Below are 144,179 nucleotides of genomic sequence, written 5' to 3' on the forward strand. Positions count from 1 at the left end.
AAAACTCTGAATCTACTCTACCAGATCTTTTCACATCTGTTAATGAGGAAGATTCAGATGATGAAACAGTTATCAACTGTAGTCCAGATGATATTGCTTTCAGTGTTTCCAAAAAGTCTTTCAAAAGAGTTGTAAATTCTGAAACAGACTCTGCAAGTTCTTTAACTCACCAAATCAAACAAACTGATGGAACCACTAAACTCAAAAACTTTTTGAAGGGAGAAAATTCGTCTTATGAGGATGGTAGTACTTCTATACCAACTGCTTTTCCTACAATGACTTCATCAATTTTTGGAAAAACTAGTCTGGGACAAAAATACTCCAAGAAACAACAAACAAGCAAAAAACCCATTCAAGTCACCAAAACCCCACTTATCAATCCAAACATTTTTGAAAACCAACCAAAGAAACCAGTTAAACCCTACGTCATACCTCATAAACAGGTTTCCAAACAAAAACCAAAACCTTTTGAATACCGCTTTCAAGATATCACTTTTAATCATTCAAGGAACTTTCAAAAACCATCACATCAGAAAGTTTCAAACCATCATCATCAAAAAGCTTTTCAAAATCGCCCATCACATCCCAGATATGAAGAAAGCTTTTCAAACAAACCTTCACATCTAGGATATATTTCACCAAATCACAGATCTTATCAACCCACATGTTTTAAAAAACAAATCACATTTTGGATAAAATTGATAGATCAAATCACACCTCAACCATTCCATCTTCATAAAGCAAACCATTACAATAATGTGAAGTCAAATGATAAAAGAAATTCATTAAGCAAAGCACCCAAAATAACAATTGACAAACCAGGACCCATTCAGATTTGGGTACCTAAACTTTCTGTCTGATTGCAGGTACTTAATGTTGGAGAACCCAATGATGATACATGGTATATTGATAGTGGCTGCTCCAAGCATATGACAGGAAATCGGAACTACTTACGTGACTTCAAACCTATACAAACCAATCAAGATGTTACCTTCGGCAACAACATGAAAGCAAAAATCAAAGGTTATGGAAACATAACAAATGGTAATTTTACCATAAAGAAAGTTGCCTTCGTCGATGACCTGAAACACAACCTCATCAGTGTTTCTCAACTGTGTGATAACAATCTTGAAGTTCTCTTCAGCAAACAACGAAGCTTGATCATGGACGCCAAAACCAAAGATGTTATATTTGATTCTGACCGTGCCGGAAACATGTATCCGCTTGACATGGATCTTATATATGGTAAACCCGATATATGTCTGCTATCTAAAGCCCCAGCAGATATTAGTTGGTTATGGCACCGCCGCCTTTCCCATCTAAACTTTGGGTACATCAACAAATTAATCGGCGATGATCTTGTTCGAGGGCTACCACTTCTGAAGATTGATAACGAAACTCTTTGTGCTGCATGTGAAAAAGGAAAACTTTCCAAATCCACTCACAAAAGCATCTCAGAATCTAGCATATCCGAACCACTAGAGTTGTTGCACATAGACCTTTGTGGCCCTGCCAAAACCCAAACCATACAAGGGAAGAAGTACATTCTTGTTGTCGTTGATGGTTTCTCGCGGTTTACTTGGGTCTTTTTCTTAAGACTAAAATCAGAAGCACCTGAAGAGCTGATCAACTTCATCAAACAAATCGAGTTGAAGCTGAAACGACCTGTTCGAAGAATCCGAAGTGATAATGGTTTAGAGTTCAAAAACAATACTCTAGATTCATTTCTCAAAGACAAAGGAATTGAACATAACTTCTCAGCCCCATACACTCCACAACAGAATGGTGTTGTCGAAAGAAGGAACCGAACTCTATGTGAAGTTGCAAGATCAATGCTTATCTTCGCTGATCTGCCACAATACTTCTGGGCAGAAGCAATAGCCACAGCTTGCTACACTCAAAATCGTTCCTTAATCCATAAACATCTTCATAAAACACCATATGAAGTCATTAACAACCGAAAACCAAACATCAAATTTTTCCATATTTTCGGTTGTCGATGCTTCATAAAGAATAATAAAGATCACCTTTCAAAATTTGAATCAAGGTCGGACGAAGGAATTTTCCTTGGTTACTCGTTTTCCTCGGCTGCTTATCGAGTACTGAACAAACGTACCAGAGTAATTGAAGAAAGTACCGATGTTCATTTCGATGAATTTTATGTCAGGAAATTGGATCGTGAACATTTTGGTTGTAAAATGATTGATAATATTTTCCAAAATCCAATTCAACAAACACCTTCTCCTGACATAGACATTGAAATCGATCTTGATTTACTTTTTGAACAACCAAAAACCGCTTACAATTGTGAACTTCTAACTACTTCAATTGATCCTACAGGAACACCCACTTAAGGAACTCCACAAACAAACCAAAATGATGTAGATCAATTCGAGGGGGAACCACCAACACATACTTCCTCTTTGGAAGAAACACCAAATCCTCCTTTGAACACCCCATCCCCAACTAGCCAAAACAATCCCAATGCATCATTTATGGTGGAACCTTCCAACTTATTCCAAGATGAAACACCCGGAGAAGAACAATGGGATACTGAAACTCCAATTTTTATAGCGGAAGAGAATCGCTTAATAAAGTGGACTAGAAATCATCCTACAGACCAAATCATTGGAGATCCCAACTCAGGCATTCAGACTAGAGCCGCATCCACAAATGAATGTTTATTTGGAGCCTTCTTATCCATGACTGAACCCAAAACCATACATTCTGCTATAAAAGATCTAGACTGGGTAAAAGCCATGCAAGAAGAGCTAGCAGAATTTGAAAGAAACGACGTATGGAATCTTGTTCCTACTCCACCCGATGTTATTGTTATAGGTTCAAGATGGGTATATAGAAACAAGACTGACGATCAACGAATCATTTGTCGAAACAAGGGACGTCTTGTAGTCAAAGGATATTCACAACAAGAAGGAATCGACTACGATGAAACATATGCTCCAGTTGCCAGAATTGAAGCAATTCGCATCTTTCTTGCATATGCTGAACATAAGAATTTCAAAGTATTCCAAATGGACGTTAAATGTGCACTCCTACATGAAGAGATAGATCCCGAAGTATACATCCAACAACCACCAGGTTTCGAAGATCCCAAATTTCCAAATCACAGCTTTAAATTGCAGAAAGCTGTCTACGGCTTGAAACAAGCACCCCGAGCCTGGTATGCCACGTTGTCAACCTTTCTCAAAGAATCAGGTTTTAAAAGAGGTTCAATCGATCCAACCCTTTTTCGTAAAATCTTTAATAAACATCTGTTAATTGTACAAATATATGTTGATGACATTATTTTCGGTTCTACTAATGAATCTTTAAGTGTTAAGTTTGCAGATTTAATGAAGAGCAAATTTGAAATGAGCATGATTGGGGAGATGACTACATTTCTCGGACTTCAAATCAAACAGTCAACTGATGGCATTTTCATCAACCAAGAGAATTATGTCAAAAACCTACTCACTCGCTTTTCAATGGACAAATCCAATACCGCAAAAACCCCAATGGCCTTTGGATACAAAATTGATGCAGAATTAAATGGCAAACCCGTTGACCAGAAAAGATATTGTGGAATGATTGGATCACTCTTATACCTCATTGTCAGCAGACCTGACATCATGTTTTCTACATGTGTGTGTGCTAGATACCAAACAAATCCTATGGAATCCCATGTAGTTGCTGTGAAACGCATCTTCAAATACCTTAAAGGCACTCCCAAACTCGGCCATTGGTATCCAGCTAAATCCGATTTTCAGCTAAACGCTTTCACCGACTCAGACTACGGAGGATGCAAGCTAGATAGAAAGAGTACATCTGGTAGTTGTCAATTATTAGGAGGTAGACTAGTGAGTTGGACTTCAAAGAAACAGACTTCTGTATCCACATCAACAGCAGAAGCTGAATACGTCGCTGCCGCCAGCTGTTGCTCACAAGTCATATGGATGCAAACTCAACTGCATGACTATGGCTTCAAAATCTCACAAATTCCCATATTTTGTGACTCAACCAGTGCAATTGCCATTTCTCACAATCCCTTTCACCATTCCATGACAAAGCACATCGACATTCGATATCACTTTATCAAAGACAACATTCAAAAGGGTCATATCGAACTACACTTCATCAACTCCGAAGATCAAATTGCCGATGTCTTCACTGAGGCTCTCGATGAAACAAAGTTTCAATACTTCCTAGGCCGTCTAGGAATGTTAAATCCAGATAACATCCATCCTTAAACTTTTACTTTTTGTTTGTACAAAAGTGTGTTTACTTTCATTCAAAAAGAAAATTCAAAAACATTTGAAAATTGCTTTCTTTTTCAAAAATACCAAAAAAATTCAAATAACCAATATTTCCAAAAACATTCAGATAAACAAATCTTCAAAAAAATAATAAAACACTTGCCATAATAAGCTTTTATAGAACCTTGTGATTAATCGTCTCTTGACTTAATATTCAGATGCTTATGCTCGATGAAGATTTTAAGTCATATTGATTCTCAATTGGAGTGAAGGTTCAAATCTCCTACTTTTCATAATGTATATAACTTTATTTCCTTCGATTTTATTTCATTATTGACGATTTTAAACAATCAAGGGACATAAGGTTAGGAGGTTCAGATGAAAACAAAAACCCATGTGAGAATTTGTGCCTCGTCAAATCTGAATCATTGTGGAATTCATTTCTTGTGAGCTTAGGTGTGTCACTATTGCTTATAAAGTATATCCGATTATACCTTGTCACGGTCTCATTTTTGCTTAGATATCAAAATGACCAGGGACGATACATTCATTTCTTACATACTAGACAAACTGTCTTTTATGCCACTAATCCCTACCTAGATATAAGCCAACCAAAAATGAAGTCTTGAGATCCCGTGATCCATCAACAAGAAAAGACGAAACGAAAAGGATTTCAGCAATCACTTATCAAAGAAAACCAAAGATCTATCCAAATCTAATCATCAAAGACGAAACAAGATAAAGATGAATCAACAAGAAAGCCAAATCATTCACCGAAGAAATACCAAACAAAACAAAAAAACTCTACATTTGGTACTTTCAAACAAAGTTTCAACCAAATGGTTATTTCAAAGTAATCATCAAAAGATCCATTGATCTGTTTTTAACCATTTTTCACAAAAAGGGATATCTTAATCCCGCAAGACAGATACTCTCAAAAATCCAATTTTTTTCAAAATGTAGCAAATTCTCGATGCTAAAACAAAATATATTTTTACAAAAATCGATATTGATCAACAAAAAGGATACCATCAAGGAAGAAGCTGCAACAACAATGGATTTCCCGGGATGCTGTAGCCTTCATCACTAAAAGTTCTTAGTTGCAAACTATACTATGAAAATTGCTAAACCCCTCTACATGTATTTCCCGACGGAGAGAGTGTGAAAGTTAATGGCATGAATGAAGAAACCCACTGAGTAATGCCGAAACCAATCTTATGTGATTGATTATCTAATAATGAGACTAAGTGACTTTCAAGAAAAGCATAGTTGAACACCTCCAATATGAGTGTGAGTCGTCAGAGAGAGATATCACGCATTTTTAGTGATCATTAACTTGTTCTGCTGCCAGAACAACCAAACACCCAAGTGAAGTGTGAGCTATACCTATGAGCGTTCATCTGAATCGACCTGTTAGACCACTTGTCGTCATTAATAATGCTATAAAATCTTAAGAAATTTCTTTACATACATATATGGCTACCCTTTGATAACCGAACCCGAGACTTTGATTCGGAAACAAATTTCTGAAAATCTTTTACATAAGATATGTTAAACCAAGTCACAAACTTTCAAATCAATTGCTATGGTTTTATATATATCTTATCTATTGACAAATCTTTTATCTCGAATCTTCAAAAGTTAAACTGTCAATACGATTATATCATACCTGTCCTTATTTCAGCAATGATCACATAGGGGGAAATTGTTGAAAAATGTTCTTATGTAACCTTGTATGTGACCATCACTGAAATAAGATGAACTGTTTTTATACAATCTAACAAATATTATTAGTTATTTCAGGTTGCATGAATGCGTGATCACACGGAAAATACGAAAACACGCGAATGACCGAAAACGCATAGACGAGAAAATTAGTTGTGTGACTAAACAGTTTCAACAATATATATATATATATATATACACGTATATATATGTATTATATGTATATTTATGTATTATATATGTATATATGTATTATATATATATGTTGTATATGGAAAAGTCAACAAAGAAGTGTCAATAAGTCAAGGAAATGAAGTTGCAAATGAATACCCCACTTTTTTGCCTCCTACTCTACATCAACTTGCAGCCAACTCTCCATATACTCAAGTGCACTAGAAGATATTTGTTTCATGCATATATGTATACATGAGTTTGTGTATGTAAGTGTGTGTGTTCATTTTGTAATCTTGTAACACTTCCTACAAACTACAAACACTCCCAAGAACATCACCAATCTTCATCTTCTTCAAGAACAAAGACGAATCCCTGGAGAAAATGAAGAACACCAAGATCAAACAACAATGAAGTGAAGAACACCAAGATCATCAACAAGCTAAATGAAGAACACCATCAACCATCTTCATCTTCTTCATTGAAACTCAAGGTTCTTCATCTTCACTATGTTTGTTCATCACACCATTTACCACCAAACACCTCTCTTATATTAACCTCCTTCCAACCTCAAAATACGCTCCAAACACCCTCCAAAAACCCTCCTTAAACCTCCTCCAAAAAAACCTTTCAAATCACCACAACCATCACCACCTTGCTGTTTTTCGACATCAGAATTTGCATGTTAGAAAAGAAAAAACCGAGCACAACACATCCAAAATAATACTAGGGTGATTTTCACCATCAATTCTTCAGAACCTTACCTACATTTAGAAATTTTCACGGACGATTTTGACCACCGGAAACCCCAAAGAGACGCGAGAGAGAATTGACTATCCAGAGAGATTTCTGTTTTTGAGTTCAGAATCTTCATGTTAGAAAACAAAAAAGCGAGCACAACACAGCCAAAATACTACTAGGGAGATTTTCACCATCAATTCTTCAGGACATTACCTACATCTACAAATTTTCGTGGACGATTTTGACCACGGGAAACCCCAAAGGGACGCGAGAGAAATTTGGCTATCCAGAGAGATTTACTCCGAAAATCTACATCCATCACCACCCAAAGCTCCTTCAACTTCACCATCTTTGTTGCCTTACACCACCAAAATTACAACCTTATTCCACCTCCTAACACCCTCCAAATACCCACTCCAACCTCATCAAATCTCCTCAAACACCCTATACTCGTATACAAATACATCACTCGTGTACTTTGCACTGTTTTGTAAACAACCCATTTACATGAAAATGAACTTTTTACTACTTATCAAATACCGGATTGATCATTGAACAAATATCGACCAGTCGCTCCAAGAGTCCCAATATCGACCAGTCCATTCAAAGAACAAATATCGACCAGTCGTTCCATGAGTCCAGTTCAGTTAATTTATTGACGAACCTACTTGATATATATTTATATACTTATATACTTTATTATAGCTTTATGTCATTTAAATATAGTCATTTATATTATTATAGCTTTCAGTCATTTATAGCTTTCATATTTATACTTATTCCACAATTATTATTCTTTATATATATCTATATCTTGTACCTTTAACTCATATATCTGTCACACAGTAACTGGTAGCCGAGCCTTTTGTTATGGTAATCAGATTTTTATATTTCCAACAATCGGTATCTGAGCTGATATAAAAGGAATAATATCCAACAGATCCGAATATCACCAGTTCGAGTGTTAGGGAAGGATGTCCTAAAGACTACCCTCCAAACTCGATGCGGACACTTCGAGTCCGTAGTGATACCCCTCGGATAGGACCAATACGCCCATAGTATTCATGAGCTGAATAAGTAGAGTACGCCTTTCTTACCGGGATCAGTTCGTCATTTCTCCATAAAATGACTACTTATCCACCCTCGTAGTAAAAAAGAACCCGTAGAAACATTACCCTCGGAGATACTTCCGCAAAGTTCTCTGAACGAGAGTTTTGGAATTTAGAGTCAAAATTTCTTGAGACACACTTTTAGTGTTGTGGGAATTCTTGAGTACTCTGTCAAATTATCCAAAACCGTTGGGAATTTGTCAGCACCGTACCCACTGACAGAAAATTCGCCAAATTCCAGGTCTTACAGACCTACTATCATAGTCCATTCGGAACTCCCCACAAATTTCAGAAACCCTTTCGACTTTGACCCAGCAAGGGATGGCCCTTGACTGGGAGGTAAGCGAGAGAAAGAACATTTGGAATTCCAAGTGACAGGCAAGAATTCGTTAGGAAACCTCACTCTGGGAATGGCTTAATACGCTTCGTAAAGCGTGGAAAGCTAAAAATCCAATATAGTTAGGACCTCCGAGATTCTTATCAGAATCGGTCCTATGCCTCGCACAAACTAGACCTACTCCGCGAACTCAGTAACATACATCCTACTCTTCGCGGCTCGGTCGTGAAACCATACCTTTCTGTTAGGACTCTTCCAAGTCCACTCGTCGAGATCCTCACCTTCGTATTAGAACCATAGTGACCCTCGACCGAGAGGTCAAGTGGACGAAGCAGCGCCATCGACCAATAGTGAAGGTTCGTTGGGATTCCAACCGAGAACCCGATTTCACTTAAGTGCGCTAGATCAAATCAATTAAGAAGTTTCCTCCTCACGACTCCATCATTCGTGCATACTTCCTTGACTAAATTCTAATTTCGAGACGAAATTCCTTCTAACGGGGGGATGATGTGACAACCCAAAAATTTCCATTTGTACGAACAATATCTATTCAATAGAAGCCAGTCCAGTTTCAGTGATTCTCAGACTTTTCCGAACAAGTTTGTGTACATTAGGGTCTACGTTTAAGGAGATATCAGGAGAGTGGATGCTCCTGGGTTTGTGAAATTTGAACATTCCAAGTTTCATAATATTACAGACCAAGTTCGAGAATAAAAATATTTTCTGTCAAAATATTTCAGGACTATAAATAGATTTCTGAATTAAATTAATTCATTATTCACAATTCCAACTATAGAAAAGCCATTTTCTCTCTGACGGATCTTCAGGTTTTTGATCCCAAATTGTGAGTACCCTTTTCTAGTAGTATTAGAATGCTTATTAGATGCTTATAACAGGATTTAGATGGCTAAATCATTAGATCTAGGAGTTTACACCCCAAGGTGTTCTTGGGCGGTAAACTCCCGAAACGAAGCCAAAACCGACACTTGTGTTATGATAAGGCCTTAGATGTTTATGTATGCATGTTAGGGACAAGAAAACAAGCCAAAATCCACCCAAGATTGGGAGTTTACGGCCCAGAACTCTGATAGGCCGTAAACTCCATTTCCTAACACTAAATGGTGATTTAAGGACTCTAGGACTTTAAGGCTTTCATCTAGGATATTTTCCCAAGTAGTTTAAGGTCTTAAAAACATCAAATGACACAAACAAGGGTGAGTTTACGGCCCAAATGAAACTTAGGCCGTAAACTCCATATAAATGGACATAAGGGGTGTTTTCATGACACCTAAAGCCCTAGACCTTTACAAGAAATTGTTCCACTTAAAGTGAAGGACCAAACCACATCAAAATCACTTAACCAAGTGAGTTTACGGCCAAGACATGGTTCTTGGGCCGTAAACTCCTAAAGAGGGCACTAAGGTGTGCCTAATGCCTTCATATGCTAGGAATAAAAGTCTAGAACATATCCCACAAGTGCAAGAGGCTTGAAAGCAACAAAAACAACACCCCAAGGGAATTTACGGCCGTAAACTCCAAGGGGAAATGGCCTTGAGGCCGTAAACTCCTATTTGGAGTACTTCTAGACCTTAAACCCTTCCAAGGACTTAACCACTAAGTTAGGATAATTCTAGAAAGCATTTGGGACTTCAAAACACACCAAACACACATGTTTGGGAGTTTACGGCCGTAAACTCAAGAGTTTACAACCGTAAACTCCATGTGTGATGGTTAATGGAGAGTAAACTCACTTATAGGGTCCTTTGGAAACCCTAAACAGAAATACCCTGTCCCACAATAGCTTAGATGAAATCCTTTCGGCTTAAAACACTTATATAAAGTGTTAATTATGTGTAGGATGTCTTAAACATTATCAATTAGTCATTTGAGTCTAATGGAGTGCATATATGTGTGATTATATGTTCATTAGGATCGTAGTGTGTGCACAAGTTCTCGCTTGACACCTAGCCATCCTATACCATTCAGTTCATTCCAATCACCAACTACAGGTGAGTTCATACCCCTAATCAAAGTTTTAAATGATTTTAAATGCTTTAATGGGGGAGAATACAAGAAGAAACAAACATGTTATTAAATCATTGATATGTATTTTATAACTGTGTTTGTCATTTAACAGATTTCACATACTACAAAATGTGATGCATGAAATGGTTTTACATCTTAAATGCACATTGTTACCAAATGTTTTACTTTTGAAATGTATATTAAAATGACATCAAATCATTGTTAATTATTGTTCAAAACCCATAAGATGTCTTACAAAACCATTTTTCATCCTTGAACTAAACTATGCATATACACTTATATTCTTATATATGTATTGATGTTGTAGTTTACATCTTTCATTTAGTTTCCCACACCCTTGAGTAGTAAGAGTGTATAAACCTACATGATCAACCAATTATATTACAGTAAATTATCATAGGGATAGTTTGAAGATATCAAACATTACTTCCATTACAAGGAATCACACAAGATTCAGTTCATTCATGAGTCCATACAAGTACATTACCTGATACATGAGTACTTGTGACAACCCAAGTTGTCCCGTTACATTTCCCCGTTACCGTTAACGGAATATTCCACTGTATAAAAGTTTCGTTAATTAGAGGGCGTCAATTTAACAAACATTCCATTGTGTTACATTTAGCATGCCGTTAAGTCGTGATAAAAGGAAATAAAAACACAGGACACACATTTCCATTTATTGGGAAAATGTCAAGTTTTATTATTACGACCACTAAATCGGGTGCGACCAAAAGCCCCGTTTAACGGCAGTATCGGGTAAAATTCCACTGAGCCCCGACTGTGAAACCTATATAAGGGTGAGTGGATTCCATTGGAGACTTTTTACACTCTCTCTCTAAACTCTCTCACTAGACCCATTTTCGCCCCGAATCCGCAACCAAACGCTTCCATATTGTAAGTCCGCTTACCCTAGCCTATTCTAAACATATTGATTCATGTTTATGGACCAAAATTCGGACTTAGAAGCATTGGAAAAGGAGTTTACGGCCTAAGCTCCTCCTTAGGCCGTAAACACCTAAAACAAGGCCAAAATGACCCAAACTTGTCCCCAATGGCTAGGAAATAAATTGAGGTAATAGCCTAGGAGTGTTTAAACACAAAAATGCATGGATTTAGGACTCAAAGAAGATTTTACGGCCCAAGCACAAGCTTAGGCCGTAAACTCCTCAAAATCATGTCAAAAGTGACCCAAAACACTCCCAAATCACCTTGAGGCTTCACACATAAATTAGGGACTTGGTACCTTGGGTTTAACACCATTAAACACACACAAATGAAGGGTGAAAAGGAGTTTACGGCCCTGGTCTATACCAAGGCCGTAAACTCCCCAAATCATGCCCAAAAGTTGGTTTTTGTTCCCCAAATGGCCTTAGACATTTACCATAAAATACTAGGAATGATTTAGGGGCTCAAACACAAGAAATGGGAGGATTAAAAGGAGGTTACGGCCCAAGCATTTATCTAGGCCGTAAACTCCCCAAAACCCACTAAAATGTTGGTTTTAATCACCCATAATAGCATCAAACTTCATAAGAAAATTCTAGAAAGGCAATAGGGACTTTAAACTTCACAAATCACTAAGGGTGAGAGTTTACGGCCGTAAACTCCCTTGGGAGAGTTCCTAGGCCGTAAACTCCTATAAAATGCCCTTAGGAGCCTCAAATCCACTCATGCCTTTTGGGAAAAGTGCTTAGAATAAATCAATAAGCAAGCTAGAAGCATAAAACACCAAGGAATATGACCTTGGGAGTTTATGGTCGTAACCTCCCTTAGGTTGGGTCGTAAACTCCAATATTGGTCCATGTTAATGTTTTAAACCCATTCACACACTTGATATTTGAGTTTAGCAAAGTTCCACAACTGATAAGAGACCCTTAGCACCCTTAAACGCTACCCGTGACCCCAAACACTCAACCAAAAGTGTTTTCTGCTCCTTTGTGTGTGTATCATTGTTTAATTAGTATATTATATGCTAATTTTATGTGAACATATGTTATCATATGTTAAAATAGGTCCTTGTGTGTGTTCAAGTCCTTGCGTGACCCTGAACGCCCAAATGACACCTTCGTCGGACCTACTTACACCAAGTGAGTTCATACCCCTGAATGAACCTTTTAAATGCTTTTAAATGTTTTATAGGGGGAATACAAGTTAAACATGCCAGTTATCATAACCAATCACATGTGATTGATAACCCGCATGCACAAGAATTTACCACTGTACACGGTTTTACCGAGTAGGACACTATAAATGGTTTTCAAAAAGGGTTTTTCAATTGTTCAAGTTCTTACTTTTATTGCTTATCAAAGATTCATTTGCAAACTGATTTATAAAAGATTCCTAAAGATTTCTAAAGGTTTTCACACTTATTTTATCAAAGAATACAAATGCGATTTCCTGAGTAATAAAGTTTTCAAAGGTTTTCATGAATACTTTTAAATTGTTAGTTACTGCTGCTTCACTTATACTTATTTTATACTCCTACTCTGTAACGCTTTCACTTATACCTGAAGTCACTTATACCTGATGACGCTTATACTTATTCACGCTCTTACTTAGTGATAGGAGTCTATTTCGCTTATACTTGAGATCGACTCTACATCACTTATACTCGATACGTTCTTACTTCACTTGTTTCCATCTCCACTTCGCGATACGCTTATAATTGTTCGACACTATTTCCTTTTCTTCGTTGAGATGTGGTCTGGTGGGATCGGATGTCCATCCGAATGTCGTTTGATTCATTAGTTATATACCATGTATACAAGCTTAGGTATACAGGTTAATTCAGTTAGTTCAGTTAAGAGTCTCTACCTCAAAGTCTACACTTTCATTAGAAACCCACTATTGGGAAATCTCTACCTCTAGTCCAGCACTTTCATCAGAAACCCACTATTTGGGATGCATCTTCAGGACACGGCCTTCTCCGTCGTCTAGTTGGTAACCAGAGTCTCGTGTAAGGAGAGCGGACATTGTGTGTATAGATCTATACGGGATTGACACCCCCGCACCCTGACTGCTAGCTACAGTCCACGGCTCACCAAGCCAAGGGGTGACAAATGTCACATTATATAGACGCTTGTAGGGTGTCTGATACTCTAGTGTCGGTTAGTATGGTTACGAGTATCCCGGGTTACCTTATAATTCATGGCCTTAAGGTAACAGTATTTCTCCGGCAGTTTACACTGTATGCTGGTAACTCATTTTCAGAGTCACACTGTTTTGACCCTACAAGACGTATCTTTCATTTGATACTGTCCGGGGTCTGTCTCCTCTGTTTTGACCGTACAAGACGTATCCTTCATTTGATGTTGTCTGGGGTCCGTATCCACTGTATTCGCAGAATTCACTGTATTCACTGTGTTCACTGTGTTCACTGCTTTAGACCTTGCCAGACGTATCTTTCATTTGATATTGTCTGTGGTCTGTATTCACTGTATTGGACCTTACTGGTTGTACCTTGCATTTGGTACCTTCTGGGGTCTGTGTCTCCACTTGTTAGACTGAACCAGGCGTATCATTTGATTGATACCTTCCTGGAGTCTATGGTTTCTTGCCTTAGTCAGCAGTCCTCACTGCTGAGGCATATGATATTCCCTGATGTCGTTTGCTTTCCTTAATGACAGCAACTTAGGGAAAATTACTTTTTACCACACATCACTGACCAGCCTTGGTAGAAGGCTGCTTTATTTAAAGAAAATATAGGATTTTCTGGAAAAGACTCTAATACTCTGAAACCTCTTAAACTGTTACTTTATTAAGTTATTTGAATGAAATGTCACTAAATGCTTATGAACTCACCAGCATTTGTAAAAATGTTGATACTCGCTTTTCAAATAACTTGTATTCTCAGGTTAGCATTAGACAGGTACATCCCGGAGCTGTTGATGAAGATAGTTTAATACCACGTTGTATTTCTTCTATTACTTGTATACTTTGATACTATGTAATGCAAACATGTAAAATTATTACTATTAATGTAATGTTTTGTTGTACTTTTATTACTATATGCATGTGTTGTGATACTTGACATGACGTCATCCACCCCAGAACGTTTCCGCCGTTCCGGTTTTGGGGTGTGACAGATTGGTATCAGAGCATTGTTTATAGTGAGCTAAGTATATCAATTCATAAAAGATATACAACCTATAAATACAATGGGATAAAACACTGTGACCAAGAATTATACTTTAAAATATAACCATATTTTACCAAAGTATAATAACATCCAGAATCTAAACACTCGAACAAAAGTATCACAAGAAGAACAATAATAAAAGTCTTCGGATGTTGAGCACTATAGTCAAACCTGGGCAGTTATGTAATCGTAAGCTGGGATAAATGTAACCTGATCAACTACATTTATCCGAGATGCGATGAACGTGTGCTCGGGAGTGATAGTGGTGTGCACCAGGTCTGAAACTTACCAACTAGGAATGCTAGAGCCAAACATAAAGTTAAAATACTATAGGAGTATTTTAGAACGCTAACAGATCAACACTAATCCCAGAATCATAATCAGAAGATAAGACTCAAACAAGAATTAAAATACCATAGGGGTATTTTAGAATCTATAAACAACCTTGCGTGAATAACTAAAAAGATCCTTATTGATATACCTACAACTATAGAGGGTGTACTCCCAAGGTTATATATAATAAGGACCCCATAGGCTGAGAATGTGTGGTTTCGCTCTATTTCCTTTTCCTCGTTGGGATGTGGTTCTGGAGTAGTATCACATATTCGAAGGCCTATCGGATCTAAGCTATATATGATTTGTATACCCTATGTAATCGTAGCAGGACTCGATATGGATCATACAGTGAAATGTTAATAATCCCTTAGGATTCTTTAGACATTTCCATTCTCGCGCGTACCCTGTAGAAAACCCTACCCACTTCAGTGCTTGACAGAAGAGTTGATTCCGACCTCGAGGAGATTCATTGAGAAGACTTCCTGTTCGGAAATAAATGAACTGGTTCGAGACTATTGAATGCACCAAGTGCCCATATTCTCTTAGGGACAGTGGTGAGAGATTCGCCTAAACTTCGGAGATTCCCAGTCATCCATCATGAAGTGATGACACCCACAGTTGGAATCAGAAGGAAGGCGGAGTAGAAATTCGATATGTCCATACGAGAAGAGAACCCTAGGAAACTACCCGAAGGAAGCCAACGCCGATTCCAGTCAAAGATACGAGGCAGACCGAGGGAACTAGTACATGGAACCCAAGAATTGTATTTTCCTCGTATTCGTCACGATAATTCACCCTTAAGATAATGCAATTTAGTGAGTTAGGGGTTACACTACTCACGTTATGTGTTAGGTAAATCATCGTTTCCCGTTGCCAAATACACGATTAGGGCGGATCCCCGCATCTCTAATTGAGAGAATTTTAGCTATCTGCCCTTGTGAGCCTCTCTTTCCACGATTTCGTTCCGAACCGTTCTCAATTCTCTCCAGGCCGGAGAGTGAAACCTTTCCCAGTATAAAGGTAACTTAGTAGGAACGACTCGCATCTTATGGCCTTTTTCCGATACTCATACTCTTACCTTGATTACCAGGACTACATCATAGGGATGTAGGTCGACACTCAGACAGCCAGTACCCAAGGCACGGGAAAAGTTTATGCCTAATACGTTCAGGACAGAAATGTCCAGGGTTAACCATCGTCTCTCATTACCTTGTATTCCTTCCCGTGTAGGAAAAACCATGCCACCGAAGAAGCGTAACCAATCCGCAAGCAAGAAACCTGCCCTCTTATTCAATGAATCTACGTTCCAAGCTGCAGTCTCAGCAGCCGTAGCAGCTGTCATGGCTCACCTGAATGCTAACAACGCCAATGTTAGCAAGGGCCCTGTCGGGATTTCCAATCCTCGCAATGAACAACAACAACCAACACTTCCACACCCAGCCACCCAAGAACCTCCACTGAACCCACTAAAGAGAAAACTCAAGATAGAGGAGGGAAGTACCTCGACTCCAGGACCTTCCGAAGGGCAACGAGTTGAGGCAGTCTATACACCTGTCAATCCTTCCCTCCCGACCTCAAGAAGACCATACCTAGGAGACCTTCCCCACTGCAGCAAGTGCAGCTACCATCATCATGGTGCCTGCCGGGAACTCTATTGTGCTAGGTGCCACATGTTGGGGCATACTGCTCGTAACTGCAGAACCCCGGTTGAGTTCATTACATCAACCACCAATGTGGTGACCCGTACAGTTTGCCACCTATGTGGTAAAATGGGACACTTTAAGAGGGACTGCCCAACCGAACAGAAAGACAAAGACACAGAAGGAGCCTGACACTACTGCTTAGGGAGAAGCAGCAAGGAAACTCGTTAGATTTTGGTACGTCTCTCGATCTCGGATAACTAAGCTAAGAACAATAAAAGACTAATTCAAATATAAATTCTTTCCAGTAAGGCGAAAGTCGCAGCACTGTTATTAAATTTAAAATTCATTAGGTAAAACTATAGTAGCTAAACATATACGTTATGGCCATGTATATTTAAGATGGACAGACCTAGAGTGAGCGAATGCCGCCTCATTTCCTGTTCCTCGTTTGGTTGTGGATTCAGGGCGGGGTCGCTCAGTCAACAGTCCTCCCCACCTTAAATATACATGACTAGTATATGTGAGGCGATTATAGAAATGCCTCGTGAGAATCCATTCATGAAAAAAATACTCTATTCGGAAGCACTTAGAACTCTCTATAGTTCCGCGTCGACTCTATCGATCCAGGTATCCGCGTTAGCGATATATAGGACGAAACTCGAGATGCCCAGAACTTGTGTGCCTGTTTGGATCATGACTCTATCAATCTTCACTTTACATCATGTCGGAGTGTGCCCACTTCAACGACTCTATTGAACATGGTTTGACTTCGTACAACCATGTGTACATTCTTAGTGCTGTGAGCTTTCTCCATAGCCATATCGGCTAATAAGGGTTCTTCCAAACCCGAACCTAACACAAATAATCACATCTAATGCAATCCGTCAATCGTCCCTCTTATCTCAAACCTTCTGAAGTACCCAAGTGAGGGTACCCCGCACTGTTGACCGACCCCTCGTAGTCAGATAAACACCGAAGCGAAAGGCACTGCAGATACCTCAGAAAACGACAACCATCCGAGGCATACTCCGTAGAGTCCCCTGGGAGACCCTTCTCACCTCACACATCAGGTTCGTGAACCCGGAGAATAGAACTCATGAGGCTGACCACTATAACCAGGTATACTGCTGGCATCCATCAAGTATTGACGGTTAAGCCAAGCATGAGCTCTACCATGAACCTCTTCACAAAACGCTTTCACCCTATTTCGTAACATAGGAGCCGGAGTCAAGAGAACCACTGCGGGATGAACTAGTAAAGTCCCGAGTGATGAAGACCCTATACCCACTAGATTTGACTTAGGCCGAGAAAACTTAGAACTTTCGGAAGAGTAGTTGCAATTGATGCTCTAACTACTCAGGCACCTTGCCCACCCAGTTATAGGCAGGTAGTGCCTATCCTCCTCCACCCTTTCGCAAAGAGGAAATCGTCGTCGCCCTGTAGACGATAGACTTCATTCTCCGAAGTAAACACTAGGATATCGAGAACCACAGGATAACCTTCGCAGCCAAGAATACTTGGTAAAGTGCGAACGTAGTTGCGTTAAGCCTCGTAACCCTGATCCCGAAGAGATTATGGACTCGACACCAGCTTTGGTGTTAGTCGAGGGATTATGCAGGAGCATGCACTTTCCACGCTAGAATAAACCACGGTCTTAGAGATTCCTTGGACTAATAGGTGTTCCACGAATACTATCTCACGCAGAGATAGTAGAACCACCTCCCGAAGTAGTCCAAAACTCGTCTGGTGAAACCCTATCTCCCCGATCCTCAGGGTTTCCGTATCTCAAGCATCGTTAGTGCAGGTCCATTTTGCACAAGCTTGGGATAGACACTCTATAGCAAACCGATGACCATAGTCGCGCAACCCACTTGACGATCTAGGAAGCCTCTATCAGCCAGTTGGCAGAAAACACGAAACTGAAGACCACTTGAGATTCCTAAGAACCAACCCGAAGGACTACACTACCAGTACGAGAGAGAACGTTAGGAACTTCGAAATGGCGATCTCGTCAGTGATGATCTTGCCATAGAAGTACACTATGTTCTAAGTACTGAAAATATCTACCCTTCCGAGAGCGTAGGACCATCCTAAAATCCTCATGGAGACATGGTCCAACCCTTTTCAGGTCGCTACTACCTTCGGATATGCCACAAGATTCACACCCGATCGATCCACTTCTTAGACTTGATACGTGATTTCCCGACAACCCTCTTCGTGGCTCAATCATCTTGATAGAATCCATTGAGAACTCTAACCCTAAAAATACATCTGTAGAGCCCACTAGTTATCTGAGACGAAATTCGCATCCCGTACGTGAAGGTCTGTTGAAATGGCAACCACATATTAGAGTTCACTTGGGATTGCGAGGACAACCGTATAGGAAGTACCCTCTTACCTACTCGGCCATTCATACCTACTTCCTTGCCTAGACCTGAATTTCGGGACGAAATTCCCTCTAACGGGGGGATGATGTGACAACCCAAGTTGTCCCGTTACATTTCCCCGTTACCGTTAACGGAATATTCCAAGGTATAAAAGTTCCATTAATTAGAGGGCGTCAATTTAACAAACATTCCATTGTGTTACATTTAGCATGCCGTTAAGTCGTGATAAAAGGAAATAAAAACACAGGACACACATTTCCATTTATTGGGAAAATGTCAAGTTTTATTATTACGACCACTAAATCGGGTGCGACCAAAAGCCCCGTTTAACGGCAGTATCGGGTAAAATTCCACTGAGCCCCGACTGTGAAACCTATATAAGGGTGAGTGGAGTCCATTGGAGACTTTTTACACTCTCTCTCTAAACTCTCTCTCTAGACCCGATTTTGCCCCGAATCCACAACCAAACGCTTCCATATTGTAAGTCTGCTTACCCTAGCCTATTCTAAACATATTGATTCATGTTTATGGACCAAAATTCGGACTTAGAAGCATTGGAAAAGGAGTTTACGGCCTAAGCTCCTCCTTAGGCCGTAAACACCTAAAACAAGGCCAAAACGACCCAAACTTGTCCCCAATGGCTAGGAAATAAATTGAGGTAATAGCCTAGGAGTGTTTAAACACAAAAATGCATGGATTTAGGACTCAAAGAAGAGTTTACGGCCCAAGCACAAGCTTAGGCCGTAAACTCCTCAAAATCATGTCAAAAGTGCCCCAAAACACTCCCAAATCACCTTGAGGCTTCACACATAAATTAGGGACTTGGTACCTTGGGTTTAACACCATTAAACACATCAAAATGAAGGGTGAAAAGGATTTTACGGCCCAGGTCTATACCAAGGCCGTAAACTCCCCAAATCATGCCCAAAAGTTGGTTTTTGTTCCCCAAAAGTTGGTTTTTGTTCCCCAAACACAAGAAATGGGAGGATTAAAAGGAGTTTACGGCCCAAGCATTTATCTAGGCCGTAAACTCCCCAAAACCCACTCAAATGTTGGTTTTAATCACCCATAATAGCATCAAACTTCATAAGAAAAATCTAGAAAGGCAATAGGGACTTTAAACTTCACAAATCACTAAGGGTGAGAGTTTACGGCCGTAAACTCCCTTGGGAGAGTTCCTAGGCCATAAACTCCTATAAAATGCCATTAGGAGCCTCAAATCCACTCATGCCTTTTGGGAAAAGTGCTTAGAATAAATCAATGAGCAAGCTAGAACCATAAAACACCAAGGAATATGACCTTGGGAGTTTACGGCCGTAAACTCCCTTAGGTTGGGCCGTAAACTCCAATATTGGTCCATGTTAATGTTTTAAGCCCATTCACACACTTGATATTTGAGTTTAGCAAAGTTCCACAACTAATAAGAGACCCTTAGCACCCTTAAACGCTACCCGGGACCCCAAACACTCAACCAAAAGTGTTTTCCGCTCCTTTGAGTGTGTATAATTGTTTAATTAGTATATTATATGCTAATTGTATGTGAACATATTTTATCATATGTTAAAAGAGGTCCTTGTGTGTGTTCAAGTCCTTGCGTGACCCCAAACGCCCAAACGACACCTTCGTCGGACCTACTTACACCAGGTGAGTTCATACCCCTGAATGAACCTTTTAAATGCTTTTAAATGTTTTATAGGGGGGAATACAAGTTAAACATGCCAGTTATCATAACCAATCACATGTGATTGATAACCCGCATTCACAAGAATTTACCACTGTACACGGTTTTACCGAGTAGGACACTATAAATGGCTTTCAAAAAGGGTTTTTCAATTGTTCAACTTCTTACTTTTATTGCTTATCAAAGATTCATTTTCAAACTGATTTATAAAAGATTCCTAGAGATTTCTAAAGGTTTTCACACTTATTTTATCAAAGAATACAAATGCGATTTCCTGAGTAATAAAGTTTTCAAAGGTTTTCATGAATACTTTTAAATTGTTAGTTACTGCTGCTTCACTTATACTTATTTTATACTCCTACTCTGTAACGCTTTCACTTATACCTGAAGTCACTTATACCTGATGACGCTTATACTTATTCACGCTCTTACTTAGTGATACGAGTCTACTTCGCTTATACTTGACATCGACTCTACATCACTTATACTCGATACGTTCTTACTTCACTTGTTTCCATCTCCACTTCGCGATACGCTTATAATTGTTCGACACTTATACTTCACTTCCGACCGCTCTTACTTTACTTCATAGACACTCCTACTTCATGAGAATCAATTTCACTTGATACCCACTCAAGCATAGTTAGATGTATGTCTGTGCTTGTGTAGATGCATATAAATAATGGTTGAAGGACTTTAGAAGGTTTGTCCGCCCTATTTCCTTTTCTTCGTTGAGATGTGGTCTGGTGGGATCGGATGTCCATCCGAATGTCGTTTGATTCATTAGTTATATACCATGTATACAAGCTTAGGTATACAGGTTACTTCAGTTAGTTCAGTTAAGAGTCTCTACCTCAAAGTCTACACTTTCATTAGAAACCCACTATTGGGAAATCTCTACCTCTAGTCCAGCACTTTCATCAGAAACCCACTATTTGGGATGCATCTTCAGGACACGGCCTTCTCCGTCGTCTAGTTGGTAACCAGAGTCTCGTGTAAGGAGAGCGGACATTGTGTGTATAGATCTATACGGGATTGACACCCCCGCACCCTGACTGCTAGCTACAGTCCACGGCTCACCAAGCCAAGGGGTGACAAATGTCACATTATATAGACGCTTGTAGGGTGTCTGATACTCTAGTGTCGGTTAGTATGGTTACGAGTATCCCGGGTTACCTTATAATTCATGGCCTTAAGGTAACAGTATTTCTTCGGCAGTTTACACTGTATGCTGGTAACTCATTTTCAGAGTCACACTGTTTTGACCCTACAAGACGTATCTTTCATTTGATACTGTCCGGGGTCTGTCTCCTCTGTTTTGACCGTACAAGACGTATCCTTCATTTGATGCTGTCTGGGGTCCGTATCCACTGTATTCGTAGAATTCACTGTATTCACTGTGTTCACTGTGTTCACTGCTTTAGACCTTGCCAGACGTATCTTTCATTTGATATTGTCTGTGGTCTGTATTCACTGTATTGGACCTTACTGGTTGTACCTTGCATTTGGTACCTTCTGGGGTCTGTGTCTCCACTTGTTAGATTGAACCAAGCGTATCATTTGATTGATACCTTCCTGGAGTCTATGGTTGCTTGCCTTAGTCAGCAGTCCTAACTGCTGAGGCATATGATATTCCCTGATGTCGTTTGCTTTCCTCAATATTCAAATTTATTATTTTGATAATGACAGCAACTTAGGGAAAATTACTTTTTACCACACATCACTGACCAGCCTTGGTAGAAGGCTGCTTTATTTAAAGAAAATATAGGATTTTCTGGAAAAGACTCTAATACTCTGAAACCTCTTAAATTGTTACTTTATAAAGTTATTTGAATGAAATGTCACTAAATGCTTATGAACTCACCAGCATTTGTAAAAATGTTGATACTCGCTTTTCAAATAACTTGTATTCTCAGGTTAGCATTAGACAGGTACATCCCGGAGCTGTTGATGAAGATAGTTTAATACCACGCTGTATTTCTTCTATTAGTTGTATACTTTGATACTATGTAATGCAACCATGTAAAATTATTACTATTAATGCAATGTTTTGTTGTACTTTGATTACTATATGCATGAGTTGTGATACTTGACATGACGTCATCCACCCCAGAACGTTTCCGCCGTTCCGGTTTTGGGGTGTGACAGTACTTACAGATGTTTACCTGATACATGAATATGTTTTCATATACTTACCTGTTACATGGACACACATACATGAATACCATACAGGAACACTTTTACATAGGTGCATTATCCTGTATTCACTTACCTGGATACTTGTACTTAGAACAACGAAGATGATTTATTAGTATTTACTGTGTAAATTGTCTTTCCTATCTCGGTTCAATGGGATAGCTAGGCGGGACTTACCATTCCGAACCCCACTGATTAGCACCAGTGGTCGATGACCATCTACGGAGGTATAAGGTTACTACATATATTAGGTAGATCGATTTGGGAGTAACCCTTCCACCCACCTGCTGCTGCTTCAGAGGACAATTGGACAATCTTCGGACGTTCATTAGGTTATACCTTTCGCTTATTGCGATGATTGTGTTACTCCTAGTACCCAACGATGACACTTACATTAATACTTGTTTTGGAAAATCTTCGGATGTTCATTAGGTTATATATTTCGCTTAACGCGATGCTGTGTTGGTCCTAGTACCCAGTGACAACACTTACAATATTACATTTTTCCTGTTTACTTTAATTTGTGATACATTCACATAAACGATGAGTTAGATTAAGCACTTTTAGTACTAGTCAACACAAAGGAAAAACTATCATTTTACAAACAGAACATTCGGGTCTTGGTAGAAGACTACACTTCATACTTACAAAACATTCGGGTCTTGGTAGAAGACTACACTTCATACTTACAAAACATTCAGGTCTTGGTAGAAGACTACACTTCATACTTACAAAACATTCGGGTCTTGGTAGAAGACTACACTTCATACTTACAAAACATTCGGGTCTTGGTAGAAGACTACACTTCATACTTACAAAACATTCGGGTCTTGGTAGAAGACTACACTTCATACTTACAAAACATTCGGGTCTTGGTAGAAGACTACACTTCATACGTACAGAACATTCGGGTCTTGGTAGGAGACTACACTTCATACTTACAAAAAATTCGGGTCTTGGTAGAAGACTACACTTCATACGTACAGAACATTCGGGTCTTGGTAGAAGACTACATTTCATACTTATAGAAAATAAGGGTTTTTCTAGGGATTTCATACTTACCTCAACATTTTCATTTAAAGGTTTACATGGCTTTCATAACAGATTTTCACAAACAAGGCAATGAATCTTATATACTTATGAATTCACCAGCTTTAAAACTGATACTCGCTTTCAAAATAACTTGTATTCTCAGGTCGTCAGTAGATAGGTACGGAGGCCAGGTTTTGAGAAGACGGAGCAGACAAGTCTCGTCTTTTATTTTGATTGTATATTTTTGGTGTCTTATTACAATAAAAGAACACATATGTATTAAACTTTACTTATAATGCAATGGATGATGTTGTTGCTTGTTTATTATATTACACTGTTGTGATACTGTACATGACGTCCTCCACCCCTGAACGTTTCCGCCGTTCGTGGTTTTGGGGTGTGACAACAGCCCAATAACGCATTAACCTTAGGTATTTGTCATTTATCTTTCTTAGAGAGTTCCTATAACAATTATCATATAAAGCCCTTTAATTTTTTATTTGATATAAATATCTTTTAGATCTCATAATTATGTTGTATATATATGTATATATTTTATTTTAACATATATATATATATATATATATATATATATATATATATATACCCCAATTATGGTTATTTCAAGACATATATATTTGGCAGAGTAACGATTTGATATAGTGCATATCCCTATATTTGACTAGCATAGCCTATGGTACTATGTTATCCTAGGGTTTTGGCCATTACAACATCTTGCTATTATCTCTTCACCGACTATCAGACATCATAACTCTTAGGCATAATATCATATCTTACAACTAGGTATAGTATTTATATCTACATCATCCTAAGGTTTTAATCTTTATAAAACAATTTATGTTTATAGATCTAAATATATATTGGTATAGTATATATATCTAGATTAAGCAAAAATGTCGGGTGGTCTGAAATTTGGAAAATTGGATCGATGCATAAAGACATATATATATATATATATATATATATATATATATATATATATATATATATATATATATATATAGAACATAACACAAAAATATATCACAAAAAAATCTTTTATTAATTATAAATTATTTGGGATTACATTATTTAAAAGTCAAGAATACATCCTAAACCTTACTAGAAATGATAAACAAAAGAAATTCAACTCCAACTAGCTTCCTTGAAAGTCTCCTCATTGGCACGGCTATCCTCCAAACTCTTCTCCATGAACATACATGTATTTTGGAAAACGTCAACACAATGTTGGTGAGTGCACATAATTTTGTAGCTTTATTTGGTTGTATTAAATTAAGAATCATTTCTCTTTTATAAAAAAAACATTTCTTAAAGTATTTTATGAACCCTAGCTTACTATCTTTTCTGGATATCTAATTATCCTGTCTTATTATCTTTTTGGGATATTTTATCTATCCAAATTCACTATATTTGAAGGAAATTTAACGAATCCTAACATAATTTAGCTACCACTATATGGCGTCCCTAATAGTATTCGTATATGTATGGTGTTTGTAACGTATTACCATGATCCCCCATAATCTACACTGTTTTACTAGTAATTACCCCACCTAGACGCTTCATTAAACGTCCAATAGGGATTTATAAGAAAGATATCCTACCAAGATTGGAGTTAGTAATCGCTGGTGGGGGTGTCAATCCCCAGATAGATCTATACATATCTTCCTAGTTATCGAAATATTAACGATTACAGATATCGGGGTACCCGAATTTAATCAGGCTAAGGATGAATATTAACAGCTCACTAATTCATTAACCTTAAGTATTTATACTTTATATTTCTTAGATAGTTCCTATAACTACCACAATATAAACCGCTTTAAATTTTTATTTGATAATAATATCTTTTAGATCTCATAATTAATTTGTAAATGTATGTATGTATTTTATTTTACGAAACATATATATACCCTAATTATGGTTATTTCAAAATAGATATATTTAGGCAGAGTAACAATTTATGTAATGCATATCTCTATATTTTACTAGCATAACTTCTGGTACTATGTTATCCTAGGGTTTTGGCCATTATAACATCTTGGTATTATCTCTTCATCGAATTTTGGGCATCGTAACTCTTAGGCATAATATCATAGCTTACAACTAGGTATAGTATCTATATCTACATCATCATAAGGTTTTCAGCTTTATAAAAGGATTTATATTTACAGATATAAATATAAATTTATATAGTATCTATATCAATAACAGGCGGTAACATCAGGCGGTGCGAACGAGGGAAAATTGGATCGAAGCATATATATATATATATATATATATATATATATATATATATATATATATATGTATATATATATATATATATGTATATATATATATATATATATATATGCATTTTATTTTACGATACATATATATACCCCAATTATGGTTATTTCAAAACAGATATATTTGGCAGAGTAACGATTTGAAATAGTGCAGATCCCTATATTTTATTAAACTAACTTATGGTACTATGAAATCCTAGGGTTTTGGCCATTATAACATCTTGGTATTTTCTCTTCATTGACCATCCCGCATCATAACTCTTAGGCATAATATCATATCTTACAACTAGGTATAGTATCTATATCTAGATAAACCTAAGGTTTTAGCTTTATAAAACGATTTATATTTATAGATATAAATATAAATTGGTATATTATCTAGATCTACATCAAGCAGAAACATTGGGCGGTGCGAACGTAGGAAAATTGCATCGAGGCATATATATATATATATATATATATATATATATATATATATATATATATATATATATATATATATATATATATATATATATAGAGAGAGAGAGAGAGAGAGAGAGAGAGAGGGAACATGTATTTTGGAAAACGTCAACACAATGTTGATGAGTGCACATTGTTGTTCAGCTTTATTTTGTTGTATTAAATTAAGAATCATTTTTCTTTTACGAAAAAACATTTCTTAAAGTATTTTATAAACCCTAGCTTACTATCTTCTCCAGATAACTAACTATCCTATCTTGTTATCTTTTTAGGATATTCTATTAATTTAAATGTACTATCATTGTAGGAAATTTAACTAATCCTAGCATATTTTAGCTACCACTATAAGGCGTCCCTACTGGTAGTCGTATCTCTAAGGTATTTGTAATGTATTACCATGATTCCCCATAATCAACGATGTTTGACTAGTAATTACCCTACCTTGATGCTTCACTGGACGTGAAATAGTGATTTATAAGAGAGTTATCCTATAAGGATTGGAGCTAGAAATTGCAAATGGGGGTCTCTATCCCCTTATAGGTTTATACATATATTTCTAGTTCTCGCTAGATTATTGATTACAAGTATCGGGGTAGCCGGATTTAATAAGGCTAAGGATGAATATTAACAGCTCACTAACGCATTACCTTAGGTATTTGTCATTTATCTTTCTTAGAGAGTTCCTATAACAATTATCATATAAAGCCGTTTAATTTTTTATTTGATAAAAATATCTTTTAGATCTCATATATTTTTTGTATAGACATGTATATATTTTATTTTACGATACATATATATACCCCAATTATGGTTATTTAAAGACATATATTTGGCAGAATAACGATTTGATATAGTGCATATCCCTATAGTTGACTAGCATAACTTATGGTACTATGTTATCCTAGGGTTCTGGCCATTATAGCATCTTGGTATTATCTCTTCATCGACTATCGGGGATCATAACTATTAGGCATAATGTCGTATCTTACAACTAGGTATAGTATCTATATCTACAACATCCAAAGGTTTTAATCTTTATAAAACAATTTATATTTATAGATATAAATTTAAATTGGTATAGTATCTATATCTACATCAAGCAAAAATGTCGGGCGGTGCGAACGTGGGAAAATTGGATCGAGGCCAAAAGATATATATATATATATATATATATATATATATATATATATATATATATGTATGTATATATATATATATTTATATATATACATATATATATATATATACATACATACATATATATGGAACATAACTCAAAAATATAACACAAAAAATTCTTTTATTATTTATAAATTATATGGGATTACATTATTTAAAACTCAAGCACACACCATAAACCTTACTAGAAATGATAAACAGACGGAATTAAACTCCAACTAGCTTCCTTGAAAGTCTCCTCATTGGCACAACTATCCTCCACACTCTTCTCCATGAGCATAAATATACTTTGGAAAACTTCAACACAATGTTGGTGAGTGCACATAATTTTATAGCTTTATTTGGTTGTATTAAATTAAGAATCATTTTTTTGTTATAAAAAACATTTCTTAAAGTATTTTATGAACCCTAGCTTCTATCTTTTTCCGGATATCTAACGATCCTATCTTCTTATCTTTTTGGGATATTTTATTAATCCAAATTTACTATCTTTGTACAAAATTTAACTAATCCTAACATATTTTAGCTACCACTATATGGTGTCCCTAATAGTAATCATATCTTTAAGGTGTTTGTAATGTATTACCACGATCCCCCTACTCGACACTGTTTGACTAGTAATTACCCCGACTTGAAGCTTCATTGAACGTTAAATAGGGATTTATAAGAAAATTATCCTACTAGGATTGGAGCTAGAAATTGCAAGTGGGTGTATCCATCCTCGTATAGATCAATACATATCTTCCTAGTTCTCGCAAGATTAACGATCACAGGTATCGGGGTAGCCGAATTGAATTAGGCTAAGGATGAATATTAACAGCTCACTAATTCATTAACCTTAAGTATTTATACTTTATATTTCTTAGATAGTGCCTATAACTACCACAATATAAACCGCTTTAAATTTTTATTTGATAATAATATCTTTTAGATCTCATAATTAATTTGTATATGTATGTATATATCTTATTTTACGAAACATATATATACCCTAATTATGGTTATTTCAAAACAGATATATTTGGGCAGAGTAACGATTTGATATAATCCATAACCCTATATTTGACTAGCATAACTTCTGGTACTATGTTATCCTAGGGTTTTGGCCATTATAACATCTTGGTATTATCTCTTCTTCGACTATTGGGCATCCTAACTCTTAGGTATAATATCATAGCATACAACTAGGTATAGTATTTATATCTACATCATCATAAGGTTTTAAGCTTTATAAAAGGATTTATATTTATAGATATAAATATAAATTTGTATAATACGTATATCTACAACAGGCAATAACGTTGGGCGGTGCGAACGTGGGAAAATTGCATCGAAACATATATATATATATATATATATATATATATATATATATATATATATATATATATATATATATATATATATATATATATAGAACATCACACAAAAGTATATCACAAACGATTATTTTATTTATTATAAATTATTTGGGATTACATTGTTTAAAAGTCAAGCACACATCCTAAACATCACTATAAATGATCAACAGGTAGAATTAAACGTCAACTAGCTTCCTTGAAAATCTCATCCTCTACACGACTATCCTCCACACTCTTCTCCCTGAGCATACATGTATTTTTGAAATCATCAACACAATGTTGGTGAGTGCACATAATTTTATAGCTTTATTTGGTTGCATTAAATCAAGAATCATTTTTCTCTTAGAAAAAAGCATTTCTTAAAGTATTTTATCAACCCTAGCTTACTATCTTTTCCGGATATCTAACGATCCTATCTTATTATCTTTTTGGGATATTTTATTTATCTAAATTTACTATCTTTGTACGAAATTTATTTAATCCTAACATATCTTAGCTACCACTTTAAGGCGTCCCTAATGGTAGTCGTATCTCTAAGGTGTTTGTAATGTATTACCTTGATTTCCTAGAATCAACGTCGTTTGACTAGTAATTACCCCGCCTTGACGCTTCATTGGACGTGAAATAGTGATTTATAAGAAAGTTATCCTACTAGGATTGGAGCTAGAAATTACAACTGGAGGTGTCCATTCCCGTATAGATCTACACATATCTTCCTGCTTCTCGCAAGATTAACGATTACATGTATCGGGGTAGCCGAATTTATCAGGCTAAAAATGAATATTAACAGCTCACTAACGCATTAACCTTAGGTATATTTATTATATCTTTCTTAGAAAGTTCCTGTAACTATTATACTATAAAGCCCTTTAATTTTTTATTTGATAAAAATATCTTTATATCTCATAATTATTTTGTATATATATATATATATATATATATATATATATATATATATATATATATATATATTATTTTACGATAGATATATATACCTGTCACACCCCAAAAACCTAAGGCGGAAACATTTCCGGGGCGGACTCCACGTTGAGTGTCAAATCCAATGCACATAGTAAGCAAAGTAAACAACCAATACATTACATATTAAAGTTTACATTTGTTCAAAAGTAAAGTTGTACATTTGTGATACATAGTATATATGAACAAAAGTAGAGACGAGTCTTATGTACGCTCCGTCTTCTCCAAAAGGATCGCTAGGTACCTGTCTAATGTTGACCTGAGAATACAGGCAGTTTGAAAATCAGCATAAAGCTGGTGACTTCATAAGATGTTCGTTTTGTGAAAATGTACGAGTTTCCTTTGGTTTTCTGAAAAGTTTGTTATCCAAGAAAATCCCATATTTTCTTAAAAGAAAAGGTTGGTTGATTGTTAGGTTACACGGTTCTGGTTATGTTTAACTATGATCCCAGAAAAGTCCCATACTTTCCTGATTGTATATTACTAATTGTGAAAGATATAAAGTTATCTGGTTATTACACTTTTCTAGTTATGTAACGTTTCCCCAGGAAAGTCCCATACTTTCCTAAAAGTAAGTTTAGTTATTGAATTTCGATGTAATGATTGATTTTCATTCGTATCTATTGTATTAACTAGGTGTTCTGATATCCTAATGGTGTTACCCTGGAGTGTACTTAGATATATATCTTCGTATTCGTGTTCCTATTCTTAAACATATTCATATACTTATTCGCATTCGTATTTGTATTCGTATTCGTAGTCGTGTTCGTTTCCCTAATCCTACTCCTATTACTATTCGTATTCGTATTCGTATTCGTTGTATTCCTAATTATAGTTTCATATTCGTTCTGTTCCTAGTTATAATTTCGTATTCGTTCTGTTCTTAGTTATAGTTTCGTATTCGTTATGTTCTTAGTTATAGTTTCGTATTCGTTATGTTCCTAGTTATAGTTTCGTATTCGTTCTGTTCCTAGTTATAGTTTCGTATTCGTTCTAAATGATGATTAGTATGCATTATTCGTAGATTCTGAAACATAATTTAGATTGAAACATTTTATCAAGAAATCTATGATTAGTTTGAAAGCTAACTTCGTAATTCGAACTATTTGATAAACACAATTATTGATATTAGAACATACAGAATGAAATCAATTGAACTGAAAATAATAAGTTGGAGTACAAGATTTCCTTGTACTTTTGCATGTATTCCCCCCTGAAAACAGTGAAAACAGTTGAAAAAGGGTAGGGGTATGAACTCGCCGGTTGAGAAACGCGACGCTCCGGATGCTAAGCGTCGATTCAAGGTTTGATAACACGTGAGGTTCCTATGTAATACGAAATGATATAAAAATATATCTAATTATATTTATAAACTCTAATTAGATATGATATTACACTCCAATGAGCGAAAACACTTTAAAACAAGTGTTTGGAGTGACCCGGGTGTCATCTACGGACGTGTATTGATGCGTGGGACTTGGGAATTGAGTTTACTCTTCAAGAGTAGACTTTTTAGGGAGTTTACTACCCTAAACACCTCATCCATATGAGTTCACGGCCGTGAACTCATGGAGGTTGATTTTGGGTGCAAAATGGCTTCATAACACTCGGGAATAATTGCTAGACTTGGGTTTTTGGCTTTGGAATGGATTATAACACACATAGGGACCATTTATTGGAGTTTACGGCTATAAACATGGAGTTTACGACCGTAAACTCGCCCTCACTTCTAATCCTTTAAGTTTTGGTCCTAAATTAATCACACATGATTCTAATGATTTTTCCTAAGCCTTGTATGGATTTTTAGGGGACTTTTGGCATGGTTTTTGGAGTTTACGGCCCATGAACACCCTCATGGCCGTGAACTCCTTAGATGGGGAAAATAATATGTTTTAAGGTCCAATACTTGTTTGTAAACACTTCTAGAATTTATCCCAAGTCTTTAAGTGTGTTAAAGTGGCATTTTAACACATTTAGAGGAGTTTACTCTCCAAGAAAAATGAGTTTATGGCCCAAGCATGATCTTAGGCAGTCAACTCAAGTTTACTCCTCTAAATTTATTTTCAAGGTGTTCCAAGGCCAATTCCATAATTCTACAAGTCGTATCTAAGCCTTGTTGGTGTTTTGGAAGGGTTTAAGGGCTTAAAAACCCTTGTAATATGTGTTTACTCTCCATGATATGGAGTTTACGGCCCAAGCTTGTTCTTGGGCAGTAAACTCATGTTTACTCTTCAAAAATTATAATTAGGGTCTTCTAAGTCCGAATTGGTAAGCCATATAGTCGAATCTAAGTCCCAAAATTGATTAGGAGGGGTTTAAAGGCATGAAAACCCTTTTATCATGAGTTTACGGCCCAAGCATGCTCCTTGGCCGTAAACTCATGTTTGAGTTCCAAAATCAAAGTTTAAATTCGGATTTGGAGGCTAATGAGGTTGTACAACAAGTTAGGGAAGGTACCTTGGTGATTAGAAGCCTTAAATTTGAGATTTTGGACCCTTAAACTTGAATTTAGGAGAGAGGTTAGAGAGAGAGAGTAGTGAGAGAGAGAAAAAGCTTCAAATTGTAACAACCCAAAATTTCATACCACATCTTGTAACTCAATTGTAATCCAATTCGATCAACCAAACGTCGTTTCCAAATTCGTTTCCGATTTCGCCATTTTATTAAGTCATTATCTTGTATTGACCTAAAATGACTTAATGAGTGTGTTAATGCCATTAGGAATCATTCTAACACCCCATTTTAGTTATCGGAATAATTCTAGAATCGACCATATCGGGTCACAACAATTTGGTCGGGTATGACCTAAAACCCCACTTAACGCCGGTATCGGGTAGAATTCCGCCGTGTCCAAAACTTAGACACTATATAAAGTGTTTTAAGACTCCATTTGAAGCCTTTGGCCATTTTCTCATAAAACTCTCCCAACCTCTCTCCTCATCCATAATCAAAGGTCCAAAAACAAGAATTAAGGCTTCAAATCAAAGAGGTATCATCCCTAACTTGTTATCCAACCTCTTTAGCCTTCAATTTGATGATTAAATTATGTTTTGGGACCAAGAACATGAGTTTACGGCCAAGGAGCAAGCTTGGGCCGTAAACTCCTCAAAATGGGGGTTTTAAGCCAAATTTACCCTGCCAAATCATAGTTGGGACTTAGATATGACCTTGAGGCTTGCAAATCTAGATTTAGAACACATTAAACATGAATTTTATGGTACAAAAAAGAGTTTACGGCCAAGGTTTGTTCTTGGGCCGTAAACTCCTCTAAAATGGGGATTAAGTGCCTTAAATCATATTAGAATGCCTTGTAATTAATCAAATAGCTTTGTGGTAAATGCTAGATCCATCTAAAAATAGTTTAGGGGTTTGAAACACATCAAAAATGCCACATATAGGAGTTTACGGCCTAGGAACATACCCTTTGGCCGTAAACTCATATATCTATGCCAAATGATGCATTTAATTCATTCCAAAGGCTTGCTTAAATTTCTAAAATCACATGTGATTGTTTTATGTATCAAAAACTAATTTTTCATGAGTTTGAGAGAGTTTACGGCCATAGAACATGCCTCTAGGCCGTAAACTCCTAAAAATGTGTTGAATGGTAACCTAAATTCATAACAAGGCTTGGAAAAATTCCTAGAATTTGCATATAAGTGTTTTAAGCATCAAAAACCAATTTTTCTTAACCATATTGGAGTTTACGGCTAGAGAGTATGTATCTGGGCTGTAAACTCATGTTAATGTGTTAAATGAAGCCTAAAATTGATACCAAGCCTTAGAAAATTAGTTAGAATCACATGTGATTATCCCTTGTGCCTCAAATCAATTTTCTATGACCTAGTAGAGTTTACGGCCGTAAACTCCAAGTTTAAGGCCGTAAACTCCCTTTTTAAATGATATAAATTCATTCAAATTGTTCCAAGGCATTTTAGTAAGTCATTCCAACAATCCCCAAGTCCATTCAAGCCATTAAACCCTCAAAATCACACCAACATGAGTTTACGGCCGTAAACTCATGTGTGGGTGTGTTTTGTGGTTGTAAACGCATTTAAATGTTTACTTTTGGAGAGTAAACTCAAGTCCCAAGTCCCTAGTGCCAATACACGTCCGTAGATGTCACCCGGGTCACTCCAAACGCTCGTTTTGAGGTATTTAACCTCGTTGGAGTGTAATGTTCCATATGGTTAGTGATTGTGAATCTAATTAGTATTATATGGACATTATTACATTTTACATAGGGACATCGCGAGTGAACAATCCCCGAACCCACGTGTAGTATCCAATAACGACACATTTCCGAGTCCGGTGTGTTCATACCCCTACCTTTTCACTGATTTTCACTGTTTTCAGGGGGGAACACAAGGAAAGTACAAGAGTTCTTGTACTCAAAACTTATTTTCATGTGTGTGTGTTTCATAATTTATATGCTTTTAATACTGATATACGCAACTGATAATTGGTAGAACATATAGATCACATAAACATTTATTTGTGAAATGAGTATTATAAACCGTTATGTTTTATATATTGCACAAATGGTTTCCACATTTTATCAGTTAAAAGCATGACATTAGAAAACATGAACAATATAATTTGTACACTGTCTTTTCCTCGGTAACATTCCACAGAGATACGCGAATGGAGGATTATCCTATTATTACTAGTAAATTTGTTATTCCTGTATGATTGGAGACACATCCTCGGCGAACACTCCACAGAGATACGCGAGTGGAGGACTACACCCGTAACCATAATCTTTGGGATTTAGAGAGCGTGACTTGAGTGTATAGATCTATACGGGGCTGACTACCCCACACCTGGCTGCTAGCTACAGCCGAACCGAAATGGTTCAAGGGTGACGAAAGTCATAAGGATGTGGACCACTTATTGCCACAGGTTTTAGTCTATTGTATGGTTATGGAACTTGCAACTAGGATAACAGAGATTTACTTATAGTAATAATAAACCATTTTACACACTTTACAGATAACCAGGTTTCGGTTTACATACTTTACATCTTTTACATCTTTTACATAAGGTAACCAACATTCAGGAAAGTATGGGACTTTCCTGGGGAGAACATCAAACATAACACGTATACATCTTTTACAATGATAACCAACATTTAGGAAGGTATGGGACTTTCTTGGGAAACCTTGTACATAACCAAACCTAACAGAATACATCTTTCACATCGAAAACCAACATACAAGAAAGCATGGGGCATTCCTGGATAACGTATACATAACCAGAAAAGTGTAACCAACTGAATAACATTACATCTTTTACAATAACTAACATTCAGGAAAGTATGGGACTTTCTTGGGAATACACTGGTACATAAACGGAATAGAACAACGAATTTGGATAACCAAACTATACTTTACTTTTGTGAAACAACAACCAACTTTTAAGAAAATGTGGGATTTTCTTGGCGTGTGTTACATTTTCAGAAACAGAAAGGAAACATAAACATTTTCACAAAACAAAACTACTTATGAACTCACCAGCGTTATGTTGATTTTCAAACCGCTTGTGTTCTCAGGTCAACAATAGTACAGGTACCCGAAGACTTACTTGATCCAGGACGATGTGCGTGAAAGGCTCGTTCGTTTTGTTCATATCTATACTATGTATCACAATTGTATAAACAATGTCTTTTGAAACAAATTGTAAAACTTTTAATATGTAATGTAATGTTTGTTTCACTTTACTTACTATGTACATTGTATTTGATACTCAACATGGAGTCAACCCCGGAAATGTTTCCGCCTTCGGTTTTCGGGGTGTGACACAAATGATAGCTTGAACATATTTAAATAGGTCCTAAGTTTGGGACACGGTGGAATTCTACCCAATACCGACGTTAAACGGGGCTTTTGGTTGCACCTGATTAAGTTGCCGTTACCCGATATGGTTGATTCTAGAAATGTTTCGATCACTAATAATGAGCGTTAGAATGAGTTCTAAGGGTATTAGGACACTTATTAAGTCATAAAATAAAATCCACATTAATGACTTAATTAATTGATGGAAATCAGAAACGAAATCGAAAATGGCGACTGGATGATCGAAACGAGTCGCGAAAAGGGGGTAAAAGCAATGAAACGAAATTTCGGGTTGTTACATTATCCCCCCGTTAGAGGGAATTTCATCCCGAAATTCAAAGATTTGAACACATATTGCGAAGTGAAAAGAGATTTGAGGATGAATCTACTGCTTCGGGTCTTCACGCTTCCAAGTGGAATCGAGTCTCCGCTTGACGTTCCAGTGAACCCTCACTATGGGGAAGCGTCTAGGTTTCATTGGGTAGATACTTCTTAAAGACTGAGACGTGAAGTACCAGAGGAATGTTACTAAGTTCCGAGGGTAGTCGAAGTTTGTAGGCTATGGAATCAATACTAATGAGGATTTTGAAAAGTTCTCTGTTCCTTGGGATACGCGTTTTAGAATGTAACACACCATCTTTCTCATTGTTGGCTACCTCGATGGTGGACGTTTCGATTACTAATTGAGGATTATGTTTATGAAGAGATTCATTGAAAAAGGATTGCAAGTAGAAGGGTTGTCGAAAAGGAATATACCTGAGGCAACTGTGGGATCGGCGGCTGCCTCCCCTTGTCCTATAGCTAGGACTCTTCCAGTGCTGCCAGTTGTTGCTACATTGGGGCAGTTCCTCTTATAATGCCCGACTTTACCGCAACCATAACAGGCCTGATTGATGCCCGCTCCGGGAGCTTGATTTGTTGGTGTTCTGCAACTCCACGCAAGGTGACCCTCTTGGACATAATTTTTGAAAAATTTCACACGACATGGACCGAGGATGTAGTGGTGGTAACTGCACTGGTTACACCACGGGAGAACACCGGCATATCCGGTGATAGGTGCTCGGGCTGGGAAACCCACGACCGAAACAGTAGCAGGGGTAGTGGCAGTGTGGGCCGCCACCATCTATTGTTTCTTCGAGAACTCTTATGAAGGCTGACAGTTCTCCCCCGCCTCCCAATACTTTCTTTTCTCACCACTTCTTTATGTAGGCTCAAGAGTGGTAGATGCTTCCTCTACGTCCTCACTATGGTCGATCAAGATTTGCACTAGGCATTTGGCGTTGTCGTATGTATCCGGCTTCGCAGCTAAGACGTTCCCCTTGGTTGGCTGGGTTAATCCCCAGATAAACCTCTCAATCTTCTTACTTTCCGGGGTAACCATCCCTGGACAAAGAAGCGCTAAGTCATCAAATCTGGATGTGTAGGCAGCGATATCGGAACCTTTCATCTTCAAGTTCCAAAGTTCATGTTCCAGCTTCTGAATTTCACCCCGAGGGCAATACTCTGCGTGCAGAAGTTCCTTCATAACTTCCCAACCCATAGCATTGGCTACAGGTAGAGTTAGAGATTTGACTCGGCCGTCCCACCAAGTCAGAGCTTTATTGGTGAGTGTGCATGCGGAAAACTTCACCTTGTCGGATTCTGAACAAGCACAGATCTCGAAGACAGATTCGATCTTCTCTAACCACCGAGTTAGAGCAATGACACCTCCAGTGCCATCGAAGAATGTGGGTTTCGCGTTCATAAAGTCTTTATAGGAACACCCCTTTCGGTGTCCCTGGCTACCTTCCTGGTTTTGAGGCTAGGATCCACCTCCTGAACTACCGGGGTTCGTTTGCGACATAGCTGCTGAAAATGTTGCAGTTAAAACTGACTGAAGGGTTGCCAGGTAGATTTGAAGAGGAGGTGGTGGTGGAGGGTTGTTGTTGGTTTTTGAGCTGGGTCTCTTTCTTGGGGGCATCTTGATGTAATAAGATTAGGAAAGAGAGGATGGTAAGTCCTCCGAATTGAATCGATAGATATGATACAAAGGATTTCTCTTTATGACATACATAGAATTCTATTAAGTGATAAAGCAGGAAGGATTTATCAAAACAGATAAATTATCGCTTAAAGGGATGATTGTGGAGAAACGTTGGGATGAGGAATTCTATAACGGATTTGGCTCGAGAAATACTCCCATAGTATTTCATGACTCGCTGCAGCGACGACTCATTGTTTGGGTATTGGGTAAGTTTTAGGCATGTCGTACACCACAGTCACTCCCAAGCACATGTTGTCCATGTCTCGAATGAATATAGTTGGCCAGGCTATATTGATCCTAGACACGACCAGATAACTGCCCAGGTTTAACCGCAACATACAACACCCATTTACTTATGTTTTGTTCTACTTGTAGTTACGGATTTCGACGGTCGGGTATACTTGTATACTATTGAAAATACTTATATTTGAGGTATACTTTTAGTTCAGAGCACTTAGGCCCTTTATTGTTTATAGTTTTATACCATGTAAGGTTTGGTATACTCCATTCACTATAAACAAGGGCTCTGATACCAATCTGTCACACCCCGAAAACCTAAGGCGGAAACATTTCCGGGGCGGACTCCACGTTGAGTATCAAATCCAATGAACATAGTAAGCAAAGTAAACAACCATTACATTACATATTAAAGTTTACATTTGTTCAAAAGTAAAGTTGTACATTTGTGATACATAGTATATATGAACAAAAGTAGAGACGAGTCTTCTGTACGCTCCGTCTTCTCCAAAAGGATCGCTAGGTACCTGTCTAATGTTGACCTGAGAATACAAGCAGTTTGAAAATCAGCATAAAGCTGGTGAGTTCATAAGATGTTCGTTTTGTGAAAATGTACAAGTTTCCTTTGGTTTTCCGAAAAGTTTGTTATCTAAGAAAATCCCATATTTTCTTAAAAGAAAAGGTTGGTTGATTGTTAGGTTACACGGTTCTGGTTATGTTTAACTATGATCCCAGAAAAGTCCCATACTTTCCTGATTGTATATTACAAATTGTGAAAGATATAAAGTTATCTGGTTCTTACACTTTTTTAGTTATGTAACGTTTCCCTAGGAAAGTCCCATACTTTCCTAAAAGTAAGTTTATTTATTGAATTTCGATGTAATGATTGATTTCCATTCGTACCTATTGTATTAACTAGGTGTTCTGATATCCTAATGGTGTTACCCTGGAGTGTACTTAGATACATATCTTCGTATTCGTGTTCCTATTCATAAACATATTCATATACTTATTCGCATTCGTATTTGTATTCGTATTCGTAGTCGTGTTCGTTTCCCTAATCCTACTCCTATTACTATTCGTATTCGTATTCGTATTCGTAGTCGTATTCGTTTCCCTAATCCTACTCCTATTACTATTCGTATTCGTATTCGTATTCATATTCGTATTCGTATTCGTTGTATTCCTAATTATAGTTTCGTATTCGTTCTGTTCCTAGTTATAATTTCGTATTCGTTATGTTCTTAGTTATAGTTTTGTATTCGTTATGTTCTTAGTTATAGTTTCGTATTCGTTATGTTCCTAGTTATAGTTTCGTATTCGTTCTGTTCCTAGTTATAGTTTCGTATTCGTTCTAAATGATGATTAGTATGGATTATTCGTAGATTCTGAAACATAATTTAGATTGAAACATTTTATCAAGAAATCTATGATTAGTTTGAAAGCTAACTTCGTAATTCGAACTATTTGATAAACACAGTTATTGATATTAGAACATACAAAATGAAATCAATTGAATTGAAAATAATAAGTTGGAGTACAAGATTTCCTTGTACTTTTGCTTGTATTCCCCCTGAAAACAGTGAAAACAGTTGAAAAAGGGTAGGGGTATGAACTCGCCGGTTGAGAAACGCAACGTTCCGGATGCTAAGCGTCGATTCAAGGTTTGATAACACGTGAGGTTCCTATGTAATACGAAATGATATAAAAATATATCTAATTATATTTATAAACTCTAATTAGATATGATATTACACTCCAATGAGCGAAAACACTTCAAAACAAGTGTTTGGAGTGACCCGGGTGTCATCTACGGACGTGTATTGATGCATGGGACTTGGGAATTGAGTTTACTCTTCAAGAGTAGACTTTTTAGGGAGTTTACTACCCTAAACACCTCATCCATATGAGTTCACGGCCGTGAACTCATGGAGATTGATTTTGGGTGCAAAATGGCTTCATAACACTCGAGAATAATTGCTAGACTTGGGTTTTTGGCTTTGGAATGGATTATAACACACATAGGGACCATTTATTGGAGTTTACGGCTGTAAACATGGAGTTTACGACCGTAAACTCGCCCTCACTTCTAATCCTTTAAGTTTTGGTCCTAAATTAATCACACATGATTCTAATGATTTTTCCTAAGCCTTGTATGGATTTTTAGGGGACTTTTGGCATGGTTTTTGGAGTTTACGGCCCATGAACACCCTCATGGCCGTGAACTCCTTAGATGGGGAAAATAATATGTTTTAAGGTCCAATACTTGTTTGTAAACACTTCTAGAATTTATCCCAAGTCTTTAGGTGTGTTAAAGTGGCATTTTAACACATTTAGAGGAGTTTACTCTCCAAGAAAAATGAGTTTACGGCCCAAGCATGATCTTGGGCAGTAAACTCAAGTTTACTCCTCTAAATGTATGTTCAAGGTGTTCCAAGGCCAATTCCATAATTCTACAAGTCGTATCTAAGCCTTGTTGGTGTTTTGGAAGGGTTTAAGGGCTTAAAAACCCTTTTAATATGTGTTTACTCTCCATGATATGGAGTTTACGGCCCAAGCTTGTTCTTGGGCAGTAAACTCATGTTTACTCTTCAAAAATTATAATTAGGGTGTTCTAAGTCCGAATTGGTAAGGCATATAGTCGAATCTAAGTCCCAAAATTGATTAGGAGGGGTTTAAAGGCATAAAAACCCTTTTATCGTGAGTTTACGGCCCAAGCATGCTCCTTGGCTGTAAACTCATGTTTGAGGTCCAAAATCAAAGTTTAAATTCGGATTTGGAGGCTAATGAGGTTGTACAACAAGTTAGGGAAGGTACCTTGGTGATTAGAAGCCTTAAATTTGAGATTTTGGAGCCTTAAACTTGAATTTAGAAGAGAGGTTAGAGAGAGAGTAGTGAGAGAGAGAAAAAGATTCAAATGATAGCTTGAACATGTTTAAATAGGTCCTAAGTTCGGGACACGGTGGAATTCTACCCGATACCGACGTTAAATGTGGCTTTTGGTTGCACCCGATTAAGTTGCCGTTACCCGATATGGTTGATTCTAGAAATGTTCCGATCACTAATATTGAGCGTTAGAATGAGTTCTAAGGGTATTAGGACACTTTCTAAGTCATAAAATAAAATCCACATTAATGACTTAATTAATTGATGGAAATCGGAAACGAAATCGAAAATGGCGACTGGATGATTGAAACGAGTCGCGAAAAGGGGGTACAAGCAATGAAACGAAATTCCGGGTTGTTACAATACCCCAATTATGGTTATTTCAATACAAATATATTTGGCCGAGTAACGATTCAATATAGTGCATATCCCTATATTTTATTAGCATAACTAATGTATTATGTAATCCTAGCGTTTTGGCCATTATAACATCTTGGTACTATCTCTTCATTGACTATCCGACATCATAACTCTTAGGCATAATATCATATCTTACAACTAGGTATAGTATCTATATCCAGATCATCCTAAGGTTTTAATCTTTATAAAACGATTTATATTTATATATATAAATATAAATTGGTATAGTATCTATATCTACATAGAGCAGATACGTCGGGCAGTGCGAACGTGGGAAAATCGGATCAATATATATATATATATATATATATATATATATATATATATATAGAGAGAGAGAGAGAGAGAGAGAACATAACACAAAAATATATCCCAAATTTTTTATTAATTATAAATTATTTGGGATTACATTGTTTAAAAGTCAAGCAAACATCCTAAACCTTACTATAATTGATAAACATATGGAATTAAACATATGGAATTAAACTCTCTAAGGTGTTTGTAACGTATTACCATGATTCCCCATAATAAACGTTTTTTGACTAGTAATTACCCCACCTTGACGCTTCATTGGACATGAAATATTTATTTCTAAGAAAGTTATCCTATTAGGATTGGAGCTAGAAATTTCAAGTGGGGCTGTCCATCCCTGTATAGATCTATACATATCTCCCTAGTTCTCACAAGATTAACGATTACAAGTATCGGGGTAGCCAAATTTAATTAGGCTAAAGATGAATATTAATAGCTCACTAACGCATTAATCTTAGGTATTTTTCATTTATCTTTCTTAGAGAGTTCCTATAACTATTATTATATAAAGCCCTTTAACTTTTTATTTGATAAAATACCTTTTAGATCTCATAATTATTTTGTATATATATGTGTATATCTTACTTTATGATACATATATGTACCCCAATTATGGTTATTTGATAACAAATATATTTGGCAAAGTAACGATTTGATATAGTGAATATCCCTATATTTACTAGCATAACTTATGGTACTATGTTATGCTAGGGTTTTGTCCATTATAACATCTTGGTATTATCTCTTCATCGACTAGGTATAGTATCTAGGTATAATATCATATCTTACAACTAGGTATAGTATCTATATCTACATCAAGCAGAAACGTCGGGCTATGCGAACGTGGGAATATTTGATCGAGGCATCTATATATATATATATATATATATATATATATATATATATATATATATATATATATATATATATATATATATATAGAGAGAGAGAGAGAGAGAGAGAGAGAGAGTGAGAGAGAGAGAGAGAGAACATAACATAAAAATATATCACAAAAAATTCTTTTAATAATTATAATTTATTTGGGATTACATTTTTTAAAAGTCAAGCACACATCCAAAACCTTACTAGAAATGTTAAACAGACGGAATTAAACTCCAACTAGCTTCCTTGAAAATCTCATCATCAGCATGACTATCCTCCACAGGTATTGGTGTCAATCCCCGTATAGATCTATACATATCTTCCTAGTTATTGAAATATTAACGATTATAGGTATCTGGGTTGCCGAATTTAATCAGACTAAGGATGAATATTAACAGCTCACTAATTCATTAACCTTAGGTATTTATCCTTTATATTTGTTAGATAGTTCCTATAACTACCACAATATAAACCGCTATAAATTTTTATTTCATAATAATATCTTTTAGATCTCATAATTAATTTGTATATGTATGTATATATTTTATTTTACAAAACATATATATACCCTAATTATGGTTATGTCAAAACAGATATATTTGAGCAGAGTAACGATTTGATATAATGCATATCGCTATATTTGACTAGCATAACTTCTGGTACTATGTTATCCTAGGGTTTTGGCCATTATAACATCTTGGTATTATCTCTTCTTCGACTATCGGGCATGATAACTCTTAGGCATAATGTCATAGCTTACAGATAGGTATAGTATCTATATCTATAACAGGCAGAAACGTCGGGCGGTGCGAATGTGGGAAAATTTGATCGAAGCATATATATATATATATATATATATATATATATATATATATATATATATATATATATATATATATATATATATATATATATATATATATAGACATTGTTGGATTAGTTGTCCAAGCCCATAACTATTCTGTATGTACTTGAGTCGATTGTGTGCATGGTCCTTTTGGGTTGCCGCACCATAGCAACTGATAGGATGAACTAAGGAGAAAGAGTATTAATTATGGTTTATTAATATATTATATTAATTATATGATGGGTTTTGAGCAAAACATCATTCCTATGGTGTACATGTAAACCCTAATAGCTTTTGGATCTAGTTTGTCTAATGAATATGCAATTGAATATCCAAAGCTATAAACCCTAGATCTAGCATACAATTAATCAAATTAACATAAAATAGTATTTAGATTTTACCTTTGATTGTTATATAGCAATAACAACCAATCCTTGGCTTCAGAAAGCTTAGTGCATCAAGTGTTGCACCTCTAATGGAGTCACAAACACCATATGCAACTTGGATGAGGAGAGAGGAGAGGGAAGACACCCAAAAACGGCTGGAAACTCTTAGGGAACACTTAGCCACGTTTTTGGGTGCTAAAGGGTCTTTATATACTTAGGCTATTAGGGTTTTGACCTTAGGAAACCCTAATCTGACTGCTTAAGCCCTAAGCAGTCCATGGACCCTTTTAGAACATCCCTTGGACGATTTCTAATGGGTTTCCCCATAGAATTTGTCCAGCCTATTATTCCAAGGTGATCCATAGCCCAAATGCAATTATCTTATAATTACATTTCCAGTCCCCTAAGTTTAATTAATCTCTTTTTGCCACAAAATTAATTCTTAATTAATTCTTGACTAATATTAATTAAACAATATGATATCTCCTTTAATATATTATTCTTATAATATATTAATAAATCATAATTAAACCTTTTTCTCCTTAATTCATCCTACATATTGCTATGGTGAAGGCAACCCAAAAGGACCATGCTCATAATCGGTTCAAGTACATACCAAAATCGTTATAGACGTAGACACTAATCCAACAGTCTCCCACTTGGATAAGTCTAATAACTATTTTGTGTATAACCTCATATCCTGATCAACAATCGTAGCTTTGAAAAGCCGTTGTCAACTTTGTTCTTATTAGAAGCGTGTCCTTTAGATAAGGGATTATGTATTCCTCCATTCTAGATATCGTATAGATGTTAGACATGAATTTTAATCATTCTCTCTATACTATTTCCCGACCTCCGATTTATGACGACTGACAACAGATTACAATTGAACACATCAAATTAGTCTCAGCTTGGCCAAGCGCTTATGTGCCATCATTAACTCATCGAGGGGCCCAAAGATATCCCTTTTATCCCACTTTGTGTCACACCCCAAAACCAAGAATGGCGGAAACGTTCTGGGGCGGAGGACGTCATGTAAACTATCACAACAAAGTAAATGTAAATAAGCAAACAACATCATCCATTGCATTAAGTATATAATTGTAATGCAAGTGTGTTCTGTACAGTTTTATACACCAAAAATATAATGTAAATCAAAATAATAATATGACGAGTCTTGAATGCGCTCCATCTTCTCAAAAGCTAGCATCGGTACCTGTCTACTGATGACCTGAGAATACAAGTTATTTTGAAAGAGTTTATCAGCATTAAGCTGGTGAGTTCATAAGTATTTTAGTGTCGGTGTTTGTTATCAAAATCGTTTGAACGTGTCTCAATTATAAGTTCGTAAAATGTATGTAAGTGTTTGTAAAAGTTTGAATCTCTCAGAAAATCCTATATTTTCTATTAAAGTAGCCTTCTACCAAGGCTTAACTGCTTTGTATGCTCATTTGTTGTAAAAGTGTGTAATTTACCAAGTGTAACTATCATTTAATAAAATATAGTTTGTACATTAAATGTTTAAGTGAGGTTATCACTAAAAATATGTAATGGGTAAATCAATGTAGTACTGTAGTTCTGTTTTATAGAAACTACTATTGTACTAACTACCTTAAACCGGATTTATATTAAGGTAATATGTGATAATTGCACCATGTTATCGACTGGTAACAATGACATACTAATGGTCATAATAAAGGAATGACGTTTGGCACCCGCAGACCTGTAGGTCCCGCTGTAGCTAGCAGCAAGGTGTAGGATAGTCAATCCAGTATAGATCTATACGCAAACTCACGCTCTCCCTCCAAGAGAATTCTGGCTACAACTCGGGACATGACATTTAAGGCATGCACCGATACAGTGGATCACATTTGTTAACGTATTCTCGTATATGTAATGTAATGTTTCTAGTTCTAGTATAGTTGTATATGTTCTCCTCCTAGTATAGTTGTATATGTTCTCGTAGTATAGTTGTATATGTTCTCGTAGTATAGTTGTATATGTATGATCTTGTGTTACCCCGATGGTAACTAACTAGTGATGTGTCTAGTACGTATGAATATGGGAGTACTTTTATGTCTATATATGTATATTTGATATATAATTAATACTGAAATGGCCTTCGGATGGTCACCCGAAATCCCACCAGACCACATCCAAATCGAGGAAAAGGAAATAGGGCGGATGGCATTCCTAAGCCCTTTAAACATTATTTATATATCTATACATATATGGGCATGCAATTTTTAAGAAGTAAAAGCATAAATAAAGATTTTATAAGACAATTGAACCATAAATATTATTTCAAGAAAAGATCGACTTGATGTCAATCTATAAAACAATTTGAAGGCATAAGTTTGATAAAACAGTATAAGTAATTTGAACATTTGTTTGAATCACAGTTGTAAATAAGCTTGAAAAGTATAAGAGTTTGTAAAACATTTCAAAGTAAAGCAGTTTGATAAACAATTTGAACAGTGATAAAATCATTGGTTTCCTAGTTATTAATCACATGTGATTAAATGCAATCACATGTGATGGAAGCAATAACTATAAGTGTTTGACTTGTATTCCCCCCGCATAAAGTATTTAAAACATTTAAAATCATTTCAAAGGTTGATTAAAGGGGTATGAACTCACTTGTGGTGAGCTGTTTGAATTGTAGTGTCGGATACCGTGCTAGGTGGCAAACGGAGACTTGTTTACACGCACGAGCCTAGTTATCATATAATAAGCATATATATAACTAATTAGCCAAATAATAACTTAATAAAATAAGTTGGGACACTTAGGAACATGAAAACACTTTGTATAAATGTTATAGGTCCTAAGGGTTGCATCTAAGTCGATACGGGACAAGGCAAAGGGGTTTGAAGCACCAAATGACCTTGTATAATAGTTCACCACCCAACAAACCCCACCTTTGGAGTTTACGGCCGTGAACCCATGAGTTTACGGCCGTGAACTCCCCACTTGGTGGTTTTCGGTGTTTTGAAGTGCTATCTTAATCCTAGAATAAGCCTAGCATTGTTCGAATAATTTTTGAGTAGTTTAAGGCCCTAGAATGCTCCATAGAGGAGTTTACGGCCTAATGACCATATCCCCTAGAGTTTATGGCCGTAAACTCCTATGGGGTGTTGGTTTTAATTCTTTTAAGTCACTTGCACATGTAGGATAGCTTCTATGTTTTTATCTAAGGCTAAAGGGGACATTAGGCACACATTAGTGCCTTTTCTTGGAGTTTACGGCCCAAGTGATGTTCTTTGGCCGTAAACTCCCTTTTAGGGATGATTTTTGTGTCATTTTCTCCCTATTCAAGTTACAAGTATCAAAGGGTAATAGTCTCAAAGCTTTAGGGGTGTTTTGGGTGCATTTAACCCTTGGAAAAGGGGTTTACGGCCCAAGAGCATATCTTGGTCGTAAACTCCTAAAACTTAATGATATTGAAGTGTTTTGGTGTCCAAAATAGCTACAAGCATTAGAGGGTAAATGCCTTAAGCCTCAAGGGTGATTTAGGGCTCACTTTTGGCCCTTGGAAATGGTGTTTACGGTCCAAGAACTCTTGGGCCGTAAACTCCAATTGCTTGTTGTTCTTTGATGATTTCTAGCCTCTAATGATTATACATTAAGTCCTTAACTAGTTTCCTAACAAGGAAACGGGACTAGGTAGCCTTAAAGCTCCATTTTGGAGTTTACTCCCCAAGAACGTTCTTGGGCGGTAAACTCCCGGATCTTGCCTTTTAGACATGTAATCTATGTTATAAAGCATATAACAAGTAATAAAACACATCTAGGAAAGTAGACTCACAATCTGGGATGAAAACCCGAAGATCTGTCAGAGAGAAAATGGCTTTTCTCTAGTTGGATTTGTGAATAATGTATTAATTAATTCAGAAATCTATTTATAGTCCTGAAATATTTTGGCAGAAAATATTTTTATTCCGGAGGTTGGACTATGACATTATGAAACTTGGAATGTTCAAGTTTCACCAATCCAGGAGCATCCACTCTCCTGATATATCCTGAAACATAAACCCTAATGTACAAAAACTTGTTCAGAAAAGCCTGAAAATCACTGAAACTGGACTGGCTTCTATTGAATAGATATTGTTCGTACAAATTGAAATTTCAGGTTGTCACACTTTGGGTAAAAGGAATGGATAAAATTCGACTCAATGCTTGCTTGCATTTACTCATCGAATCACACACAACAATAAGTTTTATGAGACCAAGTTACCGGTGCGTTTACTTATTATCAATGTTTAACCGACCAACAAATAACAACTCACACATCTTGGTTTTAATAATATACAATATTATCAACTCACAATCACTCATGATAAAATCCATGAAGTGATTCTTGTGAATGTGGGTTTAATCCAATGCTCAAAGTCATATTCATAAGCACTCATGAACGTTGCAGCAAACCTTTGCTATGTCTAATACACTTTAGACAATCTACAAACCAATTCATGACAGTCTTCATTCATACCTACTTCCAACATATGAACGAATGTGGACCATTTGAATAATTCGGTTATTCTGAAATAATTAATTATTCAGGAAGTCAAAACGTGCAAAGTGAAACACAAGAATAATACTAATCCTATATGGTCCCAAACCTTTGAGTATAAATAAAACACCTTTTATTCATCATCATATCGATTACTCATTATTTGTTGTTTCTGTTAATTAACTTATTACTTGAATTATTACTACACTTGTCCCATGCTCTTAGCATGCACACAATGTTTACCTACGGTCCTTACTTTGTGAAATAGATCAAATGAACACATTTCCAATTATACTCATTTCACAACTCCCAATCCTTATCATAAGTGTAAGAACACAATGTTCTTACCATTATTAGAGGAGGCTAGATTCTATCATTTTATGCAACGATCCTTTCGTAATGTCATAGCACAAAAGTCACAATGACTATTGCCAATGAAATTACAAATCCTCTATTGGAGATTGTTACAAGACAATTCCATACACGTGATGTCTCTCACTCAAAGTACATTCCTTTGAACATCCTTCTTGCATAAAAGTTTCTAATTTCGACATAGACTGTCAATATCTAACTCCCAATATGGAAACATTTCCATATTTGCCATATGACAACTCATTCTTAATATAATCTTATCTATTCATAATAATGTCGATATGGTCCATCCAATACCATACTTCCAACTACTCACAAGCGACCAATCCTCAGCGAGCTTTGGATCGTCCTTTGATAGTTGTTTAATTATCTTAGTCAAAACTGATTCTTGTCCTTTTTCCCTCTAAATGCGCTAGACATTTGGAAAATTTTAGAATGGTCAAATATAATAGCACTTGCAATCAATCCTATACCCGAAGCGTATGGGACACGATGCATAATGTCTTACACAAAGATACGATACTTTATCAATCTCTTGCCATAATATTTTATGTGTCACGTTCTTACAATTCGAACTATGAAGACGGATACCGTAATCATAATCAAAATTTAAGAACACACTTTGTATTCTTTGACTAAATTTATTAAAATTTCTCAATCTAAGCTTTAGATTTTAAAACAAAGTACAATATTTTCTCCCTTCATTATAGCAAAACAACTTTTCAACCCTTTACGACTTTGCAAAATATAATTGTTGTTTTCTATAATTAATATTGCTAACATGCAATACTTGCCATAATAATCATACAAGCATAACACTTATGCTCCCACTAACATGATGATTATTATCATATAAGCATAACACTTATGCTCCCACCAGCTTTGACATGTATTCAGAAAAGAGCTGAACTTCCAGAAAACAATGCCTATTGAATTTCTGAAGTTCATATTTCTAATACCAGATGCTTCGATAAGCCTTTATCAAAGCTTCTTAAACTTATAAACCTTTTCTTTGGATAGCTCATATGTGTGTCTAAACAATTCAGACTAATTGCCAAATCTCACAATTCGTATTATGGAAAGGGATACCGTAACCATAATCGAATTTGAGAATACAATTTTCACAATCACTGTCTTCTTAAAATCTCTCTTAGTGAAAGCATTTCCTCACAATAATTTTCATGAAGGAGGGAATCTTATGACACTTAGATTTTTATGGTGTATGTGTTCCTATCCATGTAAATTTTTATGGTGTATGTGTTCCTATCCATGCAAACGGCCGTAAAATCCTATGGGGTGTTGGTTTTAATTCTTTTAAGTCACTTGCACATGTAGGATAGCTTCTATATTTTTATCTAAGGCTAAAGGGGACATTAGGCACACATTAGTACCTTTTCTTGGAGTTTACGGCCCAAGTGATGTTCCTTGGCCGTAAACTCCCTTTTAGGGATGATTTTTGTGTCATTTTCTCCCCATTCAAGTTACAAGTATCAAAGGGTAATAGTCTCAAAGCCTTAGGGGTGTTTAGGGTGCATTTAACCCTTGGAAAAGGGGTTTACGGCCCAAGAGCATATCTTGGCCGTAAACTCCTAAAACTTAATGATATTGAAGTGTTTTGGTGTCCAAAATAGCTACAAGCATTAGAGGGTAAATGCCTTAAGCCTCAAGGGTGATTTAGGGCTCACTTTTGGCCCTTGGAAATGGTGTTTACGGTCCAAGAACTCTTGGGCCGTAAACTCCAATTGCTTGTTGTTCTTTGATGATTTCTAGCCTCTAATGATTATACATTAAGTCCTTAACTAGTTGCCTAACAAGGAAACGGGACTAGGTAGCCTTAAAGCTCCATTTTGGAGTTTACTCCCCAAGAACGTTCTTGGGCGGTAAACTCCCGGATCTTGCCTTTTAGACATGTAATCTATGTTATAAAGCATATAACAAGTAATAAAACACATCTAGGAAAGTAGACTCACAATCTGGGATGAAAACCCGAAGATCTGTCAGAGAGAAAATGGCTTTTCTCTAGTTGGATTTGTGAATAATGAATTAATTAATTCAGAAATCTATTTATAGTCCTGAAATATTTTGGCAGAAAATATTTTTATTCCGGAGGTTGGACTATGACATTATGAAACTTGGAATGTTCAAGTTTCACCAATCCAGGAGCATCCACTCTCCTGATATCTCCTGAAACATAAACCCTAATGTACAAAAACTTGTTCAGAAAAGCCTGAAAATCACTGAAACTGGACTGTCTTCTATTAAATAGATATTGTTCGTACAAATGGAAATTTCAGGTTGTCACATCATCCCCCCGTTAGAAGGAATTTCGTCCCGAAATTAGAATTTAAGCAAATAAGAAGTTACAATTAATTAAGCGAAAAGATGAGGGTATTTCAGTTTCATCTGATCCTCGCGTTCCCAGGTGAATTCCGGTCCTCGCTTGGCGTTCCAGCGAACCTTCACGATTGGGATACGACTTTGCTTTGTCTGCTTGACCTCACGGTCCATGATCTCTACAGGTTCTTCCACGAAGTTGAGGCTCTCGTTGATCTTGATCTCGTCGAGTGGGATTACAAGAGTCTCGTCGGACAGATGCTTTTTCAAGTTAGATGCGTGGAATGTAGAATGTACATTACGAAGTGTGTCGGGTAGGTCGAGTTTGTAAGCTACGGGGCCGACTCTCGCAAGAATCTCGAATGGACCTATGTACCTCGGATTAAGCTTCCCACGCTTGCCGAAGCGTATCAAGCCCTTCCAGGGTGAGACTTTGAGAAGGACTCGGTCTCCCACCTGAAATTCCAAAGGTTTTCTTCGTTTATCAGCGTAGCTCTTCTGTCGGTCTCTAGAGGCTTTCAATCGCTCACGGATCTGAACAATTTTACCTGTCGTTTCCCGAATTATCTCCGGACCGGTGAGAGTACTGTCGGAAGCTTGCCCCCTATCTAATTGGGTATCACCCACCTCAGCCCAGCATAGAGGGGATCTGCACTTTCGGCCGTAGAGAGCTTCAAATGGAGCAGCCTTGATGCTCGTGTGATAACTGTTATTATAGGAAAACTCGACAAGGGGTAAATGAGTATCCCATGCTTTCCCGAAGTCAATCACGCAGGCTCGCAACATATCTTCCAGTGTTTGGATGGTCCTCTCACTCTGTCCGTCGGTCTGAGGATGGTAGGCTGTGCTCATATCCAGCCTTGTTCCCAAGGAATGTTGTACTGATTGCCAAAATCTTGAGGTGAACCTACTATCTCTATCGGAGATAATGGATATAGGTACACCATGAAGCCGTACGATTTCCCTAATTTATGTTCTCGTAAGTTTCTCCATCTTGTCAGTTTCTTTGATAGGCAGGAAGTGTGCAGACTTGGTCAATCTATCGACGATGACCCATATGGTATCAAGTCCACCCGTTGTCTTGGGGAACTTGGTTATGAAATCCATAGTGATCAGCTCCCACTTCCATTCCGGGATCTTTGGTTGTTGCAATAAACCAGAGGGCTTCTGCTACTCGACCTTAACCTTTGCGCAAGTAAGGCATTTACTTACGAAGGTAGCAATCTCTGCTTTCATATTAGGCCACCAGTATAGCTTTTTAAGATCAGATACATCTTATATGAACCTGGGTGGACGGAATACCGAGTGTTGTGCGCCTCGGTCATGACCAAGTCTCGGAAACCACCGTGTTTCGGTGTCCAGATTCGGTTCATGAAATATAAGGCTCCGTCACCCTTGGCTTCTAAGTTCTTGTCCATTCCTCTAAGGGACTCACTCGACACATTTTCAGGTTTTATGGCTTCCAGTTGAGCCGCCTGAATTTGCTTAGACAAGTCTGAATGGATGGTTATTGACAATGACTTGAATTTGCGACCAGAATATTCCTTCCGACTTAGGGCGTCTGCTACTACGTTGGCTTTACCCGGATGATAACGAATATCGCATTCGTAATCACTGAGTAGCTCGACCCACCGTCGTTGTCTCATGTTGAGCTCCTTTTGATCGAAAATGTGTTGTAAACTTTTGTGGTCGGTAAAGATAGTGCTCTTCGTTCCATACAAGTAATGTCTCCAGATCTTCAGAGCGAATACTACCGCTCCTAGTTCAAGATCGTGGGTCGTGTAGTTAACCTCGTGTGTCTTCAACTGTCTCGAGGCATAGGCGATGACCGTTCCTCGCTGCATCAGAACACATCCGAGCCCTTGATTAGATGCATCGCAATAGACTACAAAGTCTTCTATCCCTTCGGGAAGGGATAGTATTGGCGCGGTGCACAAGGCTCGTTTGAGCGTTTGGAATGCTCTTTCTTGTTTCTCTTCCCAGTCAAAGGCCACGCCTTTCTGGGTCAGGGTCGTAAGAGGTTTCGCTATTCGGGAGAAGTTCTGAATGAATCTGCGGTAGTAGCCAGCGAGACCTAGAAATTGGCGAATTTCAGTAGGCGTCTTTGGCGCTGACCAGTTCTCAATGGCTTTTATTTTGCATGGGTCCACGTGGATTCCCTCTTCGCTTACCACGTGTCCTCAGAATTCGACTCTTCGGATCCAAAATTCACATTTCGAGAACTTCGCATCAAGTTTCTCTTTTCGTAACGTCTCTAGAACTTGTCGCAGGTGATCGCCGTGCTCTTTCTTACTTCGGGAATAGATCAGGATGTCGTCAATGAAAACGATGACAAACTGATCCAAGTAAGGTCGGCATACTCTATTCATCAGATCCATGAAGACTGCAGGTGCATTGGTCAATCCGAATGGCATCACCACGAACTTGTATTGTCCGTAACGAGTTCGGAAGGCTGTCTTCGGCACATCCTCCTCTAGCACTCGTAACTGGTGATATCCGGATCTCAGATCAATCTTAGAAAAATAGTTCGCCCCTTGTAGTTGGTCAAATAAATTGTCTATACGAGGCAGAGGGTAACGATTTTTGACCGTCAGTTTGTTGAGTTCTCTGTAGTCAATACACATACGGAATGATCCGTCTTTCTTCTTAACGAACAAGACCGGTGCTCCCCAAGGTGAGAAACTCGGTCTTATAAAGCCCTTGCTGAGCAGTTCGTTAAGTTGACCAGAGAGTTCCTGCATCTCAGCTAGTACTAATCGGTAGGGCGACTTGGCTACTGGGGTAGCTCCTGGGACTAAGTCGATTCTGAACTCGACCTATCGTTGTGGACGTAACCCGGGTAGTTCTTCTGGAAAAATGTCGGGGAAGTCGCTCACTATAGGGATGTTCTTTAGTTCTTTCACTTCGAGGCTCGTGTCGACGACGTGAGCAAGGAATGCACTGTATTCCTTACGCAGATACTTCTGTGCTTGAATACTTGATATAATACGAAGACTTGCGCCGGGTTTGTCGCCGTAGACTATAAGAGTTTCGTTAGACGGAAGGTTTAGACGGACTGCTTTCTCGAAGCACATGATGTCGGCGCGGTGAAGGCTTAACCAATCCATGCCAATGATAACGTCGAAAATTTTTATTGAGACTGGCATGAGGTCAATTGGGAATGAATGGTTATCTAGAGTTAGGGTACAACCTAAGTATATGCTACTCGTACTTTCAGTTTTTCCATTAGCCATTTCTACTGTGAATAGTTCTTTGAGTGCGTGCGGTGGTTGATTAAGCATGCGAGCAAATATATGGTTCACGAAGCTTCGCTCCGCTCCACTATCGAACAGAATGCATGCATAGGAGTTATCGAGGAGGAACGTACCAGTCACCACGGTCGGATCAGCAACTGCTTCCCCGTGGCCTATAGCTAGTACCCTTCCTGCTCCACCAGCATTCTTTGTTTTGGGGCAGTCCCTCTTATAGTGGCCTGCTTCGCCACATCCATAGCAAGTTGGGCTCGCGCCAGAGCCAGGGACTTTGTTGATAGGTTGTGCCGGGAACTTACAGAAACGAACGGTGTGTCCTTTTTTGTTGCAGTTTGAGCACTGCATTTCACGGCAGGGGCCGTTGTGGTGGTAGTTGCATTTGTTGCACTTGGGCATACTTCCAACATACCGACTCGCCGGAGTAGTAGTAGCAGCAGTAAGGGTTATTGCGGCATGCATTGCCACAATTTGCTGCTTTTTGGCAGCCTATTGTTTCTTCTTTTCACCCCAGAATTTCCGCTTAGTATCAGCGGGTTTGGAGGGTTCCTGGATGGCTAGTGTGGTTGTCGTTGCAGGGGTTTTGACTCCATGGTCAATGAGTCGTTGTGCCAATCGTTTGGCACTGTCGAAGGTAGCGGGGTTCGATGCTAAGACATTCCCCTGATACGGAGGCACTAGCCCCCATATGTACCGTTCGATCTTTTTCCCCTCAGTGGGAACCATATTTGGGCAGAAGGCCATCAGTTCGCTAAATCGGGCAGTGTAAGCGATCACATTGGTGCCCTTCATGGTCAGGTTCCAGAGTTCATGTTCTAGTTTCTGGACTTCGCCCCTTGGGCAGTATTCCTCCATCATTAGGTCTTTCATCATTTCCCAGCCTATGTCGTTGGCTACGACTATAGTTAGTGCTTTAACGTGGCCGTTCCATCATGTTAGGGCCTTTCCTTCAAAGGTGCATGCGGCGTACTTGACTTTACTTGCCGCAGGGCATGAACAGATTTCGAAGACTGATTCAGTCTTCTCGAGCCACTGCGAGAGGGCAATGACCCCGCCGGTGCCGTAGAAAGGCTTCGGCTTGCAATTTGTGAAATCCTTGTATGAGCACTCTCTCGAGCGCACAGGGGTTTCAATTGGGGTTGATTCCACAGGGGTTCCACCTCTGTTGGCATCAGTTGAATGATACTGAGCCATGGTAGTCGCCACTGCTGCGGCTACGGCAACATTCAGGGCTGCATTATCGATGACCGGAGGCGAAGGAGGTGGTGGAGGTGCAGGGTTATTCCTGGGAGATTTGCGAGGAGGCATCTTTCAGCTATAAGTTTATAAAGATAAGAAAGATGGTAAGAATCAATTTGTAAGCAACGTGAGAGTAACACATGGACTAACTAACCATAGCCCAACAGTTGAATGAGTGTTTGACATCATAACAAGGAATATTAGTAGGAAAACACAAGTGTACAGATTTTTCCCACAGATTAGATAGATTTCAACACTACTGGTATTACTGATGTAATAAGTTCAAGGAAAATCGACCTAACAGTAGGTCTTACATCATACCAAACAGATAAGATTTACAGTTCTTAGATTCCTAATTAGAGTACTGAAAGCTAGGAATGTTTTACAGACAAGTGCTACTTAGAGCACAGATGTTAAAGGCTATTCCTTAACCAAAAGACAGAGATGCACTAGACATCATCTAACGGCGATGGGAATTCCCCGGGCGAGTCCTGAGGTCGGACACTTAACGACACACCTCTTGAAGGTGTCGATCCTGAGCCCTCTGACAAGCTCGAAGTTCCAGGATTTCAGTTCGTGAGGCAGCCAGCTGCTGCTACAAGGTTTCGTTGGTTCTCCGGGTCCGTTCCATGTCTTCTTCAAGACGGCAGATGCGGACTGTGTTGACACCTGAGTTGGCATCAATCTCCATGACCCGGTCGATGGCTGCTCGACATTACGAGCTATTCTGCGGATAATGACAGGCAGAGCTCGGTCAGCAGAGCCACCATCACTGACGTTGTAGAAGCTTCGGTCCCCAAAGAATGGTAAGGGTTGACCTTGTTCATCACTCCAGCGATTCAAGTTGTTTGCCCACATGGGAGTAGGACCTGGAAAAGCTGGTCGAGGGTTGTTGTTCGGGGCTTGACCTACTAGCAGTAGGTTGTTGACTTCAGGCTCGGAGTCGGATCCATCAGAAAAGCCTTCTGCGAGGTGATCATCCAACGGGATTGGATGCTCATCTTCAGGCTCTTCATCGATCCACCCGGCATTGCCTTCATTTGGAAAGTACGGGTCACCGTGATGGAATGCAGCCATTTAAATCTACGCGAGAAGAGAGGTATAAGAATATAGTATATGTGTAACTAGTAGTACAAAATACACCTATAGTATTTTAAGTTCTATTGATCTTCTTGTGGTATTGTTGGTAAGTTTTTAGACTTGTTAACATATCACAACCATTCTAGGGCATATGCTAATCACTCCTAGGACCAGCATAGTTGATCAGGCTATGCCATTCCCAGGACTGACCATACATCCCCTAGCTCACTTGTGATATTTAACAATCGTAATACTTTTGTTCTTGTCATTGTGACACTGATTTTAGTATGAATGCAGACTAGTATACTTAATTAAATATTTTAATATTTAAAGTATACACTCTTGGTCAGAGTGTTTTAATCCCTTTTGGGTTTATAGTTTAGTATATCTTTTACGGGTTGATATACTTGATTCACTATAAACAATGCTCTGATACCAATCTGTCACACCCCAAAACCAACAACGGCGGAAACGTTCTGGGGCGGAGGACGTCATGTAAAGTATCACAACACAGTAAATGTAAATAAGCAAACAACATCATCCATTGCATTAAGTATATAATTTTAATACAAGTGTGTTCTGTACAGTTTTAGACACCAAAAATATAATGTAAATCAAAATAATAATATGATGAGTCTTGAATGCGCTCCATCTTCTCAAAAGCTAGCATCGGTACCTGTCTACTGATGACCTGAGAATACAAGTTATTTTGAAAGAGTTTATCAGCATTAAGCTGGTGAGTTCATAAGTATTTTAGTGTCGGTGTTTGTTATCAAAATCGTTTGAACGTGTCTCAATTATAAGTTCGTAAAATGTATGTAAGTGTTTGTAAAAGTTTGAATCTCTCAGAAAATCCTATATTTTCTATTAAAGTAGCCTTCTACCAAGGCTTAACTGCTTTGTATGCTCATTTGTTGTAAAAGTGTGTAATTTACCGAGTGTAACTATCATTTAATAAAATATAGTTTGTACATTAAATGTTTAAGTGAGGTTATCACTAAAAATATGTAATGGGTAAATCAATGTAGTACTGTAGTTCTGTTTTATAGAAACTACTATTGTACTAACTACCTTAAACCGGATTTATATTAAGGTAATATGTGATAATTGCACCATGCTAGCGACTGGTAACAATGACATACGAATGGTCATAATAAAGGAATGACGTTTGGCACCCGCAGACCTGTAGGTCCCGCTGTAGCTAGCAGCAAGGTGTAGGATAGTCAATCCAGTATAGATCTATACGCAAACTCACGCTCTCCCTCCAAGAGAATTCTGGCTACAACTCGGGACATGACATTTAAGGCATGCACCGATACAGTGGATCACATTTGTTAACGTATTCTCGTATATGTAATGTAATGTTTCTAGTTCTAGTATAGTTGTATATGTTCTCCTCCTAGTATAGTTGTATATGTTCTCGTAGTATAGTTGTATATGTTCTCGTAGTATAGTTGTATATGTATGATCTTGTGTTACCCCGATGGTAACTAACTAGTGATGTGTCTAGTACGTATGAATATGGGAGTACTTTTATGTCTATATATGTATATTTGATATATAATTAATACTGAAATGGCCTTCGGATGGTCACCCGAAATCCCACCAGACCACATCCAAATCGAGGAAAAGGAAATAGGGCGGATGGCATTCCTAAGCCCTTTAAACATTATTTATATATCTATACATATATGGGCATGCAATTTTTAAGAAGTAAAAGCATAAATAAAGATTTTATAAGACAATTGAACCATAAATATTATTTCAAGAAAAGATCGACTTGATGTCAATCTATAAAACAATTTGAAGGCATAAGTTTGATAAAACAGTATAAGTAATTTGAACATTTGTTTGAATCACAGTTGTAAATAAGCTTGAAAAGTATAAGAGTTTGTAAAACATTTCAAAGTAAAGCAGTTTGATAAACAATTTGAACAGTGATAAAATCATTGGTTTCCTAGTTATTAATCACATGTGATTAAATGCAATCACATGTGATGGAAGCAATAACTATAAGTGTTTGACTTGTATTCCCCCCGCATAAAGTATTTAAAACATTTAAAATCATTTCAAAGGTTGATTAAAGGGGTATGAACTCACTTGTGGTGAGCTGTTTGAATTGTAGTGTCGGATACCGTGCTAGGTGGCAAACGGAGACTTGTTTACACGCACGAGCCTAGTTATCATATAATAAGCATATATATAACTAATTAGCCAAATAATAACTTAATAAAATAAGTTGGGACACTTAGGAACATGAAAACACTTTGTATAAATGTTATAGGTCCTAAGGGTTGCATCTAAGTCGATACGGGACAAGGCAAAGGGGTTTGAAGCACCAAATGACCTTGTATAATAGTTCACCACCCAACAAACCCCACCTTTGGAGTTTACGGCCGTGAACCCATGAGTTTACGGCCGTGAACTCCCCACTTGGTGGTTTTCGGTGTTTTGAAGTGCTATCTTAATCCTAGAATAAGCCTAGCATTGTTCGAATAATTTTTGAGTAGTTTAAGGCCCTAGAATGCTCCATAGAGGAGTTTACGGCCTAATGACCATATCCCCTAGAGTTTATGGCCGTAAACTCCTATGGGGTGTTGGTTTTAATTCTTTTAAGTCACTTGCACAAGTAGGATAGCTTCTATGTTTTTATCTAAGGCTAAAGGGGACATTAGGCACACATTAGTGCCTTTTCTTGGAGTTTACGGCCCAAGTGATGTTCTTTGGCCGTAAACTCCCTTTTAGGGATGATTTTTGTGTCATTTTCTCCCTATTCAAGTTACAAGTATCAAAGGGTAATAGTCTCAAAGCTTTAGGGGTGTTTAGGGTGCATTTAACCCTTGGAAAAGGGTTTTACGGCCCAAGAGCATATCTTGGTCGTAAACTCCTAAAACTTAATGATATTGAAGTGTTTTGGTGTCCAAAATAGCTACAAGCATTAGAGGGTAAATGCCTTAAGCCTCAAGGGTGATTTAGGGCTCACTTTTGGCCCTTGGAAATGGTGTTTACGGTCCAAGAAATCTTGGGCCGTAAACTCCAATTGCTTGTTGTTCTTTGATGATTTCTAGCCTCTAATGATTATACATTAAGTCCTTAACTAGTTGCCTAACAAGGAAACGGGACTAGGTAGCCTTAAAGCTCCATTTTGGAGTTTACTCCCCAAGAACGTTCTTGGGCGGTAAACTCCCGGATCTTGCCTTTTAGACATGTAATCTATGTTATAAAGCATATAACAAGTAATAAAACACATCTAGGAAAGTAGACTCACAATCTGGGATGAAAACCCGAATATCTGTCAGAGAGAAAATGGCTTTTCTCTAGTTGGATTTGTGAATAATGAATTAATTAATTCAGAAATCTATTTATAGTCCTGAAATATTTTGGCAGAAAATATTTTTATTCCGGAGGTTGGACTATGACATTATGAAACTTGGAATGTTCAAGTTTCACCAATCCAGGAGCATCCACTCTCCTGATATCTCCTGAAACATAAACCCTAATGTACAAAAACTTGTTCAGAAAAGCCTGAAAATCACTGAAACTGGACTGGCTTCTATTGAATAGATATTGTTCGTACAAATTGAAATTTCAGGTTGTCACACTTTGGGTAAAAGGAATGGATAAAATTCGACTCAATGCTTGCTTGCATTTACTCATCGAATCACACACAACAATAAGTTTTATGAGACCAAGTTACCGGTGCGTTTACTTATTATCAATGTTTAACCGACCAACAAATAACAACTCACACATCTTGGTTTTAATAATATACAATATTATCAACTCACAATCACTCATGATAAAATCCATGAATTGATTCTTGTGAATGTGGGTTTAATCCAATGCTCAAAGTCATATTCATAAGCACTCATGAACGTTGCAGCAAACCTTTGCTATGTCTAATACACTTTAGACAATCTACAAACCAATTCATGACAGTCTTCATTCATACCTACTTCCAACATATGAACGAATGTGGACCATTTGAATAATTCGGTTATTCTGAAATAATTAATTATTTAGGAAGTCAAAACGTGCAAAGTGAAACACAAGAATAATACTAATCCTATATGGTCCCAAACCTTTGAGTATAAATAAAACACCTTTTATTCATCATCATATCGATTACTCATTATTTGTTGTTTCTGTTAATTAACTTATTACTTGAATTATTACTACACTTGTCCCATGCTCTTAGCATGCACACAATGTTTACCTACGGTCCTTACTTTGTGAAATAGATCAAATGAACACATTTTCAATTATACTCATTTCACAACTCCCAATCCTTATCATAAGTGTAAGAACACAATGTTCTTACCATTATTAGAGGAGGCTAGATTCTATCATTTTATGCAACGATCCTTTCGTAATGTCATAGCACAAAAGTCACAATGACTATTGCCAATGAAATTACAAATCCTCTATTGGAGATTGTTACAAGACAATTCCATACACGTGATGTCTCTCACTCAAAGTACATTCCTTTGAACATCCTTCTTGCATAAAAGTTTCTAATTTCGACATAGACTGTCAATATCTAACTCCCAATATGGAAACATTTCCATATTTGCCATATGACAACTCATTCTTAATATAATCTTATCTATTCATAATAATGTCGATATGGTCCATCCAATACCATACTTCCAACTACTCACAAGCGACCAATCCTCAGCGAGCTTTGGATCGTCCTTTGATAGTTGTTTAATTATCTTAGTCAAAACTGATTCTTGTCCTTTTTCCCTCTAAATGCGCTAGACATTTGGAAAATTTTAGAATGGTCAAATATAATAGCACTTGCAATCAATCCTATACCCGAAGCGTATGTGACACGATGCATAATGTCTTACACAAAGATACGATACTTTATCAATCTCTTGCCATAATAGTTTATGTGTCACGTTCTTACAATTCGAACTATGAAGACGGATACCGTAATCATAATCAAAATTTAAGAACACACTTTGTATCCTTTGACTAAATTTATTAAAATTTCTCAATCTAAGCTTTAGATTTTAAAACAAAGTACAATATTTTCTCCCTTCATTATAGCAAAACAACTTTTCAACCCTTTACGACTTTGCAAAATATAATTGTTGTTTTCTATAATTAATATTGCTAACATGCAATACTTGCCATAATAATCATACAAGCATAACACTTATGCTCCCACTAACATGATGATTATTATCATATAAGCATAACACTTATGCTCCCACCAGCTTTGACATGTATTCAGAAAAGAGCTGAACTTCCAGAAAACAATGCCTATTGAATTTCTGAAGTTCATATTTCTAATACCAGATGCTTCGATAAGCCTTTATCAAAGCTTCTTAAACTTATAAACCTTTGCTTTGGATAGCTCATATGTGTGTCTAAACAATTCAGACTAATTGCCAAATCTCACAATTCGTATTATGGAAAGGGATACCGTAACCATAATCGAATTTGAGAATACAATTTTCACAATCACTGTCTTCTTAAAATCTCTCTTAGTGAAAGCATTTCCTCACAATAATTTTCATGAAGGAGGGAATCTTATGACACTTAGATTTTTATGGTGTATGTGTTCCTATCCATGCAAATTTGCCAAAACCAGAGTTTGCGACAAATCCGAACTTTCTCAATCTTTATCTCTTGCCTTATGGTAACACAGGTGCCTACCATGTCTTCCAAGTAGTTAAGCAGCTTACCCTTTCCTATCAATGTACTTTTCATTGATCAAGGTGCTTGCCTTTTATGCGTTAAAATGAGAACTCATAGAGCTCACATGCATAATTAACTCAATTGGAATGGCACAGAAACAAAATAACGTCAACACGATAGGTTATAAACCTCAAGTCGTGTGCTAGTGATGATCGATAACTTTTATTCTTGATTTGTTTTGAAACCTTTCAAGACCATTAAGACTCCCACTGACTCCTTGACATATAAGATTCTCTTGTCAAGAAACATTCCTTGACAAAAAAAATATTCAAGAGTTACTGTAGTTCTTATCATAATTAGTCCTAGTTGGTCTTTGTCTTTTCCAAGACAACACAACTTACCAATTTCAAATATGCAAGAATAAGAAAACTTTTCCAAATTCCACATTTGTTGAGTGTTATAAACCTTCTTGAGACTTGTCACTCAATTTCACAATCTTGGAGTATAACTCTAAGACTTGATATTGGAACGAAGTATGATTGACTTCTTGATTTAACCATTTCTTTAATTCTCGATTCCTCTTCTTAGACATACAATTACGCTAAGACTCACTTAGAGGATCAATTGAGATACAGTCCTTAATCATTAAGACCTATCATAAAACATAATAAAAGGTACTCTCCTTCTTCTTAGAATAGAGAAACTTTTATCTTTCTGCCTACTTGATTCTTCTTATTCGTTCTGCTATTGATTGAAACTCTTTTAATCAACTCAGAATTACACTTAATCTTATAAGTATAATTATATTCACTAAACTTTAGTAAATCATGACGAACATATTTGTTACTCTTATGGTAGACTTGATCAACGTACGACCTAGTGTACTCGATATCCTAGTCCTTCAATTTACACTTTGTGAAAGAATTAGTCTAAAATCCCCAAATGTGAGTTTTTCATTCATCATACAATACTCGTTGCATGATTCCAAGTTTCTGTCCAATTGAAATTTGGGCGATGAAAAACTCTCCCTATTTGGTAAATTCTCGACATTTCCACAAATAACATAATTAAGAATCAAATCCATTATTGCTATTAATAGAAACATTCAAACGTCAATTTTTCATACACGCCATTGCAAGGATAAATAAATAATATAAAATCAAAATTTATTTTATTGGGGAAGAATTTGTCCTTACAATGAAATTCAATTGAAAAACTATGTTAATACATATTTCTTAACAATCTATTGTAACTCCAAGTAGTAGCTCGAGAATCTAATCTTCAAGGAATGCGATCGAAATCTATTTCTTCACGATTAGATTCAGCTCACTTCTTCCCTTAAGCTTCCTCTCTTTTCATCGATCCTACAAAACATCAAAATGTAATATTATCACATCATGTATTATGAATCTAGAATAGGAACTTAAAAGAGTTAGTTAATGTATTTTACCTAAAGTAGAGCCATACGTTTTGACTTTCCCATCTCATAGATCTCTTAGGTAAATATGGAAGCTTCGTCTCCAATGCCCCTTCTCTTGGCAATAGAAGCAAATGGACTCTTTTGGAATGGCACAAGGAACTATCTCAGAATTTACCTTTTCTGGATCTCCAATGTCACCATTTTCAATGTCCATTGAAGTTATTCACCAGACAAATGCTCGACCAGCTCGCCAAATCATTGCTGATTCAGCAGCTATAAGCAAATAGGTCAAATCAATGAGGGTCACGTCATGATCCATCATATAGTACTCTCTAACGAACTCACTATATGATTCAGGAAGCGACTGATGAACCCAATCAATAGCCAACTTACCTGAAATCACGACACCCAACATCCTTAACCTATCAATGTGTTACTTCATCTCTAAGACGTGTACACACATAGGTTTCCCATGTTTACCTGCCAAAAGGGCTTGAGTGAGCTTGAACTTTTCAAGCTTTCGAACTTGTGGGTTAGGGAGAATAATTGGAGGAGGTGGAGGAAGTGAATCATGATCTCTTGTTCCCCGATTGAATCGTGGAATATCATCTTCATGTGGAAAGCTTGTTCCACGGGATTTGTGAGGACCATAGTTGTCATACTTTGACATCTACAAAACGGGAGAAAAATTAATTTAAGTTGATTAGGATCCTCTATGTGACACCCAAATGAAACATCGAGGCTAGGATCCAACACAATACTCCACAACCTAGAAGAGGGATGCCGTAATCTAGTTGCATAATATTTGAAGGTAGGTAAATGACGATTGACCAATTTCCACCAAGAAAAATGAAAAAGAAATTTAATTTTTAAATCTATTGAAAATTCCTAGATCCTTTGAGATTCATTGAACTTTTCAATGGCATGTTTAAATCTCGATATGCCCCTCGATTTGTGACTGGGACGCCGAGGATCACGAAACAGGGTGTGAATAACCATGCGAACTTACATGGTGCCCCCAAATGTTACAGTCACCTATTCAATGTGCCGGTTAACCACACACGCTCCACCGAACTATGACAAACAATGATTTACCCTTTGCTACCTTTGCTTAGAACCATTTAGTGTGCCAGTTAACCATACACGCTCCACTAACGTCTTTGCAAGGGCACAAAGTGTAATTTCATGGAATTGCATCAATTCACTTTTGCCTAAAGTAACTAAGATTGGGAATTTTGTAATAGCATTTAGTTACTTTTGTACTTCATTATACTTATAATGGAAGGTTAATGTCATATCCTACCCGTTCGGCTAACGACCCTCCACTAGTCAAGAGTGTGGTGGGTAAGAGTGGATACCCATTCAATCGCCATTTTATAGGCAATTTTCTTAAACACCCCTTATAGACCATCTTCGTGAATGAGGCCTACTAACGGTAAGACTGAGTGTTTACTCATACATATATAATACTATACTTTTAATGTTATATATAGTATAGGGTGTATTTTACACTTTTAAAATACTAGGTGGTCTAATGTAATAAATTATACTTTTAATTCAATTAAATATAAACCAAAACTTTATGGGTTTATTAAATCTCCTTTAATTATACACTTTAATTAATTAATAAAACCATAAGGGTGTAATTTGAACTTTTCAAAATACTAGGGTTTTAGAATTTAACATTTTTCAAAATTAAACTTTTAATCAACTTTTAAATTCCAAAACTTGACGGCAAGTTTTGAAACATTTCAAAACATTAAGGTTTAACTTATTTAAATTTCAAAAACAAAACTTTTAAGTTCAAATTTAAACTATAAATCCTAAAGGGATTAATTTGAAACTTTTCCAAACTTTATCAAGAATATTCTAGATCACAAAATTCAAATAAGGCAATTAACAATTAATTGGTGGTTATCTAATTTGACCTAGTCCAAATTCTTGCAAGATAATTCACCAAATAATTGAAATAATTAAATCTAATCATATAAGGAAATAATTTTAACTAATATGAAGTTATCTATAATTTTGGCAAAGATAATCACCAAATATCATAAAAATCTGATTTATATCAATAAAAAACGTTTTGGTAACTATCCCACAGCCAAAGAAGCACAATATCCCGATTTTCCCTGTTTCTGACCAGCTGACTTGCTGAGTCAGGCATGGACTCGTCGAGTTCACCATGGACTCGGCGAGTCCAGCCCCCAGAAACGCTAAATTTCGATCTTTAAGCAAGGATAATCCATAATAGCATCAAATACATCAAACAAACAGCCATGGCTCTGATACCACTGATGGGTTTTGAGCAAAACATCATTCCTATGGTGTACATGCAAACCCTAATAGCTTTTGGATCTAGTTTGTCTAATGAACATGCAATTGAATATCCAAAGCCATAAACCCTAGATCTAGCATACAATTAATCATATCAACATAAAATAGTGTTTAGATCTTACCTTTGATTGTTATATAGCAATAACAATCAATCATTGGCTTCAGAAAGCTTAGTGCCTCAAGTGTTGCACCTTTAATGGAGTCACAAACACCATATGCAACTTGGATGAGGAGAGAGGAGAGGGAAGACACCCAAAAACGGCTGGAAACTCTTAGGGAACACTTAGCCACGTTTTTGGGTGCTAAAGGGTCTTTATATACTTAGGCTATTAGGGTTTTGACCTTAGGAAACCCTAATCTGACTGCTTTAGCCCTAAGCAGTCCATAGACCCTTTTAGAACATCCCTTGGACGATTTCTAATGGGTTTCCCCATAGAATTTGTCCAACCTATTATTCCAAGGTGATCCATACCCCAAATGTAATTATCTTATAATTACAGTTCTAGTCCCCTAAGTTTAATTTATCTCTTTTAGCCACAAAATTAATTCTTAATTAATTCTTGACTAATATTAATTAAACAATATGATTTCTCCTTTAATATATTATTCTTATAATATATTAATAAATCATAATTAAACATTTCTCTCCTTAATTTATCCTACATATTGCTATGGTGAAGGCAACCCAAAACGACCATGCTCATAATCGGGTCAAGTATATACCAAAATCATTATGGACTTAGACACTAATCCAACATTATATATTAAAAGAGAAATCATAATGTTTAATTAATTATAGTCAAGAATTAATAAGAATTAATTTTGTGGCTAAAAGAGATTAAATAAATAAAGGGGACTGATTGTGTAAGTATAAGATAGTTTCATAAATGGGCTAATGGACTCCATAGAAGTTCGAGTGGAAGAAATCTATGGGGAAACCCATAAGAATTCGTCCAAGGCCTCTAAGGAGCGTGTCTATGGACTGGTTAGGGCCTAAGAAGTCAAAGTAGGGTTTCCTAGTTGAAAAACCTAATAGCCTACCTATATAAGGAACACTTAAGGCCCCAAAAACTTGGTGAAGTAATCCCTGAGGGTTCTTGGATGTTTTTGGTGCTCCTCCTCATTCTCCTGGGTCAACTTGTTGCTGGTGGTGTTTGTGACTCCATTAGAGGTGCAAGACTTGGGGCACGAAGCTTTTTAAATTCAAGATCAAGGAGGATTGTGATTGTTATTGCTACATAACAATCAAAGTAAGATCTAAACCCTAATCATATATTAATTTCGATTGTAGTATGCTAGATCTAGGGTTTATGTGCTTTGGATGATTATTGCATGTACACTAGACAAACTAGATCCAAAGCTTTAGGGTTTGCATGTGCACCATAGGATTGATGTAATGATCAAAACCCGTTAGTGGTATCAGAGCCTTGGTTGTTTATCTAATTTATTTGATTCTAATGTGAATTGTTCAAAGCTGAAAAATTTTCGTTTGTGCTTTCTGTCTGTTCACCACGAGGTGGTGCAAATCACCAGGAGGGGGTGGGCCATCACGAGGTGGTAAAATCACCACGAGATGGTGTCCGGTCTGATGGCAAATTTTTCGGATTTTTGGCCTTGATTAGGTTAGGATAATTACCATAAGTTGTTTTAATTGATTAAAATCATTTTTTAATATGGTAATGTATATCCTCATCTAATTGAAGGATAATTGTCAATTTTTAAGATAATTACAAGATTATATGATATTAGTTATTTGTAAAATTTGATTTGTTTTATCTTTCCAAATTAAATTGAATTAGGTCAAATTTAGATAATCACTAATTATTTGATTAATTAAATTATTTATAATTTGATCAAGAAGGTTTTGAAAAGTTTCAAAACTTGCCCTCAAGTTTTGGAATTTGAATATTTGATTAAAATTTTAATTTTGAAATATTAAATTTTAAAACCCTAGTATTTTGAAAAGTTCAGATTACACCCTTATGGTTTTATTAAATTAATTAAGTGTATAATTAATAGAGAGTTAATAAATCCATAACGATATGGTTTGTATTTAGTTAAATTAAAAGTATAATTTTGTTAAATTAGACCACATAGTATTTTAAAAGTGTAAAATACACCCTTATACTATATAGAATTAAAAGTTTAATATTATATATGTATACGTAAAATGCCAGTCTTACCATCAGTCGGCCTCATTCACGAAGGTGATCTATAAAGGGTGTTTAAGAAAATTGCCTATAAAATGGCGATTGAATGAGTATCCACTCTTACCCATCGCTCTCTTGACTAGTGGAGGGTCGTTAGCCGAACGGGTAAGATAGGACGCAACCTTCCATTATAAGTATAATGAAGTACGAAGTAACTAAACACTTTTATAAATTACCAAATCTTAGTTACTTTAGGAAAAATGTGGAGTTGGTGCTATTCCATGAAATTGCACTATGTACCATTGCTAAGACGTTAGTGGAGTGTGTGTGGTTAACCGTCACACTAATTGGGCTCTAAGAAAAGGTGGTAAAGGGTGACTCGATGTTTGTCATAGATTAATGGAGCGTGTGTGGTTAACTAACACATCGATTAGGTGACTGTAACATTGGGGGCACCATGTATATTTGCATGGTTATCCACAACTTGTTTGTGATCCTCGGCATCCCAGTCACAAAAGAAGGGCACACTCAAGATTTAAACATGCCATTGAAAAGTTCAAAGAATATCAAAAGATCTAGGAGTTTCAATTCATTTAAAACTTAATTTTCAATTTTTGTTTTTCAATGTGGAAATTGGTAAATCGTAATTTACCTACCTTCAAATGTTCTGCAAGTTGGATTACAAGATCCCTCTTCCATATTGTAGGATATTATGTTAGATCCTTGCCTTAATATTTCGTTTGGGTGTTATATCAAGGATTCCGATCAACTAGCTTGAATTTCTCCCGTTTTGTAGATGTCAAAGTCTAACAACTATGGTCTTCCTGAATTCGTTGGAAAAAGTTTTCCATGTGAAGATAATATTCCACGATTGGACTTTGGAAATGGAAATCATGTTTCACTTCCTCCACCACCTCCAATAATTCTCCCTGACCCACATGTTCAAGGACTTGAAAATGTTCAAAGTCACTCAAGCCCTATTGGCAAAGAGACATTAAGATGGAAAGTCTGTATGTGCTCATGTCTTGGATATGAAGTTGCATATTGATAGATTGGGAATGTTGGGTGTCGATGTCTCCAGGAAGTTGGTTGTTGACTTGGTTCTTCAGTCACTTCCAAAATCATATAGTGAGTTAATTAGAGAGTACTATGTGATGGATCATGACGTAACCCTCATTGATTTGACTTATTTGCTTATTGTTGTTGAATCAGCGATGATTTGGCACACTGGTCAAGAAAATTTGTCTGGTAAATCAATGTCCCATCCTTCTATGGGAAATGACAACATTGGAAGTCCAGAAAACTTTTCTTTATGCAAGAGAAAGGATGAGTCTGAGATAGTCCCGTGTACCATTCCAAAAGAATCTATATGTTTCTACCGCCAAAAGAGGGGGCATTGGTTATGAAGTTTCCCTGACTACCTGAGAGATCTAAAAGATGGGAGAGTCAAGATGTATGACTCTGATTTAGGTAAAATCCACTATCTAACTCTATTCAGGTTTCTATTTTAGATTCTTAATACATGATGTGATAAGATTGCATTTTGATGTGTTGTAGGATCGAAGAAAATATAGGAAGCTTAGAGGAAGAAGTGAGTTGATTTCGATTGCGAAGAAGTGGATTTCGATCACATGATTTGATGATTGGATTTTAAGCTGCTTCTTAGAGTTATGATAGATTCCTTAGGAATATGTAATAGCATAGTTTTCATTTGAATTTGCATTGTAAGGACAAGTTTTTGCGCACCTTTTTATAAAAAAAATAAATTTTGAGTTTTGTCGTATTTATATATCCTTGCAATGTTATTTATGAAAATTGATGCTTGTGAGTTTCTACTGTAAACATTATTAAGTGGATTTGATTCTTAGTTATGTTATTTAAGGTAGTGTCATAATTTCTCTAAGTAAGGAAAGATTTCTATCGCCCAAGTATCAAAGGGACAGAACCTTGGAATCATATGATTTGAATCATGTGATGTATGAAAATCTTTGTACTTAGGAAATTAAGACTAATTCCTTGATCACACAAGTATGTGAGTCAACTGAAGGACTAAAGCACTAGAACACAATGGTGTCCACTGGTCAAGTCCACCACAAATAACAATAAGAGTTTTCTTCATGATTTACTAAAAGTCTAGTAAATATGGTTATGCTTGCAAGATTAAGTATAATTATAAATTATTGAAAAGTTTCAATAATAGCAGAACCAATAAGAAGAATCAATTAGGCAGAAAGATAAACGTTTCTCAAATCAATTAGGCAGAAAGATTAAGTATAATTCTTTTGTATCATATTTTATGAACGTCTTATTGATTATGAACCATATCATAATTGATCCTCTAGGTAAACCTTAGTGCACTGGTATGGCTAAGAAGAGGAATCGGAAATTGTTGAAATGATTAAATCAATAGCTGAATCATACATCATTCCAAAATCAAGTCTTAGAGTCATACTCCAAGATTGTGACTTGAGTGAGACATCTTAAGAAGTTTTTTTAACACACTCATCAAGTGTGGAGTAGAAAAATGTTTTTTTACTCTTGCATGTTTGAAATTGGTAAGTTGTGATTTCATGGATATGACAAAGACCAACTAAGACCAACTATGTGTAGTGTTTGTCTTGATACGAATCCTCACTAACTCCTGAATATTTGTTTGTCATGAAATTTTTCTTGACAAGAGAATCTTATATGTCAAGAGGTCAGTGGGAGTCTAAATGATCTTGAAAAAAGTTCAATAACTAATCAAGAGTAAACCTATTAGACACTAGCACACGACTTAAGGTTTGTAACCTATCGTGTTGATATATTCTTGTTTCTATGCCATTCGAGTAAAGGTACTTATGCATATGAGTTCTACGAGTTCTCAATAGACTGCATAAAGGCAAGCACCTTGTTCAATGAAAGTAAATTGATTAGTATAGGTGAGCGGCTAAATAACGTGGAAGCAATGGTGGGACCCTTGATGGAAAGAAATTAAGAATGAACAAGTTCTGTCTATAAGAGTTTGGATTTGTCTTAAAACTTGTCTTACGATTATGGTTATGAGAAATTCACATGGATAGGAATACATACACCATAAAATCTATGTGTTATTAGGTTTCTCTCATTCATGAAAATGATTGTGAGGAAACGCTTTCACCTAGAAAGATTTTAAGGAGATAGCAATTGTGATATTTGTATTCTCAAATTCGATTATGATCACAAAATCCTTCTTCATAATTTGAACTGTGAGATTTGACAATTATTTTAAACATTTAAGACTTATTGCTATAAGTGTTGAAATTGTTTAGACACACATATAAGATATCTAAGGAAAGGTGTATGAGGTTGAGAAACTTAGATAGAGGCTTATCGAAGCATATTGTATTAGAAATATGAACTTTGGAAGTCAATAAGTATTGCTTTCTAGAACTCCAAATGTTTTCTGAATACACGTCAATGCTAGTGGGAGCATAAGTGTTATGCTAGTAAAGACATAATTATGATGTTAGTGGGAGCATGATTATGATGTTGCAAGTTATTAATATTAATTATAGAAAATAAAAGTTTCACTTTGCAAAGTTGCAGGGGGTTGAAATGTGTTTTGCTATAATTAAGGGAGAGAATATTAAACTTCGTTTTGAAATCTAAAAGCTTGGATCGAGAAATTTTAACCAAATTTAGTTAAAGGAAATATATAGATGTCATGTTGAAAAGATTCAACTTAAGAGGATTCTATATATGGCAATATTATAGCAAGGAACTGGTAAAGTATCACGTTTTTCATTATGAATCGTATCCATTAAGCTTCGAGTATAAGTTCGATTGCATATGCTGTAATATTCGATCGTTATAAAATTTTCCAAATGCCTAGGGCATTAAGAGGGAAAAGGAAATAGAACCGGTTTGACTAAAATAATTGAACAACTGTTAACGACAATCTAAGGTTCGCTAAGGATTGGTCGCTTGTGAGTAGTTGGAAGTATAGTAATGAATGAACCATATCAACATTATTATGAATAGATAAGACTCTATTCAAAATAAGTTGTCATATGGAAAATATGGAAATGTTTCCACATTAGGAGTTGGACACATTAAGAATTTATGTCTAGATTAAAAACTTTTATGCAAGAAGGATCTTCAAAGGAATGTACTTTGAATGTGAGACTTCACATCTATGGAATTTTCTTGTAACAATCCCAAATATAGCACTTTGTAATTTCATTGGCAAAGTCTTGGTGACTTATATGCAATAAGATTACAAAAGGATAATTACATAAAATGTTAGAATCTAACATATTCTAGTAGTGGCGAGAATTTTGTGTTCTTACACTAACAATAAGGATTATTAGTTGTCAAATGAGTATCATTGGAAATGTTTTTCAATTGATCTATTTCACAAAGTATGGACCATTGGAAAACAGAGTGTGCATGATTGGAGCATGGGATAACTGTTGTTATAATTCAAGTAATAAGTTGATTATTTGAAACATTATACAATGAATAATTTGTAATCAATATGGTGACTAAATAAAAGGAGTTTTATTTATACTCAAAAGTTTGGAGCCATATTAGATTCGATTATTCTGTGTTTCACTTTGCATGTTTTGACTTCCCGAATAATAAGATTATTCAAACTATCCACAATCGCTCATACTTTGGGAGCAGGTATGAAAGAAGACTGTCATGAATTGGCTTGTAGATTATCTAAAGTGTATTAGACATATCAAAAGTTTGATGCAACATTCATGAGTACTTATGAATTTAGATTTGAGTATTGGATTAAACCTATGCTCACTTGGATCGCTTCATGGATTTTTTCATGAGTGATTGGTGAGACGATAATATCTTATATTCTTGAAACTGAGACGTGTGAGTCGTATTCTGCATGTCGGTTGCACATTGATAATATGTAAACGCACCAGTAACTTGGTGTTATAAAACATATTATTGTGTGTGATTTGATGAGTAGGTACAAGCAAGCATTGAGTCAAAGTTTATCCGTTCCTTTTACCTAAAGTGGGATAAAAGCGATATATGTGGGCCCCTTGATGATTTAGTGATTACACCCTAAGTGCTTGGCTAAGCTGGGACTAAGTTGATGTGTTCAATTGTAGTATGTGTTCAGTCGACATAAATCGGAAATCAGGAAACAACACATGAACAGAGAGTATGATTAAAATCCATGTCTTAGATCATACGATATCTAGAATGGTGGAATATATGATCCCTTATCTAAAGGACACGTTTCTAATATGATCAGAGTTCGACAACGGCTTTTGAAAGCTACGATTGCTGATCATGTTCTGAAGTCATACGAAATATAGTTATTAGACTTATCCAAGTGGGAGACTATTGCATTAGGTGTCTAAGCCCATAACTATTTTGGTATGTACTTGACTCGATTGTGAGCATGGTCCTTTTGGGTTGCCATCACCATAATAACTTATAGGATGAACTAAGGAGAAAGAGGATTAATTATGATTTATTAATATATTATATGAATAACATATTAAAAGAGAAATCATATTGTTTAATTAATAATAGTAAAGAATTAATAAGAATTAATTTTGTAGCTAAAAGAGATTAATTAAATAAAGGGGACTGATTGTGTAATTATAAGATAGTTGCATAAATGGGCTAATGGACTCCATAGAAGTTGGAGTGGACGAAATCTATGGGGAAACCCACAAGAATTCGTCTAAGGCCTCTAAGGAGGGAGTCCATGGACTACTTAGGGCCTAAGCAGTCAAATTAGGATTTCATAGTTGAAAAACCTAATAGCTTACCTATATAAGGAACCCTAAGTCCCCAAAAACGTGGTGAAGTAATCCCTAAGGGTTCTTGGACGTTTTTGGTGCTCCTCCTCCTTCTCCTAGGTCATCTTGTTGCTAGTGGTGTTTGTGACTCCATTAGAGGTGCAACACTTGGGGCACTAAGCTTTCAGAAGTCAAGATCAAGGAGGATTGATATTGTTATTGCTACATAACAATCAATGTACGATCTAAACCCTAATCATATATTAATTTCGATTATAGTATGCTAGATCTAGGGTTTATGAGGTTTGGATGATTATTGCATGTACACTAGACAAACTAGATCCAAAGCTTTAGGGTGTGCATGTGCACCATATGATTAATGTAATGCTAAAAACCTATCATATATATATATATATATATATATATATATATATATATATATATATATATATATATATATATATATATATATATAGACACACACACACACACACTAGCCGTTTACCTGCGCTAAGCGACGAGTGCGGATAATTTCTTTCAAAAATTATTTTGTAGAGGTGATTATGTAGTTTCAAAATATATTTAAACTCTATTGTTAACATTTGCGAATTGCAACAACTTTCATAGTTTTTTAGAAAATAATGTTATAGTTAAGTGTGGTATGAACGATATCAATTTCTGTATAGTTCAAAAAATAACAATATAATTTTCGGTTCCATATTAAACAACCTTTAAAACCGCATAAAAAAATCTTTGGAGTTAAAACTATTTTAGTATAACATAGCATAAAATAAGAAAATGAAAAACATCATATTGGGCAAGCAAAAAAATTACATTTGTTTTGCAAGAAATGAAAAGTCACATAGGTTTGCTAGTTTTTTTTTTACTAAAATGAGAAACGTCATAATATCAAAATACAATATTTTGATAAAATATCACAAAACAACCAAATATTGTTGTATGCTCAATGCTGAAAATAATAATTATTTTTACAACAAAGTCATAATTTATGAACTTTTTTTTTTACGGCTTTATATATATAACTAATAGAAGAAAGAAGTTGTGAGAAGTGATAGATACATTACATAGACACCACAAGTAAGGTAAAACACATGTGAAAACAAAGAAACACTAAGCGACAAGGTGAATACTAACAAATGGAACATAAAAGATTTAATTTGCGGGGGCATAACGAACATATAAGTGGTAGTGTAGCTCTGCAAAGCTACCAATGGACTAAGTTAGACTTGATCATTTCTTTTGCACTTGGGGAAAACCAACTTATTTACTTGATTCCAAAAGCAACCGATACATGAAGTCCCATGTCGAGAAGACCAAACATGTGAGGCGATATATAGGGGTAAACTCCTCATCTAGGCGAAGAGATCCAATAGGCATGACTCATGAGTATAGAATTTCCAAGTTAGCCACAAAATTATAGATTATACCTAACCGTTCTTTACCACACCTTATATGCAACATAACCTTAAAATCATGAGCGATACCTATTCATCCAGTAACAGGGGCATTTTGGTCCAATTTTCTATAATTATATACTAACAAATGATTATTCATATAACAAATGACTTTTTACCTTGATCTATTTACTCTATATTTATAGAGTTCCTTTTGGAGTATGATTTGAGTTTTTTTTGTAAAAATCAATAGCTAGAGAAGAAATCCTAGTATAAATTATAAAAATATATCAAATATAAGATACTTTCAAAATGAACCCGGTTATGATAACAATATTGAGTTATGACTCCTGTAAGAATCATTACTTTGTCAAATATACATGATTTCGCAAAATCATTCTTAGACAAAAAAGACTAACTAAAAAAAGGTGTGGATATATGTTTATATTTATAACTATTGTTCATTGTTACACCACCATCGTAACATACTGCATTTTTAATGTTCATTACTATTATACTTTTTCTATTTAACAACTTTCCTAACCAACTATTTTCCAACTAAAGTAACTACTGATTAACACATGCATACAGACTCAAAAGGAAGCTAAGAATACATACATCACCAAAAATAGACTTTTCCAAAAATGTTGTGTTCTTCAAAATATTTTAAAGAAGATAAAATAACAGAAGAAAATAACTTCAAATCAAGTTGTTTTGAAAGCATTTTTTTACATCAGGTATAGTAGCTAAATGATGGAATCTGTAGTAAAAAAAGCAAAATTGATCCCTAAAAACCGGGTAAAAAGAAACTAAATCCAAATACCATCGAGGGTTTTGGTAGTTTACCTAAACATCATTTAGTAGGAGGTTAAATTCCTTGAGCTTTGGTCAAGCTGCAAGCAAAAATTGTCAACTTGAGAAAGAGAAAGACTACTACCAAAACTAAAAACAAAACAGAAAGTAAATAACAAAATTTGAAGACAACTACAAAATCTAAGATGAGAAAAATGTTTACAAATTATACCTTTAATCAAACTAAAAAACGTCGGGTTGGCTCTAGAAAATCACCACTGAAATCATTTATGTGTGTGAGAGTGGGAAAGAAGATCAACGATGGAAGAGGACGGTGCTAGAGTGGGTGTCGCTGGGCGGAGGTGGTTGACAATTGAAATGGAAAACCTTGACTGCACCTAAGAAAAAAAATTAGCTTTCTTTTGGTTGTTTTTCGTCGGGAAGTCTAGAGACAGACACCATAGAGAAAACCTATTCTAGGGTGACTCGTGGTGACAGAGAACAGAAAAAACGATTAATAAAGCATACACAATAAAGAAAAATAAAACATATATTATAGATGCTCTTTTTTAGTTAATACACCAAATATCACTTTCACATTTAAGATGGAGACCTGAATACATTTGGGTTTGATATCTTAGACCACAGAGATAATATCGAGAAAAAGGAGAGGAATTAGAATAAAAGGAAAACTTATACCTTAAATTTATTAGATCGGAAGACGAAAAGGGTGGGGGAGAAGCAGATATAGGCGTAGGACGGTGGTGAATGGTGAGATGATATCTTACTGTAGAAGGAGATGCATATGCGTTGCTTGGTATAAGATTGTGTGGAGTATGTAGGCTTTATAACATTTGTTGAAATTATATAGGTGATTTGTGGTTTCATCAAAAAAATAGCAAACAATATGCCGATTTCATTAAGAAATCGACGATTTCAGTGTATTTGGGGGAGAAAAAAAAGGAAAACATAAGAACAATATATACCTGAAGCGACATATGTTGTCGTCGGAGGTGTGAAGGGTAATGAAGGAGATGCAAAGGTGTGCGAGGTGGAGTAGCGAATGACAACGTGGTAGGAGGCCAAAGCTGGGTTTTTTTTTAAAGATAATGTAATCACTGGTGGTAAAGATCGACGGCTATGGTTTCTAGAAAGACCCATGATAGATCAATTTGATGAGGGATTCAAGGGAACTTCTACTAGAATGTCTCTTCAAGTTTATATGAACCAAATGAAAAGAAACTGCGACATATGAGGAAATGTCTAGATAAATGAATGCACCAAGTCAAAGCAACTGCTCCTTAATAAGAGAGGATATAAGAATTCCTTGACTTTTTCAATAATTGAAAAAAATAATTTCAATGCATAAACTTGTTGTAAATAATGCTTTAAGTCTTGTACCTCTTAAAATTAAGCAAAACATGCTAAATGCTTTTTAAGGTATATATATATATATATATATATATATATATATATATATAGAACATAACACAAAAGTATATCGCAAACGATTATTTTATTTATTAAAAATTATTTCAGATTACATAGGTTAAAAGTCAAGAACACATCCTAAACATTACCAGAAATGATAAGCAGACAGAATTAAACGCCAACAAGATTCCTTGAAAATCTCATCCTCGGCACGACTTTCCTCCACACTCTTCTCCCTGAGCATACATGTATTTTGGAAAATGTTAGCACAATGTTGGCAGGTGCACATAATTTTATAGCTTTATTTGGTTGTATTAAAGTAAGAATCATTTTTTATTTTTAGAAAAAAAATCTTTCTTAAAGTATTTTATCAACCCTAACTTACTATCTTTTCCGGATATCTAATGATCCTATCTTATTTTCTTTTTGGGATATTTTATTAAGCCAACTTTACTATCTTTGTATGAAATTTAACTAATCGTAACAAATTTTTGCTACCACTATAAGGCATCCATAATGGTAGTCATATCTCTAAGGTGTTTGTAATGTAGTACCATGATTCCACATAATCAACTCTATTTTACTAGTAATTACCCTGCCATGACGCTTCATTTGACATGAAATAGTGATTTATAAGAAAGTTATCCTACTAGGATTGGAGCTAGAAATTGCAAGTGGGGGTTTCCATCCCCTATAGATCTATAAATATTTTCCTAGTTCTCGCAAGATTGACGATTATAGGTATCGGGGTAGCCGAATTTAATCAGGCTAAAGATGAATGTTAACAGTTCACTAACGCATTCACCTTAGGGATTTGTCATTTATCTTTCTTAGAGAGTTCCTATAACTATAATAATATAAAGCCCTTTAATTTTTTATATGATAAAAATATCTTTTAGATCTCATAATTATTTTGTATATATCTATATATATTTTATTTTATGATACATATATATACACCGCAAATATGGTTATTTCAAAACAGCTATAGTTGGCAGAGCAACGATTTGATATAGTGCATAACCCTATATCTGAATAGCATAACTTATGGTACTAGATTTTCCTAGAGTTTTGGCCATTATAACATCTTGGTATTATTTCTTCATCGACTATCTGACATCACAACTCTTAGGCATAATATCATATCTTACAAATAGGTATAGTATCTATATCTACATCATTCTAAGGTTTTAAGCTTCATAAAAAGATTTATATTTATAGAGGCATAAGATATATATATATATATATATATATATATATATATAGTTAGGTTCAAATGTTTTCACTATCTATTGTGTGCCTGTATGATTGATTCTGGACCAATCATTTTAGTTATTTTAAGAAAGTAATTAATGCTTATTAAATGCTGAAGATGTAATTAATACCTATTATATCTTCAACATGTAATATGCATTAATTACTTTCTTAAAATAACTAAAATGATTGGTCCAGAATCAGTCATACATGCACACAATAGATAGTGAAAACAAAATAACCTAACCCTATATAGAGTTATATATATATATATATATATATATATATATATATATATATATATATATATATATATTCAGAGAGAGAGAGAGAACGAAAATATATCACAAAAAATTATTTTATTAATTATAAATTATTTTGGATTACATTGTTTAAACGTCAAGCACGCATGCTAAACCTTACTAGAAATGTTAAACAGACAAAATTAAACTCTAACTAGCTTTCGTGAAAATCTCCTCATTGGCATGATTATCTTCCACACTCTTCTCCATGAGCATACATGTATTTTGGAAAACGTCAACACAATGTTGGTGATTGCACATAATTTTATAGCTTTATTTGGTTGTATGAAATTAAGAATCATTTTTCTTTTATCAAAAAACATTTCTTAAAGTATTTTATAAACCCTAGCTTACTATCTTTTCTAGATATCTAACTAATCTATCTTATTATCTTTTTGGGATATTTTATTAATCAAAATTTACTATCTTTGTAGGAAATTTAACTAATCCTAACATATTTTAGCTACCACTATAAGGAGTCCTTAATAGTAGTCGTATCTGTAAGTTGTTTTTAATGTATTACCATGATCTCCCATAATCGACACTGTTTGACTAGTAATTACCCCACCTTGACGCTTCATTGGACGTCAAATAGGGATTTATAAGAAAGTTATCCTACCAGGATTGGAGCTAGCAATCCCAAGTGGGGGTGTCAATCCCCGTATAGATCTATACATATCTTCATAGTTCTCGAAATATTAACGATTACAGGTATCGGGGTAACCGAATTTAATCAGGCTAAGGATGAATATTAACTACTCACTAAGTCGTTAACCTTAGGTATTTGTCCTTTATCTTTCTTAGAAAGTTCCTATAACTATCATAATATAAACCCCTAATTATGGTTATTTCAAAACCGTTATATTTTGGTAGAGTAACGATTTGATATAGTACATATACATATATTTGACTAGCATAACTTTTGGTACTATGTTATACTAGGGTTTTGGCCATTATAACATCTTGTTATTATCTCTGCATCGACTATTAGGCATCATCCTAAGGTTTTAAGCTTTTCAAAACGATTTTTATTTATTGATATAAATATAAATTGTTAAAGCATTTTTATAAGCATGTATTCTCCCCCCCCCCCCCCCAAAAAAAAAACATTTAAATAGTGAAATAGGGGCCATGAACTGACCCTAGTCGCATGAGACCGTTAGTGTAGGGTTGAATCAGGCTCGAGACTTCGGGGACAACTCCTATGGTAGCAACTGTGTGAGATATAGGGAGAGTGAGTAATGAAGGTGTGCAGAAGTGATCTGCATAGCCTTCTATTTATATTCATGGATTTAGGGTGCACGTGGTGCAGATATATGTGTGCGTCGCGCACGATCGTGATAGCTCCATCCAGAGAAGGCCACGTATCACTCCCTAAATTAGTCATGTCACTTGCAATTTGTTCTAATCTGTTGCCAGGTACGCGATGGGCATAGAGGCATACCTCACATACACAAAAAGGTTTTGCAAAAGTCGTAACTTCTTCGTGTAAGCTCTGATCTAAGCCCATTTTAAATGTATGTGATAATCTGAGTGGGTACTACAACTCTCATTTAAGTTGTTTTAGGTAATTTTGACTTTTATTTTTAGGTATAGTTGGGGTAAAAATAAATGATTTTTACAAAAATTATATATCACTCATACAGATCCCTTTTCGACACTCTTTGTCCTAAAGTTTATATCCTAAGGAGTACCACAGAACTCCTTTTTGCACATTTAATCAAAACTCCATCAATTTCTAAGTACCATTTTGACTTAATTAATTTTAATCACGTAGTTGATATCTATTTTTTTTAAATCCATAACTCTATACTTTGGAGTCGGATTTTTACAAATCTTATATCATTGAGATCATCATAACGAGTACTTTTCAAATATGTTAACCAACTTAGAAAATGGTATTAGTTTTTAGACAGTAATTTTCGAGCCTAATATAAATGTAATCACACATTTGATTTTTTTATCTAAAAAAAATATTACAATACTAAGCTATTACATGTACTTTTGTACTCTTTCCTAACGGTGATTAGTGACGGAAACCTCTCGATTTTCACATATGCATTTATGAATGAATTAAATGTAACTGTGGATCAACGATATGTAAGGCGTATTAAAGTGAGCGATTTTAACTACTATATATATATATATATATATATATATATATATATATATATATATATATATATATATATATATATATATAATTTTTAAATTTATAAATCCCTATTTAACCTAACCAGAAATTAGCACACTAAGAGGAAGTGGACCCGGTCGTGTAGGCATATAGTTTTGATAAGTAACGGGGTCAAACTCTTGGAAAACGAATATGAATTGATTTAAATATCAAATCAATTAATTTCCCTATAAACAATTATGTAAAAGGGTGGTTTTTACCGGATATTTTAAAGACTAGTTATCTTGATCGGATGAAATAATAAAATTAATTATAAAGTAACTAACACAATAATAATGCAATTAGTTAACTTATTAATCAATTAAATACTTGAATTATGAATAAATTGATCTATTGATTTCTTATCAATGATCAATATAATTAATCTACTATAACATGGATATTTAATCATTTCTTATATATTCAAGTTAACAATTAAATTATATAATCTTAGGATTTGGTAAATCTCTAGCACTAACAATTTATGATATAAAAAAACTATTAAGATATAATTTAATATAGTCCTCTAAATTACGAAAAACTAAGTTGTAGATAACTAAGTTCAAAACTTTTTTACTTTAGTAAAACGATTAATCACACATAAATAATCAAACTTTTCAAATCCATGTAACAAATCAAACTATAGTATCTAGCAATGATCTATATCTAAGTAGATGTAGAAGTGTTTTAGCCTATAATCTCTACTGAAATACATAAAACAATCATTGATTTATGGTTAAACATAATATCTAAATCAAACTGAATGATTAATTAACATTTCCAAGCTTTGATCTTCAAAATGATGTTCTAATCAAGTTTTTTATCCTCCAAATCAAACAAAAAGTGTTCTTAGATGAATATTTATCAAACCAAAAGTTTTCCTTTGGCTGCACGCCAAATTACAGTTGTAAAATCTGATATTTCTAGAATCAACATTTTATTGGCACGTAAGCTTTCATGTCGCGACTATAACCCTTATTTGAATCCGAGTTGGTCTAGATCACTTCTTTATCATAATATTTTCTTGATTTTCGTGGATCGCAATGCGACCATGTTCTCGTCGCAACGTGATTTTTGTTGTTTCTTGTTTTTCCATCCTGTATCAGTTCCACATTAACTCTAGATTCTACCTTTTGCTTCAAGCCACAAAATTTTAGTTGTTTCTTGTTTTCCAGCCCTTATCACCTCAACATTAGCTCTAGATTCTTGCTTTTGCTTCAAGCCACGAAATTTCCTATGTTGATCAAATACAAAGCCTTTTAAATATCTTTTATATTAAGTTATATTAATTAAACCCTAAATATTAGGACAATTGCTCCAAAATATATGACTAATATAAGTAATATCAAAATACTGAACACTTATTCTTTGTTTTCCTTTAAACAAATTTCCAAGCTCCTATACTTAATTTAAAATAAAAAAGAAGAAAATAAATAAAACTGTAAGACTTTGACTTCGCAAGTTATGCTAACATTTGATCTTTTTTTCTTGCACAATTTGACTTCTTTTGTGGGATATTCATACTTATCAATTTTTTATTGACTGAAAACTTAGACTTTTTTTATTAACTACTGACATTTTTTCCTTGTTAACTCTTTTTAAAGGACACTTTTTTTTCTTGATTTTTGTTTTTCAACTTTTTTTTCACATTTTTTTTTCTTTTTCCACAACTCTTTTTTTAACAAATAACATAAACTATATTATAAGCTTGGAAACTAAATTTAACCTTTATTTGGTAATAATATAGTATAAAACTTTTATAACCTTTAGACCCAATTTTTCATCTAGCATGCACTATCATAATTCCAATGCCCATACCCCACAGCCTCGTTATACAATGCACTCAATACATAAATAAATAATTAAGCTCAAAATAAAATAAAGAGAACTAGAAAGAACTCCCTTAGGATATGTAGTGACAAGATTGAACAATTTGTGTGCGTTGATTGTTGACACAATGCATGAATCGCCTTGGCTGAAAATTATTGAAACTAAACTTCATTGCTGATAAAAAAAAGACACTTAGTGGGTGTTTGGGATTGCTTGTTAAATTGACTCATTAACTTATTTAATTTTTCAAAAAGTCAATAAGTTCAAAAAATTTTAGCTTCTTGAAAAGTTCTTATGAAATGGCTTTTTGGCAAGGGAGAAAATGGAGGATTCAAGAAGTCAGAAAAACTTGGCTTTTTGGAATAGTCATACGTCAATAAGCCATTTTTGGGTCATTTAACATACAAAATATAACACCTGATGGTTCTAAGGTACTATTTATTCAATTCTTTATTTAATTGTTTAGATTAGCTATGTTTCTTTGGGCTTAGTGATTTGGGCCTTCTATGTGTGGGCTTAGTCGAGGTCGTACGCTGGGCATAAGCCTGGTGTACGCGGAGCGTAGTTGGTCTAAAGTGGATCATAGAGGCATGCACATACATGTTGCGTACAAGGATGTACGCACAACAAACGTGATCAATGCCAAAACCCTAATTTTTAGGGTTTATGCCCTATATAATGTCATTAAGTCCAAAGTGTTAGCCTCTCTAGTAGCCTCTACTGTCCAGAAACCCTAAAATTGAGTCTTAGCTTCCATTTTTGTGTGTGTGAGCCTTTGGAGTGCTTTTAGTGTTCATTTTTGTGCATTTTGAAAGAGTTGAAGAAGCTAGAAGTTGCTTAGCCTAAAGAGGAGGTCTTGGATCCAGAATCACCACCTTGTTTGCCAAGCTTTTGAGGTATCAAGTTCCCATCTTGATTGCTAGATGTTTAGATCTCTTTTTGGGTTAAATTGTTATGTTTTTAGCCATGGTTTGGATGGATGATGGGATTAGGACGTCCCAAAGGCTTATTCTTTGAGATCTAAGGTCTTCATGGGCTCATTTGGCATTAAGTCTTTTATTAAGTCCTTGTTGAGCTTTAGAGCTTCTTATGGTCATGCATGCATGTAAAGTTAGCAACTTTACATGAGATTTCAGCTTAAGGAGGTCAAATCAGCATTCTGGAACAACGTCTTAATGGGTTAGGAGCCAAATCTAGAAGTTGACTGAATTTGAAGTGTACGTTGGGCGTACAAGCCTGTACGCTCAGCATACAAGCATTCAAGCTAGTATACTTAGTGTACCAGCTGAGTACGCCCAACCTACTCATTCTTGATGGCATTTCGATGTTGGGCCTTAGGTTTAGGCCTCATTTTGGGCATAGAAGGTGAGGGTTTAGTTAGGCCATCTCATTTTGGGAGTTTTTGGGCTAGGAACATTATTAGGCCTTGGGCTAAGGCCCATGTGAAGAGATTTGGCCCAATTGGAAACTAGGACATATTTTGGGCCTTGATAGATTGTTTGACTTCTAAGCCCATTGAACTGTGGTTATGGGATTCTTTCTTAGACCAAGCTAGGGTAAGGGTAAAATGGTATTTATACCAAAAGTAGCTATTTTTGGTTATGATGTAGATCTCAAATGTTAATTGGTTTTTATTTGGCAATTGATAACTCGGGGAGCTATAGGACTAGCAGTCAAGGATCATTCGTTTCATTCAGCTTTTCTAGGTGAGTTTTCGTCACTAGGTTTAGCGGGTCGAAGGCACCAATGTCGGCCCATTTTTAGGCTATGTTAGTATGTTATCTGAGTGCATGACTCTTGCATGTGTTATGTGTTTATATGCTTACCGGGCTAAGGCCTGATGCCACACAACGCCTGATGACCATTTGTATGCTATGTATCTTTGTGATTATTGGATGTGTATGTGATTATTTGATATATGTTATATGTATGTTGGGCGGGGCCCGATCTATTACCGAGCGGGGCTCGTTGCCGAGCGGGGGCCGATGCCTGACGGGGCCCGGTGACAGGGTGAGGACCATTATATGTTTATTTTTATGTATGGTATGTAGTATTTTGGGGAACTCACTAAGCTTTGTGCTTACGATATTTAGTTTCGTTTCAGGTACTTCCGGATCCAAGGGGAAAGGCTCAGGATGACTACATCGCACACACCATATGGGACATACTTTGATTTTATGATGTTTGACATACTTATTCTATTGGGTTGTATGAACGATGTTTTTACTTAAATTAAAAATGAAATTTTTGGGTCATGTTTTTAAGGATGTTTCAAAAAATCTAGTTAAACAATTTTGAACTTTTTGACTTTTCCATCTATAAAAGCTAATCTAAACACTTTTTATAAACTCTTTTTTAAAATGTCATAATTCCAAACACCCATGTAGTATTGACTACCGGAAGACAATTGCTTGAAATGCGAAGTGTGGATGGATCTAAAGCATGTTTGCGATGTGAATATCACAAGGTAGCGTCACAAGTCTTCAAATATTAAGAAATATCCTTTGTAAATATACTCCAGAGTTTGAATGTTTTCATGCTCTATTTTTTTTAACCATATACCCTTTATATATGAAATATATGAAAGCTAGAAAAATCCATCAAACCTTCATATTATAATCTAAGTGTAAAAGTATAATATAAAAAACTAAAACTAAAAATAAAAAATGTAAACGAAAGTTAAGGTTCCTCCCACCAATTTCTTCTTTTTGTGTAGTCGTGGGCCAGACTCCATCCTTCACTTGAGCTTTTTTAGTAAATTAGAGGGTTACCTCCTTGTTTGTCTTCAATTTGCGTTGTAACTACTGTCACTTGTTCTCTTTAATTGATTTTAGTATTGCTAGGAGTAGTACTCAGTGAATGCTATTGGATTAGCTGGGAGATTTGGCCTAATTGTCTCTCGAGATGTTCAAAATCATTGTGATGCTTCTCGGATGCCTCGTCAAATCGAGCTAAAAGTGCTTTGAGATAAGGGTTAGCACAACGACATGAAAGCCTTCATGCCAATACAACTATGATTCTAGGAATATTCTATTTTTTAACCCTAATTTGATGTCATTTTATGCATCTTTTGTAGTAGTTTTTATCAGCATTTTGTATCATATTTTATGCATTTGTGTGTGCATTCACTTAAATAATGTCTGCTCATAATTTTGTCAGAATTCCCGTACTGCTCACATTTTTATGTCGTTTCAGATAGTTTGAGTGACGCTGTAATCTAGATGTACTTTGCATACATATTTGGAGCTTAATGTAGCTAAACATGTGAGGAAGCTTGAACCAGGGTTAGATTTGCAGAAACTGAAGAGTACGCATCTAAAATGCACATTTTTTAGTTTACACGATCGTGTTTTTGGACATGTGATCGTGCTTCATTTCGCAACTTTTCTGCGCAAAAAATCGATTTTCATGATGTCAACGCACTTACACGATCATCTTTATCCAAAAAAAAGCACGATCGTGTTTTTGGTAAAAATGGCGAAAATAGCAACTTAGTTAATTAAACACAAAAAACAGGACTTCGAGGGAAAAACAATCATGTTTTTCCAAAAAGCACGATCATCTTTTTGAAAGCTTCCGTCTGATGTTGTTGGCGTGCATATAAATACTTCCTATCTTATCAGCTAAAACCCTAGACATTCCCAAACGACCAGAGACAACTTTTTGAGGCGATTTATGCCCTTTTCATAAATACCTAAATATTTGATGCCTATGGATCGTCTCTTTCATTTATTTTAGTATGATTAGTCGTTTAACTTCACTTTTCATTTTTTAGATCAAATCAGTTTAGTCATGTCTTGCTAAAAACCCTAGATTTCCATTTTGCAAGATTGGTACTTTTTATTTAATTAATCAATAGACATGGTTTTTATTGTGTGATTCTATCTACTTATTTCATTTTTGCATTTAATGAATATTTTATTTTTGTTCTCTTTAGCCTGATCAACTAGTTTAGGATTAAATCAATCTAGTTAATAAGTTGGTGAACTCTGTAATTGTTTTGATAAACTGGTAATAAGTAATAAATAATAGATCGGTTCTACATTGGGATTTGACTCTGTTATAAACTGAAATTTCATATTTTTACACTTTTTTTAGCTTATGAGATGTATTAAATATTATTGGGTGTAAGGTCACACCTTATGATCTGATGAGTGAAACACATGACATTTTGATCTATCAACATTAGCTTCTACACATTGACAGCACCAGCATATAATGCTTATCAGTGTCAAATTACAGTTTAGTTATTTAATTTTAATTCTTTGTATATTAGGTAATGATATATATAAATATATAATAGATCATAGATTTGGTATCTTTGTGAGAAGATCAGTTCTTAGTATAGATTAGATACAATCATGTCAATCAAGGGATAAACATGTATAAATTAGTATATATACAACATTAGGACAAACCCTATTGTTTTGGAACACAACTTTGTGTCATTCGTCTTTGTGACAAACCCGTCTTCTTAGTGAAGACAAAAACCACTTTTCTTTGTGACAGGAACAATTTGCAGAACTTCTGTGTGATTTACTTTCTGTTGATTATTTCACTTAGATTAGTTTTATGTTTCTTATTCATAATTGAAGTGTATCTGATCAACAAAAACCTTTAATTTGTATTAGAGTATGTTTGTTATACACTCAACTTATCATGTTGATTTCAAATAATTTCAAATCCTTTGGTCTAAAAAAATTCATGCCTTCGATGAACACAACTTCGCCATATGCAATACCAAGGGCGTGGTGGTTATTGAAACCAGTGACAGATCAGGGTGAAGAAAGTGATGAAGATCTCACCAATGAGCTTGTCGCCAACTTTTAATTTATCATCAAGCGTTATGAAGAAAGTAGAGCAAACGGGGTTAGAAGAGTTCAATTTAAAGGGAACAACTCAGCGAAAAGATCCTTTTTCAGAGAAGAAATTCTCATGTAATTGCTTCAATTGTGGGAGCCCTGACCATTTTGCTAGGGATTGCAAGGAAAAGAAAGAAGACCAGAGTCCTAAAAACTATGAAGTTTTGTACAAGAAGCTGGTGGTCCACATGAAGATAGAGAAAATCTTTATGTCAAAAGCCTTCATTGTAGAGTAGGAGGATCATAAAGAATGGGTGGATGAAGAGGAGACATCAGAAGATGAGGGGATGAACGTTAAGGATCTAATGACACCTTTAAATGATTCCCCTGATGGCATTTGTGACTCTCATGATTCTCACACTAGTAAAGGATCAAGTCCAAATCAAGATCAAACTTGCTACCTAGACATTCGAAGTTCTAAACAGTTGACCGGCTACAAGTCACTCCTAAAAAAAATTTATACAGAAGGATGGTCCAACGGTGACTTTCAGTGACAATAGTGGAAAAGATGTAACATGTGTTGCGAATTTAGAATGTAGCACAATTAAGCTGAAGGACGTTTTCTTTGTAGAAGGACTAAAAGGCAACTTATCTCAATCAGTCAACTTTGTGATGCTAGTTACAAATTTCTTTTCAACCGTCATGAGGGAAATGTGTTTGATTATGAAAAAAAATCGTTCTTTCTGTTCTCAGATAGAATGATAGTCATATGGTTTTATTTGTTGGTTTTAACACTAATACTTTTTTTTATTTAATGATTTGCTACCTCTAAAACTCTAAACATAAGTTGCTACACTTTTAATTTATTTTTTGGTTTCTTTTCATTAAAATTTTATTTTAATCTTTACCAGAGAAGTATACATTGTGAATACACTTTCTTTTTCTACTACATTTCCTACATGATCTTCTCTATCAGTACTAACCTCTTCTGACTGATGTACTTTGATGGGATCAACGTGCCATTCCTTGAATGCATCACTCTCTTTGTGAATCCAGTTGATGTTGACTCTGCATCTTTTTTTCAAAAACAACTACCCTCTCACCGACGATGATATTGACATGTTGTTTTATGTCGGTAAGACCAGATGGGGGATAACTGTGACACTAAGTGTTCTTTTGGGCACATATCCCTCTATCTTGAACAACCTATTTATGTTTTAATGGGATGAGATGAAGTTAGGTGATCTGGCACGACTAATTTCCATAGACACTGTTACTACAACTTCATCACCTCAAAAATCCTAAGGCGTCTTCAACAATACAGTGATCCCACATTCTCCTCCTTCACGGATCTCAATATATGGAACCTTTGATTTTTCTCTTGGTGAATTTCATAACTCAAAGGTTACAAACATTGCATCCCTCTAACTCTTTGGTTACAAAGATTGGTTCATGTTCTTCGTTTGTTCTTGGTGAACATGAAGCTTGGAATCAATCTGCAGAATCTTAACGTTTAAAGGCATTCTCTCTCCCTGTTTAGTATGAATTATGTTATTGTGTAATATGGTTGATCTTGTTTGTTCCCTTTTATAGCAAAAAATTCAAGGGTAGATATCTCGGAAAATGGAAGTGCATTAATGACCATAAAATTCCAAGGATTTGATGGAACGAGTTTTTATCACCTTTCTTTAAAAGTTGCACATATTTACCTATTTCAACTATTTTCTTTTTTAACTAATTTTTTTTTTATTCTTATCTTGCACCATTTTTATAAAAAGGAATATGATGGTGTCAATTTTGAGCCTAGTATGCAACTTTTGACACATTGTCGTCCTTAGAAGCATGCTGTTGTATGTGACAAAATCTGTCTAAGTTCGTCATTAGCGAGACAATCTGCTAAGAACATTGAGTTACCCTCTCACGCTGATTGTTTAACACTATCTAAACTCTCAATGTGAGATAGCCTGGTCCAAATAAAAAATTGATAAAACATCTACAATGTTTATTTTTAATTTAATCATCTTTACCTAACCCTATCCCTGGAAGTATGCTTGCCTTATGTATCAAGTCTCATGTTCTACTGAAACATTGGGCATAATCTAATGGCTTACCCTAATTACATAGTCATCAGTGTCATAGATAACTGTCAGGTCCTTCAACGAAAAAGGGTTGTTCATGTCCCCGAACTCCTAGGTTGAGGAATAACATGGTACCATTATGAATTAACGGTGATTCTTTGATTCTAGATTGCAGCTTACTCTATGATATGGATGTTTAAACCACTTTTTTGATGAGTTAAACTATTTACGATTCACGCTGATTTCACCTCAGTGTGACTGAAACAATCTATTCTTTCCTTTATTTTCATAATAGAGCTTGATGATTCACTGTGTAAAACCATACAATGATAAATGTTCAAAAGTATGTGCCAATGGTTAGTCTATGTACCTTAGACTGTCACACTCACCAATCTATTCTTACCCTTACATTCTTCTTTAAAGTTTTATGATTCAGCATAATGTACCATACACTGATGAGAGCTTGACAAATCTGTGCCGATGGTTATATCATTGTCCATGATATATTATACTCACTTATCCAATCTTTTCATTTTTCTTCTAATAAAAGAGATTTATGATTCAACATATAGCACGACACACTGATGAGATCTCAAAATATTATGTCATTGAATGGTAGTTTAAGTCCATGCTATCAGGAGACATCACAAACTAACTTTATGATCATCATAATCTCATTTGTTGATCGCTTTAGCTGATGCTCATTGCCACTGATGACTTGCCTCACTGATGTAACTTCCTTGTCTCAACGGTAACTTTTTGGATATCTTCTAAAAAGATTCTTCACTATCTTAGGATTTGAGATCTTTACGGCACATATATCGTCACTTTTGATTACGTTAAAAGGAAGAAACTTTTTGGTTATAATTTGGGGATTCTTCATTCTAGGTCATTTTTACAAGAAGTTCAAGCAATTAATCTCTCTCTCTCTTTCTCTCTCTCTCTCTCTCTCTCTCTCTCTCTTAAAAAGACTCTAAGCCGTCATCTTCCTCAAATATTTCACCTTGTCAAAGCCCTTGTATGAGTTTTCTCCAAGCGCTAATGTCATTAAAGGTCCTCATGCTCATTATCATTCAATCCACCAATATGGCGTTCTCAGATGAAATCCCAAAGCAGTTCACCTACTCAGGAATTAAAGACTTCGTCTACTACTTCAAAATTGGTCGTTTTCGATATGAATTTTGTGATTTCCCAGAACCTTTCTACCCTAAACAAGTATGTGATTTATACTATACAAGCTCTGTTGATACTATTTGTCGAACGATCACTAGAACCATTAGAGATGGTCAATATAGGTTACCATTGATGTGGAATCCTTTCGAACTGCTCTTCGTCTTCCTCGATTTGAAGGTTACTCTGCAACACCCTCTTAAGGAAGCTTCAAATTTGTTCATGAAATATTAGGGTATCACTTTAAACTTCTAGGCCTCACTCGTGATCTATACAAAAACACTCTTCGTTAATGTTTTAATGTAGGGTGGAAATACCTAGCATGGGTGATTGGAAAATGTCTTGGTTACAAGACTGGATGTTTAGATCAACTGAATCTCTTTGATCAACAAATTTTATAGTCTATTGTTTACAACAAGAAACTAGACCTTCATCAACTTTTTCTTGATCAAATGGTTGACTGCATTACTTGAAAAAATAAGCCACTGAATGTTCCTTATCCTCGTTGGCTTGGTCTTTTCTTATCTCGAAAAGATGGTTATGTTGAAAGTCATGGAATTATTATTCTAATTCCTGTCCTTTCCTCGAAAATTATCTATGTTGTTCCATCTAAGGATGATTTGCCTTTTCCTACAAGGATGAAAATGTGGACTGAAAAACCCTATGTTGTTGAATCCTCATACTCTGAAGAGGATAATAACTCTGATGATGCTAGTGATAAAGAGAATAACGATGATGCTGGTGATGAAGAAGATAATGATGAGGATTTAGAAGTTGGTAATAAAGAAGGGGTTGATGAGGAAGAAGACAGTGATAAAGATGAAGAAGACTCAAAAACTGACATGGGAGAGGACTTCACTTAGAAAATGAACTCCTCTCCAAGGTTGAACAAGAACATACACTTTTCAAGTACATCTTCATCCTCTTCCTCTGATGATGAATCTAAATATCGTGGATCAATCCCTCCTTTTGGAGATAGTACTAAGCCAATGATCTAGGATGAACCTTCTCCAAAACCATCTCCTTCTCCTCAAGATGATATTGTTCGTCAAGCTGAAACGATCACCCCCTACGTCATCACCCATTATGACTGATCCTCTTCATCAAGGTGACCATGAAGAATATAGCTTCAAATTTGAAACTACTTTGCTTTCCCAACTCTCCTTAATTGTGTAGTTGACTCAGGGAATGGATAAAAGGTTGACTAATGTCGAAAGGTATGTGGCTACAATGAAGAGACTTATGGCTTCGGATAATGATGATGATGATATGGTTGTTGATGAAACTCCACCAAATGCTCCATGTGATAATCCTCCTCTATCTCCACCTACATCAACAAATCTTCCTCCATCATCTCATCCTCCTCCAAGAACTCCTTATCCTCCTCCTAACTCCCCCCAATCTATTGCTGCCTAAAAGGGGGAGAATTATCAAAAAAGCCCTCATATAATGCTAATGCAGGTGGTGATTGATAGGTTTAATACAAACAATCCTATGTGTGCATGCAACCCTAGTTGGATCTATGTTTTCACTACGAGACATACAACTTTATGAACACAAAATAAACCCTGGCATGCTTCTATAATTTTTGAAAATTACATAGAAGTGTAGTAGACATACCTTTGTTGTTATATAGCAATAACAACTAGTTTCCTTGATCTCTTGAACTCTCTTGAACTCTTGAAAGCAAGCACCACAATTATAGTGCCTCTAATGGCTCACAAACACCTTGAAGCAAGAAGGCAACTAAGAGAGAGAAGGGAATGATGCTAATTTCGGCCCTAGGGTTCCCTTGGAATCAAGTGGCCTCAAATTGAAGCATAAGGCATGTATTTATACTATAGGGTGCTAGGGTTTTAGTCTAAACCCTAATGGACAGCTTAGCCACCAAGCAGCCCAAGGAACCTTATGGAATGAGGCCTTGGACGAAAATATGATGATCCTTCATCATAATTTCGTTCCCCCTTAGTCCATTAGGTTTCCTAGCCCAAAACTCAACTATCACACATTTGACAGTTTATACCCCTTTATTTAATTAATCTCTTTTAGTCACCAAATTAATTCCTAATTAATTTATGACTAATACTAATTAAATAAATATGATTTCTCCTTTAATATATTATTCTTATAATATATTAATAAATCATAATATCTCCTCTCTCATATCAAATTACCTTGTCAAGTTGCTTTGGTGAAGGCAACCCAAAAGGACCATGCACACTCGGGTCAAGTATATACCAAATATGGTTACTGACTTAGACATTAATCCAACAGTCTCCCACTTGGATAAGTCTAGTAACTATATCTCACGTATTACTTCCGTAACCGATAGCAATCGTAGCTTTCAATAGCCGTTGTCAACCCTGACCAATAATCTGTCCTTTAGATAAGGGATCGTATAATCCTCTGTTCTAGATATCATTGTAACAATACTTATTGTCTAGCATTTTATTTCTTGATCTCTGATTTGTTCGACATAGAACTCAGTTGAAGAGATCAACTTTATCTTGACCGGGCCCGACACATAAGTCAAACCATATCATCAAGTGGCCGAGATATCGCTTTTATCCTTATAGAATAAAAGGAACAGAAAAACGTCGACTAATATGCCTTTATCATTTACTAGTTAAACCACACACAATAATACGTTTTATAACATCAAGTTACTGATGCGTTTTCGCATTATCAATGTATAATCAACCAGCAAACAATAACCATATCTCTAGGTTTAAAGATTATATGATATTATCATCTTGCGATCACTTGTTATAACATTCATGAAGTAATACCAGCAAGTGTGGGTCTATTTCAATGCTCAATACAAATTTCATAAGCACTCATAAACTTTGCAGCAAACCTTTGCTATGTCTAAAACTTTTCAGATAATCTACAAACAAATTTATGACAATCTTTCTTCATATCTACTTCCAACATATGAGCGATTGTGAACTGTTCGAATAATCTTATTATTCAGGAAGTCAAAACATGCAAAATCGACACAATAGATAAATAATCAACACAAGATAGAAACTTTCTTATAAATAACACACCTTTATTTAATCATCATTAGTTGAATATGACATTATCTATTACAAGTTTCCTACCTATCTAATCTAAACTAATATCGTCCTTTAGCCCAACGCTCCTAGCGTGCTGCAAATGCTTGACCCTACTCAGTCCCTTTGTAAGGGGATCTGCTGGGTTATCTTCTGACGATACCCTATTCACAACGAGGAGTCCCTCTTCTACCCGATGTCTAATAAAGTGGTATTTCCTGTCGATATGTCGAGATCTGCCATGATCCCTTGGTTCCTTGGTTAAGGCAACCGCTCCTTCATTATCACAGAAAATTTCCACGGGCTCCTTTATGGATGGCACAACTCCAAGGTCTCCAATGAAGTTCTTCAACCATATAGCCTCCTTTGACGCTTCGCTCGCCGCAATATACTCTGATCCGCACGTTGAATCAGCTACGGTTTCTTGCTTGGAACTTTTCCAAGTCACTGCTCCTCCATTTAGGGTAAAGACCCAGCCCGACTGCGATCGGAAGTTATCCCGATCCGTCTGAAAACTAGCATCACTGTACCCTCGTACCCTTAAGTCATCACTCCCACCGAGGACTAGAAACCATTCATTGGTCCTCCGAAGGTACTTCAGAATATTCTTAACTGCAATCCAATGTGCTCTACCAGGATTCCCCTAATATCTGCTGACCATGCTTAAAGCGAAGGCCACATCAGGGCGAGTACAAGTCATAGCGTACATGATAGAGCCTACTGCGGAAGCGTAAGGTACTCAACTCATATCAGCTATCTCTATCTCTGTACTCGGGCTCTGAGTCTTACTCAGCTTGGTATTACTTTGGATTGGCAACTCCCCTTTCTTGGAATTTTCCATACTAAAACGCTTTAGTACCTTTTCCAAGTATGTATCCTGACTGAGTCCTATCAGTCTCTTTTCCCTGTTTCTTACTATTCTTATTCCCAGAATATAAGCGGCTTCTCTGAGGTCCTTCATAGCGAAACATTTCCCAAGCCAGGACTTGACCTCCTGCAAGGTTGGGACACCGTTTCCTATGAGTAGTATGTCGTCGACATACAATACGAGGAAGCTTATTATACTCCCACTGGCTTTGACATACACACAAGATTCATCTTCGCTTCGCAGAAAGCCAAACTCTTTAACCTTCTCATCAAAACAAAGATTCCATCTGCGAGATGCTTGTTTCAATCCATAAATAGATTTCTCAAGCTTGCATACTCTATTCGGATGCTTCACATCGACAAAACCCTCTGGCTGATTCATGTAGACATCCTCAGCCAACTTTCCATTAAGGAAAGCGGTCTTCATGTCCATCTGCCATAGTTCATAATCATGAAACGCAGCTATGGCAAGCATCACCCTAATAGACTTTATCTTCGCAACTAGTGAGAAGGTCTCATCATAGTCAACTCCGGGAGTTTGAGTAAAGCCCTTCGCAACCAATCGCGCTTTATAAGTATGCACTTTCCCATCCATGTCCGTCTTCTTCTTGAAGATCCACTTGCACCCGACTGGCTTACGACCCGGTACATTATCAACCAAATTCCAAACTTGGTTGTCGTACATGGACTGAATCTCGCTGTCCATAGCCTCTTTCCATTTTGCAGACTCTGGGCCTGGCATGGCTTCCTTATAGCTGCTAGGTTCATCCAAATTTACTAGTGTACTATCACTAATAAATGTATCCCCTTCAGTAGTAATATGAAAACCATAAAACTGGGGTGGAACACTAGCCCTAGAGGAACGTCGAAGAGGTAAGGACACGTCAACAGGTTCAATAGGAGTTTCCTCCTCAAGTTGAGTGCCAGTGTTAGAGGTTCCTTCATTGCTTTGATCTTGAATTTCTTCAAGTTCAATTTGCCTCCCACTGTCTTCTTGGCCTATCAATTCCTTTTCTCGGAAAACTCCTCTTCTAGCAACGAAGACAACATTGTCACTCGGTCTATAGAAAAGGTAGCCAAAAGACTTCTGCGGATAGCCGATGAAATAACACTTCTCACTACGAGGTTCTAGTTTGTCGTGAGTCTCTCGTCTTACGAAAGCCTCACAACCCCAAACCTTGATATGTGCCAACGAGGGAGCCTTCCCTGTCCACATCTCGTGAGGAGTCTTGGAAACCTTCTTAGTGGGAACTAAGTTAAGTATACAGGCGGCAGTCTCTAAGGCATACCTCCAGAAAGCTATTGGTAACGAAGTCCGACTCATCATAGAACGAACCATGTCCAACAAGGTCCGATTACGTCTCTCAGCCACACCATTCAATTGTGGCGTTCTCGGAGGCGTCAATTGTGAAACGATTCCACATTCTTTTAGATAGTCGTGAAACTCAAGACTTAGGTACTCTCCTCCTCGGTCTGACCGAAGCATCTTGATTTTCCTGCCCAGCTGATTCTCCACTTCATTCTTAAACTCTTTGAACTTTTCAAAGGTTTCCGACTTTTGCTTGATCAAGTAGATATATCCATATCTGCTATAATCATCTGTAAAAGTCACGTAGAAGCGGGAAGCATCCCTTGTGGTGGATCTAAAGGGCCCACACACATCGGTGTGTATGAGATCCAATAAACCCTCACCCCTTTCACAAGTTCCAGTAAAGGGTGACTTGGTCATCTTCCCAAGTAAACAAGACTCACACGTGTCATCGTCCCTAAGGTCGAATGACTCCAACACTCCATCCTTTTGGAGTTGGGCTATGCGTTTCTTGTTGACATGGCCAAGGCGACAATGCCACAAGCATGCTTTGTCTAGACTAGTAGACGAATCTATATTCAAAACATTATTTCCAAAATTATCAACAATCATCACTGATTCATTAATCCCATTACAAGGTAATGCATTGAAATAAAAGACACCATTCAAATAAACATTAATAGAACCATTACTATTATCAAAAGAATATCTGAAACCTTGTCTAAACAACCCGTGAAAAGAAATAATGTTTCTTGCCATATCTGGCGAATAACAGCAATTCTCTAAATCTATTCCTAACCCATTACTTAACACTAAAGAATAAACACCGACTTTGGTCACAGGCGACGATCTTCTGTTTCCCATAATCAGGTTCATCTTCCCATGCTCCATCTCCCTACTTCTTTTTAGGCCCTGCAAATCAAAACAAATGTGGTAACCACATCCTGTATCAAGAACCCATGAAGTAGCAAATGATGAGTTATTAGATTTAATAGAATACATACCTGCAAATGTGGGCTTGATCTTCCCATCTCTTTTGTCCTGCAGATATTGTGGGCAGCTTCGCTTCCAGTGGCCCTTTTGGTGGCAATAGAAGCACTCTACTTCTTTAGGATCGGAAGAGGGTTTAACGGGGCCTGTTTTGGTCCCACTTGATGACGAACCATCACGGGGTTTCCCCTTATGGTGGCTCTTACATGGAGTCTTCCTCTTTTTACCCTTTCCTTGACCTATCGCCATCACAGGAGCGGCCACAGCAGGTGACGGTGCAACAAATTTGTCTTTGAGGTTGCTCTCAGCAGTCCTCAAGAGTCCTTGGAGCTTGCTCAAGGAGACCTCCTCTTTGTTCATATGGTAGGTCATCCTAAACTGATTGTAGCAGGAGGGCAAGGAGTGGAGGATTATGTCGATAGCCAAATCCTCATCAAACTTAACATTAAGTTCGAGAAGACGATCAACATACCTCTGCATTTTCTGCAAATGAGAGGTTAGGGATTCTCCACTCCCTATCTTAGCGGTGATCATGCTAGTAATGATCTCATAACGCTCTTGCCTCGCGCTCTGGTGATACCTGTCCAGCAAATCCTGATGCATTTCATATGGATACATGTCCTCATAGGACTTTTGGAGTTCGAGGTTCATGGTGGCCAGCATGATGCAGTGAACTTTCGTGGCATCACGCTCGTGGGCCTCAAAGGCGGCCAATTCCTCAGGAGTAGCAACATCTGGGATGATCTTCTCAAGCTTTTCATCGAGGACATATTCTTTGTCCTCGTAGCGTGTGATCATGCGGATATACCTCATCCACTCGTTGAAGTTTGAACCATCAAATGTCACTTTCTGACACAAGTTCATCAACGAGAATGACCCAGAAGCGTTGTTGTTGTTGTTTGCAGACATCTGAAAAGGAAAGGAACAAAGTTTGATTAGAAATGAATCCCTAATTAAACACCCAAACGAGTAATTAGGGCTAGGATCCAACAACATTATTTACAACTTAGAAAGGGATGCCGTACTCTAAAAGTAAATAATTTGAAGGTAAGTGAATGACGATTCACTAATTCTCACCATGAAAAACGAAAAAGCAATTTAGGTTTTAAATGTATTGAAAACTCCTAGGTCTTTGAGATTCATTGAACTTTTCAATGGCATGTTTAAATCTCGATATGCATTTCAAAATTTGCGACTGGGATGCCGAGGATCGCAAACAAATTTGTGAATAACCATGCGAATCAACGTGGTGCACTCAATGTCTTTATCACCTAATCAATGTGCCGGTGAACCACACATGCTCCATTGATCTATGACAACCATCGAGTCACCCTTCGCTACCAATGTCATCCCCAAATTGATGTGCCGGTTAACCACACGCGCTCCATCAATGTTTGACAAGGGTACGAAGTGTAATTCCATGGATTAGCATCATTTTCACATTTTACCCTAAAGTAACTAAGAGTGGGAATTTGTAAAACAATGTAGTTACTTTAATATTTCCATTATACTTTTAATGAGGAATTAAGTGCCCTATCCTATCCGTTCGGCTAACGACCCTCCACCAGTCAAGCAAGCGGTAGATGTGAGTGTACATCCATTAAGCGCCATTTTATAGGCACCAACCTTATACCCACCTTATAGGCCGGCTTCGTGAATGAGGCGTACTAGCGATAAGACTAGCTTATTCTTATACATATATAATAATTAATCTTATAATATCATAATTGTATAAGGGTGTATTTTAAAGCATTTCAAAATACTAGTATCTTAATGTGTATTAAAATTTTCGAAAATTAAGGTTATTTAATTTAAAATTTTAAACACCAAAAAAAAAACTTTGATTTAATAATTATCAAAATCAAACAATTAATTTGAACTATTAAATCTTTAAGGTTTATCATAAAATCAAACTATTAATTTATTTAATCCTTTTATCCCCTAGATTTTTTTTTTTAAATATATGGAAAGGATAATACAAGATCTTCAATTATCTAGTTTAAACAATTAAATTGATAATCACAAAGATAGCAATATCCAAATCCCTAAAATCTTGGGATCTTATCTTGGGGGGGCAAGGGATTTTCGAAATCCCTAGGGTTTCTTAACCCTAATTTCGAAATTTGGAGGCTAGGCAAAAAGGTTTTAAGAACCCTATCAAAAATCGCCAACTAGGGTTTTGCAACCCTAATTTGCGAAAATCACCAAGCCTTAGGGTTTACTTACCATAAACCCTAATTTGTCAAATTCATAATATGTATCAAATCCAATTGAAAACAAAAAAACCAATGGCTTTGATACCACTGATAGGTTTAATACAAACAATCCTATGTGTGCATGCAACCCTAGTTGGATCTATGTTTTCACTATGAGACACACAACTTTATGAACACAAAATAAACCCTGGCATGCTTCTATAATTTTCGAAAATTACATAGAAGTGTAGTAGACATACCTTTGTTGTTATATAGCAATAACAACTAGTTTCCTTGATCTCTTGAACTCTCTTGAACTCTTGAAAGCAAGCACCACAATTGTAGTGCCTCTAATGGCTCACAAACACCTTGAAGCAAGAAGGCAACTAAGAGAGAGAAGGGAATGATGCTAATTTCGGCCCTAGGGTTCCCTTGGAATCAAGTGGCCTCAAATTGAAGCATAGGGCATGTATTTATACTATAGGGTGCTAGGGTTTTAGTCTAAACCCTAATGGACAGCTTAGCCACCAAGCAGCCCAAGGAACCTTATGGAATGAGGCCTTGGACGAAAATATGATGATCCTTCATCATAATTTCGTTCCCCCTTAGTCCATTAGGTTTCCTAGCCCAAAACTCAACTATCACACATTTGACAGTTTATACCCCTTTATTTAATTAATCTCTTTTAGTCACCAAATTAATTCCTAATTAATTTATGACTAATACTAATTAAATAAATATGATTTCTCCTTTAATATATTATTCTTATAATATATTAATAAATAATAATATCTCCTCTCTCATATCAAATTACCTTGTCAAGTTGCTTTGGTGAAGGCAACCCAAAAGGACCATGCACACTCGGGTCAAGTATATACCAAATATGGTTACTGACTTAGACATTAATCCAACAGTGATTGCATCTCAACCTGAAATGAATGGAAGGGTTGAACCTGAAACTGAAACTAAAAAACTGATTTTTGTTAATGATGTTAATGCTATAACTGATCAACCCATTCTAGACACTAGTGACCAATCAAAAATCGAAGAATATGAAGGGTTTCTGTATCTTGGTTTCATGTAACAAGTTGTTGTTCCTGTTGTTCAATTGAATATTTTCTATCCTGGTTCTTTTTTTTAGGGGAAGACTTCTCAAGAGGTTACTCAAAGAACAAATAGTGACATTGATTCTGATGATGGTGTCCAGCTCAATCATCGAAAAAGGAAGGCTTTCTTCTCAGTGGAGCTCTTAACACTAAAGCTAGACGTTCCTCTGCAGATGGTGATACTTCAGCACCTTCTCAAAAGAAAACAGAGCTCATTTCTTACCTGAATGAGTTAGCAGAAATATATAGATTAGCTATCGAGGAAGTTAAACAGATCATGATGGAATACAATGTTGTTGTTCAACAAAAGAAAGAAGTCAGAAACCAAGAACGTTTATCTGCCAAATTTATTCATGAGCTTGTTTCTGCTGATAAGAATGATGATGTTCAAAGAATTGATAATTAGTTCAAGAAGATTTTCAATAATAATGTGGAAAAACAACACATTGTTTTAGACCTATATGACTAAGTTGATAGAAAAAGAAGTTTGGAGACATTCTGACTTATAGAACAAAGCCTGACCCTATCATCAAAGTAAGTTGCACCAAGCCAAAGAACGAGTCACTAAAGCTTCACTTGGTTAGAAAGAAAATAGAGTATGAATACACTGAAGTTGTATTTGCTTGTGAGCTAGTTAAATTTGGCTATAGCGAATGGATGAAAATTCAAGGAATTATAGACAAACACAAGGTTGTTCATACTCAATAAGTGAAGTTGGCAATCTAACATATTCTTAAGAAAGTAAAAAAACTGAACGTGGTGCTATCCACTGGTACATCAGCAAGTTCCTCTGGACCAACCTCATCAGGAAGAATAGGGGCTCCACGACAGTCCAAGAATACCAAATTTCTTCTTCTTTATGGCAACATATACATCAACAATGAATTACCAGATGGTTTTGAACCTATTCACTACATGTTGATTCTAGAACTAGAGCACGGGATCTACTATCTCGACAGTCAAAATCAGATGTGCTTTCAACACACTAATGAACTTCCTTCTGTTGGGTTTTGAGCAATCTAACACTTCCTAAGTGTGCATGCAACCCTAATACATGCAAAATAATAACAAGGTTCATAACCTATCTAACATGGCATGGGGTACTTTTAAACATAAAAGAATTAGATGAGATTACATACCTTTTCATGATGAGTTCAATTCCTAAGGAGTTTGAGGGCCAAGCACCAATAGTGTGAATGCCTCAAATGGAATCACAAATCACCACACTCTTGAAAACTTTAGAGAGAGTGTATACACACACATAAAATCAGTCACACACAAAACACACACACTAGTCACACTAGTGGCTATTTCATGCAACATAAGCATGCTTATATAGTGTACATGGTTAGGGTGAAACCCTAATAACCCATGTCTTTTCCTTTCCAAGGATCCATGGGTTAAAAGCTCCATGGATCATCCATGGACTTCCATATAAGCCTATCCCATTAATAAATGAGTGTTAGCCCACACCATATAAAACAAATAGCCCACAATCTAATTAGTCTTCCTTTTAATCTCTAAATTAATTCATAATTAATTTAAGACTAAGAGTAATTAAATAAGATGACTTCATATTAATATATTATAACTTATAATATATTAATAAACATATGTGTATAACTCTCATAAAATTATCCATAAATAGTTTGGATGAAATGCAACCCAAATGGACCATGCCGGGTCGGGTCAAGTATATACCAAATAAGTTATGGACTTAGACACCTTGTCCAACAGACTCCCACTTGGATAAGTCTAATAACTATATTTGCGTATGTTACTTCAGGAACCAACCAGCAATCGTAGCTCTCGAAAACTCTGTTGAACTATGAAGCGCCATTTTAGATAAGTGATCATAAAATCCTCTGTTCTCATGATATCAGTCGGACAAATACATGGAACAACGTCGTACTTATTGTCCAGCAGTTTGTTTCCCGATTTCCGATTTGTTTGACAAAGAACTTAATCGAACACATCAATTTTAGTTCTGACCGGCCGGTACATAGGTCACAACAAAATCATCGAGGGGCCCAGATATCGCTTCTATTTCTAGAAGGAACAGATAAACTTCGACTCATATGCTTATTCTACTACTTGTTGAATTGTACACAAAGGCAGGTTTTATAACATCAAGTTACTGATGCGTTTACGTGCAATCAATGCACAACCAACTCATAGGTAACAACTCATATATCTAGGTTTGAAGATTTATATGATATTATCGTCTCACGATCACTCGAGATAAATTCCATGAAGTGATACAAGTGAGCGTGGGTTTATTCCAATACTCATAACTTATGAGCACTCATGAATGTTGTAGCAACCATTTCTATGACTAAACCCATTTAGCCATCTACAAACTCGATTCATGACAGTCTTGATTCATACCTACTTCCAACATATGAACTACTGTGGAGTGTTTAAATAACTTAGTCATTCGGAAAGAATAACCTAGCTATTCTGGAAGTGAAAACATGCAAAGTGAAACACAATAATAATCGAATCCAATATGGTCTCAGAACCCTTTTGAATATAAATAGAACCACCTTTTATTTATCACCATATTGATTACACATTATTCATTGTATAATGTTTCAAACAATCAACTTAAGACTTGAATAAAACAATAGTCGTCCCATGCTCCTAGCATGTACACTTTGTTTTTCTAAACAATAGTTATGCCATACTCCAAGTATGCACACTATGTTTGTCTATGATCCTTGCATTGTGATGTAGATCAATTGAACACGATTCCAGTGATACTCATTTCACAATCCCAAATCCTTATTGTAAATGTGAGAATCCCCGATTCCTATCATTTACCAAAAAAAACTGTTAGATTTTAAACTTTTATGCAATGTTCCTCTTGTAATGATTATGCACAAAGTCACCAAAACCTTGTCACCAGTCATTACAGAGTATTCCAAAGAAGGTCAACTTCTATGGAACGGAAGTCTCATATTCAAAGTACATTGCTTTGAACATCCTTCTTGCATTAAGGTTTTCTAATCTTACATAGATTGAATAACTTCCACCTATGGAGACATTTCCATAGTCCCATTTTGACTATCGCTTCCGAACAAGAGTTACTTCTTGTCAGAATATGTCAATATGGTCCTTTCCGACAACTTACATCATACTTCCAACTTTCCCTGAGCAACCAATCTTTGGCGAACCTCAGATTTGTCCTCGACAATTGCTTAATCACTTTAGTCATATCCAGTTCTAGACTTTTCCGTTCTCAATGCCTTAAGCATTTGGAAATTTTAGAAAAGATGAATATTATAGCACATGCAATCGATCCTATATCTGAAGCATATGGGACACGATTCATGATGTTTTACATAAAGACATGATACTAGACAAGTCTTTTGCTACAATATTTTTTATTTTCCATGTTTTTAAAATTTAATTATGAAGAGGGATGCCGTAATCATAATCAAATTTTGAAAATGCAATATATATAGAATTTCTTCAAGTTGAACCATTCCAACATAAAATTCATACATATATATTCTTGACTAAAGATGATTAAAATCTCAATCTAAGCTTTAAAATTGAAACGAAGTATAATTTCCTCTCCCTTAATTATAGCAAAACAACTTTTCAACCCCTGCAACTTCACAAATTAAACCTTTGTTTTCTATAATTAACATTGCTAACTTGCAACACTAAACTTAATAATCATGCTCCCACTAACATGATGATTATCAGCATAACACTTATGCTCCCGCTAGCTCTGATATATTTCCCGAAATCTGCTGGACTTCTGAAATTTAGATTCATACACCCTTTCTTAGATAGCTCACATGTGTGTCTAAGCAATTTCAAGAACCGTGAAAAGGGATGCCGTAATCATAGTCTCAATTTCTTAGACCTTTTCCATTTCTCATAAGTCCATGTTAGTGTGCCGGTTAACCACACATGCTCCACTAACGACTTTTGAAAATGCAAATAACACAATTGATATCTACGTAAAATCTACTTAGTGAAAGCGTTTCCTCACCATCATTTTCATGAATCGGAGAGAAACCTTATGACACTTAGATTTTATAGTGTATGAGTTCCTATCCATGTGAATTTGTTAAAACCATAATCACAAGATAAGGTTAGTGACAAATTCAGCCTTACATGGATTAAACTTGTTCAATCTTAGTTTCTTGTCACCTTAGTAGCACAAGGCCCACCAATGCTTCCAAGTTGAACTCTGATAACTCACATGCAAATTCAACTTATTTGAAGTAGGTACAGAAATAAGAATTATGTCAACACGATAGGTTGCAAACCTTAAGTTGTGTGCTAGTTATAAATTACAGGTTTTACTCTTGATTAAATCTTGAAACTCTTTCAGGATCTTTAAGGCTCCCACTGTCCCCTTGACATATAAGTTTCCCCAGTCAAGAACCATTCCTTGACAAAACAAATATTCAAGGGATAGCGCGGATTCTTATCAAGACTAACACTTCACACAATTGGTCTTAGTTGGTCTTTGTCTCATCCAAGACATCACAACTTACCAATCTCAAACGTACAAGAGTAGAAAACATTTTACTCTTACATTTGACTAGTGTTAATAAATCTTCCTTTATGTCACTCAATGTTACAATCTTGGAGTATGACTCTAAGAATTGTTTTGGAACGAAGTATGACTCATCTTCTCGATCTTAACCAATCCAACAATTCATGACCTCTCTTCTTAGCCATAACAATGCACTAAGACGTCCTTAGAGTATGAATTTGTGATATGGTTTCATAATCATTAAGATGATCATAAAATATGATACTAAAGTACTCTCCCATCCTTTTAGATTTGAGAAACTTTTATCTTTCTGCTTAATTTGATTCTTCTCATTTGTTTTGTCATACATTGTAACCTTTCCAATGTTACAGAATTATACTTAACCTTATAAGTATAATCATATTTACTAATCTTCAGTAAATCATGACAAATCAATCTTTGTGGTGGACCTTGACCAGCGCACAACCAGTGTACCTAATTCCTTAGTCCTTCAATTGACTCACATATACATGTGATCAAAGAATTAGTCTTAATTTTCAAAGATGAAAATTCTCATTCATTATACAATACAACTTGTATGATTCCAAGTTTCTGTCCAATTGAAACTTGGGTGATGAAAAACTTTCTTCATTTGGTAAATTCAGACACTACCACAAATGAAAGAATCAAATCCACTTTCCAATATTGCTATTACTGGAAACATATAAGCAATAATTTTCCACAGATGCCATTGTAAGGATATTTTTAAAATAAATAAAATTAAAACCCTTTTTTTTATTTTAAAACTTTACGGAAAAACTTATCCTTACAATCCACATGAAAAACTTGTTGTTATCCATTCATAAGCAATATATTATAACTCTTAAGCAACATCTCAAAATTCTGATTACCGAACCATGCGATTGAAACCCACCTTTGCAATCAGAATCAACGTATACTTACTTTAAGCTTCCTATCTTTTCTTTGATTCTTAAAAACATCAGCATGTGACCCATTCACATTATGTAATAAGAATCTCCAAATATGAACTTAATAGAGTTAGACAGTGGACTTTACCCGAAGTAGAGTCAAACCTCTTGACTTGATCAACCTTATGACCTTTCAGGTGAATAGGGAAGCTTCGCAACCAATGCCCCTTCCTTTGGCAACAAAACACATGGACCCTTTCGTAATGGCACATGAGACTATCTTAGAATTTTCCTTTCTCTTTACTATTTGGTCAACTGAGTTGACTATAGCCGATTCCTTTCCATTGGGAAAAGAAATCCTTTTCTAGATATCCAATGCTACCATTGTCAATGTCCATGTAGACTTGGGAAGTTGTTCTTTTAATCAAATTGTCTTTACTGGTGTTCCAAATCATTGCTGATTCCACAACACCAAGCAAATAGATAACATCATTAAGGGTCATGTCATAGTCTGTCTCATAGTAGTCCCAAAGAGACTCCCTATGTTACTAAGAAAGTGATTGAACATCCAACTTTCACGAGACTTTGACACCCAACTCTCCCGGCTTGTCAATATGTGACTTTATCTCCAAGATGTGAGCACACATAGACTATACTTCCCAATAGGGATAGAGAGACTTTAAACTTTTCAAGAACTTGTGGGTGAGGGAGAATAATTGGAGGAGGTGGAGAAAGTGAAGCATGATGTTGAGGGACACCATCTTCAAGAGATTTGGGAAGATCATAGTTGTCTGAACCAGACATATATAATGGGAGAAAATCAAGTTAGTTGATTCAAAATCCTTAATATAACACCCAATATGAAATATTAAGGCTAGGACCCAACACAATATTTTATAATTTGGAGGAGGGATGCCGTAATCCAAGCTATAAAATATTTGAAGGTAGGCGAATGACGATTCACCAATTTCCACCATGAAAAATGAAATAATTTATTAGGTTTTAATTGGATTTGAAATTCCTAGATCCTTTAAGATTCATTGAACTTTTCAACGGCATGTTTCAATATCGAGTGTGCCCTCTCAAATTTTGTGACTGGGATGCCGAGGATCACAAAACAAGGTGTGAATAACCATACCAATTCACTTGGTACCCTTAATATTATCACCTAATCAATGTGCCGGTTAACCACACACGCTCCATTGATCTATGACAAACATTAAGTCACCGTTCGTGATCCTTACTAGTCCAAGTTAGTGTGCCGGTTAACCACATACGCTCCACCAACGACTTGGTAAGGTACAAAGTGTGAATTCCATGGGCTAGCACCAAATTCACATTTTTCCTAAAGTAACTAAGATTGGGAATTACATAAAAAATATTTAGTTACTTTATAATAATCATTATACTTTTAATGAGGATTTAAAGTCATTGTCCTACCCGTTCGGCTAACGACCCTCCACCGATCAAGCAAGCGGTGGGTGAGAGAGGACACCCATTAAGTCGCCATTTTATAGGCAACAACCTTATACCCACCTTATAGACCGGCTTCGTGAATGAGGCCTACTAACGGTAAAACGACTTATTCTTATACACATATATAATAATTAACCATTAATGTTATAAATAGTATAAGGGTAGAATTTTAAATTTTAAAACTCTAGGATGTGGAATTAAAGTTTATTAAAGTGTGTGAAACTTTACAAATTCCAAAACTTGAGGGCAAGTTTTGAAACTATTCAAAACTAATTAATTCCATGATTTATGTGTTTAAAGTAGTTTTAATCCAAAAACTCTTCAAGTTCCATAACTTGTGGACAAGTTATGGAAGACTTTAAACTAATAAAAGAATTACTTTTCTTTATTTTATAACTTATGGAATTAATTAAGGTTACACTTTATTTATATATTTATTAATGAAGTGACTCTTGAACCTCCATAACTTAAGGACAAGAGTCTTCATCTTTTGTAACCATCCAAGACTTTTCATTTCATAACTTATGAATTAAAGGTTCATAAAAATTAAGAGTCTTCATTTTCATGTAACTTATGTGTTTTAAGTGTGTGTTAAATAAAAGTGACCTTTGGATATCCATAACTTGAGGACAAATTATGGACTCCATTAAAACACATAAATGATCAAGAATTAATTCTAAACAATTCAGCAAATAATTCCTATCATCTTCTAAATTTATAAGAACATGAACATGATCATCAAAATTTCAAGAATTATATGAACACATAAAAAATCATGGAATTTTGATATATGCTATTGTAAATGGATTAGAACAACCATTACATCAACTAAAACAAGTTTTAAAACACCAAAACAATTTAGGGTAATGTTTCTAGTCCATTTCCAGCAGCAAAAGTCGAAATTCTGCATTCTGATCATTCTACTCGCCGAGTGCACGAACCTACTCGCCGAGTAGGATGAATTTTGCCTTGAACTCGGCGAGTCCCCCCATGGACTCGGCGAGTCCATCAGCCAGACAGCAACAATTTCAACCTTTTTCACTATTTTGCATCAAGTATCAAACAAGCAAGCCTAGGCTCTGATACCACTGTTGGGTTTTGAGCAATCTAACACTTCCTAAGTGTGCATGCAACCCTAATAAACCTTGGATCTATGTTTGTCTAAATACATGCAAAATAATAATTTTTCCAAGGTTCATAACCTATCTAACATGGCATGGGATACTTTTAAACATAAAAGAATTAGATGAGATTACATACCTTTTGATGATGAGTTCAATTCCTAAGGAGTTTGAAGGCCAAGCACCAATAGTGTGAATGCCTCAAATGGAATCACAAATCACCACAAACTCTTGGAAAACTTTAGAGAGAGTGTATACACACACATAAAATCGGTCACACACAAAACACACACACACACTAGTCACACTAGTGGCTATTTCATGCAACATAAGCATGGTTATATAGTGTACATGGTTAGGGTGAAACCCTAATAACCCATGTCTTTTCCTTTCCAAGGATCCATGGGTTAAAAGCTCCATGGATCATCCATGGACTTCCATATAAGCCTATCCCATTAATAAATGAGTGTTAGCCCACACCATATAAAACAAATAGCCCACAATCTAATTAGTCTTCCTTTTAATCTCTAAATTAATTCATAATTAATTTAAGACTAATACTAATTAAATAACATGACTTCATATTAATATAGTTTGTATGAAATGCAACCCAAATGGACCATGCCGGGTCGGGTCAAGTATATACCAAATAAGTTATGGACTTAGATACCTTATCCAATACCTTCTTCTCCCACTGAGCACTTGTTTCATCTTTGCTTGGAAGAACTTGGTCACTATGAAATGGAAATAGGATATCATGTACCGATATCGTTGGAGCTGAGTAGAAGACTGGATGAACTTAAGTTTGATCAATTCAGATGGGTCAAGCCTGAAGTCTTGAAAGAAGTTGACAAGTTTTAAAATGGCTCTTCTAATAAATCTAAAGAAGTTGAGTTTTGACATCATCAGATAGGGAGATTGTAAGGTCACACCTTATGATCTGATGAGTCAAACACCTGACACGCAGATCTATCAGCATCAACTTCTACAGATTGGCAGCGCCAACGTATCAATCTTATCAGTGTTAGTTTATAGTTTAGTTATTTGATTGTAAATCTTTGTTTATTAGGTAATGATATAGATAAGTATAGAATAGATCACAAATTTGGTATCTTTGTGATAAGATCGGTTCTTAGTATAGATTAGACACAATCCCGTCAATCAAGGGATAAACTTGTCTAGATTAGTATACATACCACATAGGGAAAACCCTAATGTTGTGGAACATGGTTTTGTGTCATTCGTCTTTGTGAAAAACTTGTCTTCTTGGTGAAGACAAAAACCTCTTTTCTTTGTGAAAGGAACAATTTGGAGAACTTCTGTGTTATTTACTTTCTATTGATTATTTTTCTTAGATTAGCTTTACGTTTCTTATTCATACTTGAAGTGTATCCGATCATCACAAAGCTTCAACTTGAATTTCACATAGATTATAATGTTGTTTTTCTAACTTGATTAAGATCATGTTTAATTAGGTTAGTAAAAAGTGAGGATTAACTAAAGAGCTTGTGTTGGTTAATTAATTAAGTAAAAGAGAACCTACTAAAGCTTGTTAGTAGTTTTTAGTACCAACTTAGATAGAATGCATCTTAAATAACCAGGTATGTGTTAAATACATAATTAAGAAAGTCACAACCTAACTGAATTCGCTTTTTATTATTGAATTTACTTTAGTTATTTTCAATGTTGATTTAGAGAGTTGAAGAAGCAAACAAAAATCAGAAGCAACAAGCGGGTTCCTTAGTTCCATCATCCTCATTGCTTCCATAAATCACCACACTTCAAGGCACTCCTCTTAGGAACTAACTAGAAGATATCTTCTCATCATTCCTCTAGGCACCACCATCTTCACCTTATCAAAGCCAAGTTAAAACATATACGTCGCCACATTTTAAAGAATCTGAAACCATAGAGCCTTCTGAATCTGATTCTGATATATCAGCCAAGAGAGACAGAAAGATGAAGGGAAAACCCTAAGACAATGGGATACACTAGAGGTCACTCAACAACCTTCATGAATTACCTCTCCTAAAGCCCAATATTGGTTAATTCATCTCCTTCCTACTTTTAGAGGCCCTCAAAATGAAGACCCATGTAAATTATCAAGGAATTTCTTGTGGTATGTTCTAAAATGAAGCTACAAGCCATCATAGGGACCGGATAAAACTGAATGCATTCCCTTTTTCAGTGCAAGATTCAGCTAAAGAATGGCTCTATGATCTCCCATCTGGTTCCATAACCACATGGAGCGTGCTTGCAAAGGTATTTTTGCTGAAATATTTTCCAGATACGCGAGTATCGATTCTTCACAGAAAGTTCCTTGGTATCAAACATGGAAAAAGAAAGGCATTACACACATAGTGGGAGCGCTTCAAATAGCTACTCATCTAGTGCACACAATATGGAATCAACTTTTACCAACTTTATCAATGTTTTTGAGAAGGTATGACGCCCACGGAATGAGAGTTGGTAAATACTTCAAGTGGCGGATCCTTAGGTGACATGGCACCAACCGAAATCTGAGAGATGATAAAAAAACTAGCCATTGAGTCGAATCATTATGGGCACGAGTGGTACACTGATAAACCACGAGGGGTAAATGAAATAAATTCTCCTCACTTAAAATCTCAAATTTATGAAATGTTGAAAGTAGCTCTATTGCTGATGAAAGGCAAAGGAATCGTGTCTACGAAAAGTAGTGTGGAATCTGCCTAAAGACTAAACATCCTACTAATATGTGTCCACTACTGCAAGAGGACGCAGCTGCAATAAAAGGTGTCAACCCAGCCGCAACATTTAGAGCGTCAACCCAGTTTTCAGTAGCATTAGAATTTCCAACAACAACAACAAAATTTTCTGAATCATAATTTTCTTCAAAAACCTTCAAACCAGCAAGTATAAAAAATCTTGAGCAACAAATGTCTCAATTTGCTACTTTTATGAGTCGAATGGAGTCTCAAGGGAAATTACCAATGCACACTGAACACAATCCAAAGCATAATGTGAGTGCGATATCCTTCAGAAGTGGAAGATTTTATGAAGGATGTAACTTTCCAAAAACCATAGTAAAAATTTTTCATTTTCAAAAGACATTATCATAGAAACCACCAAGTAACCAAACCATTGTTTCAAAACATTACATAAAAATTAGAGTACCAAAACATCTCTTAATTAGAAATAATTAGGATGATGTGTACAATCACACTTTCGCCTCCCCTGATCCAAAGTGCCTGAAACATTTAAATCTACAATTTTTGGACAAAGCTTAGTGAGTTCCCCCAAAATTTCCTACACAACAATACACATACAATGCATGCACACATGGGCCTTTAGTCTCCTTGGACCACATCAGAAGGCTTACAAGATGTTTGGACCACTCTACTGAGTCTACAGTCTAGTGGACTACCTCGCAAGCCCTAAAATAGTCGGAGCACTCCCTTGGGCCTACTTCTGACTGGACCCACTCGCAAGGCCAACGATACACTGGAGAACCTAAGTACCTTGGCCTACAACAAAAAACATGACCGCCTCAACCCTACCACAATATGTTGACATCTGAAAACAAACAAACAAACAAACAAACAAACAAAAAACAATAGCCAACAATACATGTAATCATAACATATCTACCAATCTAATAGATCACTATAACATACTAACATCTTCACACAATGATACATATAGGAGTACAAATTACAGTGAGAAAACTCTCCTCATAGTCTAGTAGATAAAAAAACACAACTCACACAATCCTAGAACTGGTACTACAAGTCACATATACAACAATGAGGGACCAATTCTTAATCTGTAACACAAATCCCGCACATTAACCTAAAGTGAAAGTTGGTCAACATTCAAATGTCAATGCTCAAAATCAGTGGTCAAAAGTCCATCAGTTGGTCACCACGTCGTGGGTAAGCGTTTGCCATGTCGTGGTTAGATCACGACGAAGTAGTCATAAAGACCACTTAACACCACGTCGTGGAGGCTAAACTTCCACATCGTGGGAACTGTTGTTTCCAACTTAATATACTAACCTCCTAACCCTTCAAGCTACATATCCATACTTTCCAGAAGGCTTTCTATCACCTAATAACTCATAAAAATTGTTGCCTTATAGAAATGCATGTCTAATGCATGTCTTGAACTCCTACTTTATGGGATCCCGCAACACTAACTAACCTAAACATGAAGAACAAGGCTTAAAATTCTAGATCTAGGAACATGACACATAAATATTCGATCTTGAAGACTCACAATGGTCCAAAATATGTGCTAGAATATGGAAGATATGCTTGCTTGCTAGATCTACACTCAATGGACACCATCTTCTCCTTTAAGGCAATAAAATCACCACCAAAAGCTTCAAAAACTCAACAATGGAGGCTATGATTTGTTTATGGTAGCTACTACAAAGTCATATATCTAAGGCTTAAATGTCTATACTTGGAACTTGATGTTACAATTCTCCACCACTTGAACTAGATTTCTTCCTCGAAATCCCTACCTATAAATAGATATGGGTAGCGATCGCGTGTCTCTGCCTCAGGCCCCCAAGTACATTCTGAGCCATTATGGTGGTCCGAATACACAATAACCAAAGGCACCACCTAGTTGTTCAAGGTCTTTGTATTTTTTTTTATCAAGAATCACTACTGGTCTCTCCACATAGTTTAAGGCAGTTGTTGATCTTAATGTTGTCCAATAGAGCTACTGTTATATCATACACCAAGCACTTCTAAAGCCAGAAAACATGGAATGTGTTATGAATATGCCTCAACTTGTGACATCCCCAATTTTCATGGTCTGGAAAGACCTTTTTATTTATGCTGATTTCAAATCAGAGTGATGGTTATAAACGTGGAATTTGTCCCATAAACAGTATTTCTAAAGAAGATGTTTTTCATTGATTACTAAAACTTGCCATGTCATAAATGACACTAAACTCCTTGAATCTCTTCATGGAATCTTCCTTCATACAACTACATGTGATACAAAGAAATTGAGTGGATCAGGGTAGGGAGCCTGGTGAGCACATAGGGTTTTCAACCCACAATATTGTAATTATATATTTTTCACAATAAACAATTAACCTAATTACGCATTCCAGTTATTATAACTCTCTGATCCCTGAATGCTAATTTCAAGAGACATAACCTAAAGGATCTCTTTGAATAGACAATTCTGCTTCGGCAAATCCGTAGCAATATGTATCAATAAGGAAACCCTGAGTGGGGATAGAGTACCCAACCGAGAAACATTCCTTTTTCCTATAGGTGGCGAACCTGCTAATGTTCCACCAAACTACCTAGAATAGTCAGTGGTCATCATATATACTATGTTCGGTGACTAGTACCGGTAGTATAGATAGTACAATGCATGGCCTCTCACCATTATTTTCTTTTCCCAATAACCCTATACTACCTAATGCATATTTAAATACGATAAAGTAATTTATACAGTAAAATCATCTCTTATTATTGCATATAGCATAAAATCAAGAACAAATATAATAAGCACAAACAACATTTAATCGATACTTCATATCTATGTGTAAGCTGAACGTAACTATGCACTGACTTGTTAAAAGCGGATGCTTTGGAATTTATACACCGTTTCTCCTTATGACTAATTAGATTCCTTAAAAATCCCAATGTCTACATTAAGATCTATCAAGTAAGGAATAACAATGTGAGTTGATAGCGTAGGTAGTGTCTGTTTGGTATATTGAGTATACTGATTGGAAATCTCATTTTAAACACCTCACTAAGTATGGCATACACATCACTCCAATAAGTAGATCAATCAGTATAATGACTTGTAATCATTGATAATGTTAATTATAAGTTCATAATAATGATTATGATTATAAATATAAGTTACACTGAAAGCGATACAACTGTATCTTAACTTATAGAGATCTTAAAGATAAATGTATGGAAATTGTACTGGTATAATTTCTACCGGAAAACTATTATTTGCTAGATTCTCCGATATCCCAAAGTCCCACTAAAAATGTAACACCCGATTTCCTGGTACGCAGTTAATTCAAAAAATTCTTGTGTTTTTCTCTAGGACTCGACGATTTTGAGGCCCAAATCGTCGAGTAGAGTCGAGATATGTGGATAGTTTAAGTGACCTACTCGACGAGTCGGAAGACTGAATCGACGAGTAGGTGTTGTTTGGGTAAAACCCTAAATTGAGGGTTTGCACTCTATTTAAACACCTTATCTCAGCCTCCATCAACCCTTATACTCCCAGAAGACATCATATCGAAACCCTAGCCGTTTTTGTATGTTCTAAGGCCGTTTTGGTGCTTGTTGGTGGGTTGTGAAGCTTGAGAAGAGAGAAGGAGCTTGTGAGACCAAGGGGAAACAAGAAGATCCAGAGTTTGGAGCTCATTTTCAGCTTATTGAAGGTATGAAGCTGAACCTTTGTCTGTAGATCTTAATTTTTGGGCCTTTTCCTTCATCTTTCTAAGCCTTAGAGAGGTTGCATTCGGGATTAAGTGTTGGAAGTCAGTGTATGCTTTAGATCCAGGGCTATTAGGGGATTTTATGGCACAAAGGTGATGGGTTCTGAGCATTCTAACACTTCCTAAGTGTACATGCAACCCTAATAAACCTTGGATCTATGTTTGTCTAAATACATGCAAAATTTGGTTTCCAAGGTTCATAATACTATCTAGCATACATGGGAACTTTAATCCTAAAAGGATAGCTAGAAATACATAACTTGTAGTTGATTTTGATTCCTTGAAACCTTGTGAGCCTAGCACCCTAAGTGTGATGCCTCAAATGCTTCACACAACACCAAATGCTTTTGGAATGACTTTAGAGAGAATGCACACACTCTAAAAAACGGCCTAGCCCTCACTTCACTTTGTGTAGCCGATTTTGGTGGATAGTATGTTCCTTATATACTGTTGACACATCTAGGGTTACACGATGTAAACCCTAATGTGTCATGACTCTTCATTTCCATGAGCCATGGGTTTGTAACTCCCATAGAGCATCTACGGAGCATCCTATGGGTTTAACCCAACTTGATAATCCATGGAGCCTCTTAGCCCACTATACAAGTTATGGGTGATTTACATAATCAACCCATATATTTAATTAGTTATCTTTTGATCACTTAATTAATTCCAAATTAATTCTTGATCTATACTAATTAAATAATACTATTAATATATTAAAACATATAATATATTAATAACCACAAGTGTTATTTCTCTCATTTAGTCTATCCAGTTGCATGGTGCCATGAAACCCAAATGGACCATGCCAGGTCGGGTCAAGTACATACGAAAAATAGTTATGGACTGAGACACCTTATCCAACAAAAGGTGCCCATTTTTCTGCCATGAACACCCAATGCACCTTGGAGCCCGTCTTTTGTGGCTTTTTGGTCCAAAGACCCCTTGTATGTGTACCAAGTTTGGAACTTTACGTGTAAAATGAACATTAGAGGCCCGATCTATGGTTTTGGTGTGTTGAGACTCATTTAAATCAACTGTATAGTGTTGGCCAAGGATGGACTCGGCGAGTTGTTCTTGGGACTCGGCGAGTCGCGGTGTAAGGACCAACAAATCCTTTCTGTGGACGGACCAGTTGTTAGGGAGGAAAGTCCCGTAGATGTTTAGATGCGAAAAGAGGGACCTGGGAATCATGGGACTCGACGAGTGTATGAGTAGACTCGGCGAGTCCAAGGCAATCTCTCAATCTTTGAAGATAGACTCGACGAGTTGTAGACCGAACAGATTCTTATGAGGGAGATGAACATGCTGAGTTCAAGGAAAAACTCGACGAGTTGGATGAAGATGGACACGACGAGTTGTTCATACAACTCGACGAGTCGTAGACTGGACACATTCTTATGAGGGAGATGAACTCGCCGAGTTCAAGGAAGAACTCGACGAGTTGGATCAAGATGGTCCCGATGGTTTTAATGAAGGAGAATCCGTCGTGTTCTTGCTAGACTCGATGAGTGGAGTCAGGGTTGGAAATAGTTAATGGAGTATGGACTCGATGAGTTGGTAGACCAACTCGGCGAGTCAGGTCAACTGAGTGTTGACTTTGACTAATGTTGACTTTGCCTGGTTTTGGTATTGACCCGGGTTAGGGTTGTATGTTCTGTTTGATGACTGGAGGGTTGTCGTGCAGGGATTGAGGAGTCGAGGAGAGGCGACCTTCGTGCCGAGGACAGTTCAGACACTACACGACATCGAGGTGAGTTACCTTCCAGTAGAAGTGAGTATGCTAGACTACTATATATGTGCGTATGCTAGTTTGTGTTGGATTAATGTCTAAGTCCATAACTATAATTGGTAAGACTTGCCCCGACCCGACATGGTCCATTTGGGTTGCATGGCATCATGCACTTGGATAGACTTTAATGAGAGAAATAAGACACTTATGGTTATTAATATATTATAAGTTCTAGTATATTAATAATTAGAATAATAAGATTATTTAATTAGTATTGATCAAGAGTTAATTTAGGATTAATTAAGTGATCAAAAGAAGACTAATTAAATATGTGGGTTGATTGTGTAAATCATCCATACTTGTATAGTGGGCTAATGCTCTATGGATAATTAAGTTGGGCTAAAACCCATAGGATGGCCCATGGATGCTCCATGGTGTATTTGTACCCATGGATCATGGAAATGAAAGGCCATGACAATTAGGGTTTACATGGTGTAACCCTAACTATATAAGCATCTTATTCTTGACCAAAATCGGCGACTAGTGTGTGAAAGAAAAGGGCTAGCCGATTTCATGAAGTTTAGAATTCTCTCAAGTTATTCCAAGTGAATTTGGTGTTGTGTGAACCATTTGAGGTGTCACACTTGGGGCACTAGGCACTCAAGCTTCATGAAGACATTCTACATCAAAGAGGTATGTATTCTATCTTGTTACATTCATTGTTTTGTATGCTAAATTAGGATAATACCTTGGATGTTCATATTTGCATGTATAATAGAGAAAACATAGATCCAAGGTATTTAGGGTTGCATGTACACTTAGGAGTGTTAGAATGCCCTCAAGTTTTGGAATTTGTAAAGTTTTCTCTTATGAATACTTTAATTCCAAGTTAGGCCTTAGAATTTTAAAAGTTAAAATTCAACCCTTATACTTTATAATATTATAAGGTAATAATATATATATATATATATATATATATATATATATATATATATATATATATATATATATATATATATATATATATATGTATAAGAGTAAAGTCAGTCTTACCGCTAGTACGCCTCATTCACGAAGCCGGTCTATAAGGTGGGTATAAGGTTGTTGCCTATAAAATGGCAACTTAATGGGTTTCCACTCTCACCCACCGCTTGCTTGACTGGTGGAGGGTCGTTAGCCGAACGGGTTTGACAGGACTATAATTCTCCCTTCATTAAAAGTATTAATGATAAATACTAAGTAGCTAAACCTTTTATAAATACCCAATCTTAGTTACTTAGGAAAATGTGAATAAGGTGCTAATCCATGAAATTACACTTTGCACTTTGTTTAAGTCGGTTAGTGGAGCGTGTGTGGTTAACCGGCACACTAACTCGTATTTAACAAGGTAGGCAAAGGGTAACTTAATGTTTATCATAGTATCGATGGAGCGTGTGTGGTTAACCGGCACATCGATTGAGGGGTAAACACTTAAGGGTACCAAGTAATTTGCATGGTTACTTCACACCTTGTTTTGTGATCCTCGGCATCCCAGTCACAAAACCTGAAGGGCACACTCGAGATTGAAACATGTCATTGAACAGTTCAATGAATCTCAAAGATCTAGGAGTTTCAAAAACCAATTAAAACCTAATAATACATTTCGTTTATCTTGGTGGAAATTGGTGAATCGTCATTCACCTACCTTCAAATATTTTATAGCTTGGATTACGGCATACCTTTTCTAAGTTATAAAATAGTTTGTTGGGTCCTAGCCTTAATATTTCATATTGGGTGTTATATTAAGGACTTTAGATCAAATATCTTGAATATCTCCCAAAAGATGTATGGTTTAGACATTTATGATCTTCCCAAATCTCTTGAAACAAGCTTTCCTAAATGAAGATGATGGCCCATGGAAATCATCCTTCATTCACCTCCTCCAATTATTCTCCCTAACCCACAAGTTCTTGAAAAGTTTAAGGTCACTCAAGCCCTATTGGCAAGGCAAGGTCTAGGTGTGATCACATCTTGGAGATGTAGTTACATATTGACAAGCCGGGAGAGTTGGGTGTCAAAGTCTTGAGAAAGTTGGTGGTTCAATCACTTTCTAAGTCACATAGTGAGTTCCTTTGGGACACCTATGAAACAGACTATGACAAGACCCTTAATGATCTTATCTATTTGTTAAGATCAACTTCCTTAAAACTTGATGGACATTGACAATAGTGACACAGGAAATACAGAATAAACATTCTCTTCCCAATGGAAAGGGATAGTCCCGTGTACCATTATCAAAGGGTCCATATGTTTATATTGCCAAAGAAGGGGGCATTGGTTGCGAAGCTGCCAAATTTACCTAAGGATGTTAAAGTCAATAAGTTTGACTCTACTTCAGGTAAAGTCCACTATCTAACTCTGTTAAGTTTCTATTCTGAGATTCTTGATACATGATGTGACTAGGTCACATGGTGATGTTTTAAGAATCAAAGAAAAGTGAAGAAAATTAAAGAAAGAATATGCTGAATCTGATCGCACAGATGGATTTCTATCGCGTAGTTTGAAGATCGGATTCTTGAGCTACTTCTTAGGAGGTATGAGATATTGCTTAGGAATAGATAACAACAAGTTTTCATATGGATCGTAAGGATAAGTTTTTCCGCAAAGTTTAAAATAAAAGAAAATTTTTGATTTTATTTATTTTAAAAATATCCTTACAATGGCATTTGAGGAAGAATTGTTGCTTATATGATTCCATTAATAGCAAGAGTGGAAATATGAAATTGATTCTTTCATTTGTCGTAATGTCTAAATTTACCAAATAAGGAAAGATTCTCATCACACAAGTTGCAATTGGACCGGAACTTGGAATCATGCAAGTTGTATAGCATGATGAATGAGAACTTTCAAGTATTGGAAAAATTAAGACTAATTACTCGGTCACATGGATGTATGAGTCAAGTAAAGGACTAAGGGATCGAGTACACATTCTTGTGCACTGATTAAGTCCACCACAAAAGATCGATAAGACTATTCGTCATGGTTTACTAAAGCTCAGTAAATATGGTTATACTTACAAGTTTAAGTATAATTCTGAAACATTGGAAGATGTTTAATGTAAGGCAGAAGGAATAAGAAGAATCAAATTAGGCAGAAGGATAAAAGTTTCTCAAATCTGAAAAGATGGGAGAGTACTTTAGTATCAGTTTTTATGATCATCTTAATGATTAAGAAACCATATCAAAATTAGTTCTCTAAGGAAAATCTTAGTGCATTCTTATGACTAAGAAGAGGAAGTTGAATTGTTGAAGTGGTTAAATCAAGAAGATGAGTCATACTTCGTTCCAAAACAATTCTTAGAGTTATACTCTATGATTGTAACTTGAGTGACATGTCTTAAAGAAGGTTTCAAACACTTGTCAAATGTAAGAGTAAAAGTTTTCTACTCTTGTACATTTGAAATTGGTAAGTTGTGATGTTTTGGATAAAACAGAGACCAACTTAGGCCAATTGTGTAAAGTGTTTGTCTTGATTAGAATCCACACTATCCCTTGAATATTTGACAAGAAAGTCTAATAGGTCAAGAGGACAGTGGGAGTCTTAAAGGTCTTGAAAGTCTCAAGAACTAATCAAGAATAAAACCTGAAGTTCTTCACTAGCACACGACTTGAGGTTTATAACCTATCGTGATGACATATTCTCTGCCCATTCCAGTTAAAGTTGGCTTTGCATATGAGTTCTTAGAGTTCTCAATGTGTTGCACAACAACTTGGAAGCAATGGCAGGCCCTTGAGCTGCCAGGTGGCAAGAAGTTAAGATTGAGTTGAATCCATATGAGTTTGGATTTGTCATTATCCTTGTCTTGTCACTATGGTTTTGACAATTCACATGGATAAGAACACATACACCAGCAAATCTAAGTGTCATAAGGTTTCTCTCCGAGTCATGAAAATGATGGTGAGGAAAAACTTTCACTAAGTAGATTTTAGCTAGATAGCAATTGTGATATTTGCATTCTCAAAGTCGTTAGTGGAGCGTGTGTGGTTTACCGGCACACTAACCTGGACATGTGAGAAGTGGCAAAAAGGTCTAACCATTATGATTACGGCATCCCTCTTCATAATTGTTTAGACACACAAGTGTGCTATCTAAGGGAAGGTGTATGATTTTGATAAAGTCTTATCAAAACAATCTAGTATCAGAAATCTAAACTTTGGTAAGAAAGTCAATGAAGTATTGATTTCTAGAAGTTCAGCTGATTTCTGAGTACATGTCAAAGCTAGTGGGAGCATAAGTGTTATGCTAATAATCATCATGTTAGTGGGAGCATGATAATTATGATAAGTATTGCAAGCTAGCAATGTTAATTATAGAAAACAAAAGGTTTCAATTGGGAAAATTTGTTTTGCTATAATTAAGGGAGAGAAAATTATACTTCATCTCAAATCTATAAGCTTAGATTGTGAGGTTTTAATCATTTAGTCAAGGATATATATGAATTTCATGTTGGAATGGCTCAACATAAGGAAATTTTGTATACGAGTCCATTATTTGCGTTCTAAAATTCGATTATGATTACGGCATCCCTTTTCATAATCTGAATTAAGAGAACTTGGCAAATTGAAATGGAAATGTTATAGCAAAAGACTGGTTTAGTCTTTATGTGAGACATCATGAATCGATTGCCATATGCTTCAGATATAGGATCGATTACATGTGCTATATTCATCCTTTCTAAAATTTTCCAAATTCCTGGGGCATTAAGAAGGGAAAAGGTTTAGAACTGGATATGACTAAAAGGATTAAACAATTGTCGAGAACAATCTAAGGTTTACCAAAGATTGGTTGCTCAAGGACAGTTGGAAGTATAGTGATAATTCTGGAAGGACCATATTGACATAGTCTGTAAGGAGGCAACTCTTGTTCAGAAGGGATAAGTCAAAATGGAATCTGGAAATGTTTCAAAGTTAGAATTTTCAATCTATTTAAGATTAGGAAACTTAATGCACGAAGGATGTTTCCAAGGAGCTGGTCTCCTTTGGAATGCTCTGTAATGGTTGTTGTCAAGTCTTTCTTATTTTGTGCATAATCATTACAAGAAGATCAATGCATATAAGTTTAGAATCTAATAGATTTCAGTAATTGGCATGAGTTTGGAATTCTTGCAACTGCAGTAAGGATTTGGGAGTGTGAAAAGAGAATCATTGAAGTTATGTTCAATTGATCTAGTTCACAAAGTAAAGATCATAGACAAACATAGTATGCATACTTGGTGTGTGGCATGACTAGTGTTTAGAAAACATAGTGTACATGCTTGGAGCATGGGACTACTACTGTTTTAAATTCAAGAATAAAGTTGATAGCTGAAACAGTATACAATGAATAATGTGTAATCATATGGTGATAAATAAAAGGTGTTTTATTTATGTTCATAGGTTGTGATACAATATTGGATTCAATTATTATTGTGTTTCACTTTGCATGTTTTGACTTCCCGAATAAACTAGGTTATTCTTCTGGAATGACTAAGTTATTCAAACTATCCACAGTCGGTCATATGTTGGAAGTAGATATGAATTAAGACTGTCATGGGTTGGCTTGTAGAGGTCTAAGGTGTTGGACAAAGGGCTACAACACTTATGAGTGCTCATAAGTTCTGAGAATTGGATTCAACCCGCGCTCATTGGAATCACTTCATGGATTTTATCACGAGTGATCATGAGACGATAATATCTTATATTCTTCAAACCTAGAGATATGAGTTGTTACTATGAGTTGGTTGTACATTGATTGCACGAAAACGCATTTCGTAACTAGGTGCTATAAAACGTGCCTTTGTGTATGATTCAACAAGTAGTAGAACAAGCCATATGAGTCGAAGTTTATCCATTCCATTTTACCTTCGGGATAAAAGCGATATCTGTGGGCCCCTCGATGATTTCATGATGACAAATGGAAGTGCTCGGCCGAGCCAGGACTGATTTGATTTGTTCAATTAGTCAGTCGTCATAAATCGGAAATCGGGAAACAACAAATGGACAGAGAGAATGATTATAATCCATGTCTCAGTCCATATGATATCTAGAATGGAGGAATATATGATCCCTTATCTAATGGACAAGTCACTGACAAAGGTCAGAGTTCATGTACAAGGTCAGAGTTCGACAGAATCTTTTGAGAGCTACGATTGCCAGTTGGTTCCTGAAGTCATACGCAATAATAGTTTTAAACTTATCCAAGTGGGAGACTGTTGGATTAATGTCTAAGTCCATAACTATAATTGGTAAGACTTGACCCGACCCGGCATGGTCCATTTGGGTTACATGACATCATGCACTTGGATAAACTTTAATGAGAGATATAAGACACTTATGGTTATTAATATATTATAATTTTTAGTATATTTATAATAAGAATAATAAGATTATTTAATTAGTATTGATCAAGAGTTAATCTAGGATTAATTAAGTGATCAAAAGTAGACTAATTAAATATACGGGTTGATTGTGTAAATCATCCATACTTGTATAGTGGGCTAATGCTCCATGGATAATCAAGTTGGGTGAAAACCCATAGGATGGTCCATGGATGCTCCATGGTGTATTTGTACCCATGGATCATGGAAATGAAAGGCCATGACAATTAGGGTTTACATGGTGTAACCCTAACTATATAAGCATCTTATTCTTGACCAAAATCGGCGACTAGTGTGTGAAAGAAAAGGGCTAGCCGATTTCATGAAGTGTAGAATTCTCTCAAGTTATTCCAAGTGAATTTGGTGTTGTGTGAACCACTTGAGGTGTCACACTTGGGGCACTAGGCACTCAAGCTTCATGAAGACATTCTACATCAAAGAGGTATGTATTCTATCTTGTTACATCCATTGTTTTGTATGCTAGATTAGGATAATACCTTGGATGTTCATATTTGCATGTATAATAGAGAAAACATAGATCCAAGGTATTTAGGGTTGCATGTACACTTAGGAGTGTTAGAATGCTCAAAACCCAACAGTTTGCTAGTTGCCAGGTTATATGAGATAGTATTAGTAGAAGGGGACTAGTCCCCGATTCGGTCGTTAGGACCAATGGGTAGGTCGGACATTCCAGATATGTCTGAGAGCATGATCATGATATGATATTATTTGTTAGTAGTTGTGGGTGAAATAGTCCCCGTGTTCGGTTGAGATAGACTGGAGGTAGGTCAACACCCCAGAATAGCTTGACATGGGTGGGTCAGCACCCTCGAATAGCTTGACATGGGTAGGTCAGCACCCCAGAATGGCTTGACATGGGTAGGTCAGCACCCCATAATGGCTTGACATGGGCAGGATGGGGGCCTCATAATTGCCTGGTAGTATGTATGCTATGTGATTGTATGGTATGTGGTATGATGTGGGAACTCACTAAGCTTTGTGCTTACAGTTTCAGTTTTGGCTTCATGTACCTCTTCGTCCAAGGTGACGGAGTCGGCGGTGTAGCAGCGCATCACACACGCACACTTACGATTTCCGCTTAGAGTTTTCTGGGATTGTATTCTGATATTTTGTTATTTACGATGATTTGGTTTTGAGACATGATACTATGGGTTTATGTATTGACATGATCTTGGCAATGTTTTGATGAACCATTTTATAAATCACCTAAACAAAAATGAAATTTTTGGCCTCGAATTTTGGGATGTTGCAAGCTGCTATCAGAGCCTTGGTTTGACGGATTCAGACACACCCTCGGGGGGGGGGGGGGGTGTCTGGACTCAAACCGAGGGACTAAGATATTTTTCAAAAAAGAAAACAATTTCTAAGATTTTAAGTTAAAGAATTTTGAGAAAGGACAAGGTGTGTGATGCGTGCGACCGGACAAGCTCAAGTAAGATTTCCCCAAGATACCCGTACTTGTTATATTATGTGTATGATTTATGATTCTGAGAACTACATGCTAGATTAAGGCTAAGGATCTAGGATGACGCCTTGTATGTCTGATTTATGATTCTGAGAACTACATGCTAGATTAGGGCTAAGGATCCAAGAGGATGCCTTGTATGCCTGATATATGATTCTGAGAACTGCATGCTAGTTTAGGGCTAAGGATCTAAGAGGATGCCTTGAATGCCTGTTGTATGAGCTATATGCTAAGACTGTCTAGCCAGTGGTAGGATTGCCTGATTAGGTTATGCCTGATGTGGCTACTCAATGCACGAATGTTGCTTGCTTTGTGCTAACGGGGTCCTGGAGAGCCTAGGACGAGATTAGTGGAAAAGGGTATTGGTAAAGGGAAGTAAGGATTCCTAGTGCAACATATGGCGGAGAGTAGGTCAGAGGGTGCCCTAGGAGAGCCTAGGACGAGATTAGTGGAAAAGGGTATTGGTAAAGGGACTTGGTGAAGAAGAAAGCAATCCTTGAGGGAAGTATGGACATATGTGGAAGGTAGTATGGGCCCATACTACTGGAAGCAGAGGATCCGTACTCGAGTCAAGGAGGGCCGAGATGGAACCAGGGAACTTGGAGAGTGTGTGAGACCTCTTGAGAGCATGTATGTGTTGGATAAGGTGTCTAAGTCCATAACTATATCTGGTATGTACTTAACCCGACCCGACATGGTCAATTTGGGTTGCATGGCATCATGCATTTGGATAAACTAAATGAGAGAAATTGTAACAACATAAATTTCAAAACAGATTTTTCATTTTTCGTCAACCAAGTTCATATAAAAACACTCTCAAATATTTCCAACAGTAGTTTTTGAAACATAACATATCCCAAGATCATAAAAATCAAACTCTCTCTCTAGTGTGTATGAGTCACGTCGGTACCTTCCCATGGTCCTTTCTAGTACCTGAAACACATAACACAACAACTATAATCATAAATGCATAGTGAGTTCCCCAAAATACCGCATACAACACATATGCCACTCGAGGCTATAATACGACCCTCTGGTCGACGTGTCTCTGCGGGACCCTCTAGTCCTGTAGCTCATTGGACCCTCTGGTCCGGTCATAGCTCGTTGAACCCTCCGGTCCGGTCTATAACATCATACAACATACATATATCACATAGCACATAATCTCATACGTAGCACATAAGACCCTCTGGTCAACACATAATACCACTTTAGGTAACGTGTAGTGAGAAGACTCACCTCAGGTGTCCCGGTAAGTCTCTGACTCGGTAGAAATGTGATCTGGCCTCCGCCTAATCACATAAATTAAATACTCTCATAAATATAACTATACTCAAACCTTTCTTAACACCCTCAGAAGGTTAAAAGACCATTTTACCCCTCTGTTGGCTTAAAGGCCTTACTGTTGACCAACCCTAAAAGTCAACCATAAGTCAACGGTCAATCTTTGACCTGACTCGTCGAGTGCACTTCGGCGACTCGGCGAGTCTACACGTGTCTACAGACTCTCTTAGTCCCTCTTGGCATGTCGAGTCCTTCCCCTTACTCGATGGGTCACACCTGGCATGAATCGCGGGGCCACCCCGAATCAACTCGCCGAGTCTCAAGAATAACTCGGCGAGTTCCACTTTGCACTCTAGTCCCCTAACTCTCCCTGACTCACCGAGTTATTCCCCCAACTCAGCAAGTCTACTCAGTGAGTGATTTACGGGAAACCCTCATCCTACTCATCAAGTCTGATCTTCGGACTCGGCGAGTCCATGCCATGCACAAACTCCATAAACCTCCTGAGGTCAGATCTATTCCTTTAATCCATAGATCTAACCTTCCCAAGCATGATAATCACATAAAGTTCAGACCTTGACACTCAAATAGCATCTAGATGGTCTTACTTGGTGATTTTGTCCCAAAATAACATCCTAAGTTCATGACTCCCAAAATAACTACAAAAAGCCCCAAGGGTTAAGGTCTCTGGACTCCTTTGAGTCCAGATTCAAAGCATGAACTCGAGAAGGGACAAATTGCTCCACAATCTATCCTCTAAAGGGGTTAGAAAACCCTAACTCTAGGAAATCAACACCACAACTGAAGAAGGTCCGAAAAATACCTCAAGATGAAGTCTATGAGCTCTGAAATCACTAGAATCACACCTCCTTCAGCATCCTTTTGGCTTGGTTTCCTCCTTCTTGCAATTTCACCAACAAAATGATCACAAATGGCCTCTCCTTCCTCACAAACGCTCTAGATCTCTTAGGGTTTCTCTCTGGGATTTGGTAGCCGCAAATGACGGCCCTAAGGGCCTTTAAATAGGACCCAAACCCAGGAGATTAGGGTTTCATTAAACAGCATGGACTCGCCGAGTCCACTCATGGACTCGCTGAGTCCTTTTGTGAACCCGGATAGGAATCCGCGTCCATACTCGGCGACTTTAAACACCAACTCACCAAGTCCTCTCACAACTTCCAAAAATAATGAATAAAATATTATACCTGGGAATCCGGATGCTACAGAAATAACACTTGTGGTTTATTAATATATTAGAAGTTATAATATATTAATAGTATTATTTAATTAGTATTAATTAAATATTAATTTGGAATTAATTAAGTGATCAAAAGATAAGTAATTAAATATATGGGTTGATTATGTAAATCATCCATAACTTATATAGTGGGCTAAAAGGCTCCATGGATTATCAAGTTGGGTAAAACCCATAAGATGCTCCATGGGAGTTACAAATCGATGGGTCATGGAAATGAAGAGTCATGTCACATTAGGGTTTACATGGTGTAACCCTAGATGTGACACACTATATAAAGAACAAGTCATCTACCAAAATCGGCTACACAAGTGGTTGCAAGAGGGCTAGGCCGATTTATACATGTGTTATACATTCTCAAAGTTATTCCAAATCATTTGGTGTTGTGTGAAGCATTTGAGGCATCACACTTAGGTTGCTAGGCTCTCATCATTTTTCAAGGAATCAAATCAACTACAAGGTATGTAATTCTAGCCAACTAATAGCTTAAAAGTTCCCCATGTATGCTAGATAGGATTATGAACCTTGGAAATCATATTTTGCATGTATTTTAGACAAACATGGATTCAAGGTTTTCTAGGGTTGCATGTACACTTAAGGGTGTTAGAATGCTCAAAACCCATCAGTGGTATTAGAGCCTAGGCTTGTTTGTGAATACTTGACGCAAAATAGTGTTGAAAATTGAATATTTAGTTGCCTGCACATGGGAATCGGCGAGTCCATGGGGAGGACTCGACGAGTCAAAGTGAAAATGCAACCAACTCGGCGAGTCAGTTCGTGCACTCTACGAGTTCGCCATGTAGAATGCAGAAATTCGATTTGTGCTGCTATAAATGGACTAGAAACATTACCCTAAACTGTTTTGGTGTGTTAAACTTATTTTAGATGGTGTAATGGTTGTTCTAATCCATTTACAATGGCTAATATCAAAATTACATGATTATTTGTGTTCGTATGTTCTTGAAATTTTGATATGAATATTCATGTTCTTATGAGTTTTTGATAGATCATAGGAATTACTTGTTTAATTATTAATTCATGATCTTTATGTGTTTTAATGGAGTCCATCAATTTTCCTCAAGTTATGGATAACCAAAAGTGACTTTGTATTAATTCCATTAAAGGAACACATAAGTTACAAAAAATGAAGAGTCTTCATTTTAATAACTAATAAGTTATGAATTGAAAGGTTTTTGTAAAGTTAAAAAACTTGCCCTCAAGTTTTGGAACATGTAAAATTCACCTAGTAAACTTTAGTTCCAATCCTTAGAATTTTAAAAGTTAAAATTCAACCCTTATACTTTATAATATTATAAGTTTAATAATATATATATATATATATATATATATATATATATATATATATATATATATATATATATATATATATGTAAGATCAAGTCGTTTTACTGGAAGTAGGTCTCATTCACGAAGCCGGTCTATAAGGGGGGTATATGGTTGTTGCATATAAAATGGCAGCTTAATGGGAGTCCACTCTCACCCACCACTTCCTTGATTGGTGGAGGGTCGTTAGCCGAACGGGTAGAATAATGACTTAAAATTCTCATTAGAAGTATAATGATTATTATAAAGTAACTAAATGTTTTTTATAAATTCCCAATCTTAGTTACTTTAGGAAAATGTGAATAAGGTTCTAATCCATGAAATTACACCTTGCACCTTGCTTAAGTCATTAGTGGAGCGTGTGTGGTTTACCGGCACACTAACTTGGACTTAACAAGGTAGGAAAAGGGTGACTTAAGGTTTTTCAAGAGGTCGGAAGGGGCGCATGTGGTTTACTGGCACAATGATTAAGTGAAAAACATTAAGGGTACCAAGTAATTTCCATGGTTACTTCACACCTTGTTTGGTAATCCTCGGTATCCCATTCACAAAACATGAAGGGCACACTCGAGATTGAAACATGCCATTGAAAAGTTTAGTGAATCTCAAAGAATCTAGGAGTTTCTAAAACCAAATAAAACCTAATAACCATATTTCATTTTCACAGTGGTAATTGGTGAATCCTCCTTCACCTACCTTTCAAATATGTTATGGCTTGGATTACGACATCCCTCTTCTAATCTATAATATATTGTGATTGGATCCTAGCCTTAATATTACATTTGGGTGTTTTATTAAGGACTATCTCCATATCTAAACTAAACTTGTTTTCTTCTTTTCAGATGTCTTCCAACAATGCTGCTTCTGGCTCGAACCCTACCGGATCCTTCTCTCTCATGAACCTCTTTGGGAGAGTCATCTTTGATGGATCAAACTCTACAGATTAGATCAGAAACATCATGATGGTCACTCAGTATGAGAACAAAAAATACGTTCTCGACAAGGAGCTTAAGTTACCCAAGAAATCTGCTACTCCTTAAGAATATGTCCTCCGCCCCCAAACCAAAACGACGGAAACGTTCGGGGGCAGAGGACGTCATATTCAGTATCATAACGGTTTATATTAAGGAAAGTACACACCACCATATATACAAAAAGGTTTCAAATGTTTACATAATTGTATTTGTTACATGTTCAAAAGGTAAATACATAAATGTCTTTCAAAAGAAGTAATTAACGTCAGAGCGTTAATCCCCAAAATTTGGTTTCCAAACCTGCTTAGCGGTTCCCTGAGAATACAAGTTATTTCAATGAAAAAGTGTCAACAATTAAGTTGATGAGTTCATAAGTGGTTTTCAGAAAATGTATATCATTCCAAAGTTCGTGCGATTTCCAAGAAAATCCCTTATTTTCTTATAAAAGTATGAAATGCATATGAATGTTCGCGTTGCGAATTGTAAATAGTTGTACCAGGAAAATCCCTTATTTTCCTATTAGTTGATTGTTTTGGATACAGGAAAATCCCTTATTTTCCTAAGGTAACAGGTAGTCTCTAATGTCCAAGACCGAAAATCGCAAGCAACTGACATGCTTAAAAGGTTGAGGTATAGTTTTATATAATAAAGCTATAAGAAGATCGCACTGGTTAGATGAAGAATAGTTTTAATAGATACCCATTCGTAAAAGCAGTATACCATAATAATTGTCTATCCGGTGAGTTTTATAACCATACCAAACATAATATGCCTGTGGCGACAGTCTTCAGGCGTCGAAACGTTATGACAAACTGTCACCCAAAGGACTGTAGCTAACAGTCAGGACGCGGGATCATGACTTCCCGTATAGATCTATACACATTTGACATGCTCTCCAAACGGGAGACTCTGGTTATAATAGATAGGACTTTAGGTACTACCTTTTAACAAAAAGGTAGCATTGAAGATGTAATCGTCTCACGGATTCTCAACTAAGTCTGTATTAAAGTGATAGTTTTGTATGCAATGTTTATCCTCTTTCACAATGTTTGACAAAGCATAAATAATAAGTTCCTTGAATGCATAAAATGGTTTAGCAAGGATGGCTACCCTGGATACTATGCATTTTGTATAAATCTAGTGCATGCAAGGTATAACAAGAGTTTTCACGTTTTCACTCGGGATTAACCGGGTGTTTACTTGTATTCTCCCTCGAAATGTATTAAAAGTACATTATAAAGTATTTGAACGAGTATAAAAGGGGTATGAACCCACATGATGGCTAACAACAAGTTCACGAGTAATACGATGAAAAATCATTTGAATGGAATGATTTTATTTTCTACCGTGTTACAAAGGCGTGATGATGATTTGAGTTTTCTTGTAAAAGCATCATGTTATAGTTGAAAATGGTTACTCTTGATATGGTGTAGTATGCAGACGTATAAATAAAACATATTTCTATTTATAAAACATACTGTATCCCAAGAGGGTAAAGTTATTTTGTGAGGAGTTTTGCATGATAACAACTTCATATGATAGTTAAAACAACAGTGTGAAAAGTATAGCAAAAGATCGATGTTTCACCCGATTTTAGCCGTGTGTTTACTTGTATTTCCCCCCTTAAAATTGTTTAAAAGCAGTTTAAACGTATTTAAATTTTGTTTGTAGGGGTATGAACTCACTTGATTGAAGTTGTTGTTTTGAAGTAGTCGAGAGGAAGAATCGAGCAGAATTTCGACTAGAGAGTGTTGAGAGAAAAACTTTGAGACACACTTGAACAAAGATTAGAACAAGTAAATAGCGGAATAGTTAATCTCGAAGGATCTGTTAGCTCAAAAATAATATTAATAGTTAGAGGTTAGTGAGTTAGATGCGGAAAGTAAAGAAATGTAAATGACAACAATTGTTATATCAAGTATACACATAAGTTGATTCATAACAAGGAATGAATTTGAACCAAGTTAATAAGGAAGATCAAACTTAGTGATTAAGTCTCAAAGACTTGCTCCGGAGAGATGTTATAATTAGATATGTTTCGGTAATAATTGAGAGTAAGAAGTGAAGAGTTGAGAGATAGAGAAGATAACTTTGGAAAAATGTGTTCAGAATAGATCGTAAGTTATTAGTTTGATACAAAGAGAATGAGCTCTTATTTGTAGAGACTCATGAAGAACACTAGATTATAACACTATAGTAGCCATGCAAGGCATACTGGACAATAGAGTAAATTACAATAAGATAAGTAAAGTAATCTAGCTAAAATGATTGCGGTAGCAAAAAGCGCTGATTGCGGATGCTGATGAAGAGACTGACTGTGGGTGCTGAAGTGGTTGCGGTAGCAGATTTGGATACGGTAGCTGTTGCGGTAGTTGAAGTTCAAGAGGATCACTTTCATGATTCAACAATTTCCCCCCTAAGTGACCTCTTTAACTTTTTTTCAGCTATCAAGTTTGAGGAACTTGATTAGAATGCACCAAAATTTCCTGACGTTTTCCAGCCATGTGATTCTTCTTGTGATCTCGAACTCGACTTCTGCGGTAGTATGCTTCAATTTTTCAACTGCGGTCCGGCAGATATCAAGTTGTTTCTTGGTCAGGCGGTGCATGGCAGTCATAGGAATGAAATATTTGACATTGTCTGTCTTTCTTTTGAATATGACTCCAAGATCAGGAATGTTTGTTACGCCTAGAGATCTTTCTTCGAAGCCTTCGGTAGGCATTGGAACAGGTTCAAGAGGTGGGAGATCAAACTTCTTGAGGATGGTGTGGTAGATATCCGCATCTATCTTGGCAAAGTCGTAGACAGTTTCCTTCAGAAAGGTGTTGGCTTTTCCAAGTGCAATCTTAATCTTGGGGTGCTTCTCAGACTTATTTTGAAACACCTTCGCAATGAGGAATATTTTTTCCGGATTCATGCAAGGGGAGTTTGCCTGGCTTCGGACTTAGTCATGTTCCTTTCTTGTCAGGGTGTACTGGATTTATTCAGTCTTTATAAATTTCCGAACTTTGTAGTTCTTGACTGTGGATGGTCTGTCGTTAGACCGTATGTTGTCGATGGAGGAGGCATGCTTATCATAAAAACAATTCAGTCTTTCAAATTCCCTCGTACCTTTAAGTCATCACTCCCTCCGAGGACTAAGAACCATTCCTTGGTCCTCCGAAGGTACTTGATTATATTCTTGACCGCAATCCAATGATCCCTGCCAGGGTTCCCTTGATATCTACTGACCATGCTCAAAGAAAAGGCCACATCAGGGTGAGTACAAGTCTTAGCGTACATGATTGAGCTAATTGCGGAAGCGTAGGGTACTTTGCTCATCTTAGCTATCTCGGCTTCTATACTCGGACTTTGAGTCTTACTCAATTTGGCATTACTCTGTATCGGTAGTTCTCCCTTCTTTTTGTTTTCCATACTAAAACGTTTTAGTACTTTTTCCAAGTAAGTATTCTGACTAAGTCCTATTAGTTTCTTACCTCGTTCTCTCATTATCCTTATTCCCAAAATATAGGAAGCCTCTCCGAGGTCCTTCATAGCGAAGCACTTCCCAAGGCAGGAATTAACCTCCGACAAAGTCGGGACGTCGTTTTGTATGAGCAGTATGTCATAAACATACAAAACGAGGAAGCTAACTATACTCCCACTGGCCTTGACATATACACATGATTCATCTTCACTTCGTACAAATCCAAACTGTTTGACTTTCTCATCGAAGCAAAGATTCCATCTACGAGATGCTTGCTTAAGTCCATAAATGGACTTCTCAAGCTTCCACACTCTATTGGGATGCTTCGGATCCACAATACCCTTTGGCTGAGCCATGTAAACATCCTCAGCCAACTTCCCATTAAGGAAAGCAGTCTTGACATCCATCTGCCATATATAATCATGAAATGCAGCAATGGCTAACATCACCCTAATAGACTTTATCTAAGCAACTAGTGAGAAGGTCTCATCATAGTCAACTCCAGGAGTTTTAGTAAATCCCTTCGCCACCAATCTTGCGTTATACGTGTGCACATTCCCATCCATGTTGGTATTCTTCTTGAAGATCCATTTGCACCCAACCGTCTTACGTCCGGGCACATTGTCAACCAAATTCCAAACTTGAAGAAATGTATTTGATGGGTTTGAGCCATAAGAACTTTCCTATGTGCACATGCAAACCCTAATTGCTTGGATCTAGGTTTCTCTAATTTAACATGCATTGTATCCAAGACTTACAATACTAGATCTCATGTAAACAATTGAATCTAATCATATAAATTAGGATCTAGAACAATACCTTGGATTACTTGCTTGATACTTCTTCTTCTTGGAGCTTAGAGTCACAATTGTCACTCCTCTAATGGCTTACAAACACCAACTAGCAAGAGAATGATCTTGAGAGAGAGAGAGAGAGGAGGGTGAGAAATCGGCTATAGGGTTCCTTGCCTTTCATGAGTGCCGATTTCCCTCACCCAAGGGATCTATTTATACTATGAGCTATTAGGGATTCACCTTTAACCCTAATTGAATAACTTAGGCCCTAAGCAATCCAAGATCCTCCTAGATACTAAGCTTGGACGATTTTATGGTCTCCAAACCCTAAAATCCGTCCACCCTTATATCTATAAGCATACATAGCGCAAAACACAGCTATCAACCATTTGACAGTTTATGCCCCTTTACTCAATTAATCTCTTTAAGTCACCAAATTAATTCTCAATTAATATGTGAATTATATTAATCAAATAACATTATTATTCCTTTAAAATATTATTCTCATAATATATTAATAATATCTCTTCTCTCTTAACAAATCATCCTGTCAAGTTGCTATGGTGAAGGTAACCCAAAAGGACCATGCTCAACTGGGTCAAGTACTTACCAACTATAGTTACAGCCTTAGACAGTAATCCAACAGTATTCAGCCAAGTTCTTGAAGTGCGGAGGAGTCTTTGGCTTTTTAGGAGAGACTTCCCTCGGTGGAGTCGTATGTGGTGGAGTGTGATGGGATGGTGAAGGAGTGGGGATTTCCTCTGTGATGATGGGGGGACTCTGATGAATGGAAGTATCAGAGTGATGGACTTCTTCTTCTTCTTCACTTCCCTTCTCTTGAGGGATGCAACGCAGGTGCTTGCTCAAGCCATTGCTGAAGTCCATCAACCTAGGCACAAATTTCTTGGAATTGAGCTTTGAGGGTTTCTGCCAGAGTAGAGGAGCTGAAGAGTAGTTTGTGGATTTCCTTTGCGAGTTGGAGGATATCTGGATCGTGGAAGTTAGAGGAGAGGGATTTCTACAGTCTATTGATTGTGGCTTGAAGAACAGAGATATTGGACTCATAAGAAGTATGAGTCACATCTATCAATTTCATAGACTAAGAAGCTTGATCCGCGATGGCTTCCTGTTGATCCGTTTTGATTGCGGTTACCTCAGTGATGAGGCGTTCTGCTGCAGGCATGAATTCTTTGTGGTCAACGTTGTGATTTTTGTCAAGGGACCGGATTCCCATCTCTACTTTTAAAGAGATTCTCTCTGCAACCATGCGTTCCCTTTTTTCTAGACGTTTTATTCTTTCAATCAGTGACTGCGGTCCTGGGGAGTCTTCAGGTTGCGGTTGAGTAGGTGTGACCGCAGCCAGAATCTGATCAACTTTGGCTTGAAGGCTCATGAACTCCTTCCGGGTGACAACATTCTTCTTCCTTTTCTTCTTCTCTTTAGGCTTGGAAGTCGAATGATGAGAACCGCTGGACTCCTCTTCTTCATCAAACATCATTAAGTCATCATCTGAAGGATTTGGCTTCTTGACTTCTTGGATGTCTTCATCATCAAAACTGAATGTGGGAGCTGAACTGAGTTCGATTGCGGATCGTTCCTCTTGTGATGGATTGACTGTAGGAGTGTGAATTGGAGTGGGATTTGAAGTAGGAGGGACTTTGGAGGTACCTGCAGCTGTACCTAAAGCTTGAGCTTTTAAGACTATTTCAGCCATCTCATCCATCCAGTTTTGAAATTTGAGAATGGTGTCTACCGTATTGGCATTGCTGATAGCATTTGCCCAATACTTAGCCACATACTGGATTTCCTGCTCCTTTTTTTTGTTGTTGCTTTATCTGTTGTTCCTTGCGGGCTTGAAATTCTCTTTTGAAAGCAGCATACTTGTTTTTGTCTGACTCAGTTACTGGATTGTACTGTAACCAAGAGTCATTGGATGCATCACCATCAAATCCTTCAAAGTGCACCGAAGTGTCCTTCGGGTCCACGGATCCTTGCACGTTTGTGCTCACCGTGCCTAAACCACCTGTAACAGATGTAAGCAGAGTAGGATTTCCTGATCTTCCTCGGCCTCCTTGACCCATGGTCAAGTCTGGCCTCGGCTTTGTTTTGGCATGGGCAAAAGAAGTGCACTGTGGGTGGGAAGGTGTTTGAAGTGTTTGGGTGACGTTCGAAAGGATGAAGCGCAACTCCTCGAAAGAAAAGAAATGCAGTCTGGAAGCCCCGGAGACCTTAGGGCGAGCACCAGTATCATCCTTGTGGGAGTGAACTGGGGGGAGGAGTCTCCACAAAGTTGAGAATTAGACTCACTTTCTGAGTCTGACTGGAAAATGATGGTGGTGATGAGTGGGTTTGCGGCTACCCCAAGGACTACTGAAGCCTTTTGAGAGGCTTCAACATCGGTCCGGTCACGCATATGGCCAGAGGTATCGATTATCCTTTTCTTAAGGATAGAAATGGGTTGTCTATCCTCATCTGAATCACTGCTAGATACGGTTGAGGAAGGTTTCGTTTTACATTTCTTGGTGGGTTCGGTTCGTTTGGCAGCATCCTTCTTGGGTGTTCTTTGCTTCTTCTTGGATGTCAACTGCTTTCTTCTTTGAGAAAGATTGGATAGTGTAGTGGCAGAGGGGACTGAGGTACCTTCAGGGTTAGTGGCTGCGGATGGAAGAGGCGGGGTAGAAGGGTATGGGGCAATACCCTCCATAGCCTCAATGTGGTCTGAGACATCAGCAGTCTCAAGACCAAGAGAAGAAAGAATATGAGTAGGGAGTCTGCGGATCGGTCCAAAAATAGTTTGATCATAAATAAGGTTGTACCTTTTGTGACAACCCGAAATTTCCATTCTGAACTGTGACAACCCGAAATTTCCATTCTAAACAAACCGTATCAAGCCAATAGACGTAGAACAGTTACAGTGAAAACTCAGATTTCGAGTATAAGTTTGGCAGTTTTCAGGATATTACACTTAAGGAGATATTAAGAGAGTGGATGCACTAGGGTTTTGTGTAACACTGTTATTCCAATACTCTAGGACATTAGAGTTCGTTCCAGGAATAAAAATATTTTCTGCCAAAAATATCTCCGGACTATAAATAGAATTCTGAACCAAATTGGTTCATTTGTTGGATTCCATTTAGAGAAAAGTCAAAATTCTCTCTCACGGATCTTCGGGTTTTTATCCCAAATTGTGAGTACTTCGATCTAGTTATGTTATATAGCTTAGATTGTGTTAAGAAACACCAATTACATATCAAATCTGTGAGATTTAGGAGTTTACCGCCCAAGAACGTTCTTGGAGAGTAAACTCCGATAAGTGGCTTAAATGCTACCTAGTCCTTTCCCCGTGAATCGTAACTACCTTAGGTTTGTATGCTAGTGAGTATATGACAAGAAAACATCAAAAACGGATTAAGACCCCAAGATTTGGGAGTTTACCGCCCAAGAACACTTGGGGAGTAAACTCCATTTTAAGGTCCTTAAGGGTTCCAATGACCCTCAAAGCTTTAGAACTCGAACTAGAAGCCTTCATTTCATATTTAGGACATCAAAAGCTATTAAAATCTATGATGAAAGTGAGTTCATGGCCAAGGAGCTTCTTGGGCCGTGAACTCCATGTTAAGTGCCCAAAGTGCCCTAAATGCCTTCATTGAACCAATAGACTAGCATAACACATTACCTTGATGTGTCTAAGACCCGAAGCAATCAAAATACCAACACCTAGGGGTGTTCACGGCCGTAAACACATGGCCAATTGGTTCATGGGCCAAAAACTCTAAATAGGGGTGTTTTGATGCCACAAACACTTCCTAAGGCTTAGGCTTAAATTATGACAAGTACTCTAAAGTGTTTATAGCCTAGAAAACATAAGGAATCACATGTATTGAGGAGTTTACGGCCAAGACAAGTTCTTGGGCCGTAAACACCTATAAAGGGGTCCAATGACACCCTAAATCCTTCCTTATGCCTAGAACCCAACATAGATCATTACCTTGAAATGTTTGAGACTTGAAAACACCATAAACACCGTCCCAAGGGAGTTTACGGCCATAAACTCCAAGGGAATATGGTCCCATGGCCGTAAACTCCTTAAAGGAGTTAATATGACACCCAAACACTTGATTTAGCCTTAAAGCAATTCACCGCATGAGTTGTATAATTGTTAGACTTCATTTAGGGGCTTGGTTGAGAGTTTACGGCCAGGAATTTACTCCCCTGGGCTGTAAACTCCAAAACATATGGCCATTAGACCATAAACTCCCATTAGGGGCATTGCACTCCTTTGTTGCAACCCATTAGCCTCCTAGCACTTGACCAAAAGTGTTTTCCTCGCGTTTAAATGTTTATACTTGTATAATTAGTGTTTTAATCACTAATTGTTTATATATATATATGTCTTCATATGTAATTAGGATCATTGTGTGTGTCTAAAGTCTTCACTTGACACCGAGCACTTGCCCGATCCTTCCTTACGATAATAGTCCGTTCAATTCCAGTCACTTACTGCAGGTGAGTTCATACCCCTTAAATAATGTTTTAACTATTTTTAAAGGTTTTATGGGGGGGATACAAGTAGAATCATGCTAGTTATTATATCAATAACATGTGATTAATAAGTAGAATTATGCTAGTTATTATATCAATCACATGTGATTAATATACAACATTCAAATGATTTGGCTACTCATTAGCCGTTTTACCAAACAGTTTCCTTCAAATGACTTTTATAAACATTTTATATGTTTTAAACTCCTTATTACACTGTACATTTTACTCTATATGTATAGTTATATAAGAAATGTTTCTTTATACTAATCTGTTTTATCAAACCCATGCCTTCAAACTGTTTTATAGATTGACATCACGTCGATCTTTTCTTAAGATAATATTTATGTTCAAATGTTTTACAAAAATTATTTATGCTTTTATATTATAAATTGCATGCCTCTATATGTATAGTTATATAAGAAATGTTTACAAGACTTAGGAAGGCTATCCACCCTATTTCCTTTTCGCGCTTGAGATGTGGTCTGGTGGGATATCGGGTACTCATCCGAAGGTCGTTTAAATATTAGTTATATAACATATGTACATATATAGTCATAAAAGGTCCTTCCAGTTCATCCCATGCCCTTGGGTAGCAAGGGTATACATCCACGTCCATACGTACCAGTTAGATTACTAGTAAACTACCATATGGGTAGTTTAGGAAGATACTAGAACAATTACTAGAACGCGATATCATACAATGAGTCAGTTCATTCATGAGTCAATACTTTCTAGAACATTACAATACATTACATATACTACGATACTAGGAATAGAACATATACAACGATACTAGGACGATTACATTACTATACTTGCTAGGTAGAGAGCACGTACATTACAGCTAGAACAGTTCATTACATTACATAGATATGAATACGTTAATTATTGTGATGTGTATCGGAGCATGCCTTAAATGTCATGGCCCGAGTTGTAGCCAGAGTCTCTTGAAGGGAGAGCGTGAGTTTGCGTATAGAACTATGCTGGATTGACTATCCTACACCTTGCTGCTAGCTACAGCCGGACCTGCAGGTCTGCTGGTGCCAAACGTCATTCCGTTATTATGACCATTCGTATGTCGTTGTTACCGATCGATGGTATGGTGCAATTAATCACATGATGCCTTAATATAAATCCGGTTTAAGGTAGTTAGTACAATAGTAGTTCTTATAGCGCTACGTTTTAGTACTACATTAATTTTCCCCGTACATATATTTAGTGATCTTTTCACTTAAACTATGAATGTAAAAAAACTATATTTTGATAATGATAGTTACACTTGGGAAAAATTACACACTTTTACAAGAGACGAACATATAGAATAGTTAAGTCTTGGTAGAAGACTACAAAGAGATCAGTTAAGTCTTGGTAGAAGACTCCCTGCTATAATAGTAGGAATCATAGGGATTTCTAGGGTTTTTTCAAACGTTTACAGTTGTTTTACAAACATTTTCATACTTACAGTTCATCTACATTTTATACTTACAGTTCATATACAAATTCTTACATACAAATTAAGACACTAAATACTTATGATCTCACTAGCTTCAAAGCTGATACTCGCTTTCAAAATTACTTGTATCCTCAGGTCATCATAGACAGGTACCGATGCAAAGAGAAAGGAAGATGGAGCTTGTTCAAGACTCATCTTTCATTTTGATTTATGCTTTAGTGTTTATCAAAATTTGATAGAACATACTTGTATAATAATTCTATTATTAATGCAATGGATGATGTTGTTGCTTGTTTACTACTTTTCATTGTTGTGATTATGTACATGACGTCCTCCGCCCCAGAACGTTTCCGCCGTTCTTGGTTTTGGGGTGTGACATGAACAAACCATATCTAGCCAATAGAAGTTAGAACAGTTACAGTGAAATTCCAGACTTTGGGTATAAGTTTGACAATTTTTCAGGATTTACACTTAAGGAGATATCAGGAGAGTGGATGCACTAAGGTTCTGTGAAACACTGTTATTCTAATACTCTGGGATATTAGAGTTCATTCCAGGAATAAAAATATTTTTTGCCAAAAATCCCAGGACTATATATAGAAATCTGAACCATATTTATTCATTACTTACATTTCCAACTAGAGAAAAGTCAATTTCTCTCTCACGGATCTTTGGGTTTTTATCCCAAATTGTGAGTAGTTCTATCTAGTTGTATTGTATAGCTTAGGTTGTGTTTTATAACATCAAAATCGGATCAAAACCCCAAGATTCGGGAGTTTACCGCCCAAGAACACTTGGAGAGTAAACTCCTTTTTAAGGGCCAAAATTGTGCATAATATCCCTCAAAGCCTTGGAACTCAGACTAGAAGCCACCAATACATGTTTAGGACACCAAATCAATTAGAAACAAAGGGTGAAAGTGAGTTCACGGCCAAGGAAGTTCTTGGGCCGTGAACTCCATTTTTAGGTGCCAAAACACCCTAAAAACCTTCTTTAAGACAAGAGACTAATTCAGACATGTACCTAGATGCGTTTAGGACTAGCAAACACCCTTAGAACACCAAGAGTAAGGTGTTCACGGTCCAAGAAGTTCTAGGGCCGTGAACTCCATTAAAAAGTGCCAAATGGTGCTATAAATTGTCCTAAAGCCTTGGACAATTTCCTTGCTTCATTCTTAGTTAATTAGAGGACTTGAAAACACTATAAACATCCTCCCAAGGGAGATTACGGCCGTAATCTCCAAGGGATATGGTCCCAGGGTCGTAAACTCCTAAAAGGAGTTATATTATGCCCTAACCTCTTCCATAGACCAAGCCATTAAGTAGAAATGCTTATTAGGGCCTTATAGAGCATCAAACATCAATGGTAACCTAAGTATGAGCTTAAGGCTGTAAACTCATGAGTTTACGACCGTAAACTCATTTGGTAGTGTCATTAGGGTCGTGAACTCCCTTATGGAGTTTTCCTTGAATCCTACACACAATAGCTTCCCTACAAACACTTAGATGCAATCCTAGAGGCTAATAACACTTGATAAAGGTGTTTAGCATGTCCTAGGGTGTCTTGACTTGTTTATTAGTTGTTTATAAACTAATTTGTTACATATATGTGAAATTATATGTTAACTAGGATCATAGAGTGTGTTCAAGACTTCACTTGACACCTAGCGGTCCTACCTCTTCAGTTCATCCGTATCACATACAATAGGTGAGTTCATACCCCTTAATCATTGTTTTAACTATTTTTAAATGTTTTATGGGGGGGGGATACAAGTAGAATCATGCTACTTATTATATCAAGCACATGTGATTAATAAGAAGCATTCAAATGATTTACTACTCATTAGCCATTTTACCAAACAGTTTTCCTTCAAATGATTTTCATAAACACTTTATATGTTTAAAACTCCTTGTTAAACTGTACATTTTACTCTTTATGTTTCATTTCAAACTCATTTACAATTGTGTTTCAAACAATTGTTTCTTTATACTAAACTGTTTTATCAAACCCATGCCTTCAAACCATTTTTATAGATTAACATCAAGTCGATCTTTTCTTAGATGATAATTATGTTCAAAGGTTTTACAAAACTTATTTTATGCTTTTATATTATAAATTGCATGCCTCTATATGTATGGTTATGTAAGAAATGTTTAAAAGACTTAGGAAGGCTATCCACCCTATTTCCTTTTCGAGCTTGAGATGTGGTCTGGTGGGATATCGGGTACCCGTCCGAATGGCGTTTAAATATTAGTTATATGTCATGTGTACATATATAGTCATTGACGTCCTTCCAGTTTATCCAATGCCCTTGGGTCGCAAGGGTATACATCCATGTCCATACGTACCAGTTAGATTCCTAGTAAACTACCATATGGGTAGTTTAGGAAGATACTAGAACTATTAGTAGAATGCGATATCATACAACGAGTTAGTTCATTCATGAGTCAATACTTGCTAGATAGAGAGAACACACATTACTATGAGAACATATACAACTATACTAGAGGAAGAACATATACAACTATAATAGAGGAAGAACATATACAACTATACTAGAAAGAGAAGACATACTACGATACTAGAACGAGTAACAATATATTACATATATATATATATATATATATATATATATATATATATATATATACATTGACAAAAATTGTGATCCACTGTATCGGAGCATGCCTTAAATGTCATGGCCCGAGTTGTAGCCAGAATTCTCTTGGAGGGAGAGCGTGAGTTTGCGTATAGATCTATACTCGATTGACTATCCTACACCTTGCTGCTAGCTACAGCCAGACCTGCAGGTCTGCGGGTGCCAAACGTCATTTCTTTCTACGACCATACCTTTTTCGTTGTAACCAGTCAATAGTATGGTGCAATTAATCACATGATGCCTTAATATAAATCCGATTTAAGGTAGTTTGTACAACAGTAGTTCCTATAATACAACACTACAATACTACATTAATTTTCCCTTACATATATTTAGTGATCTTTTCACTTAAACATTAGATGTAAAAACTATATTTTGTTAATGATAACTACACTTGGAAAATTACACACTTTTACAAGAAACGAACATTCAGAGTAGTTAGGTCTTGGTAGAAGACTACATTCAGAGCAGTTAGGTCTTGGTAGAAGACACCCTTATATAATAGTAGGAATCATAGGGATTTCTAGGGTTTTTCAAACATTTACAGTTGATTTACAAAACATTGTTATACTTACAGTTCATATACATTTTCAATACTTACAATTCATATACATTTTCAATACTTACAATTCATATACATACAAATTCTTACATACAAATTAAGACACTAAAATACTTATGATCTCACCAGCTTCAAAGCTGATACTCGCTTTCAAAATTACTTGTATCCTCAGGTCATCATAGACAGGTACCGATGCAAGGATTAGGGAAGATGGAGCTCGTTCAAGACTCATCTTTCATTTCTATTTATACTTTAGTGTTTATCAAAATTTGACAGAACACACTTGTATAATAATTATATTATTAATCCAATGGATGATGTTGTTTCTTGTTTACTACTTTTCATTGTTATGATACTGTACTTGACGTCCTCCGCCCCAGAATGTTTCCGCCGTTCTTGGTTTTGGGGTGCGACACCTTTTAAGATCCTTAGTGACGAAAAAGTTGATGTCACTACCCATGTCTATTCCAGCACCCGCATGTAGGTCTGATATGCAGAGAGACCAGAATCATGCAAATATGAGCTCGGTTGGGTTCTCGCTTGGGTGCTCTTTGGGAATGTACTGGAGGAAGTCGTCCCATAGGATTTTCCCGTAGTTGATGTCGTGTCCAGTGAAAATGCTCCATACTAATTCCAAAAGATTTAGTCCCATGTTGTGAATGCCGCCGATTCTGCCAGATAGGCAGCGGATGACAAAGTGACACACGAACTGCCAAACTGCAGGTAGTTGTCTCTTCTTGAAGTCACCAATCCCTCGAATTGGTTTTTGATACCCCATCTGGTAGAGGGTTGATGTGACGTCATTCGTCGATGGTGAGAATATTTTTTTGGAGGGATGAACCAGAAGGTTAATGGCTGAGAGGAACTTTTTCTTTAGACAAGATGACCAAAGAATCGTTAATGAGGTTGAGGTGAACTTCTTGGGGGTTTTCTAGTGGGCGATAAGCATAAAAAGCACATTTGAA

Source organism: Lactuca serriola, chromosome 1 (assembly GCF_051521515.1).
Source record: "Lactuca serriola cultivar US96UC23 chromosome 1, Lser_US96UC23_V15, whole genome shotgun sequence".
In the NCBI taxonomy this organism is placed as follows: domain Eukaryota; kingdom Viridiplantae; phylum Streptophyta; class Magnoliopsida; order Asterales; family Asteraceae; genus Lactuca; species Lactuca serriola.